Source organism: Sphaerodactylus townsendi, linkage group LG01, assembly GCF_021028975.2.
Source record: "Sphaerodactylus townsendi isolate TG3544 linkage group LG01, MPM_Stown_v2.3, whole genome shotgun sequence".
NCBI lineage: Eukaryota > Metazoa > Chordata > Lepidosauria > Squamata > Sphaerodactylidae > Sphaerodactylus > Sphaerodactylus townsendi.
The window spans coordinates 7747192-7884699 of NC_059425.1; the positions used below are offsets into that span (position 1 = coordinate 7747192).

The 137508-nt window shown below is 55.6% G+C and overlaps 4 protein-coding genes across 4 annotated transcripts in view; 1 reads left to right on the top strand and 3 right to left on the bottom strand.

The window, feature by feature from the left end:
* JTB (jumping translocation breakpoint) overlaps nucleotides 1-320 on the bottom strand; it is an 8368-nt gene extending 8048 nt beyond the window's left edge. Inside the window, exon 1 of the mRNA XM_048510338.1 lies at nucleotides 182-320. Coding sequence (XP_048366295.1) covers nucleotides 182-243 — 62 coding nt within the window. The 5' untranslated portion in view covers nucleotides 244-320. The remainder of the gene's footprint in view (nucleotides 1-181) is intronic.
* Nucleotides 321-6891: 6571 nt separating this feature from the next.
* Nucleotides 6892-25958, bottom strand: RAB13 (RAB13, member RAS oncogene family). Its single transcript, XM_048510313.1, has 8 exons — nucleotides 25659-25958; nucleotides 20418-20478; nucleotides 19491-19551; nucleotides 14767-14844; nucleotides 12699-12788; nucleotides 11206-11271; nucleotides 9840-9890; nucleotides 6892-7650 (listed from the first exon to the last, which is right to left on the bottom strand). Exons 1-8 carry the CDS (start codon nucleotides 25780-25782, stop codon nucleotides 7579-7581), a joined length of 603 nt encoding a protein of 200 aa, XP_048366270.1. The 5' UTR covers nucleotides 25783-25958; the 3' UTR covers nucleotides 6892-7578.
* Nucleotides 25959-34376: 8418 nt separating this feature from the next.
* RPS27 (ribosomal protein S27) lies at nucleotides 34377-39357 on the top strand. The gene is made up of 4 exons (XM_048510377.1): nucleotides 34377-34506; nucleotides 35892-36000; nucleotides 36983-37093; nucleotides 39107-39357. The coding sequence occupies exons 1-4, from the start codon at nucleotides 34501-34503 to the stop codon at nucleotides 39133-39135; spliced, it is 255 nt and encodes an 84-aa protein (XP_048366334.1). The 5' UTR covers nucleotides 34377-34500; the 3' UTR covers nucleotides 39136-39357.
* A 237-nt stretch (nucleotides 39358-39594) lies between these two features.
* On the bottom strand, nucleotides 39595-112568 carry NUP210L (nucleoporin 210 like). Its single transcript, XM_048503428.1, has 38 exons — nucleotides 112501-112568; nucleotides 110224-110352; nucleotides 108219-108369; nucleotides 104502-104634; nucleotides 103050-103208; nucleotides 102838-102906; nucleotides 100965-101071; nucleotides 99859-99999; nucleotides 99081-99218; nucleotides 94922-95077; nucleotides 90724-90922; nucleotides 89124-89269; nucleotides 88817-89038; nucleotides 85052-85225; nucleotides 82269-82461; nucleotides 81184-81272; nucleotides 80735-80839; nucleotides 79606-79707; nucleotides 77430-77558; nucleotides 75227-75354; nucleotides 73535-73667; nucleotides 73162-73224; nucleotides 72174-72353; nucleotides 63286-63366; nucleotides 61653-61784; nucleotides 59984-60142; nucleotides 57414-57505; nucleotides 54023-54197; nucleotides 53323-53498; nucleotides 50621-50841; nucleotides 48073-48209; nucleotides 46809-46935; nucleotides 44474-44623; nucleotides 43578-43828; nucleotides 41465-41677; nucleotides 40601-40697; nucleotides 40097-40171; nucleotides 39595-39717 (listed from the first exon to the last, which is right to left on the bottom strand). Exons 1-38 carry the CDS (start codon nucleotides 112566-112568, stop codon nucleotides 39632-39634), a joined length of 5286 nt encoding a protein of 1761 aa, XP_048359385.1. The 3' UTR covers nucleotides 39595-39631.
* Between the last annotated feature and the right edge of the window lie 24940 nt (nucleotides 112569-137508).

Here is a 137508-nt window from a genome sequence, read left to right on the forward strand (position 1 = left end):
TGTCTTATGATCAGACAACAAAACAGCCAGCCACAGTAGGGAGTAGCCATCCCGACGCTTTTGCAATTGATGCAAGCTTATACACATTTCGCAGCTGTTGGGCTGTCATTCTTAGCATTTAAGGAGCCGTGAGAAAAGAGAAAACTCTTTTTAGTTCCGCCTCCCGCCCCCAACCCCTTACCGCGGAGGCGGAACCAGGAGCCCCACAAGCGCCGCCACCACAAGGCGCCATCTCGGCCCCATCGTCGTTGGAAACGGGCTCTCCCCTTGTTTACTTCCGCCTCACTCCATGGGCGCCGCCATCTTGGGCGCCGCAGAGCATTCTGGGGAAGGGACAGAGGAAGGCGTCTGCGCAGGCGCCGGAGGAGGAGCACTATATCGGGCCTTCTGCCAAAGGGGTACAGTCCTCATGGTGCTCAACAAAAACTTCAGGTTCCAATCGCAGCAGGTAGAAATGAATAGGACTGGGCCGCGTACAAACTCCAGCGAAGTTATCTTAAGTGTTCTCCCCTCCTTCTGTTCTTACAACAACCACCTTGTGAGGTAGGTTCAGCTGAGAGGAAACAACTAGGCCAAGGTCATCCTATGAACGTTGATAGGAGAGCAGGGATTCAAACTTATGTATCCTTGTTATTGCTGCAAAAATTGAGCCACATCAATTATTTGGGAAGTGGGGGAGGGAAGTCGCGTGGCAGGTTGAAATGTACCAGGGACAGCCCTCCCCTCCTGGCACCTCTGCCCCACCTACCTCACCAGGTGTATCTGTAAGTCTTTCTTCAGCAGGCTTCTGAAGAGGTGGTGTATCACTTTAACACCCAACTCAAAATAGATCTTATAGTTATCTGAAGAAACAATGTTTTTTCATATGTACCTCCTTAGAGTTTAGCTCAGTAGGTGATGGTCAGTTCCACCTTTCTTTGCTGTCTGAGGCACAAGGGCTGCTCTACCTGTGGAATTCCCAGCCTATGCCTGGGCAACGGGTATCATCGCCCCCTGGTGGCTGTTAGTGGTATTGATAGTTTGGAGAGCCTTCGACAATACAGTGGTATCGATAGTTTGGCACTTCTGTGCTTGGTTAGGATCAGGGGCGTAACGAGGCAAACTGTAGCCCTGGGCAAAACCTGAGTTGGATGCCCCCCCCCCCCATGGGTGGCCACTCCACCACGACCAAATTTTTTTTGCACCAGGACATTGGTGCCTGCAGGAGGTGCATTTTTAGACATATTAGCACCAAAATGCCAGCGTATCGTCAGGAGACTGTCCTTATGCTACCCCCCAAGTTTGGTGAGGTTTGGTTCCAGGAGTCCAAAGTTATGGACTCCCAAAGGGGGTGCTGCATCCCCCATTGTTTCCAATGGGAGCTAATAGGAGATGGGGGCTACAGTTTTGAGGGTCCATAACTTTGGCTCTGCTGCACCCTGGGCCCATACAGAATCTGCCAGTGAGAGTGAAGGGAGTGGGGATCACTTCAGGTCCCTAAGCCGGTTCCGTTAAATTTTTATTTTAAAGAGGAACAGGATGGGACAACAGAAGAGCACCACCCAATGTATACAGAAAAGCTGACGAGCCGAGAAGAAAAGAAGATCTGAGGAAAATTAGGCACAATTCATTGCCTTCAAGTATTGAGAGGTACATGCTGCCTTCACAGCATGTATAAAGCACATTATACTGACATGTTCTGATTTTGCGTAGCTCTCCAAGATTGTAGGTTTCCAAAGTTTTCCACCAAAGGAACAGATGATGGGTGATTTGGTGGGCAAGATATTCTTATATAGGTCAGTCTTCATTTATGGTAAGTGGAGATGGCAACATTCTGGGGACACGAGTCCTTGTTTATTTTACATTTATTTATTCATATCGCACTTTCCTGTCAGACAGGGACCTCAGGTGTCTTACAGCAGTGCTCTCCCCTCCTTCTGTTCTTACAACAACAACCTTGTGAAGTAGGTTCAGCTGAGAGGAAACAACTAGGCCAGTGATGGCGAACTTATGGCACAGGTGCCAGAGGTGGCACTCAGAGCCCTCTCTGTGGGCACGCGCACACAGAGTTTGTCTTGAAATCGCCCCCCCACACACACATCTAGGCTGGCCTGGGCCGCTGGACTTGATGTGCATGCACCTCAGCGAGCAGAGAGGACTCGGCTGGTGGGCCTGGTGCCTGTGCTCCAGGCGGCTGCTACCCGGGGGGCGGGGGGAGGTGAGGCGGTAGAGATGCTAGAGAGGTGCAGAGTGGCAGGTGTGGGACTTGCTGGGGGCTACAGCAGGCTGGCCCCTGCTCGAGCGGGTTATTCAGATTAAATTGCTGCGTTGGCACTTTGCAATAAATAAGTGGGTTTTGGGTTGCAATTTGGGCACTCGGTCTCGAAAAGGTTCGCTATCACTGAACTAGGCCAAGGTCATCCAATGAACTTTGATAGGAGAGCAGGGATTCAAACGTATGTCTCCCAGATCCTAGTCTGACATTAACTGTTGCAATGGATGGCAGGATGCCCTGTAGTGGTTTTAAACAATTTTATGAACCACTAAGAATAAGAGCAATTAAAACAGTTACCAGTTAACCAGAAGCACTCGGTCTTAAGTCTCTCACTGCCAAGTCCAGCTGCTTTTCTGGGGTCTCTTAACTTCGCCCATCAACTCAAATTCTTAAAGGCAAACAGCACCACACTAACCACTATACCATGCTGGCTTTCTTATTGTGACTGTGTAACTCAGTGATGGCGAACCTTTTCGAGACCGAGTGCCCAAATTGCAACCCAATACCCACTTATTTATCGCAAAGGGCCAACACGGCAATTTAACCTGAATACTGAGGTTTTAGTTTAGAAAAAACAGTTGGCTCAGAGGTACACGTTACTCGGGAGTAAGCTTGGTGAAGCAACTGTGCAACACTTCGAATGGGTGAATCACGACCCTAGGAGGGTTTACTCAGAAGCCCCATTGCCAGCAACCAAGCTTACTCCCAGGTAAAGGATCGTGTTCAGGCCAGCCTAGATGTGTGTGTGTGTGGGGGTGATTTTCTGCCCCCCCCCCCATGATGAACTCTGTGCACGTGTGCCCACAGAAAGGGCTCTGAGTGCCTCCTCTGGCACCCGTGCCATAGGTTCACCACCACCGGTGTAACCCTTATGTTAAGAATGGGACGACCCAGAAAGGGGTGGAGTCTGAAAGAAGCAGAAGGCTGCAGAACTCATGACGTTGGAGGAAGCGAGGCTACCAGGCTGGGACCTGGATATATTATTATAAGCTCTTAACACCTTGTTTAAGGTAACTGCAATGTTGTTGGGAACTAGTGGGAAGGGAGTTGTTCATTTTTGCTACACTGTCAATGTTAGAATTTATTGTTTCAGGGCTTTTTGCGTGGGACTGGTGAGAGTTCTTTTGGGGACCTTCATCATCTCGAATCCAGTACACCAAGCCTCTGGAGTTTTCATGAGCCAGCCACCAGCAGGAAGAAATGGACTTGGCATTACCAGGCTGTAATTAGAAGGACTTGGAATGAAACTTAACAGGATCTTGAAGTGTTATGTTAAATGTTAAGTGTTATATGTTAAGAAAAGTAAACCATTTGGTTTAAAATTTAGTTGTTGCAAACTCCTTCCAAATTCTGCCCCACAGAACCCATAAGTTGAGGTTACAACCGCACCCTCTGAAGCCAGTCAAGCAATTCCGTTTGGAGCAAAAGGACCACACAATCAACATTGTGTGAGAAGTCCTTTTTGCCTCCTTCTGCATTTAAAAAACACACACACCTGGTTTGCATACTCGGCTTGCACATAACACAGTGTTGTTTGGGTTGATCTACATGGAAGTTAACACATTACTTTTGTAGTTGGATTTTATTATGGACCCTTATCCCACCCCCCATGCATGCATACCAGGAAAAACTCACCTTCATATAGTAAACATGCACACCAGTTTACAGCACCACCACCACCCCCGCCCACAGCTGGGCTGGTTTCTACAAGAAGGCATATTCAAAAATGGCGCTCCAAACAAGACACGGCTACTCTTTGAGGCCTTGGCTGAGTTGACCCAAGTTTGGGCATCGACTCTTGCGATGCAGTGTGAATTAGAGTTTGCAGCTCTGAGTGGGAAAATATCTGGCCGTTTGAGAGCAGAACCTGGGGAGAGTAGGGGAATGTATAAATTTCTCAATGAATGCAACGTTCACGACTACACAAACAACTAGCGCGCTGCATCAACCGCATGTGTAGCATTGTAAGAGTTTAGGCTCTGATGCTGTTTGCACTTTTCACTGGTTGCACTTTATGTATTGCACTTTATATGTGGGCTAAATGCAATTGATAAAATAGCGAGAGTAGGGGAATGTCCCAGCCCAGGATTGGCAGCCCTAATTTCCTCGCCTCTCAAATACAGGAGTTGCTGCTAAGGCAAAAGCCCTTCAGAACAATGGCAGCGGCCCCTCCCTCCCAGCCCTCAAAGTGGGCTGGCCCTACTGTCATGGGTTATGGGTGGCAATGCCCCAAGAGATGTTCCCCACACACATACACCTTTGCCAGTCAACATGGGCTTCGGTTAGGGATTTTTCCTTACCATTAAGAACATAAGAACAAGCCAGCTGGATCAGAGCAGAGTCCATCTAGTCCAGCTCTCTGCTACTCGTAGTGGCCCACCAGGTGCCTTTGGGAGCTCACGTGCAGGAGGTGAAAGCAATGGCCTTCTGCTGCTGCTGCTGCTCCTGAGCACCTGGTCTGTTAAGGCATTTGCAATCTGAGATCAAGGAGGATCAAGATTGGTAGCCATAGAAAGGCTACTGATGCCAAGTTTCTAGCGTTTGGGGCCAAAGTCTCTGACTAGGCACACAATAAGTTTGCATATCTTTTGCAAAAAGAACCAGCTGATTGTTTTTAAAGGGCCTGAACACGTGCCGGATACATAAACAATCTTTACATTTCCCCAAGGAGCCCGGGGAAGCATGAACAGCGTCCTTTTCAATCCTTGAAACAAGCCTATGAAATTGGGTTAGGGTGATAGGATCTCAGTTGGCCCATGGAACACCCAGGAAGCTTAATGGCTGAGTGGGGAGATGATGTAGGGCAGCCCAGTTGTAGTCTGAACATATCAGAGAGCAGCAGTGGCGTAGTGGTTAAGAGCAGGTGCACTCTAAGCTGGGGAACTGGGTTTGATTCCCTGCACTTGAGCTGTGGAGGCTTATCTGGGGAGCCAGATTAGCTTGTGCACTCCAACACACGCCAGCTGGATGACCTTGGGCTACTCACAGTTCTTCTGAGCTCTCTCAGTCCCACCCACCTCACAGGGTGTTTGTTGTGATGGGGGAAGGGAAAAGGAGATTGTCAGCCCCTTTGAGTCTCCCTACAGGAGGGAAAGGGGGGGGATATAATTCCAAACTCCTCCTCCTCCTCCTTACTACTTCTTCTTCTTCAATCATTATACTAACTTGGCCCACAGCGCAGAACACCTCTCATCCTTTTCAAAAAGGCACCTAGTTTTACAACAACTGCTTCAAGCATACACAGAGTGCTGTCCTTTTGAACAGGAAAAAACACTTTTAAATGCATTACCAATGCGATTCTGGGTTGTATTAATAGGAGCATAGTGTCTAGACTGAGGGATGTAATTGTACCTCTCTATTCTGCATTGGTTAGACCCAGAGGTGGGATCCAGCAGGTTCTCACAGGTTCCCGAGAGTAGGTTACTAATTATTTGTGTGTGCTGAGAGCGGGTTACTAATTGGTGATTTTGCCACGTGATTTTTGCCTTAGTTACGCCCCTCCTCTCAGCAGTAGCGCGCAGAACTGGAAGCAGTCTAGCAGGAGGTGCACCGGTGTGACTGGCAGCCTGCAACTGTGTGCATTCGTTTCCCGCCCAAGGAGCGGCGCAGCGGCTGCGTCCTTGCCACAGCCCCGCCCAGGAATGCCCCGCCCCCATCGTGCCCCGCCCAGCCCCATTGGCGCTACGCCACAGTCTGAATCCCACCACCATGGGAACCTGTTACTAAAATTTTTGGATCCCACCACTGCTTAGACCTCACCTGGAATATTGTGTGCAGTTCTGGGCAATTCAAGAAGGATATTGACAAGCTGGAATGGGTCCAGAGGAGGGCAGCCAAAATGGTCAAAGGTCTGGAATCCATGCCCTACGAGGAGAGACTTAGGGAGCTGGGGATGTTTAGTTTGGTGAAGAGAAGGTTTAAAGGGTGACATGATACCCATGTTTAGATATTTGAAGGGATGCCATATTGATGAGGGAGCAAGCTTATTTTCTGCTGCTCCAAAGACTTGGACCAGGAGTCATGGGTTCAAGGGGAAGGAAAAGAGATTCCCCCTAAACATCAGGAAAAACTTCCTGACAGTCAGGGGTGTTCAACAGTGGATTGCACTACCTCGGGGTGTGGTGGAGTCTCCTTCTTTGGAGTTTTTTAAAGAGAGGCTGGATGAACATATGTGGAGAGTGCTTTGATTATGTATTCCTGCATTGCAGGGGGTTTTGGACTTGATGGCCCTGGGGGTCTCTTCCAACTTTATCATTCTATGATTCTAAAAAATGGTCTTACTGACATTTGCTAACCTGTGAAAGACACACACACACACACACACACACCTGGCCTCTGATGTGAAAACGACACTCTCATTGAGCTGAATAACTCTTGAGTAAAGAAGATTATTTTTCAAAGATCCTTTAAACAAGTGCCAAGGGACTGTGCTCTGAATAGAGTCCCAGAAATAACAAGGTGCGTATAAATTAAATCCCTTCTTTGCACAAGCCCTCTGCCTACAGGCAGGGCCATATGTGTTGATTCCACAACGCCTCCAACTCTCCCCCCACCCCCCATCAGTAGTCACAACAAGCCAGGGAGGGTTTGTTTCACCAACCCGGAAGCTGTAATTCCAGCAGGTTTCGCCACAGAACTTACTGCAATCATTTAATACTGTCAAAGAATTACAAAAGGAAAGCGAGAGACACATCCGCAGTTATATTCTTTGAGGTTTCAAACGTACGTATCTGAGGATTTCGTGTAGACATATTGGTGAGACCTTCTAGGGGGAAGCAGTTGGCTCCTCTTCCCTGAAAGATTGTGAAGTGGGTCGGAGTCTTTCTTACGAACTGTATAACCACAGTCTCACTGTAGTGTGAATAAATTCTCCCAACAGTATTGTAGCGTGAAGGCATCCTGCTAAGAGGCCGGCGGATAAGCGGGCTGGCTCACAGGACGGAAAAGGTAACTTCCTATGACGCCCCTGAAGTTCTGGGGATTCACTTGTAGCCCACTATGTTGTGACCCTATTCTCTCTGGCTGATCTCCCCACTTTTAAATTCAATTTCCACCCTAGTTTGCTCAGTCCCCTCAATATTCACTTGCAGGAATATTGAGAAATCAGAAGGGGATTGTGGGGACGGCTTCCCAAACTCTGAGCCCTGCCTGCTGCCAGTGTCCGGGATCCAGCCCTACACTGGCTTTCAAGTTCTGAGGTTTTATCAAGCAAAAACAGGCCTCCCATATTGGCCCGGGGAGAACCTGGAGGCATTTGGCGTGGACGGGAAGAACTGGCGCACGGGTCCCTGACGCCAAGGCCCCAGGTGCTGGCGAGCGGCCTGTCACTCCAAGGAACACTTGCTGCTGCTTTTCTGCGACCCTTTCAGGTCCACGGGCCCTTTGTTGCTCTGACCCTGAAACAGGAAGGGAAAGAAATTGGAGTGAGATACAAGCAGCAGAAGGGAAGCAGCTGGGATCATAGAATCATAGAGTTGGAAGAGACCTCAAGGATCATCCAGTCAAAAAGGATATCGAAGAGATAGGAAAAGTGCAGAGAAGGGCAACGAGGATGGTTGAGGGACTGGAGCACCTTCCCTATGAGGAGAGGCTGCAGCGTTTGGGACTCTTTAGTTTGGAGAGGAGACGGCTGAGGGGGGATATGATTGAAGTCTATAAAATTATGCATGGGGTAGAAAATGTTGACACAGAGAAATTTTTCTCCCTTTCTCACAATACTAGAACCAGGGGGCATTCATTGAAAATGCTGGGGGGAAGAATTAGGACTAATAAAAGGAAACACTTCTTCATGCAGTGTGTGATTGGTGTTTGGAATATGCTGCCACAGGAGGTGGTGATGGCCACTAACCTGGATAGCTTTAAAAGGGCCTTGGACAGATTTATGGAGGAGAAGTCGATCTATGGCTACCAATCTTGATCCTCCTTGATCTCAGATTGCAAATGCCTTAACAGTCCAGGTGCTCAGGAGCAGCAGCAGCAGAAGGCCATTGCTCTCACATCCTGCACGTGAGCTCCCAAAGGCACCTGGTGGGCCACTGCGAGTAGCAGAGAGCTGGACTAGATGGACTCTGATCTGATCCAGCAGGCTAGTTCTTATGTTCTTATGTTCTAACCCGCTATCATGCAGGAACACACAATCAAAGCACTGCCGACAGATGGCCATCCAGCCTCTCTTGAAAAACCTACAAAGAAGGAGACTCCACCACTCTCCGAGGCAGTGAATTCCACTGTCGAACGGCCCTGACTAATGTTTAGGTGGAATCTCTTTTCCTGCACCTTAAGCCATCAGTTGAGGTGACTGAGTCTGTCTTTTGAGAAAATACATCATGGCTCCAGACAAAAACTGCTCAGTTGGGGGCTCAGAGGTTTCCCTGCTAGGGATGCCAGTCTCCAGGTGGCACCTGGAGAACCCCTCCCCCAGAATTACAGCTAATCTCCAGACTAAAGAGAGCAGTTCCACTGAAGAAAAAAAGATGCTTTGGAGGGTAGACTCTAAATGGGACTATGGCCTACTGAAGCCCCTGCCCCCTCCTCCATCCCCAAATCTCCAGGAGTTTGCAAACCTGGAGTTGGCAACCATCCCCCACTGGTGGGCAGGGGGAATCTGGCGACCCTACTTCCTGCCCAGGTGAAACCAATACTATATTTTGCAGAACGTCTGTCATACACCAACCTCTGAACTTATCTACAGAAAAGAAATCCCTGATACCACAAAGGTTTTGTGGAAGAAACAACGTAGTGTTTCTATGAACTGTCTGGACGTTTGCCACTGAAATGGGGACCAAGATGAATCTGTGATCCACTGGGATAGTGGTCACTTGTGGGACTCATCTCCTTGTGGCCAGACCAGATTATTTGCCACTGGAATCTCTGGTTTCCAATTATACATTATTAAAAGTGTAGTAGAGGAAGGAAGGAAGGAAGGAAGGAAGGAAGGAAGGAAGGAAGGAAGGAAGGAAGGAAGGAAGGAAGGAAGGAAGGAAGGAAGGAAGGAAGGAAGGAAGGAAGGAAGGAAGGAAGGAAGGAGGATCCAGAGATTTGCAGATCATTTAACTTGACAAAGGGAGTTTTGACTCTTGAAAGCTCATACCCTGACAATGTTGTTGGTTTCTTAGGTATTACTGGACTGGAATCTAGTTACGCTACTGCAAACTGACATTGCTATCCTCTGAAACAGTGCTGAGCACCTGGGAGTAAGACCCACTGCTGTATAAACAGGCATGAGGATCGGTCCATAATTCTGAGGCCCCTTCCACACATGCAGAATAATGCACTTTCAATCCACTTTCAATGCACTTTGCAACTGGATTTTACTGTGCAGAATAGCAAACAATTGTGAGAATGGATTGAAAGTGCATTATTCTGCATGTGCGGAAGGGGCCTGAGATTTTCCTTTCTGATTCTGAATTCTGCTGCTGAGTTTCAGGATGAGGGGTTCACCTTCCCTACCAGGGGAAGGGTCAAATCTCAGAATGTATGTCTTCCTTGCCTTCCCCACCCTGTCACTACCAGCACCACCCCCGCTAACTGGCTTGGCTGAGTTGGGCCTCCCCGTGACAATCCTTTTTGATCAGTTGCTGCTCACCACTTTCTTGCTTGATTTCAGAAGGATGTCCCGGGCCAGAGTGTTGAAGGCCTGAGAAAAAGCAGGGAGAAGAAGAATGATGGTAGAATACAGCGAACGATTCTGATGCATTTATTTCTCAGCAAAGTGATTGATGATCTGATTTTCCCCACAACATCCTTGCAAGGTAGGCCATAATCTTTCCCAATCAGTACAGGTGCACAGAACATAACTTGCCTCTGGGCTCTTGGCCTGTCACAAGAACGCACCTCTAAAATCTCACAAAGTCAATGTTCTTTCCCCTGTGCCTCGCTGTGGAGTGATCCCCAAGAGGCGAAATAATGTTTCCATCCCATAATTTATTGCCTTGCAGGATCAGACCCAGCATCCTCTTCTCAATGCTGGTAAGCCATGTACTTTTGGAAGATGACAAATGCCCCTCTGATAAAGGACTGGATTCTACTTCTCACTGAATTTGCATCTATGGATAAATTATCAAATACATTAAAAAAAAGAAAGGCTTGTAGACTACTATCAAGACTTGGCAACCACTTAATGAATATCTTAAGTCAAAGACTGAAAACAAAAATATGCTAATATACCTTCAGTGCTAAAATATAACTAGGTTAACCAAAATGGGATTTAATGTGATACTTGATATCCAAGTTAAAAGAAATTTCTTTAACTGGAAGTAATTTGTATCTCTTTTCTTTCTTTCTCTTTCTTTCTTTCTTTCTTTCTTTCTTTCTTTCTTTCTTTCTTTCTTTTCCTTTCTTTCTTTCTTTCTTTCTTTCCCCTTTTTTGTTTTTTTTTAGATGAAGGGTTTGTTTTGTATTAATGCAACAAATTTGGTTACAAGACATGTTACGAAATACAAGGTTGAGCTTTACTTGTGTATCTTTCATTGTAAAATAATAAAATTTAAAAATAAACAAAATATTTTTGGAAAGTTTGCAAGAACTGTGACCAGCTCAAGGTCACCCAGCAGGAATGTAGGAGTGCTGGAACACATCTGGTTCACCAGATATGCCTCTGCCACTCATGGGGAGGAGCGGGGAAATCGAACCTGGTTCTCCAGATTAGAGTCCGCCACTCTTAACCACTACACCAGTGGTGGCAAACCTATGGCACTCCAGATGTTCATGGACTACAATTCCCACCAGCCCCTGCCAGCATGGCCAATTGTAGTCCATGAACATCTGGAGTGCCACAGGTTCGCCATCACGGCACTACACCATGCTGATTCTCAAATAATTCCATAATTTCCCAGGTATGGGAACTCCCTAAATCCAGAGGACCAGCCACCGATGTCAAGAAAAGGTCATGATTCTTTTTGGGAGGATCTCCCCCTTGCACACCTGGCCATTCGCACATGCTTGTGACCCACCTCTTCCACGTTCAAGCTGGACTTGGCACTCGTCTCAAAGAACCGGATCCTGTGCTCCTTGCACAGCTGTTGGGAACAAAGGGGGGGGGGAAATCAGAGCCAAAGTCCCTCCAGCCCTTGGCAAAACTAAACCCACATCCTGGAACCCAAGAATTAAGAAGGAACGTCCACACTACCACTGTTGTTTCGATAAGGAAAGCAGCTTTACACGCAGAAAGTTCAATTCCCGGCATCTCTAGTTAAAAGTATCAAGCCAGAGGTGATGGGAAAGACCTTGGAGTAGACAAGATTGGCTTTGTTTGTTTGTTTGATTGTTTGTTTGGTTGTTTGTTCGTTCGTTCGATCGATCGATTTCTATCCTGCCCTATCCCTGCAGTGCTCAGGGCAGGTCACAACAGTTTCCCCAAATTACAACAATAAACTTTAAAACAATAACAATATATGACAACAATACACACACACAGACACATATATATCAATACTAAAACCAATACTAGGATGGCTGCTAAAAGCAGATGGGGATAAAAATTCCCCCTCTACACCCCACCCCTCCAGAGACCAAAAGAAGATAACAGCTCTTAATTCACTCTGGCTGGCTAGATGGAATAGACCTGGGGGAACAGCCACGTTTTGCAGGCCCTGCAGAACTGAGACAGACAATGATGTCATTTGGCAGCTTGTTCCACCAAGCTGGGGCCAGTGCCGTAAAGGCCCTGGCTCTTGTTGAAGCCAGCCGGATATCTTTCGGAACGTTAAAAGGTTCCCCTCCTATGAACAGAGGCGTCTTTTAGGGCAATACGGGGAGATGCGGTCTCAGAGTTATGCAGGTCCAGCGTCGCTTAAGGCCTTATTACAGGTTAATACCAACGCTTTGAAAGTGATCCGGAACTCAATGGAGCAATAGTCCAGGTCATTATGTGTTTTTAAAAGTAGTGGCCATGGCTCAGTGATAGAGCATCCTCTTGGCATCCTGAAGGTCCCAGGTTCAATCCCCGGCATCTCCACTTAAAAGGACCAGGTAGCAGGTAATAAGGAACACCTCAGCCTGAGGTGCTGGAGAGCAGCTTCCAACCTGAGTAGGCAATTCTGACGGACCAGCAGAAGAAGAAGAGTTTGGATTTATATCCCCCGCTTTCTCTCCTGCAGGAGACTCAAAGGGGCTGACAATCTCCTTGCCCTTCCCCCCCCCACAACAAACACCCTGTGAGGTGGGTGGGGCTGAGAGAGCTCCGAGAAGCTGTGACTAGCCCAAGGTCACCCAGCTGGCGTGTGTGGGAGTGCACAGGCTAATCTGAATTCCCCAGATAAGCCTCCACAGCTCAGGCGGCAGAGCTGGGAATCAAACCCGGTTCCTCCAGATTAGATACATGAGCTCTTAACCTCCTACGCCACTGCTGAGGCAGATGCATGTGTGTGAATTTAACATTTACACCCCCTCCCCAAAATGCCCTGTTCTCCCATCCCAATGTCCTCTTTTGACTGCATTTCGATACCTTTTCGGCTCGTTCTCGGGGCACTTTGCGCTTCGTTTCCATGTCACATTTGTTCCCCAGCAGAAGCCGCTCGACGCCGGCGGAAGCGTTCTGTGGAAGAGGCAGGCGACATATTGGAAAGGAAGTCCCCATCCAGGCGGGGTAGCCGCAGGACCGTTCTTCCCTTTGCTTGGGGCATGTACTGAAGGGGGGCAGGAGCGATCCTGCTGGTAGCTTTACGGAAACTTTATGGCGGCAGGAGACCCTGAAGCCCCTTTTCTCCCCCTCCCCCTCCCCCAGACCTCCTGCAGCAAAACAAATACATTTTCTTGAGTTCACATCAGGTCAGGAAGAGGGAGGGCACGGGTATCAGTGGGTGGGAGGTAACCGGGGTGGATCCCACAGCAGGGGCGTACCACCCAGGGGGACATATGGGGTCAAATGTCTCTGGGCTGCAGCCATTTAGTCATGTGCTCCCCCCCCCGAAAATCGGCCCCCACACCCCTCCTCCATCCCCCCAGGCCTATACACTGACTTCAAGACCTGGTGCAAAAAAAATGTGGTTGTGGTGGGGGAGGGCGGCCGCCCATCCGGGATGTGTATGGAAAACTCAGATTTTTGCACAGTTACATTTTCCCTAGATACGCCTCTGTCCCACGGATCCACACATGGTTACTCTTTGCCCCAGCACAAGGATCTTTCCTTCAGCGCAAAAGGCTTGACCTTGGGTCAGAGGGAGTTGCTATTAGCAGAGCAGATTTCAAGATCTTACCCAGTGGTTAGAAGAAGAAGAAGAAGGAGGAGGAGGAGGAGGAGGAGGAGGAGGAGGAGGAGGAGGAGGAGGAGTTTGGATTTATATCCCCCCTTTCTCTCCTGCAGGAGACTCAAAGGGGCTTACAATCTCCTTGCCCTTCCCCTCCTCACAACAAACACCCTGTGAGGTAGGTGGGGCTGAGAGAGCTCCGAAAAGCTGTGACTAGCCCAAGGTCACCCAGCTGGCGTGTGTGGGAGTGTACAGGCTAACCTGAATTCCCCAGATAAGCCTCCACAGCTCAGGCGGCAGAGCTGGGAATCAAACCCGCTTCCTCCGGATTAGATACACGAGCTCTTAACCTCCTACGCCACAACCAGCTTCTTCCCCCGAAACCAGGGGTCCCCAACCTTTTTGTGCTTGTGGACACTTTTGAAATTTTCACACAAGGTGCAGGGCGCAGATACAAAATGATTGCCCCGGGAGGCAGAGCCAACCACAGAGAGTTAAATTTATGCACAACTCTGGTAGGAAATCTTCAAAATGTATGGCAACAGTAGGCTTTTTAAAATGAACAATTTTCTCAAATTTCTGCCCAGCCCGTCAGATCTCCAATGGCCAATCAAAAGCCCTGCTGAACTCTCAGGGATTGCACCTAGTTGATTGAGATGCATTCCTAGTTGTTACAAAATATATTGGCCGTGATTGTATCTAGTTGATGCATTCTTACCTCAATGTCATTGCTACAAGATATATCTAACCAGCCTGCTATATGTTACCACTGCTGTAATGGGACAGTCTTTCCTTGATCTTTACTTTATGGCTTCACATGCTGAGTAGATAACTAAGCTTACCCCTGACACTTCTGGTCCCATGGGAAACGGGATGTTTCCATTGTCCTGTGGGGGCAGGAGGCCAGGTGGCTTTATCTGTATCTGTCGCCGAACTTGGGGCACCTAAACTCCGAAATAACTCTTTCTCACATTATTTGGGAAAGGGGGGGATTAATTCTGTATAAAGGGGATAGAAATAGCCAGGTTTGGCAGAACTGGCTTTAACAAGCTGGGTGCTTCGTTGCCTGCCAATCAACCCTGCTGATCAGCACCACCGAGTGAGTTTATTGATTCAAGGTCCGAGACCTAACATGGGCAAAGGTCCCAATAGGCCATGCCCATGTTCTAAAAACCCTTGGCAAAGACCAGGAAACGTTTCAACACATGTCAGGGCTCCCACGGCACCCCGCTGAGGATCCCTGCCCTAAACCGTCTTCTTCCAACCCCCCCTTTCATGCATGTTTTAACTCTTCCCCCACAACAATTTGTTCCTTTGCCCACTTACCTCTTTGATGCTCTTCATCCAGTTCTGGATGTTCTCGAAGGATTTGTCGTCCGTAATGTCGTACACGAGGATAATCCCCTAAGAAGGAAACAGGAATTATGAAGTGGGGGAGGGGGGATCCCACTGCAAGGAACAGACCTGTTCCTTCCTCCCCAGATACTATCCACCCAGATTCCCACTTGAACCCCCCCCCCCAAACCCCACAACCTCTTGAGACTTTCCTTTCGAGGGGCAGCCTGGACTTCATCAGTGCAAACCCAGAAGAGAGCAGAAACCTAGAATCGATGGCATGCCATGGGTTTGCCATCTCTGGGTTTGGAAGGGGGAGAACAGGGGTGAGTCGGTCAGACATTTTTCCATCTATTTTTTTTTCAGCTATTTATTTTACTGTTTTACAATGTGGCAGGCGTTTTTATGGTTTTAATGTTTAATGTTGTATTGTTTGTTTTATTGTTTTTTAACTGTTGTAACCTGCCCTGAGCCCTTTGGGATTAGGGTGGGATAAAAATGTGAATAAATAAATGAATAAATACGTGGAGATTTGGGGGGAGCTGCTTGGGGTGGGCGGGGTCCTCAACCAAAGCTGTTCTCCCAGGCCTTTGGTTGAAGACAGCAACGTTTCCCCCCAACTTATCAACTTACAGATCCCCTTGAGAGCCAGCGTGGTGTAGTGGTTAAGAGCAGGTAGATTCTAATCTGGAGAACCGAGTTTGATTCCGCGCTCCTCCACCTGAGTGGCAGAGGCTTATCTGGTGAACCAGATGTGTTTCCGCACTCCTACGTTCCTGCTGGGTGACCTTGGGCCAGTCCCAGTTCTCTCAGGACTCTCTCAGCCCCACTTGCCTCACAAGGTGTCTGTTGTGGGGAGAGGAAGGGAAAGGAGCTTGTAAGCCACCTTCAGTCTCCTTACAGGAGGGAAAGGTGGGGTATAAATCCAAACTCTTCTTCTTCTTGGAGTGTTGTGGGGTTTTCAGGTTGTATGGCCGTGTTCCAGTAGCATTTTCTCCTGACCTTTTGCCTGCATCTGTGGCTGGCATCTTCAGAGGATTTTCTTCTTCCCCTTGTTATTGATCACATTTACTGTCTCAGGGTAAGGGGAGATATTTTATTTAACTGTTCCCCTTGTGGAATCTGTCTTTTAAAGTGCCCAGTTTTACAGTTCATTCCTATGTTCTTTTATCGTTCCATTTTGAGCAGTGATGCATTTTATTGCGATGTACATTATGGGTGTTAGTCACATGGAGCTGATCATGACATGGGAAGCAGCATAGAAATCAAACAAACAAATGAAGACGTGGCTGGCCGGGACTGCAAAATGAGGAAGTCCAGAAGCAAATGCAAGACTAACAGAATTGATTCCAGGAGGGTAGCCGTATTAGTCTCTGGTAGGAGAACAACATTGGAGCCTAGGGGATAAGCTTCCATGAGTCAAAGTTCACGCCGTCGAAATGTATTCCAGCGGAAGTCAGGGCAAGCCACAGTTCACTTCATCAGATACGGAAGAGCTGGCATCATCAGAAAGGCAGCGACTCACGGAAGCTTGGAATAAATTTGGTTGTCTTTAGGGTGCCACTGGAATCTCATTTCAGTTTGCTGCTGCAGGCTAATACAGCTGTCCACATGGGATTGATCAACAGATTCGAATTTGCACTCTATCATGGAGTTCCCTGGGTGATCTCTCTCTCTCTCTCTCTCTCTCTCTCTCTCTCTCCCTCTCTCTCTCTCTCTCTCTCTGGCTTGCTCTTTGCAGGAAGGATAGGATAAAATGTATAGATGGATAATAAAGATTTAAGGAACTATGAGGAACATGCAGAAAGCAGGTGGAAGGAATTTCTTCTACGAGTCAAGATTAAGCAACACAATTGAGAAAACCAGATTGAGGGCAGAGGAAGGAAGAAGAAAAGATTGAATTTATACCCCACCTTTCTCTCCTGTAAGGAGACTCAACGGGGCTTGCAATCTCTTCCCTTCCTCTCCCCACAACAGACACCTTGTGAGGCAGGTGGGGCTGAGAGAGTTCAGAGAGAACTGGGACTGGCCCAAGGTCACCCAGCAGGCTTCATGTGGAGGAGTGGGGAATCGAACCCAGTTTTCCAGATTAGAGTCGACAACTCTGAACCACTACGCCACACTGGCTCTTACCGACATCGAAAACATAACAAAATTATTTGAAGCTGCTGCCACAAGGTGTGCGAGAGACCTGCTAGGGTTGCCAGCCCCCTGGCAGTAACTGGAGATCTCCCACTTTGACAACTGATCTCCAGGCGACAGAGATCACGTGGAAATAATGGCCACTGGAAAGTGGACTCTACGGCAGTGATGGCGAACCTTTTTGAGACCGAGTGCCCAAACTGCAACCCAAACCCCACTTATTTATTGCAAAGTGCCAACCCAGCAATTTAACCTGAATGCTGAGGTTTTAGATTTAAAAAACCCTGTTGGCTCCCTCTTCCTCCACCCCACCTGCTCAAGCAGGGGCCAGCCTGCTCTAGCCTCCAGCAAGTCCCATGTGCACCGCTCTCTGCCTCTCTAGCATCTCTGCCTCCTCTGTGCCGCCCCCCCCCCCCCGGGCTGCAGCCACCCGGAGCACAGGCACCAGGCCCGCCAGCCGAGTCCTCCCTGCTCATCATGGTGCGTGCACGTCGTGCTTAGTCGCACGTCGTGCACCATGGTGCGCGCACGTCGTGCCCAGGCCAGCCTAGATGTGTGTGTGGGGGGGTGATTTTCTGCTCCCCACATGACAAACATGTGCGGATGCACCCGTGCCATAGGTTCGCCACCACTGCTCTATGGCATCGTACCCCACTGAAGTCCCCCCCGTCAGGGAAACTGTATCTAGTTGATTGAGATGCACTCCTTGCTCTGTGTAATTGCTACAAGATACATGTAACCAGCCTGCTATGTGTTACCATTGCTGTTCTGGGACATTCTTTCCTTGATCTTTGATTTATGGCTTCACATTCTGAGTAGATAACTAGGCTTTCCCCTGACACTTCTGGTCTCATGGGAAACGGGATGTTTCCGTTGTCCTGTGGGAGTCGGATGCCAGGTGGCTCTATCTCTATCTAATCGCCGACCTTGGGGAACCTTAGCTTTAAACTAGCTCTTTCTCACATTTTGTGGGAAAATGGGAGCAGGGACGAACATTAGAATAAAGAGGGTAGCAAAAGCCAGGTATGCCAGTACCGGCTTTGAGAAGGTGGGTGCTTTGATGCCTATTCACAAACGCTGCTGATCAACGATTCAGAGTCCGTTGATTGCTTCAAGATTCGAGACCAGACACCCCACCCCAGCCCCTACCCTCCTCCGTTTCCACCCCCAAGATCTCTAGATGTTTCCCAATTTGGAGCTGGCCAGGCTGGAGCACCTTCCTTACGAGGAGAGGCTACAGCGTTTGGAACTCTTTAGTTTGGAGAGGGGACGTCCGAGGGGGGATATGATTGAAGTCTATAAAATTATGCATGGGGTAGAAAATGTTGACAGAGAGAAATTGTTCTCTCTCTTTCTCACAATACTAGAACCAGGGGGCATTCATTGAAAATGCTGGGGGGAAGAATTAGGACTAATAAAAGGAAACACTTCTTCATGCAACGTGGGATTGGTGTTTGGAATATGCTGCCACAGGAGGTGGTGATGGCCACTAACCTGGATAGCTTTAAAAGGGGCTTGGACAGATTTATGGAGGAGAAGTTGATCTCTGGCTACCAATCTTGATCCTCCTTGATCTCAGATTGCAAATGCCTTAGCAAACCAGGCGCTCGGGAGCAGCAGCAGCAGCAGCAGCAGCAGGCCACTGCTTTCACATCCTGCAGGTGAGCTCCCAAAACCACCTGGTGGGCCACTGCGAGTAGCAGAGAGCTAGACTAGATGGACTCTGGTCTGATCCAGCAGGCTAGTTCTTATGTTCTTATGTTCTTAAATGCCTTAGCAGACCAGGTGCTCAGGAGCAGCAGCAGCAGCAGCAGAAGGCCATTGCTTTCACCTCCTGCAGGTGAGCTCCCAAAGGCACCTGGTGGGCCACTGCGAGTAGCAGAGAGCTGGACTAGATGGACTCTGGTCTGATCCAGCTGGCTTGTTCTTATGTTCTTATGATCCATGGAGAAAGAGATGTCTGTTGACAGTCAGCAGCCGTGCTGACTAAGGCCCCTTCCGCACGTGCAGAAAAACGCACTTCCAATCCACTTTCTCAATTGTTGGCAAGTTGATTTTGCTATTCCACACAGTAAAAATTAGCTGCAAAGCGCACTGAAAGTGGATCGAAAGCGGATGATTCTGCACGTCGGAAGGGGCCTAAAAAAGTGTGGTTGATCTACAAATGCCGTTTGTTGGGAGGCACAAAGTGAAAGGGAGCTACAGCCTTCAGCTTTGGCTCATTCCGCACATGCAGAATAATGCACTTTCAAACTGCTTTCAGTGCTCTTTGAAGCTGTGCGGAATAGCAAAATCCACTTGGAAACAGTTGTGGAAGTGGTTTGAAAACGCATTATTTTGCGTGTGCGGAAGGGGCCTTTGTTTCTTGGCCTTCTGGGAAGTGTGTGGCTAGTCCAGTGGGAAGCCCGATGCTGGACCAGATGGACCCTGGCGGTGGTCCAACAGACAGGCTGTTCTTACATCCTGAGCTTTTAGGGGCTTTGTGAAGGATCTTCACTGTGGAAAGGAGATCCCTCCCCTCCCTGGAAAGACCCTTGCCCAGGGGACAGGGGAAGCAGCGGTCGATTCCATACCATGGCTCCCCTGTAATATGCCGTGGTGATGGTCTTGAAGCGTTCCTGTCCAGCCGTGTCCCTGCAAGAGAATGAAATCCAAAATCACCCAACGAAGACCACAAAAAGACCTCCCGTTGAATCCTACCTCTCCTTTCCTCCACATCCTCAACCTAAATATGCTGCCTCAGGAGGTGGTGATGGCCACTAACCCGGATAGCTTTAAAAAGGGCTTGGACAGATTTATGGAGGAGAAGTCGATCTATGGCTACCCATCTTGATCCTCCTTGATCTGAGATTGCAAATGCCTTAGCAGACCAGGTGATCGGGAGCAGCAGCAGCAGTAGAAGGCCATTGCTTTCACCTCCTGCATGTGAGCTCCCAAAGGCACCTGGTGGGCCATTGCGAGTAGCAGAATGCTGGACTAGATGGACTCTGGTCTGATCCAGCAGGCTAGTTCTTATGTTCTTATGTTCTAAACACAACAGCGTTTACTCGAATTCAACCGAACATTCCCCAGATATCTGAAGGGATGTCATGTAGGTGAGGGAGCAAGCTTGTTTTCTGCTGCTCCAGAGACTGGGACCAGGAGTGATTGGTTCTAGGTGAAGGAAAAGAGATTCCACCTAAACATTAGGAAGAACTTCCTGACAGTAAGGGCTGTTCAACAGTGGAATGCACTGCCTCGGAGAATGGTGGGGTCTCCTCCTTTGGAGGTTTTTAAAGAATGGCCATCTGTCAGGGGTGCTTTGATTGTGTATTCCTGCATGGCAGGTGGATTGGACTTGATGGCCCTTTGAGGTCTCTTCCGACTCTATGATTCTATTCAGTCCTACTGTGAAAAGTTAAACTGTAAGCTCGCTCTCTCTCTCTCTCTCTCTCTCTCTCACACACACACACACACACACACGCACGCACGCACGCACACGCACACACACACACACTTACCAAACCTGCAGTTTGATCCTCTTGCCCTCAATCTCCACTGTTCGGATTTTGAAATCAATCCCTGGGTGGGAAAGGAGATGTCAGAAACTGCTTGCCGCCAGCCAAGGGGAGCACCCCTTTTGCTCTTGTTTAATTAATCAGGTTCCAACGTGCACCCACTACTCTAGTCAAAGCTCACCCCCCCCCCCCCCACAACAAATGCAGCGACTCAGCAGAAACAGGAGAGGAGAAGCTATGAGTCCCGCTGTTGGCCACCAGCAACCTTTTCCCAGTGGGACAGGAGTCCAGTAATAATTACTGTATGCCATTTAGTTGCAACAGACCCACAGTGACCTCAGGACCATTTCAAGGCACGAGCCAGCGTGGTGTAGTGGTTATGAGCGGTGGACTCTAATCTGGAGAACCAGATTCGACTCTCCACTCTTTACGTGAGCAGTGGACTCTTATCTGTTGAACTAGGTTTGTTTCCAGCTCTTCCACATGAAGCCTGCTGGGTGACCTTGGGCTAGTCCCAGTTCTCTCAGGACTCTCTCAGTCTCCCCTACTTCACAAGGTGTCTGTTGTGGGGAGGGGAAGGGAAAGTGTTTGTAAAGGAGGTTCTTGGGGGAAAGGAGGCTCCTTACAGGAGAGAAAGGCAGGGTATAAAACCAAACTCTTCTTCTAAGTGGAGGTCGTTGTCTTCTGCCACATAGCAACTCTTGTCTGCTCAGCAGCCAAGCTCTGATGAGATCAGGCTATATATATAGGCAGGGCTATCCAGGTTGCTAGAAATCCAGTAGCCCGTCCACATTTCTCCCAGAAGATGCTTGACTGAGTGTTAGGTCTCACTCCTTAAATTAATAAGCAGGCTCTGGATTGTTGATCAATAGTGTTGATTGGAAAGGTAACACTATTGTTACTAAGGTCAGTGACAGATAGAGATAAAGCCACCTGGCCGCCTACCACCACGGAACAGCGGAAACATCCCATTTCCCATGGGAGTAGAAGGTGTCAGGTGTCAGGGGTAAGCCTAGTTATCTACAAAGCATGTGAAACCATAAAGGACAGATCACGGAAAGAATGTTCCATTACCGAGGTGGTAACATTTAGCAGGCAAAGTACATATATCTTAAAGCAGTTACATTGACAGGAATACACCTCAGTCACCCAGATGCAGTCACTGTCTGCATTTTATGGAGTTAGGAATGCCTCTCAATCAACCAGGTGCCATCTTAACTGAGATCAGGTGCCAGGATAACAGGAGCTTCGGTCTGCCAAAGCTCCTGCCCCAAGGAATTTTGTTCGCCTCTTGAGTTGCCACGGGGCTGTGTTTAGTTCCATGACTGCAGGCCAATATGTATCTTCCTCTGGCTTGATCTTGTCAAAGGAACATGTAAGCTATGGGCTGCAGAAGTCTTGGTGCCAGAGTGGTGTAGTGGTTAAGAGCAGGTGGATTCTAATCTGGGGGACCAGGTTTGATTCCCCACTCCTCCACCTGAGTGGCAGTGGCTTATCTAGTGAACCAGATGTGTTTCCGCACTCCTACATTCCTACTGGGTGACCTTGGGTCAGTCACAGTTCTTTGGGGATTCTCTCAGCCCCACCTGCCTCACCAGGTGTCTGTTGAGGGAAGAGGAAGGGAAAGGAGCTTATAAACTACCTTGAGTCCGCTTACAGGAGAGAAAGGGGGATATAAACCCAAGCAGCAGCAGCAGCTGCTGCTGCTGCTGCTCCCCCTCCTCCCCCTCCTCCCCCTCCTCCTCCTCCTCCTCCTCCTCCTCCTCCTCCTCCTCCTTCTTCTTCTTCTTCTTCTTCTTCTTCTTCTTCTTCCTAGATGCCCGAGCAGTGGGCTTAGTGGGGGAAGAAGCCTGGTTGTGGTTCACCCTCTGTTCTCAGCATTTTTATTTATCATCCACCTTTGGGCTGAAATTCGAGGAAGATTAGGGGATCTTAAGCAACGCAATTAAACAGCATAATACAAATGATGAACAAGGTGAATCGGATTAGCAGCATTAAGAGAATAATGAGAACAAACGAGCTAAGGCAGGTACACTATAAACAATTGAAACAGCAGATTACAAGATACAAGACTGTTGGCCAAATTAACAAACCTTGTAAACAGAAGTTTAATGAGAAATGGGAACTACATTTCTTATATGAGGCTGAATTGATTGTGTAAGAATAATAACAATTTTAAGAATAATAATTTGTCATTGATTAAAATATAAATAACTGCTTACTAGATACTTATCACTGAACTAAAGGGTAGAAGGTAATAAATTTTAAAACTATGTAATATTCTCTCTAAATGATATTAGTGTGTGTTAGAGCTAATATATATACATAGTTTATGGGTAACTGTATTTCCCCCCTTTCTATATTATCTGTTGTAAAACTATATTTAAGAAAATCAATAAAATATTCTTTTCAAAAAGATACAAGACTGTAAGAAGAAGAAGAGTTTGGATTTATATCCCTGCTTTCTCTCCTGTAAGGAGATTCAAAGGGGCTTACAATCTCCTTTCCCTTCCCCCCGCACAACAAACACCCTGTGAGGCGGGTGGGGCTGAGAGAGCTCCGAAGAACTGTGTCTAGCCCAAGGTCACCCAGTTGGCATGTGCTGGAGTGCACAAGCTAATCTGGTTCACCAGATAAGCCTCCACAGCTCAAGTGGCAGAGCAGGGAATCAAACCCGGTTCTCCAGATTAGAGTGCACCTGCTCTTCACCACTACACCAAGCAGGTGATACCTTCAGTAACCATTGTTGTAGACCACAGGTTCCCAACCTTTTTGAGACTGAAACAAATTTGAAATTCTGACACGTTACCCCAGGCGTGGGGTGACAAAATATCTTGATCCGGCCTTACTTGGTTACTGTTATATTATGAAGTCATTAATCCCATTTTAGCAACCTTGACGACGTACCCGTGGCTAATTACCAAGCTGATTTTCCAGAACGTCCTCCCTCTCCTATCCCATACCCAAGCATGTCACACCTAGGATACCTCTTACGATTCTCATGGGATAATTCTCTTTCTGACGCTTGCCTGTTGCAACATTTGGGTTTCCAGACTCTGCTCAGGATTCAGGGATGGAGCTCTGATTCCTTTTCTCAGGTCGAACATCCTCATTGGACAGGGGTAGATGATGGGTATCAAAGGCAGCAACCCGTTATAGCAAAAAGGGAAATTCACAACCAGAAGCCGGGCACTTCTGAACACCGGCGTCAATTGGGGCGCTATATGTGGGCGGAAGGAGACGTAAGCTTCATGCCCTGCTTTTGGGCATCCCGAAAGCACACTGCTGAGAGCTGTGGGAAAGCTCTCAGACGGTCTCATCCAACAAAGCAATCATTTGGCTCCCACCTTTAATGACTAACAATAGAGCCTCACTATACTGAGGCAGTATACCAGGGAATAGACAATAGGGGTCTCTGGAAGGTATTGAGAGGGAGACGTTTCCAAGCTTCTAGGTGGGTATTCTAAGTGGCCACCCCTAAATGGCTTTAAAAATTTGCAGTTTTTTCATTTTAAGAAATAGTGTCAATGCGTTTGTGTAAATCTACTTCTTTCCTCTCTGTATATGTCAGTGGTGGCGAACCTATGGCATGGGTGCCAGAGGTGGCACTCAGAGCCCTCTCTGTGGGCACGTGCAAACAGAGTGCCCCCTCCTCACACATCTAGGCTGGCCTGGGCCTCTGGGCTCAATTATTAGCATTAAACCTAAGCCCTAAATCACTGATTTTCAAGTGAAGAACTAAAGCATGATCCTTTACCTTGGAGTAAGCTCGGTTGCTGGCAATGGGGCTTGCTTCTGAGTAAACCCTCCTAGGGTCGTGATTCACCCGTTGGAAGAGTTGGACAGTCATTTCAAAGCAAAGCCACCGACTACCACTAAGCTTACTCCTGAGTAATGCACGCCTTGGAGCCAACCATTTTTTCTAAAGTAAAACCTCAGTATTCAGGTTAAATTGCTGTGTTGGTGCTTTGCGATAAATAAGTGGGTTTTGGGTTGCAATTTGGGCACTCGAAAAGGTTCGCCATCACTGGTATATGTGCATAAGACATACATGAAGCTGCTTTACACTGATTCATTGAGGTCAGTAGAAGAGGAGTTTGAATTTATATGCTGCTTTTCTCTGCCTACAAACTTCTTTCCCTTCCTCTCCCCACAACAGACACCTGGTGAGATAGATGGGGCTGAGAGAGTTCAGAGAGAACTGTGACTGGGCCAAGATCACCCAGCAGGCTTCATGTGGAGGAGCAGGGAAACAAATCCAGTTCACCAGATCAGAATGCGCCACTCATGTGGAGGAGTGGGGAATCAAACCCACTTCTCCAGATTAGAGTCCGCCGGCTCAGACAGGACTGTCAACTCAAGACTGCCAGCAGCTTTGTCCCAAATCTCAGGTCTTTCCCATCTCCTACTACATGACCTCCCCACCCAGAGATGCCAGGGATTGAACTGGAAATCTTCCGCATGTAAAGAGATGCTCTACCCGTGAGCCACAGCCTCTTCTCCCACTGTCAGTGGCTGTCTCTTGGGTCTCAAGAAGAAGAGTTGGATTTATATCCCCCCTTTCTCTCCTGTAAGGAGACTCAAAAGCACAGGTGTCAAACTCATGGCCCTCCAGATGTTATGGACTACAGTTCCCATCATCCCCTGCCAGCATGATGCTGGCAGGGGATGATGGGAACTGGAGAACATGATCCCATCTGGAGAGCTCCTGAGTTGTTGACATTTATCTCCTGGCGCTCTACAACTGTTTTCCCTCACCCCTCCCACAACAAACAACACCCTGTGAGGTAGGTGGGGCTGAGAGAGCTTTGAAGAACTGTGACTATCCCAAGGTTACCCAGCTGGCATGGGTTGGAGTGCACAAGCTAACCCGGGTCCGCAGATAAGCCTCCACAGCTCAAGGGGCAGAGCAGGGAATCAAACCCGGTTCTCCAGATCGGAGTGCACCTGCTCTTCACCGCTACACCCCGCCGGCTCTCATACAGAGCTCTTTCACATAGCGTTACTGCCTGATCTTTTAAGCTGAAGATGCCGGGGAACGAACCTACGACCTTCCGAATGCCAAGCCACAGCCCTTCCTTGAGACATTCCCCCCCTTTGTGAGCACAGCCCATCAACCAGCTAGAAGGATTGCCTGCAGGGAGTCCCTGCTCAGAAGTTCGCCTGGGAAGCCTGAAGGGGGCTGAGGGGCACCCCTGCCCGGATCCTACAACAAGAGCCTTCCCCGGGGATGCCCGCACTCACCGATGGTGCTGATGTACGTGCCGCTGAAGTTATCCTCAGCAAAGCGGATGATGAGGCAGGTCTTGCCCACGCCACTGTCCCCGATCAGCAGGAGTTTGAAGAGGTGGTCGTAAGATTTGGCCATGTCCCTGATCTTGCCTGTGGTGGGGGGTACTCCTTTTCTGATTTCCTGGGAAGGGGGAAAGAAGAAGAAAAAAAAAGAAACCCGGAGTTAGAAAAGTGGAGAGGGTTTGAGGGCTGGCTCCTCCCCGCGACACCAACCCTTTCCTCCTCTTCCTCCTCCTCCTCTCTGGCCAGCTAGACCCCTCCCTCCCTTCCACTGGGAGGCAACAGGGAAAGAAAACATTCCCCCCAGCCAGGGAGGGGTTAACCGCAGAGTTGAATCGGAGCTGCAGGGTTGGGTCAGCCCCTAAAGGGAACTTGGTGCTCATTCATTCGGAAGGGGATCTGGAGCTGAAACAGGCAAGAGCCACAGAAAGGTTGAGATGCGAGCTCTGGAAGGCCAGCCACAGAGGGGCCAAAAGGAACCAGAGCCTAGCAAAACTGGACTGTTGCAGCCGCACGCAAAAGTTTTCCTGAACTAGATCCTGATTCTTTTTTTCCCGACTCTTTGACGTAGGAGGTTCAAAAAGCAAATAAACAAACCGAGAGAGTCCTGGCAGGCAGGGAGCAGGAGGGAGTATAATGGAGAGGGATTTAAAATTCACACGGGAGCAAGTAAAAACGGGCAGGCTGCCCACGACTGTGAAGCCGGGGAGCCCCTAAAATAAAGCGCGAGGAACCCCAAAGTCTTTGGTTGTGGTGGGCTTTCTGGACTGTGTGGCCGGGGTCTGGCAGATCTCGTTCCGGACTATATGGAAACAGGCAGCCATAGCTAATGTTTTATCTCTGGGTTTTTTCTCACAAACTTTTTTACATTAAAGAGAGCATGTAGGTGGACATAGGAGCCACCTGGTATTCCAGTCTAGAATGTCTCCAAGGTGTGTGCTAGTGAATCCAATTGGTACTCTCTATCTTCTCTATGACATATTATAATCTTGAAATGTGAACATTGGATGGCACGATGCATATTCTCCCTCCCTTGGAATATGCTGCCACAGGAGGTGGTGATGGCCACATGCTATAACTCAGGCTTAATGAATATTAAGGAGGATTGAAAGTGCATTATTCTGCATGTGCGGAAGGGGCCTAGTCGTTGGTGGAGCCAGCAACCACAATTAAAACTGTAGCCACTTGGAAACCTCTTCATAGGGCTCAAATGTAAGTCCAAGGTCCACGCCAGGGTGGAAGCCGACTAAGGTTGGCTCCACCCCTGGGAACCCCCTAGCCCACCCCCAACTGCGCTGTTGGTCAGGTTTGAGAGCTAGGCACAACATTTCAAGAGAGGACGGGCAGTTCCCAGGGAGTTGTGGTCATCACTGAGCTGTACAGTGCTGCCCGCCTCCCAGTTTGCCCTTGCCACCAGCGCGAGCACTACTTTACGCTAACAGGATGGGCAAACAAGTTGGGGCTTCCCAATTCTGGCTCCGTAAGCCCCATTTGGACATAGGATTGGACTGATAGTCTTCTATCTGCCAGTTTGATTGTTCACTTATGCCTACCTCTCCTTTTTGTTTTCAAGCTGGTTTCCTTTTAATATTTGTATTTTTAGCCCATTTCCTTTATGGTTCTATACTTTCCTTGTGTTTCCATTTTTCCTCCAGCAGACTCTTTTAGAAGAAGAAGAAGAGTTGGATTAATACCCCCCTTTTTCTGTTGTAAGGAGACTCAAAGGGACTTACAATCTCCTTTCCCTTCCCCTCCCCCACAACAGACACCCTGTGAGGTGGGTGGGGCTGAGAGAGCTCCGAAGAACTGTGACTAGCCCAAGGTCACCCAGCTGGTCTGCAAAGGCTAATCTGAATACCCCAGATAAGCCTCCACAGCTCAGGCGGCAGAACAGGGAATCAAACCCAGTTCCTCCAGATTAGAGTGCACCTGCTCTTAACCACTACGCCACTGCTGCTCCTGATACCCACCGAGCCGTACCGATCCCGACCGACCGAATCAATTCGACCGAATTCCGACCCGACCGAACCGGTAATCGACCCATCCATCCATCCATCCATCCATCCATCCATCCCATCCCATCCCATCCCATCCCATCCATCCATCCATCCATCCATCCATCCATCCATCCATCCATCCATCCATCCATCCATCCATCCATCCATCTTTGTGTTTGTATGTATTCTGTGTGTATGTATGCATTTATTGTTTTAAAATATCTTATTTTTAAAATTGGATGTATTTTATCGATCCTGAGAGCATATGCACCGGAGACAAATTCCTTGTGTGTCCAATCACACTTGGCCAATAAAGATTCTATTCTATTCTATTCTATTCTATTCTATTCTATTCTATTCTATTCTATTCTATTCTATTCTATTCTATTCCTTTGCTGGCCTATGACCGTCATAAACATTGACTGAGCTGGTACATAGCCAGGTTGGGAGACAGCATCAGATGGTTCAGGGCAATTATTTCCAAGAACTCTGAAAGGAGTTCTCCAGAGTGGCTGAACAGGAAACACTGGGTGGCACCTGGCGATCTCACAGTATTACTGGTGAAGAACAGGTTAGGGGGGGACATGATAGCCATGTTTAGATATTTGAAGGGATGTTTTGTTGGTGAGGGAGCAAGCTTGTTTTCTGCAGCTCCAGAGACTAGGACCAGGAGTCATGGGTTCAAGGTGCAGGAAAAGTGATTCCACATAAACATCAGGAAGAACTTCCTGACCATCAGAGCTGTTTGACAGTGGAATACACTACCTCGGATTATGGTGCAGTCTCCTTCTTTGGAGGTTTTTAAGCAGAGGCTGAATATGGCCATCCTGTCAAGAATTGTAGCTGTTCATTGGCGGTTCTACACATGGCAGGTGGATTGGACTTGATGGCCCTTGGGGTCTCTTCCAACTCTATTATTCTATTACAACTGATCTCCAGGTGATCAAGATCAGTCCCCCTGGATAAAATGGCTGCTTTGGAGGAAGGACTCGAAGGCACTGTGCCCTGCTGAGGTCCTTACCCTCTGCAAATCCTGGCTTTCCCATGGTCCACTCCCCAAATCTCTATGCATTTCCCAAGCCAGAGTTAGCAATTCTAAGGCAACAGCATAGCACGAAAAGGCTCCGTGTAAGTAAGTACAGAGCAACACCCATTAGTTTGTTTTGATTTATTTATTACTATGGCCCTGCTTGACAATTAAATGTTGCATTGATTGACATTAATACTGCATTTGATTCTATTCTGAGACATTATGAGTGGAGGAAATGAATTTCAATTGAAAATAGATAGGTGGTGGTTGGATTATTAGAGGCCTTTGTGCTAACATTTCTTTAAAAGTCAGACAAGGGCTCCACGGTTGACTATCCAACTTAGACTTTACAAGGATTCTGGTGAGGTACTATTTTGGCTTTGTTCCTCTTCAGTCAGCGTATAAGTGACAACAGAGCTGCTAACTCCAGCTTGGAGATTTTGGGATGGTGCCTGCATTTGTATTTATTGTTATTTGAAATGTTCTAAGCGGCCCCAAGTCCTCTGTGGAGAGAGAGTGCACTGTAGAAGTAAGTAAGTAAGTAAGTAAGTAAGTAAGTAAGTAAGTAAGTAAGTAAGTAAGTAAGTATGAATGATTTATGGCCCACCTTTCTCCTTGAGGATCAAGGCAGGTAACAAAATCTGGTTAAAATAATTCAATTAAACCGGAGGCAAGTTACAAAATACAGTGAGAACAGTTCAATCAAATAGCAAAAAGTTCTGATAGAGGAAACACTGCAGCCAGCGGTGGGATCCAAAAATTTAAGTAACAGGTTCCCATGGTGGTGGGATTCAAACAGTGGCGTAGCGCCAATGGGGCTGGGCGGGGCACGATGGGGGCGTGGTCGTGCATTCCGGGGGCGGGGCGTTAATAATGTCTCTGTTACTGTAAAAAACTCTTACTGTAAAAAAAAAGTTCCTAATTTTCAGCTGGTATCTTTCTGTCCACAATTTAAACTCATTATAGCAAGTCCTATCGTCTACTGCCAACAGAAACAACTACTTCTCCTCTAATTGACTGCCTGTCAAATACTTAATACTTTCGAAATACTGAATTTTTGTTTCTAGAAATCAAAAGAAAGGATGCTTCCTTAAACAAGGAACTTTGCCATTTTGCTAAAGACATGTTTTAAACGTAGCCCAACAGGGAGAATTATCCGTTTTCTACCTTAAGCTAACTTCCAGACACTAAGAAGCAACTGGGACTTTATGATTTTGGGACCTAATGGAATTTCTAACGGAAAAGCAGACCCAATTAGTAACACCCTCTCGGCACACACAAATAATTAGTGACCCACTCTCGGGAACCGGTGAGAGCCTGCTGGATCCCACCTCTGGCTGCAGTGGACCCCCGCAGGGACACAGTGTGTAACAGACTTCCCTCTGTGATACACCTCTGAAGATGCCAGCCACAGATGCAGACGAAACGTTCGGAACAAGATCTACCAGACCACGGCCACGCTGCCCGGAAAACCCACCACAACCAACTGCAGCGGCGTTAGGACTGAAGAGCAGGAAGAGAACACAAGCCAGCCATCAGGTGTCAAAGACAAGAAAAGAGTCAAAGCAGGCAAAGAAATGCTGCTTAGGCAGCAAGAAGTGTCTGAAGCACGGGTGTCACAGGGTCCAGATATGACTTGGGATTTGGTTGGGCCATGCTGGGGGGAGGGGGGCGGGGGGCGCTGTCTGGATTGTCTAGCCCAGTGATGGTGAACCTTTTCGAGACCGAGGTTCACCCAAATTGCCAATCCACAAAACCACTTATTTATAGGCAAGTGCCAACACAGCAATTTAACCTGAATACTGAGGTTTTAGTTTAGAAAAAAAATGGATTTGGCTCCAGTGATGCGTTACTCAGGAATTAGCTTGGTGGTAGTCGGTCGCTTTGCTTTGGCGCAACCGTGCAGCTCTTCCAGGGGGTGGATCCCGACCCTGGGAGGGTTTGCTCAGAGGCAAGCCCCCTTGCCAGCCGCGGAGCTTACTCCCCAGTTAAAAAGAGATCCGCGAGCTTTAGTCCTTCGCGTGAAAATCAGTGGGGTTCAACAGTGCTTAACAGGGTTACCTGCTTCTCCAAAACTAGGTCTTAGGTTTAATGCTAATAATCGGGCCCAGCGGCCCAGGCCAGCCTAGATATGTGGGGGGGGGGGGGCACTCTGTTTGCACGTGCCCACAGAGAAGGCTCTGAGTGCCACCTTTGGCACCCGTGCCATAGGTTCGCCACCACTGGTCTAGGCCCAGCAGGACTGGCAGCCCAGATTAGTGGGGGGGGGGGGAGTGCTAACCTTGCCTGTTGAGCCTGCAGCTGGTTCTCCAGCTCACAATGGCACTGGGGGACATGGTCAGCACCGGGGGGGGGGGGGGCTTCCTTGATTGACGAGCCCCCAGTTGGCTTGCCAGTCCAGATCAGCACTGGGGAAACTGGTGGCTGCCTCAGCTGGTGAGCCTGCATTAGAGGTGGGGAGTCTATCTTGGAGCGGGGGGGGGGGGGGGGGTGGTTGCTACCTCGGCTGGTGAGCCTGCAGTTGGCTCGCCAGCCCAGAATGGTATTGGAGGAGATGGTCAGCGCAGGGGAAGGGGTGGCTGCATCAGCTGGTGAGTAAGTTCGGTTGCTGGCGATGGGGCTTGCTTCTGAGTAAACCCTCCTAGGGTCGTGATTCACCCGTTGGAAGAGCTGCACGGTTGCTTCAAAGCAAAGCCACCGACTACCACCAAGCTTACTCCCGAGTAACACACGCCTCGGAGCCAACCGTTTTTTCTAGACTAAAACCTCAGTATTCAGGTTAAATTGCCGGGTTGGCACTTTGTGATAAATAAGTGGGTTTTGGGTTGCAATTAGGACACTAGGTCTCAAAAAGGTTCGCCATCACTGGCCTATGGCATGGCGGGGAGCGCTATCTCAGCTGGTGAACCTGCAGCGGATTTGCCAGTCCAGATCAACGGGGGGGGGGGGGGGGGGTCAGTGCAACGGGAAGGTGGCTGCTTCAGCTGGCAACCTCGCGGGAGTCTCGCCAACCCAAATCAGCACTGGGCGCTGGGGTGGGTGGCTGTCTAGATTGGCCAGCCCAAAGCAAGGTGGGGTAGCTTCCTGGACTGGCAATTCCACTGCAGGCTTGGCTTGCCCAGCCAGAACAGAGGCAGCAAGGTGGGCTCGCGGGCCTGATATATCCTTTCAAGGAGCTCGATTCTGTTAGAATATTTGGCATCCCTTATGGAAGTAATTGCAGGAGCAAGAGAGTTGCACCATTTTGTTACTGTACTGGTATGTTAATACAGGACAGCTGGGCAGTTAATTGGTTGATTGAGGGTGGCCTTTAATGCTGCATGTTATGGTGTAGCCAGAGGTGGGATCCAGCAGGTTCTCACAGGTTCCCGAGAGTAGGTTACTAATTATTTGTGTGTGCCGAGAGGGGATTACTAATGAGGTGATTTTTGCCCGCGTGATTTTTTGCCTTGGATTAAGCCCCTCACTCTCAGCAGTAGCAGCAAGAACTGAAGCAGTCTAGCAGGAGGTGCACCGGCGTGCGTGGCAGCCTGCGCCTGCGTGCATTCGTTTCCCGCCCAAGGACCGGCGCAGCGGCTGCGTCCTTGCCACAGCCCCGCCCAGGAATGCCCCGCCCCCGGAGTGCCCAGCCACGCCCCTGTCGTGCCCCGCGCAGCCCCATTGGCGCTACACCACTGTTTGAATCCCATCACCATGGGAACCTGTTACTAAAATTTTTGGATACCACCACTGGGTGTAGCTTTTATGCTCCTTGCCTATCTCCTCCTCTACCTTTTTCTCTCCATCTTGTCCTTATGCTGTAGCACTGCATGTGCTGCTGCATTTTCTCCTTGTTTTGCTTATTTGTGTAAGCTTGGTTTGTTTGCCAGTGCTTAGGAGCACGTGACTATTTTGTCTTCCTCTTTTTGTAAAAATATTTTTGTAGCCTGAGTTTTTATATTTACAACTTTATTAAAACTCTTTTTTTAATTACTCTGCTGTGTTTCCTGTGCTAAGGAACTGGGTAGTTTCAGTTCTTCTATCAGATTCAGCCCCTAGGCCACATGTTTGACACCCCTGCTCTAAGGTTTGACATGCTTCGTGGCAGAGAGGGTTACAAAGACAGAAAACATTGGAATGCCATGAAAAAGAGGGGATAGGTCAGTGATGGCGAACCTTTTGGAGACCAAGTGCCCAAATTGCAACCCAAAACCCACTTATTTATCGCAAAATGCCAACACGGCAATTTAACCTGAATACTGAGGTTTAAGTTTAGAAAAAACGGTTGGCTCTGGGGGGCGCGTTACTCAGGAGTAAGCTTGATGGTAGTTGGTGGCTTTGCTTTGAAGCAACCTGTAACTCTTCCAACGAGTGAATCACGACCCTAGGAGGGTTTACTCAGAAGCAAGCCCCATTGCCAGCAACTGAGCTTACTCCCAGGTAAGAGGATCAGCTGCTTAGCGCATGAAAATCAGTGGGGTTTAACAGCGCTTAACCTACACTGGTTCCCCAAAACTAGGTCTTAAGTTTAATGCTAATAATCAAGCCCAGCCTAGATGGGGGGGGGGCACTCTGTTTGCGCGTGCCCACAGAGAGGGCTCTGAGTGCCACCTCCGGCACCCGTGCCATAGGTTCGCCACCACTGGGATAGGTACAATACATTTTGTATACTTAGCACAGGAAATCTCAGGAATTTCAAAGTATATAGTGTATTCTAATTTTATAGTATATAGTATTGTAGCATGGTATGCTATAATTTTATAGTATTTTATAGTATGACATTTTAGTTGCTTTTTGAATTTGAAACTGATTTTAACCCTGATTTGATTATACATATTAATGTGCTGGAAGCCGCCCTGACCATGTGAGAGGAAGGATGGCATAGAAATAAAATAATAAACATGGTTTTTGAAGAAGTGTGTATGTGTGGTGACACTGGGGAGTTGGTGGCCTCCTCAGAAACATTTTGCAGTAAGGAAGGGGAGTTATGCCATGGAACTCAACCTGTTTTTAAAATGAAATTCAGTGGGCAAAGCAGCCCCATCCATGCTCCTCCATGCCAGGGCAAGCTTCACCTGTTGGGTTCCACCTGTCCAGCAGGATCAGACACAGGATCTCTATCTGTTGAGTGAAGACAGCAGTGCTAAGAACAAAGTCAGCTGCATTTCATCCATCATTATAGGAATTAATTACCTCAAGAAGGGGCAAAGAAGGATAATGCCCGCCCTCTCAAAAAAACGTTGCCCCTTGGTGTAATTGTTAGCCACGCAAAAAGAACCTCCATTGTCTGAGGCAGTGTATCATCGATCTTGCTGAACTGCTTTTCCAGGGAAATCTAAGTTTCCAGAAGGTTCAAGAAGAGAGAATATGACATCATTAATCAACAATGACGTCATCAAAATAACGGTGACGTCACGTCACTGAGTCGTCTCCTCAATGCGGCGCTCTGAGTGAAAGCACCATATCACCAGGAGTAACATTACAGCGCCTGACGCCACCACCCCACTTCCCCCCGCCCACTCCACGCCGAACTTTTAAAAGCCTTCTCAAAATGGCGTCCAAAGCGCTGCCCTTCCCAAGATGGCGGCCCCTCGCAGAGCAGCGACCTGCACATCATGGCGACGTTATAGGCCCCCCTTCTCATGATGGTGGCTCGACACCTCCCGCCGTCTCAATCCGCCTCCGCCTCCCTGCCCTACTTCCGCCCCTGTGGGAAACCCCGGAGCGGATATAGTGCCCTCTATTTCCGGTTTGGCCCCTTTTCGGCCGTCGCTGCCTCCACGCGAACATGCCTGTGAGTCCTCCTCGGTCGCGCTTAGGCCCCTTGCTGTAGGGGAGGGGGCGTCATTCCGGGCCCTCGCCCGAGCTCCCCCCCGGAAGAAGGGAGAGGGGTCGGGCTGGGTGACCCGCGAGACGCCTGGCCTCCCCCCACCCCCGCGGACGGGGAGGCGAGGCTCAAAATGGCGGACGGGGAGGGGGCGAAAGTGAGAGGGGAGAGAGACGGTCGCCCCCCCTCTTACGATGTTTATTTTTATTAACTATATTTTCTTATGGGGGGGGGAACTTGCAGAGATTGCAAAGGACTAATGGCGAAAGAAGGAGCAGCTGGGGGAAGAGCAAGAGGGGGGCTGCCATCTCGAGGCTGGGGGGGCGTCTTTTACCGCCCCCCCCGCTTCGTGCGAGGCGCGTTTACTCGGGAGTAAGGGCTGTGACGGCCCTTCGAGAGCAGCCTGCGGGCTTTGAGCTCGCTCTGGTCGCAACAGCCCTGCCAGGTAGCCCCGCCGCCACGATGCGCAACCTTGTTTTGCCAACGGGGAGGTTGCCATGCAGCGGGGTTGGAGGAGGGCCGAGCTCACGGCCGAGGGGGGAGGTTCGCAGCCCTTCGCATGGGTGCTTTGGCGTCTGTGCAGTCAGGCCAGGCCAGCCTTCCTCTGCCTCGCGCAGGTTTCCTAGCCATGCCTAACCCACATGGGGTGTTTTGATAACATTACGACACGCCTGCCGCCATGACCGCTCGCTTCCTTCTTGCCAGCAAACCCGACACGCGCAGTGTTTATTCCTTTCTTTTCATAGGTATCTGTTGCTGCCACGAGGAAGTTAGTTCCTTTGTAATTTCGCCTGGAGTAGCATGCCCGAGCTTTAAAGCAGTTTCAGAGGGCTGCATGGTTCTGGGTAAATGGCTAGTGTAGGATCCCAGCTTTAAAATGTTATCGTATGCCTTTTCTGTAGCTTAAAGGTTATAAGAAACTTTACAATGAATTCTGAAGCCATGAAATTTGGCTTAAGTGGCTTTCACTTCACATGGATCCACTCTCACTCCTTTGTATCTCTGAGATCCTATTAGGATTTCATGCCGTTTCTAGTCTCCCAGTATCGTCTATCTATTTTTTGAGCAGTTTTGTACTTTTTATGACACTGGGTTGTTGACATCATGCTGTTCTGTTTACTTCAGCGCCCTTCTGTCATTTTATCACCGACTGACTCTTTCTCTCCCTCTGCACAAAATCTTACACACTCTCTGTCCAGGGTTAACTGCGCCTCACTCTCTCATTCCCCTTTCACTCTTCTTCTACAACTAACTTTCCTTTAAAGAAATATATACCCAACCTTTTAAAAATTTACTCGTGCCCTTTGTTGTAAATCCCTAGCTGACACCTTCCTTATCCTTTCTCCTTACAGCTGGCAAAAGATCTCTTGCATCCCTCCCCTGAGGAGGAGAAGAGGAAGCATAAGAAAAAACGCTTGGTTCAGAGTCCTAACTCTTACTTCATGGATGTGAAATGTCCAGGTAAAGAAGATGCAGGGGTGAAGGTCGTTTGAAACCTGATTGCGCCTCACGTTACAGCTTCTTGCGATGTTTGGCTGCAGTGGGCTTTCCGGGCTGGGTGACCTTGTACTGGTAGTTTTTGCCCCTGACATTTTGACCACATGTATGACTCATGTTGTCAGAGATGGGAGAGAAACGCATCTTGCTGTGTTGTACCTCCAAAGATGCCAGCCACAGGTGCAGGCGAAAATGTTAGCAAACACAACCAGGCTGTGGCCGCACAGCAGGGAAAACCCACCACGACCAGTTGATTCTGGCCGTGAAAGCCTTTGGCAATACATCCTTGTGAGGTCATTGCTGTATTGGATTGTGGGAAGGGCACATGGTTGGGGCAGTCACATAGTTCTGAATGGGGTGGAGGGAAAAAGACGTGCTGGTGCAGATGCTGTCTTTATTGGACATGTGTCCGGTCTGTTATTTTTGAAGAAATAGCAAGGATTGACTTACTGTTACTTCAGCTGTCATGTTCTAGAACAGTGATGGCGAACCTTTTCGAGGCCGAGTGCCCAACTGCAACCCAGAACCCACTTATTTATCGCAAAGTGCCAACACGACAATTTAACCTGAATACTGAGATTTTAGAAAAACCAGTTGGCTACGAGGCACGCATTACTCAGGAGTAAGCTTGGTGGTAGTTGGTGGCTTTGCTTTGAAGCAACCGTGCAACTCCCCAAAACTAGGTCTTAGGTTTAATGCTAATAATTGAGCCCAGTGGCCCAGGCCAGCCTAGATGTGTGTGTATGTGTGTGTGTGTGTGGGGGGGGCACTCTGTTTGCGCATGCCTACAGAGAGGGCTCTGAGTGCCACCTCTGGCACCCGTGCCATAGGTTCACCACCACTGTTCCAGAAGCTAAGGGGTGATGCGCTTGCCAGTCAATTGGACGGTGCTCGCTCCTCCCATGAGGCCGACCCAAGCTGGAATGTTTTCTGCCTTTCTTCCCAGGTTGCTACAAAATCACCACTGTGTTCAGTCACGCTCAGACGGTGGTTCTTTGTGTCGGCTGCTCGACTGTCCTGTGCCAGCCCACTGGAGGAAAGGCCAGGTTGACAGAAGGTAAGGGCAGGACTCTAGAGCTGCATGCCTGGCTCTCGATGGGTTGATGCAATCTGTGCTCCGTTAAGTCTAATATGTATCTCCCCCCACCCAGCTGGAGCCCTTTGGTGTTAGTTCATTGGCTGATTGCATGAATGGTGTAAAAAATAAAGGGGAATGCTCCTTTTTAGTCTGACTGTCAGTCATTACTTGGAAAGGGACGAGTAACAGTAGATTTAAGAGAGTGAAACTTTTTAAAGTTATAAAAGGGAGGAGGGGTAGATATTGTTAGGCAAGGTTCAAGTTGCAAAAAAAGAGCAGAAGGGGTGAAGCTGGAACTGGGAGGGGTTTCTTCCTACTGCTGGGAATACACAGCTGCTTGCTCTCAACTGCCAAGCCCTGTTTGCAGAGCAGATGGGAGCAGGAAATCTCCCCCGGTCTGCTCCTCTTCCCCCCCCCCCGGGAGAAGCTGCTGTGGTTGTTTTTCTGTTATCGACTCTTAAGCTGTGCACGAGCCATGTTTTGTTTTCACAAACGAAGTAGCTGTTTTGTGTGGCTGCTTCTTAAAAAATCAACCCCTAAAGCAACTGAGAATTTCTTTCAAGGGGTACAGTCTTCAGCTTCTTGTGAGGCTTGTGGCCGCTGGGGGAGGGACCAGGCTCCGTGGAAGAGCACCCGCCTTTCACGCGGAAGATTTCCAGTCAAAGAGGACCAGGCAGCTCGCTCATATTGACAAAAACAGAAGAATAAGCTGCAATGGCCAAGTTAACTAATCTTCCCAATAGAAGGCTGAAACAGGAGTTTGACGAGCAATGGAAATTATATTTTATGTGTTGTGCTGAAACAGTAAAAAAAATGCATTTTGATAATTTTTGCATAAGGGTGTTGTGGGTTTTCAGCGTTGCGTGGCCATGTTCCAGTTGCATTTTCTCCTAATGTTTCGCCTGCCTCTGTGGCAGGCATTGAAGAAAACGTCAGGAGAAAATGCAGCTGGAACATGACCATACAACCCAGAAAACCCACAACATCCTAGTGATTCCGGACGTGAAAACCTTCGATGATACAATTTTTGCATATTTCATAGATCAAAAAATTAATGGCTAGATCCATTTCCGCAAGTGAATCTACGTTGTTGTTACAGTTAATATATAATATATTATTAGTAAAGCAGTGGAAATTAAGAGAAAACAAGTAAGACTCCCCCAAATTAAAAAATTTAAATAGTTTTTAATATATATTGTGTGATTTTTTTAAAAAAACCTGTATTTTAATTTGCATTTTCCCCATGTTTTCTAATATTTTATATAAATGAGAAAATAATAAAAAAAGAGGACCAGTTGGAAGGAGTGGTGGAGGACCTCCATGAGAGATGCTGGAAAGTAGCTGTCAGCCGGCTTAGGGGTTGTGCCTCAGGGACGGAGCTTCTTGCTTTACCAGCAAAAAGTCCTAAGTTCAGGCTCCTGCAGGAAGGACCGTGGTTTCCTGGTCACGCACCGGGTCAGTATTGACCCATCAGGTGACATCCCATTATGCCATTTACCAGGAATATTACGTTCATGGAATGGTTTGCTATTGTCTTTCCCAGTCTTTTATACTTTACCCCCTGCAAACTGGGTAGGATGGAAGATTTGAGTCAACCTTGAGCCGGCTACCTAACTTGACATCAGTTGGGATTTAACTCCGGTCATGAGCAGAGCTTCAACTGCAGAACTGTAGCTTACCACTCTAAGCCAGAGGGCTCCTCACACTGGCTTTGATCATCGTTTACAACCCTGTGAGGCAGGCCAGTTGGATAGTTTGTGAAGGGCCTGAGACCTTGGAGAGCAGCTGCCAGCCTGAGTGGGCAATACTCATCTAGGTGCACTGATTCAGTCTAAGGCAGTTTCATGTGTGGTGGATGGCTGTTGTATCACCGTAACCGCTTTGTGCAAGAGGCCGTGCGTGTGTGTGTTCCACAAACAGCGTCTGAACACGCAGGAAGGTGCGGTGCCGGGTGTCGTGTCTGGGTCACTGTTTGGCCTTTTCTCTTTCCAGGATGCTCCTTCAGGCGAAAGCAGCATTAAATTAAGCAGCTGGGTGTCCCAGATGGGTGGGGCTATGCGCACAGTCGCCGGCTCAAGTGCTCGAAGGCTGAAGAGTGCCGATCAGGGGATGCGAGCGACACGGGCTGTGACTGGGTGACTCTTGAGCTTCGGCAGCTCACGACGGAACACGAGGAGGAGGAGGAAACGCGCACTGTCCTTGTAGCCTCACCCATTTGACTCAATAAATTTTGGATAAAAATACATGGCCTGTGGTGTGTTGCCTGGGAGTCAGGTGTGGGGCTTAAAGTGGCGTGTTTAAGAGCCTTCACTCCTTCGAACAGCAGACCGTGTGCAATCGACAAAGTGCCCTCTGTGGAGTGTATGGGTAAAAGGGGATTTTGTTTGTCCCCTGCAAGTAACACGCAACTGGCGTTTTGAGCAGTCCCTTTCTCCGTTCCAAAAAGGTACCATCAATTAAAAACAAGACTGGCTCGTGGCTTCATGAGTTTATTCTTTATACGGTACTGGAGGGACTTCATCTGACATTCCACAGCCTGGCTGAATTCCTGTTCCTCGCACTGCGCTGCTGAGGCTGCCCATGAGTCAGCGGATAGCCGGGCACTGGAAGGAAGAGGAACAGTCGGTCAGGGCTTGAGTGTAACGACATGACAGGGAAGGCCGCAGAGCCGATGCTGACTTAATAGGAGTTGCTTCAGCACCTTGGGCAAAGAAGGGCCTGGGTGCAAAACGTTTAGGGCTGACCTGATTTAGATCCAGGGTCTCCTTCAGATTTTCATGGACTGCAGTTCCCATCAGCCCCTGCCAGCCTGGCCAATTGGCAGAGCTGATGGGAATTGCACACCTGAGGGCCATAGGTTGGAGTTCCCTGACTTAGATGAAGCTACTCAGGAAAGCCTGCCATGCTGCTATGGTCACGTTCCCTGATGCAACCAGGAAGCTTTGGGAACTTTGCTGAGGATGCAGGTTTGGTTGCACTCACCTGTCTGTGCTGGAGGTGAGGTGGGGATGTACACCACAGGGACTTCTTGAATTCTTACCAGGAAAGCATTGTACACTGTGCAAGGGAGGAAATCATTGCTTCAGGGGGAGGCCCACTCTTAGTCCTTTCTGATTTATGGCAGCAGAAACCTAATGGGGAGCTTTATTGAGAACTAAACTACAATATACCCCAAAACGTGGCTGTTTGTGTATTGTGGAGCATTGGTTATGTCTGGCTTATCTGATAAGGTGCTGAATGCAGTACCCATTAATACCACTTTTGTGGTGCATTAGTATTCCCAAGAAAGCTTACTGTTAGGAGTCCTTAACAAACATCTTGTAAGACCAGTATCCCCCCATTTTGCAGCTACTACAGGATTGGTCTAACTGCACAAACAACTCATGCATTTGCTGGTTCCCAAGTCGGTTGATAATCCTTTGAAGCGATTTCCCCTTGAGGCTCTTCCCAATCGGCCTGGATAAAGTTGCCGTCTCCGCTACTTACTGAGAAAGATGACGGAGGTGGATGCCAGGACGGCAAAGATGGTGAAGAGGAGGACCTGGTAGGAGGTGACCAGTTGGCCGACGATTCCGGCGTCGCACTGACCTGGAAGGGCCACAGCAAGAGGTGGGGTTTTTTTTTTGTTTTGGGTGATGCAGACAAAAGACGTTGAGGACTATTTAGTAGGACCCACTCAAGTTTGCATGACCCGAACACGGCTGTTTGCAATAGGACGTTCTGGAGGTCGTTAATTCATGCAGTTGTCATGGGTTAGAAGTGACTTGTTGGCACTTAACACATATACACACATTGACCAATTTAATATTCTGGATATGATAAATTTTAGCTGCTGTGGGCTAGTCACAGCTCTTCTGAGCTCTCTCAGCCCCACCCACCTCACAGGGTGTTTGTTGTGAGGGGGGAAGGGCAAGGAGATTGTAAGCCCCTTTGAGTCTCCTGCAGGAGAGAAAGGGGGGATATAAATCCAAACTCCTCTTCTTCTTTTCTGGGCTGTGTGATCGGGATCTGATAGTGTGTGCGCATCTATGGCTGGCATCTTCAGAGGCGTGTCGCGGTAAGATGTGTTTCTGTTCGTGGCACAGTGTGACGTGCCTCTGAAGATGCCAGCCATAGATGCGGGCTAAACGTTTGGCGCAAACGCTACTAGGTTATGGCCACACAGCCCAGAAAACGACAATAGCCAGTTGCTTCTGCCCACGAAAGCCTTCAACAATACAGTGTATATTTCCTTTTTACACTGCCTGATGAGAGGCGTAAAAGAAGGTTTTGTTCTCATGAGACCAGCCAGAAGACCACAGCCAGGAATGTCCTTCATCTCTACCAGCATCACAGCACCAGGGTCAGGACCTGCTTACCTGGCAGGTACTTGCTTGGTACCACCTGCACCGACACAGCAGCCTTCTGGTTCGTCAAGGCACAGGAGAGGTTGATGAAGATGGGTGCTGCCATCTGCTGGAGAGACGTCAGGTTGACCACGCTGACAGTGTACAGGACATGCCCAGGCATGTCTGGTGGGTAGAAGGGCTTCTCCACTTCTATCGCTGGGGAACTGGGCTGGACCTTGGCAAGCAGAAGGCGAGATGACTCACTATGCGGGAGTCAAAACAGGAAGCACCAAACGCTCAGCAAAGGGTCTGTTGCAGCAGCAGCCCCTGCAGCTTGTCTGCAGGAAACCCCGCCTTGATGGAGGAGTAGGATGATATCAAATTATCCACGTCCTTAGCTTGAATAGAATTATAGAGTTGGAAGAGACCCCAAAGGTCATCAAGTCCAACCCCCTGCAATGCAGGAGCACACCATCAAAACACTCCTGACAGATGGCCATCCAGCCTCTCTTTAAAAACCTCCAGACTCCACCACACTTGGAGGAGTGAATTCCACTGTCGAACAGCCCTGACTGTCAGGAAGTTTTTCCTGATATTTAGGTGGAATCTCTTTTCCTTCACCTTGAACCCATGACTCCTGGTCCTAGTCTCTGGAGCCACAGAAAACAAGCTTGCTCCCTCACCAACATGACATCTCTTCAGATATCTAAACATGGCCATCATATCACCTCTTAACCTTTTCTTCACCAAACTAAACATCCCCAGCTCCCTAAGCCTCTCGTAGGGCAAGGATTCCAGATCTTTCCCCATTTTGGTTGCCCTCCTCTGCACCCAATCCAGCTTGTCATGTTGGTGAGGGAGCAAGCTTGTTTTCTGCTGCTCCAGAGACTAGGACCAGGAGTCATGGGTTCAAGGTGAAAGAAAAGAGATTCCATCTAAACATTAGGAGGAACTTCCCATAGGAAAGGCTGTTTGACAGTGGAATGCATATCTTTGAGTGTGGTGGAGTCTCCTTTGGAGGTTTTTAAAGAGGCTGGATGGCCCCCTGTCAGGAGTGATTTGATTGTGTGTTCCTGCATGACAGAAGGTTGATGGCCCTTGGTGTCTCTTCCAACTCTATGATTCTATGAAAAAATCAGTCTCCTCCCCACCATGGGTGGTTTTCACCTACTCCAGATAGATCAGTTGCCCTTGTTTGGATATCTTCTAACTGGCTTCCTTTTGGTAAAATCTTTCGTGTTCAGTTTATGGTCGTCTAAGACTCCCAGATCCCTTTCACATGTAGTGTTGTCAACTCAGGTGTCAATTATTATCTATATATATAAAAAACTATCAGTGCGTTTTTCTGCTGACAGGTAATCTCCCAAACTACTGGACCGATTGCTTTGAAATTTTTACACAACGTCGCATTCGCATGTGGCCAGGTTTCCATACTGTTTCCACACCTCCTGTTGTGTACATGTCACAACTGTGCCCATTATTGTGTACATGCCACACCTGTGACAGTTGGAACCACAGTTCTGTTCCGCAACAGCGCCATCTGCTGGTCATCAAAGCAACACCCTTTGATACAAGGGAAACAACCATGCCTTCCTTGAAAACCGCTGCCATCTGGAGTGAAACGGATGGGGCCTGCCATCTGGACATGGTCCACCCATCCTAGCGGAGGAAGGGGAAGGTGAGGGAGGATCCAGGGGTTTGCTGGACCAAATGCTCTGAAATTTGACCACGACGTAGCTCATGCCTCCCAGCGTGTTTTCAGCTATGTAATTCGTCTGCAAGGGAAGGGAGTGAAAGGGACATGGCCCACCCACCCTAGCAGAGGAAGGGGAACATTAGGGAGGGACGGGGCGGGGTGCCATGCAAGGGAACGGGAGAGAGGGAGGGGAGCGAGGGGCCCCTTGCCCCTCCCCTCCCTTGTAAGCACTGCATGCAATGACACATATTCGAACCATTCGCTTCCCCTTTTCTTTCTTTTCCACTTCACCAGACTGAGCCACAGCAACGCGTGGCCGGGCCCGCTAGTAGTCTATATAAAGACAGACAGAATCTTGTATTCAGCATTTCATACCCCAAATCTCTATTGCAAGCATACGTGTAGGTGCACATACCTGTCCTGCGAGCTTTCGACATACCTCAATTTTTTCCGTTACCCTTCTTGTGCCCAACACGAAGATCTCAGTGCTCAGTTCCTGGCTGCTGAAGATGACTTCTGACTGGTTGATGTAAAAGGCAGGGAAGAAGGGGACCGAGACTCTTGGCGCCCCTGCCTGGCTCTGCTCACTGTGGAGAGAGGCTGCTACGTACACCCAGGATTCAGCCGTGCTCAGCGCCAGTAAGTATTCCTCCGGCTGGGGTTTAGCCGTGACAGCGCAGCCGTAAAGACCTTGGTGTGGGAGAAGGGAAATCCGAGAGTGGCTGTTAAAGGGATGGGGGGATAATCTAATATTCCTAACCCTTAGTGATACTGAACAAATCATACAGCCGACGAGGATACCTGTGGCCAGACTTCGGAAGACACCTTCACTATTTTTGGTGTCCTGTTACAAATTTTATATTATTTTTTTGCCATCAAGTTGCAGCCGACTTACGGTGACCCTAAGAGGCATTCAGAATTGTCTGCCATTGCCTGCCTCTGCATACCAAGCTTGGGACTAACTTGGTATAGTGTAGTAGTTAACAGCAGTGGACTCTAATCTGGAGAACCGGGTTTGAATCTCTGCTCCTCCACATAAGCGGCAGACTCTTATCAGGTGAACTGGATTTGTTTCCCCGCTCCTCCACATGAAGCCTGCTGGGTGACCTTGGGCCAGTCACAGTTCTCTCAGAACTCTCTCAGCCCCACCTACCTCACAAGGTGTCTGTTGTGGGGAGAGGAAGGGAAAGGAGCTTGTAAGCCACCTTGAGACACCTTACAGTAGAGAAAAGTCAAGGTATTAAAAAAAACACCTTTTCTTCTCCTAGGACATTTCTATATGGGGAAATCACTGCTGCTAGCTGAGTAGACCTGTGAGATCTGTTGCATGCCCACCTTTGTCAGTGTAGAACTCAGGCCGAACGTGAAAGACTTTGCTTGCTTCGATATCTGGGATGGTCTCTCCAAACTCCACTTGGCAGATCAGGTGAGATTGTGGGGAAAGCCTGCTGGTGATAGCATGAAGCTGAGGAGGGGCGCAGGGACCTGGGGAGGGGAGGGGGGAACAGAGGGAGGGACAGTGAGAAGAGAGACATCCACTGTCAAGAAAGTACATTTTCAAATACATTTGTATATTAACTTAGCCTAACTGTAGCTACGTTAAGGATTTCAGCATGTAAAATTGGTGTCTGTCTGTTTCATTTTAGTGCCTGCAGCTTGAAGAGAGAGGCAATTCAGCTCTCCAAGGTCACAAACATTGTTAAGAGATGATTGGGACTGCATTCGCATTCCTGTGGTAGTTTGTAATCGGGGGCACCTGCGAGCAGTTAAGGTAACATTCTGACAGTTGTTAATTAATTAGCAGAAATGATCTCATTGGGTGTAGCATGTCACCTGACCAAGAGCCTTACCTATAATGCTTTGGAATATTCTACTAATATAGCTTTTTCTTTGGCTTATTTGCAAGTGTGGCAGCTTGTATTTTCCTGCCTTTTCTTTGATGCCAACTATTGTTCCCGACTTGAGAGAATTAGTTTTCTATGAGACCAAGGCTATGAAACTATGAGCCCTTTGGGGGAGGGCGGCCTATACATTTTAAAGAATAAATACATGAACATGGCTGACTGGACTATTTTAGGACTATCAGTCTTGTCGCCGGCATTAGGTGCCTTTCAAATATTTTTCTGTTTAATTTGTGGATGTAGTTATCGATGCTATCGACTGTGCTTACTTTAGAATGAACCAAAAATATATTTTAGTCATACTGTGTGAACTGTGTGGTGATTGGTTCAGAGGGGACTCGTGCCTTAAAAGGCCCTGAGGAAGTGTCTCGGGTCCTCTGACACATATGCAGCATGTATTTCAACTGAACCACTGGGAAAAGAGGACATAAGAACTAGCCAGCTGGATCAGACCAGAGTCCATCTAGTCCAGCATTCTGCTACTCACAGTGGCCCACCAGGTGCCTTTGGGAGCTCACATGCAGGATGTGAAAGCAATGGCCTTCTGCTGCCGCTGCTCCCGAGCACCTGGTCTGCTAAGGCATTTGCAATCTCAGATCAAGGAGGATCAAGATTGGTCACCAAAGATCGACTTCTCCTCCATAAATCTGTCCAAGCCCTTTTTAAAGCTATCCAGGTTAGTGGCCATCACCACCTCCTGTGGCAGCATATTCCAAGCACCAATCACACGTTGTGTGAAGAAGTGTTTCCTTTTATTAGTCCTAATTCTTACCCCCAGCATTTTCAATGAATGCCCCCTGGTTCTAGTATTGTGAGAAAGAGAGAAAAATGTCTCTCTGTCAACATTTTCTACCCCATGCATAATTGTATAGACTTCAATCATATCCCCCCTCAGACGTCTCTTCTCCAAACTAAAGAGCCCCAAACGCTGCAGCCTCTCCTCATAAGGAAGGTGCTCCAGTCCTTCAATCATCCTCGTTGCCCTTCTCTGCCCTTTTTCTATCTCTTCGATATCCTTTTTGAGATGTGGCGACCAGAACTGAACACAGGACTCCAAGTGCGGTCGCACCATGGCTTTATATAAGGGCATGACAATCCTTGCAGTTTTATTATTAACTCCTTTCCTAATTATCCCCAGCATAGAGTTTGCCTTTTTCACAGTTGCCATGCATTGAATTGACATTCCCATGGAACTATCAACTATCAACTAAGGACTTCCTTGAGCATCCCCTCTTCCAGGCACCGACAGTCTAACACCATTCAGCATTAAACCACTGTGTCCCTGTAAATGTGCAAACCCATGTGTCAGCACAGTTAGCTTTCCACTGTATCCTCAGCCTTCCCTGAATCTTAGAAACACTTGAGTTGGAGGGGACCTCAGGGGTCATCTAGTCCAACCCCTGCACAGTGCGGGGAATTCACAACTCCCCGCAACCCATTCCCAGTGATCCCTGATCCATGCCCAGAGGAACACGGCCTCCAGGATCCCATGCCAATTCCTTGCTGACCCCATCGGTGTAAGAAAGGTGGGTAACTCATGAAGCAGGTGAACATTTTTATTATTAAGAGGGAAGAAACAGACAACTTTTAAAAAGGAGCTGAGTTCGAAACCATCCCTTGGGGCTGCTGCAGCGCTTATTCAGGCCCTTTCTTTGCCTGCCTGATGGCTGTAGGTAGTTTTTAGAACTGTCCTCTACTCCCTTTTCCAGCATCAGCATTCAAGGCAGGAAAGGGATGGGGGGGGGCAGAGTGGCTGGGTTGGCCCCTACCTCGGAGAGTTGAACCTGTCTTGTTGGTGGCAATGAAAACCCGGAATTCAGAGGCATTAGGAGTGTTGGTTAGGTAGCTTTTGGGACCAAGGTGAAGGCTTAATCTTGAGAAGCCGCTGACGACAACCTAAAAACATAAGAACATAAGAAAGAGCCTTGCTGGATCAGACCAGAGCCCATCTAGTCCAGCTCTCTGCTACTCGCAGTGGCCCACCAGGTGCCTTTGGGAGCTCCCGTGCAGGATGTGAAAGCAACGGCCTTCTGCTGCTGCTGCTGCTGCTGCTCCCGAGCACCTGGTCTGCGAAGGCATTTGCAGTCTCAGATCAAGGAGGATCAAGATTGGTAGCCAGAGATCGACTTCTCCTCCATAAATCTGTCCAAGCCCCTTTTAAAGCTATTAAACCTGAAGGAAGCAAGAGGACTGTTTTGCATGTGGAGAGGTTTTGGCGCTTGGCCACTGTGGAGAGTGGGGAACTCATTTCCCAAAGGCAAATGGGAGCAGGCCTGATCGCAAGCAGAGTTTTGACTGGCTTTTATGGGTTTCCCAGGATGTGTGGCCACAGTCTCATAGTTTTAGCTCCTAATGGTTCATCTGCATCTTCAGAGACATGTCATGGTAAGATGTGTTTCTCTCTGGAGTGAGCGAGGTGTAATGGTTAGGAGCAGGTGCACTCTAATCTGGGGTGAGGTAGGTGGGGCTGAGAGAGTTCTGAGAGAACTGGGACTAGCCCAAAGTCACCCACCAGCAGGAATGTAAGAGTGTGGAAACACATCTGGCTCACCAGGTAAACCTCTGCCACTCAAGTGGAGGAGTGGGGAATCAAACCCGGTTCTCCAGATTAGAATCCACCTGCTCTTAACCACTACACCACGCTGGATGGGGAGACCACTGAGGAAGACTAGGGTCACTATGCAGAGGCAGGCAATGGCAAACCACCTCTGTTCTTCTCTTGCCTTGAAAACTATGTTCATGGACTACAATTCCCAGCAGCCCCTGCTAGCATGGGCTGATGGGAATTGAAGTCCATGAACACCTGGAGGGCCTGAGTTTGACACCTATGGAATCTGCAAGATCTCCACAAGACAGCTGTGACTTGTCAGCAGCTTTCTCAATCTTCAGTTCTCAGCCTCTCTTTTTTCCTGATACTTGGGTTGGGATGGGGGTGGGGAATGTTAGAAACCCCAGTCTATCCCCTTAGAAGCAGGCTACTTCTTATGGTCCACACAGAGCCCCTAGTTGACCCGTTGCTGCAGCAGAGCGTACCTCTCGGTAGGTTTTCACTACCCCAGGGATGTCGTGGAAGACCGTGGCTTTCCCAGCGTTCTTTGCAAACACCACTCCGGTTGCCGCATCTAACTTGAGGACGTCGTTGGGCGAGACCTGCCATGCCCCAGGCTCTCCTGATATACAAAAGCAAATAAAGAACAAGCCCCGCCCCCCTTCAATTTTCATTCTTTCTTCATTGCATTCCAAGGATCAACGAACCACGAGGCCTTTGTCTCTGGATGCCCCCGCTTTCGTAAGTGCTCTGAGTCTGGGGAGGTAGCTAGAAGAGGCGGAGCCATTTCTCTGGTGGCCCCTCACTCGAGCAATGCCATCCCCATGTCTATTAACCGTTTACACTGTTTACATTTGTATCCCGCCCTATCTCCGAAGACTCAAGGCAGCTCTCAACAGGCATACATAACAAACAACAGGCATGCATACAACATTTAAAAACGTCATAAATATAACAGTTTAAAAACAACAATTACAAAACAGATGGCGTAAAAACAGAGCCTAACGAAGTAGCACAGAAAGGAACGGATGCACGCACCGTAACCAAATGAGGTCCGGAGATGATTTAATAAAAGGGATGTCTGGCTGGCTTGGCAGAGAAAGTCTGGTGGATCAACTCTGTTTTACAGGCCCTGTGGAACTGAAACAGACTCCGCAGGGCCTGGATGTGAGCTCCCAAAGGCACCTGGTGGGCCACTGCGAGTAGCAGAGTGCTGGACTAGATGGACTCTGGTCTGATCCAGCAGGCTTGTTCTTATGTTCTTATGGATGTCACCAGAGGTGGGATCCAGCAGGTTCTCACAGGTTCCCGAGAGTAGGTTACTAAGTATTTGTGTGTGCCGAGAGGGGGTTACTAATTGGTGATTTTGCCACGTGATTTTTGCCTTAGTTACGCCCCTCCTCTCAGCAATAGCGCGCAGAACTTGAAGCAGTCTAGCAGGAGGTGCACCGGCGTGCGTGGCAGCCTGCGCGCATTCATTTTCCGCCCAAGGACCGGCACAGCGGCTTCGTCCTTGCCACAGCCGCGCCCAGGAATGCCCCACCCAGCCCGACTGGCGCTACGCCACAGTTTGAATCCCACCACCATGGGAACCTGTGTGATTTTTGGATCCCACCACTGGATGTCACCAGAAAGAGTGTTCCACCAGGCCAAGGCCAGGCCTGTGTCGAAGCCAGACGATCATCTCTGGGCCCAGGACCATCAACAAATTCCTCTCCACAGACCAGAGGGGTCTCCAAGGGCAATATGGGGAGAGGCAGTCACGGAGATATACAGGTCAAAGACTGCTACCAGCCTGAAAGGTTAATACCAAAACTTTTAAGACGATCCAGTACTCAACAGGCAGCCAGTGGAGATCTTTCAGGACATGCGTAATGTGTAATTTGACCAATGTTTACAAGTGATGTTTGTCAGCGTCTGGTTTAAGACTGTGTTACACCCCCTGGGCTACTGTAATCAGTCTTTAATACACTGGCTCGAGGTTGACTTTAAATCTGATGGCTTGTATGTTATATTTTAGATTGTTGATGTAGTAGCTTTGGAAAGTAGTCAAACTCAATGGGATTTACATCTGCATATACCTGCTTCAGAGGGCACTGTAAGCTCCCTGGTGATTCTGAGGTCAGAATCACAGGGTGGTATTTATTTTTTGCGAGTTAGCAGACTAAAAGAGTCCTCTCCCATACAAAACCACAAGACAGAGGCTTGTATTTCTGCAACTGAGACAGCCCCCCCAGTCGGAGTTCACACGGGGCAATTTTGAGGGTGGCTGAGTAAAGAGAAAGGCTTGCCAGAATGGGTTTTGGAGGGGTGGGCGTGACGGAGAATGCCCGGCATTCCAAAAGATGCTCTCTGGGATGTTCTTTTGTCCCCAAAATGCAGCTGATGTTTTTATTTGCCACGCTGGGCCCAAGACGCACCCCATTATGTTCAAAGGGGTTTTTAATAGCCACTATATAAGGAAAATGCCTTTCGTTCCCATCTCTCCTTGCCTGCGGCAAACCAGGGATGGGGAAATAACAAAATCTTTGTGCTGGGGGACAGGGTGGGAATCAGAAGCCCCGGGGAGGGAGGAAGTTTTATTTGAGCTGAGGCCTACAGGAGAAATAGAGCACAACTAAGTCGCAGGAAGGGCTTAGGTAGGAAGAGGCGGTGAGGGGGGGGTGGTGTGGTGTCTTATTGCCAGAAGAAGAGGTTGGATTTATATTCCCCTTTCTCTCTTGTAAGGAGACTCAAAGGGGCTTACAAGCTCCTCTCCCTTCCCCCCTCACAACAAACACCCTGTGTGGTGGGTGGGGCTGAGAGAGTGCCAAAGAACTGACGCCCAAAGTCACCCGGCTGGCATGTGTTGGAGTGCACAAGCGAATCTGGTTCCCCAGATAAGCCTCCATAACTCAAGTGGCAGAGGAAGGAATCAAACCCAGTTCTCCAGATTAGAGCGCACCTGCTCTGAACCACTACACCACGCTGGCTCTTATTTTGTCTGCCTTTAGTGAAGAGAGGCCATACTGGGCCAGAGACCACCCGACTGACCTTCTTGGCTGACGAGGGGTGTGCTGAAACACACCACGTCCCCCAGAGCAAGTGGCTCCAAGAGGTCCGGCTCGATGGCGTGCTCCACGGGGACAGGGATGTAATCTGCCATGCCGGGATGCTTCTCGTCCCAAACGCCCACCAGGGTCACGCCCCTGTTCACAGCTTGGGCGACGTACGTGTAGTTCTTGGTGCTGGGACGGATGAGGAGCAGGTCGTCTCTGAAGAGGAGAAAGGGGAATCTGTAAAAATAGGGCGACGGCTCCCGCACAAGGATCTTTGCCCAACACCATCACCGCAGAGATGGAGGAGCTTCACTGGTTCCTCTGAATTATGATAAATGCTGAAGAAGCGTTAATGCTCGATGTGAGCGACAGTCTTCCACTGCTGAATGATGGAGAATCAGTCTGCCCATGAAGCTAGACTCTCAGTCCAGGTTGTGAACATTTGAAAATTGCAGAGTTTGCAGAGGGCACAGTCACAATATATGCGACGACTGATCTGAGAAAGAACACTCAATGTGGTAATCTCTTTTGGGAGGTCAACTAATAGCTTAAAAGTGTATTGTCGAAGGGTTAGGGTTAGGGTTAGGAATGCCAGATCCTCTGACGATACCAGCCACAGATGCAGGCGAAACGTCAGGAGAGAATGCTGCTAGAACATGGCCATACAGCCCGGAAACCACACAGCACCCCAATAGCTTAAAAGGCTGTGACAAGGTTTTCGGCTTCACTGCATGTTTCCAACTAGGTGTATTTAGAATATTCTCTTGGCCTGATATAGACCTGTATGAAACTGAAGAAGTTATGACATCTGGTTGGTCCAATGCGATTTTGATTATGTGTTCCTGCACTTGGTGGCCCTCGGGGTCTTCCAACTCTATGATTCTAAAAGAACCTGTTCATGATTTGCAAAGCCCTCATGAGCTTCATTGGAGAAATTTAACTTCAGAGACTGCATGCAATGTTCCCTTTCCCTTCTAAAAGTACCGTAAAAGGGAAAGGGAACATTGCATACAGTCTTTGGAGTTACACCCCACCCCTAATGAATCTCATGCGAAACACTTAGGGGTAGATAGACAATAAATATTTTTCCCCACAAACATCACTGGGTTTGGGGGTTTTTGTTGCTTGGTGTGACCCTCACTTTTTTTTTCAACAAGAGCCACTTCTGATAAGTGAAAAACATCTCGTGCTACCAACTGCCACGGGTTGGAAATTAAGGATGTAAATAGAAGAAGAGTTTGGATTTATACCCCACCTTTCTCTCCTGTCAGGAGACTCAAGGTGGCTTACAAGCTCCTTTCCCTTCCTTTCCCCACAACAGATACCTTGTGAAGTACATGGGGCTGAGAGAGACCTGAGAGAACCGTGACTGGCCCAAGGTCACCCAGCAGGAATGCAGGAGTGCGGAAACACATCTGGTTCACCAGACAAGCCTCTGCCACTCAGATGGAGGGTGGGGAATCAAACCTGGTTCTCCAGATTAGAATCCACCTGCTCTTAAGCACTACACCAGGGGGACTGCCCTCAGTAGCCTGGAAATGAGCTGTAATTCCAGGGGTTCCCCAGGTCCCCCCTAGAGGCTGGCATCCATACCTGGGATGCAACCAAGCAAAAGCTGGTTTGGAGTTGATGATCTGATCTCTCCCTCACCTGCCCACCCAGGAAGTGTCTCAGGTGTTCCTGACTGGGCAGGCCAGCACAACAGGGATCAGAATACCAGCGCCTGGCTGGAAGCTGGCGTTCTGATTCTCCCGTGGTTGCGTTATGTGGGCTGAGAGCTACTCTTTAGGAGCCTACACGCTGCTGCCAGCTCCCAATCCAGGTTAGAGAGCCTTGCTGTTGGTGCTGATGGCCATCATTTCCAGGCACAGATCCTTCAAAGTTGTGGTCAGCCAACACTTTAGAGCAGTGATGGCGAACCTTTTCGAGACCGAGTGCCCAAATTGCAACCCAAAACCCGCTTATTTATCGCAAAGTGCCAACACGGCCATTTAACCTGAATACTGAGGTTTTACTTTAGAAAAAACAGTTGGCTCCGAGGTGTGCGTTACTTGGGAGTAAGCTTGGTGGTAGTTGGTAGCTTTGCTTTGAAGCAATTGTGCAATTCTTCCAATGGGTGAAGCAAACCCCATTGCCAGCATCCTTACTTCCAGGTAAAGGATTGCACTTTAGTTCTTCGTAGGAAAATCAGTGGGGTTTAACAGCACTTAACAGGGTTACCTACACTGCTTCCACAAAACTAGGTCTTAAGTTTAATCCTAATAATCAAGCCCAGCAACTCAGGCCAGCCTAGATGTGTGTGTGGGACTCTATTTGTGCGTGCCCACAAAGAGGGCTCTGAGTGCCACCTCTGGCACCCGTGCCATAGGTTCGCCACCACTGCTTTAGAGCTACCGAAAACAAGAGACATTGGTTGTTGTGGGTTTTCCGGGCTGTGTGGCCGTGGTCTGGTAGATCTTGTTCCTAACCTTTCATCTGCATCTGTGGCTGGCATCTTCAGAGGTGTTATCACAGAGAGAAGTCTGTTAACACACTGTGTCCAGTGTATAACAGTGTATATAACAGACTTCTCTGTGTGATACACCTCTGAAGATGCAAGAGACACTGTCCCGCAGCCGAGGGATGGCCCTGAAATCAAATCGTGCCTCCGGAACCCAGCCCAGCCTTTCTGCCCAGTGTGCCACTCTGGGGCCGTACCTGTTCAAGGCCAGGTAAAGCTGAGTGTTCTGCGTGTGGAATTTCTCCCCAGTGTTGTCATAGAACTGAACGGTGATGGTGAGGGTCATTCCCAAAGGAAAAGCATGCAGGGGAATCCTGCTGGCCGTGTAGAGCTTGGGAAGACTGCTCAGCCGCAAGTAGGACACGGGGGCCACCTGGAAAGTACAACAATATAGAACACAATATAATTCTTCTTCTTGTGCTATATTACCCTTGAGGGGGTCAGCACTTGCCAAATGGCTCGATTTTGGGCATTTTCAGGGGTGAGGTTGACAGAGCACAATATAATTAAAATCAATAAATATTTAAAATACGACAAATCCGACATTTACACCCAAGATGGCAAACTTAAAACCCCGCTATCCTATGGGAGGCCAGTGAAAATGTCAGCCTGGCTGGCCCCTAGAAAATGTCCAGCAGAAATGCTCTGTCTTGCAGGCCCTGCGGAAATAGCTCAGATCCCGCAGGGCCCTGATCTCGCTCGGGAGCCCCTTCCACCAGGTGGGGCCAGGACTGAAAAGGCCCCAGTCCTCGTTGAGGCCAGCCGGATTGGTTGGGCTAAGAGTATGTGACTGGTCACCCAAGGCAGAATGGGGATTCAGACCAGGGTCTCCCCTATCCTAGATGGACACTGCAGCTGTGTTGCTACTGAGCGCCCCCCTCTTCCCAGTGTCCTTACCCGCACTCCGGTGATGACAGTCTGGTTGACTCCGGAAGGTTCCAAGGAGGTAAGCTCCAGCACAGCAGTCCCTGTGACGGCTCCGGCTTTGAGCAGGCCGTGTATGTCTGCCTCAATGACAGAGGAATTGGGGTAACACTGGAGGAGATGAGAAGTCACAAAGGCTGCCCCGTCCCTGAATCGGAGAAGGAAAACTAAGAGTAAGCAGGCTCCTAGCATGAGCTGGGATGCTGGAACAAAGCACTTCCTGTCCCATGCTGGGATTTAGGAAGTGCTGATATTCTCCACCGGCTTACCTTCAAGAAGGAGGAGGAGGAAGAGGAAGAAAAGGAGGAGGAGTTAGGATTTATATCCCACCTTTCTCTCCTGTAAGAAGACTCAAGGTGCCTTACAAACTCCTTTCCCTTCCCCTCCCCTCCACAACAAACACCCTGTGCGGTGGGTGGGGCTGAGAGAGTTCAGAGAGAACTGTAACTAGCCCAAGGTCACCCAGCAGGAATGTAGGAATGCAGAAACACATCTGGTTCACCGGATGAGCCTCCACCACTCAGGTGGAGGAGTGGGGAATCAAACCCGGTTCTCCAGATTAGAGTGCACCTGCTCTTAACCACTACGCCACTGCTGCTGCTCTCCGAGTGACTTCAGGTTCTGAGCTAGGTACGCATTGGATTTTGAAATAAACCAGCAGGCGGTCCGGTTGGGATGCAGGGCTTTTCATGCAGAAGCCTCTGCAAGAATGATCAGTCAGGATTGTTTTGTTTATGTATCTAAGTAATTATACCCTGCCTTTCCTTTTGGCTCAAGTTGGCACAGAAATAATCGTTAAAATGTTACAGATTACAGGTTCATAATAAGGCCCGAGAGGAATGCCGAAAATATGCCGGGAAGAAACTAGCCAGGGACAATTCATCCCAAAAGAAAAAGCCAGCCAGCCTGATTACAAGGAAAATGTTAAACATAGTGGTCGTTCTTCAAACGACCCTTTTGAACTATACATGACAAATGTGAATGTAGGACTGGATCTCCTGAATGTGTAATGTAATTTCAGATGGCGATTGTTTGTGTGTGTGTGTTTGTGTGTGTGAGGCGGGGTGGGGGTGGGGATAAGGATCAAGGCTGGGGGACGGAGCCATCAAGCACAGTGTGCTGTATGACTTAGGCCCCTTCTGCACATGCAGAATGATGTACTTTCAATCTACTTTCTCTATGCCAGTGGTGGCGAACCTTTGGCACTCCAGATGTTATGGACTACAATTCCCATCAGCCCCTGCCAGCATGGCCAATTGGTTGTGCTGGCAGGGGCTGATGGGAATTGTAGTCCATAACATCTGGAGTGCCAAAGGTTCGCCACCACGGCTCTATGCTAATAGTAGAAGCCTTCGACCTAAAATGCGGGAGCTGGAGTACAGATTTTTGAAGGAGGACATTGAAGGTGGGCATCACAGAGACATGGTGGAATGAGGGGAACCAGTGGGATGCTGTTATCCCAGGTTACAGACTCTACAGAAGGTTTGCAACCTGCGGCTCTCCAGATGTTCATGAACTACAAATCCCATCAGCCCCAGATGTTCATGAACTACAAATCCCATCAGCCCAATTGGCCATGATGGCAGGGGCTGTAGTCCATGAACATCTGGAGAGCCGCAGGTTGCAAACCCCTGCTCTACAGGAAAGATAGGACAGGGTTTATTGGGGGTGGGGTTGCCCTCTACGTCAAAGAGAGCATAGTGCCACATAAAATAGACAATGCAAGGGGAGCTGATTCCCCTACAGAAGCACTGTAGATATCGATACCAGGTGTGAAGGATAGCCTAATAGGGATATATTATCGTCCCCCTGACCAAAGTGCACAAGAGGATTCTGAGATGGAAAAAGAAATTAGAGAGGCCAACAAAAGCAAAAATGTAGTGGTAATGGGTGATTTAAACTCTCCCCACATAAACTGGAAAAATGCATGTTCAGGTCATAGTAAGGAGAGAGCATTCCTGGATATGCTAAATGACTGTGGCTTTGAGCAGATGGTTGTGGAACCAACCAGGGGAGAGGTGATTTGTTCCCCTGCTCCAACACATGAAACCTGCTGGGTGACCTTGCGCAAATCACAGTTCTCTCAGAACTCTCCTAGCCCCACCTACCTCACCAGGTGTCTATTGTGGGGAAGGAGTTTGTAAGTTGCTTTGCGACTCCTTACAGTTGAGAAAAGTGGGGTATAAATTCAAACTCTTCTTCTTCTCTTCCTTAAAAGGCAACAACAACCAGAGTGTGAGATGCGTGACTCGGTGCAACAGGAGATACTCTCAGAGCCATTGTTGGCAGCAGGTGTTGCCCAGTTGGTGATCAGCAACTATGGGGCATGAGGGAAAATGGCGGTACCACTGAGTGCAGACTGAACTGTTTCAGATCTGGTTCGCTGTGGGGGTTTTCCTGACCTCCTGGGGAGCAAACTGAAGGAACAGGGAGGGCTTAGAAGAAGAAGAAGAGTTTGGATTCATACTCCACCTTTCTCTCCTGTAAGGAGACTCAAGGTGGCTTACAAGCTCCTTTCCCTTCCTCTCCCCACAACAGACGCCTTGTGAGGTAGGTGGGGCTGAGAGAGTTCAGAGAGAACAATGACTAGCCCAAGGTCACCCAGCAGGTTTCATGTGTAGGAGTGCGGAAACACATCTGGTTCACCAGATAAGCCTCTGCCACTCAGGTGGAGGAGTGGGGAATCAAACCCAGCTCTCCAGATTAGAATCCACCTGCAGGAGTGGCGTAGTGGCTAAGAGCAGGTGCACTCTGATCTGGAATAACTGGGTTTGATTCCCAGCTCTGCCGCTTGAGTTGTGGAGGCTTATCTGAGGAATTCAGATTAGCCTGTACATCCCCACACATGCCAGCTGGGTGACCTTGGGCTAGTCACAGCTTCTCGGAGCTCTCTCAGCCCCACCCACCTCACAGGGTGTTTGTTGTGAGGGGGGAAGGGCAAGGAGATTGTAAGCCCCTTTGAGTCTCCTGCAGGAGAGAAAGGGGGGATATAAATCCAAACTCCTCCTCCTCCTCCTCCTCCTCCTCCTCCTCCTCTTCTTCTTCTTCTTCTTCTTCTTCTTCTTCTTCTTCTTCTTCTTCTTCTTCTTCTTCTTCTTCTTCTTCTTCTTCTTCTTCTTCTTCTTCTTCTTCTTCTCCTCCTCCTCCTCCTCCTCCTCCTCCTCCTCCTCCTCCTCCTCCTCCTCCTCCTCCTCCTCTTAACCACTACACCCTGCTGGCTCTGTTCGTTCACACCAGTCATAACCAATTGGAGGAAAAAGTGAGACTTTACTGCAAAATAGCTTCTCTTTCTTGGGTGAAAACGCAGTCTTGTTCTGCCTGATTTCTGCCCACTTCCCGCTCCCGCCAAATGTACTCTTAATACCTGCTCGTGAGCAGCCTGAGCTGTGAATTCATGGACATCAGGATTTGTTCTGTGGGACACTCTGGGGAGAAGAGGCGGAGCTTGTCGAACACCTGTAAGGACAGAGGGAAGGGAAGGAACAGACACCTCCGTTTTCACATTCACGGCTCAGGTGATCCAGTGAAAAGAAGCTTGGTCAGGCTCCTCTGTCTTTAACAGTACCATAGGATAGGGGGCTTCCCTCACCAGTGCCGGAGAAGCTGCGGCTCCCAGCACCCCCTCTTCTAAGCCACTGTGAAAAGCACGAGAACCCTTTTTATATTTCACAACTTTTTTTCCATTTTTGTCACCCTACCGAGTTATTCCTAATCTGAAGCATTTGCAAAGGGTGGAGCAGATATATGTTTTGTGCTTGTGATGGACAGCAACAAAACACCAAGACAAGGTGGTGGCAGGGGCAGAGGTGGGGGATGCTCTGCAGTCAAAAAAGCCACACAACACAGGCAAGGGTAGCAAGAAGATGGAAGCCAGATGACATTGACCTGGGGCAGTGATGGCGAACCTTTTTGAGACCAAGTGCCCAAACTGCAACCCAAAACCCACCTATCTATTGCAAAGTGCCGACACGGCAATTTAACCTGAATACTGAGGTTTTCGTTTTTTAAAAAATGGTTGGGTCCGAGGTGTGCGTTACTCGGGAGTAAGCTTGGTGGTAGTCGGTGGCTTTGCTTTGAAGCAACCATGCAACTCCTCGAACGGGTGAATCACTACCCTAGGAGGGTTTACTCAGAAGCAAGCCCCATTGCCAGCAACCGAGCTTACTCCCAGGTAAAGGATCGCACTTTAGTTCTTCGCATGAAAATCAGTGGGGTTTAACCGTGCTTAACAGGGTTATCTATACTGCTTCCCCAAAACTAGGTCTTAGGTTTAATGCTAATAATTGAGCCCAGCGGCCCAGGCCAGCCTAGATGTGTGTGTGTGTGGGGGGGCAATTCCCCCCCACATGACGAACTCTATTTGTGCGTGCCCACAGAGAGGGCTCTGAGTGCCACCTCTGGCACCCGTGCCATAGGTTCACCACCACTGACCTGGGGAGTCCCCTCTTCTACTTGTCCCACTAATCACACTTCCACTGATGCAGGAGGCTCCTGCCGGCATCCTTCCTTGGGTCACCCTCCTCGAAGCTGCTCCTATTGTGTGGCTTTTTGGGTCCTCCTTGTTGCAGCTGCCCATGTTGCATGGATTTTGGCCCCTCCTCCTCAGTGTAGCTGCCCCCGTTGCCTGGCCTTCTGGATGCCCCTCAGCATTGCCATTTCAGGGCCCAGACGAGAAGGCAAGAAGGATCCACCTGTGTGTCCCTCTCCACCAGCAGCACGCAGGATCCAACTCAATTGCTTCAAACCGTGTTGCTGCCAGACCTCAGAAGGATCTTCTCCGCAAGCAAAATACAAATTGGTGTTTTCATAAGGTGATTTCTTTAATTGCTAAGCATATAGTGCACTGTTGAGAACACAACGAAGTGGTCCTCCGCTCAAGCAGGTAAGGGGGAAGAGTTCAAAAGGTGTAGCTGAGTATAGGGGGTGGGGGGTGGAAAGATGGGTAGGGCTGGGAGCAGGTGTACCGCTAATGGGGACATGGGGTATCCCATGTCCCCGGGCGCACACCGTTCCATCATGCCTGGCACCCCCCCATATGACGAAATGGCATGCGCCCAGGCCACCCATCACCTCCCCGCGCCACCCTCCCAGCCTCCCTGCAGGCCAGCTTCTGCCCTCCCCAGCACTTAGGGAAGGCAGGAGCCAGCCTGAAGGGAGGGCAGGTGGGGGGGAGGGCTTGGTTGCGGACGGCTCAGGAGCCAGACTGCTGTGGTGGTGCCCATCCAAGCGGCCCCCTTGAGCCCCGCCCTTCCCCAGCCTCCCTGCTGGCTCCCGTAAGTGGGTCACGGGGGGGGGCACAGTGAGCTGGGAGGTGGGGGCGGCCAGGAGAAGGTGTTCATGCCTCTAGGCACCATGTAGGCCCGGTACACCACTGGCTGGGAGGAACTGCAGTGCAGGGAACTGGAACATAAGATGCAGAAATACACACATATGATGCATAATAGCACACTCCTATACAGAGTTGCTCCAGTCTAAGCGCACTGATATCAACAAGTTAGGCATAATTAGCGGAACAAAGATCAGTGCCTTCACATGCTGATGTCAGCACATTAAATCACTGCTGAAAGCACAGGTGGAAGGTCTGGATTCAAAAACCGAGAATCCAAATCTGGGCTAGGAACAAAGTAAGGCCGAACTTGGTGGGAAAAGAGGCGTGCAAGAAGAGAAGGACAGACGTCTGGGACTATGTGGAAGAGGCGGAGGCTGGTGCCGTCTTCCGGACAGGACCAAACTGCAAATCTGAAATGACAGACGGGTTGAATTCCCTGCTCAGCGACAAGGATCTCTGGACACAACCTACCTCACTGGGTTGTAACGATGGTAAAATGAACCCAGTACATGATTTTCTGAACCTTTTGGAAGAAGAGCAGAGTAGGGAGGTGATGGATTAACCAAAGTGCTTGGAGAAGTCTGGGGGGCGGGGGTGGGGCATACCAGTATTTGCACTTCGTCTGAGAGCTCGGTGAGATTCCCTTCAAACTGCCTGGTGTTCGCATCCACAGTATTCACCGTCACTTTGACGCTTGTTCGCCCTGCGGTCTTTGTGTGCACGACCATAGCAAAGTTGTGTTCCGGAGCAAGTTGAACGGAAGCCTGGCGGAGAAAGGAGAGATTTTGCAATTTACCCGAGAACCCCCTTTCTCCTGCTTCAGAACGTCTGCGGATACAGAAGGGGGCATCCGGCAGATTTTTTTCCTGCCGGGTTTGTAGCCGACAAGGTTGCAAGGTTGACATTCGTGCCTTTGCAAGGGATTAAACAGGTTTCCTTTGGGGCTCGCAAACTGGACAATCAGACAAAGTTACGCTTGGAGGAATGCCCCCACAAGTGTCAAAAAGTTGTTTTAATTAAGTTTCCAATCAATCAGAAGCCTTTATTGAAGTGAACATTGAGTCCCTGGCTTTTGCAAAGCCAGTTCTAGCCCGTTCCCGAAAATCCCTTAGCTTTATTTTCTCTACTGGCCACTCCCTCCACCCCGCCCCTTTTTCTTTTAATTGTATCATTTGAATTTTGCAGTTTATAATAATTCCTTCTTCACACCTTTTCAAACAATATATTTCCCCCCTTTTTTCCCTCCCCCGTTCCATCTTCTTCATAGTTTTGTCACACAAACAGCAGTAAGTTCATTCTCTGTAGCCTCTTCTCCCATATTTCTTCGTCGACTCGAGCTTCTTTCATCCAGTCCACGTATATTATCCATATCTTCAAAATTTCATTCTGTTTATCTTGCCATGTCTTACTTTTGGTTAATATATCAAAAATATCAAGTGTCACTTGTTCCCAGATATATTCTAGCCATTTCTGAAATGTCCCTTTTTTCTTTTCTTTCCAGCCCAAGGCTATTGTTGCATGGGCTGCTTTAATCATTATTTTATACATATAGCTATATTTTTATCCACCCTTCTGTCCTCCATTACACCCATGAACATTAAGTCATTATTTAAATCAATATTAATCTCCACCAGTTTCTTGATATATAACAATACCATTGTCCAAAAATTTTTCACTTCTGCATATTCTATCCACATATGGCTATAATATGTCTCTTGGTCTCCACAGTGCCAGCATTTGGAACTAAGTCCTTTTTATCATATATGCTAGTTGTTTTGGTGTTCTGTACCATTTTAATATCACTTTTCTTTCTAACTCCATACATTTCTCGATCTTTATATTTTTCCAACTGTCTATTAATTTTATCAGTATTACCAATGTCTAGAAATCCTTCCTTCTCCCATTTTTGATTCAATGTTCTTATCATGAATTCCTTTCCACCCCACCCCTTACCCCCCAAGCAAAGCAAAAGCAGGAAAAGTGGAGGAAAATGAAAGTCCATTCCCAAGGGCTAGGCTAGGGAAAGATAGAGAGCCATCTGGCCACCCCCACACACCCTTCGCAGGGAGGGCCAAAGATGCCACTGTTATCTACGTTTGCTAGCACAGAGAGAAATAAGAAATGAATGGAAAGATTCAGCAACTGTGAGACTTAAGCATTCCCCCACCCCCACCCCACTGACACACAGCCACACAGTCTGGAAAACCCACAACAGCCTGTCCCTATAAACCTCTTGGTTGAAATGATGTTGTCATGCAAAGGACGGCTCTGTACCTCTGAGTGTCTGGGAAGAAAGTCCAAGACATCCCGTTTGCTCATAGTCCAGTGGAATGTCAGCCCTGGGTCGGCGTTCCCGAAAGAGAAGGGGGTCAGAGTACTGGTCAGGCCCACAACGTACACTGGCATCTGCAAAGACAATGTGGAGTCACATTCTTGTGGTTTTAGCATCCTGGTGTTTACTGTGACGTGGATAGAACAGGTGCGTTAGGGGTCATCAAGTTGCTTCCAACTCATGGCAACCCTATGAATTAATGGGCTCCAAAACATCATATCGTCAACAACCTTGTTCAAGTCTTGCAAGCTGGTTTGGATCATTGCAAACTGAGGGCCACGGCTTCCTTTACTGCATCACTCCATCTCATGTTGGGAGCAGCAGTGGCGTAGGAGGTTAAGAGCTCGTGTATCTAATCTGGAGGAACCGGGTTTGATTCTCCGCTCTGCCGCCTAAGCTGTGGAGGCTTATCTGGGGAATTCAGATTAGCCTGTACACTCCCACACACGCCAGCTGGGTGACCTTGGGCTAGTCACAGCTTCTCAGAGCTTTCTCAGCCCCACCCACCTCACAGGGTGTTTGTTGTGGTGGGGGAAGGGCAAGGAGATTGTAACCCCCTTTGAGTCTCCTACAGGAGAGAAAGGGGGGATATAAATCCAAACTCTTCTTCTTCTTCCTCTTTTCTTGCAGCCCTCAACTTTTCCTAGCGTTATTGTCTTTTCCAGTGAGACGTCTTCTCAGTGACATGAATTATCACCAGGGGGAAAATGTTCTGCGTTGGGGTGGGATCCTTGGTAGGGGCAGAGGGAAGGTCAGGACCACCCACAATCTCCTCTCTGATCAATTTACGAGACCTAAATTCATGGCCGGATCCAGTGCCCTCACCTGGATGATCCAAACCAGCTCGATCTCATCAGATCTGAGAAGCTAAACAGGGTCAGCCCTGGTTAGTACTCAGATGGGAGACCATCAAGGAAGTCTATGGTCACTACATAGAGGCAGGCAATGGCTAAACCACCTCTGTTAATTGCTGGCCTGGAAAATCCCAAGAGGGGGTCGTCATAAGTCACTTGGGACTTGAATGGTTTTGCCTTGACCTGGATGGCCCAGGCTAGCCAAATCTGATCAGATCTCAGAAGCTAAGTCCCTGGTTTACACCTGGTTTTACACCTGGTTTTACACCTGAGTTTGTACCTCCAAGGAAGTCCAAGAGGCAGAGGCAGACAATGGCAAACCACCTCTGTTCATCTCTTGCTTTGAAAACCCTCTGGGGTTGGCTGCAACTTAACAGCACTTTACATACACATGCACTTATCAGTGGCAGGTAAACAGCGACTGCTCAGGATATGGAGAAAAGGTCTGGGAAAGGACAAGATCCAAAGGCACAGTGGTTCACAAGAACATGAGAAAAAGCCTGTGGGAACAGACCAGAGTCTATCTAGGCCAGCACTCTGCTACTCACAGTGGCCCACCAGATGCCTTTGGGAGCTCACATGCAGGATGTGAAAGCAACGGCCTGCTGCTGCTGCTGCTCCCTGGTCTGCTAAGGCCTTTGCAATCTCAGATCAGGGAGGGTCAAGATTGGTAGCCATAGATCGACTTCTCCATAAGACAGGTGTGACACGGGAGACTCACCTCGGTGCCTGTGATGAGCCTGGTGGCAGGAGCGTAAATCCTTATTGCTTTCAGCTGAACCACTTCTAGGTCCACCTGATCCTGGGGAGGCAAGGCAAAGAAAGGCGCTGAGATGGGAATGAAATGAATGAACCGCAGGAGGGAAGAACGTGCATCTCACAGGCTGCCCAGGTCAGGACAGCTGGAATAGGCTGCACAATATGTCATTTGGAGTTATAGAAGAAGAGTTTGGATTTATATCCCCTTTCTCTCCTGTAAGGAGACTCAAAGGGGCTTACAAGCTCCTTTCTCTTCCAACTCCCCAAACAACAAACAGCCTGTGAGGTGGGTTCGGCTGAGAGAGCTCCAAAGAACTGTGACTGTAAGGAATTCCATAGAAGCAGAAATAAAAGGCTTTTTGGGTGTAAAAGTCCGTTTATTAAGACATCTTAGAAAGCTCACATACACGTAGTGGCAGGAATGACTCTTCCCGCCAGAGGCACAGGTTATAACACCATTCACCCCATCCCCCCTTCCTGCTTCCCATGGGAACGGAGTCCTCATCTCCCGCGCAAAGATAATGTCTCCGCCGAAGAAGCTGGCCCATCGCCCGGGCTGTGGAATGCACTCAAGGTTACTTCACCATCAACACCATTGAATCCTTCATTGACACCCCCCCTGCCCTGAAGAAGGTTAATCCCAGGCTTCTTATGAAAGGCGCGGTTAGCAGAAATGGCGGTGGGGGCTTCAATATTCCTCGGAATGTCCGCATTGATTATACCCGGTAGTGAATATCCCACCCAAGAGACCAAATATTGCAAGCGCTACGATTAAAGCCGGAGTCCGGTGATAGCGTCACTTCAGAAAGTGCCAGACCATCAATAATAGTCGGGTGGGGCCTCTCCGGCATGGTCGCAAGCCAGGCATCGGAAGCGGGAGCCTCCTTGAGCATGCTGGAATGTGGAAGACAGGATGCAATGTTACTAAGCAGAGTTAGCAGCGACCTAAGCTGGCAGTGACATCATTAATCACTTTAGTAATCTGAAAAGGTCCCAATAAATCTCTTGCACAGTTTAAATATTTATGCACGCCTTCTGAGATTTTTTGTAGATAAATACACCCAAGAGCCCACACGCAGAGGAAAATCTGATGTAAGCTTATCCGCTTGCAGCTTTTGGGAGTCCTTCGCTTGTTGTATGTCTGGACCGTCTTCCATCCCTCGGCTAGGGATGAAATCCATTGTTGAAATTCTGGTGGGTCCAAAAGCCGTCGCTGGTAGTTGTGGCAACGGCGGGGAGGAGCGACCAGACACAATTTCAAAGGGGGTTTCTTTTGTACTACTATGAACCGCATTGTTGTAGGCGTACACCGCGAACGGAATAAGCTCGCGACCAATTGTCTTGGGTGGTAGTTGGTGTAACAACGTGAAATACCGCTCTAGGGGTTCTGTTCGTTCTCTCCGCCTCGCCGCCACTTTGAACGAAGCAGGGGGCGGCGAAGCCGGGCTGGCCCCCAACAACCCCAAAAACGCTTTCCAGAACTTTGAGATGAATTAGTTGCTGCGGTCGGAGACCACCTTAACGGGGGCGGAATGGAGACGGTAAACATGTTGAATAAACAACAGCCGCGGCCAACTTAGGAGCGGAGGGGACAGCTAATACGGAATAAAATGGGCTTGCTTTTAGAAAATAAGTCTACCACCACCCACAAAACCGTGTTGCCATGACTTTCGGGCAAATCTCAATAAAAATCCATGGAGATGACTTCCCCAAGGGCGGGAGGCCACCGGGAGAGGTTTCAATAGCCCATGGGGCTTTCCCGGGATGGTTTTGGCTTCTGCACAAACCTAGAGCAGCCTTTGCAATGGCGTCTTCATCGTCTTTATACATTACTAACAGAACTGCTCATGGCTAAATGCAGAGAGTTTTCAAAAAGCCAAAATGTCCAGCCGAACGGGCATCGTAAGTAAAGCTTCAAGAACCTGCTTATGAGGGGAGGACGCACTTACCAACATTCCCCCCTCCGCCAAACTCCATTCTCCAAACGCAACTGGGAGTCACTTTCTTCCGCTGGAGGCTCAGGCAGCTCCTGCCTCCTCAAGTTCCCCGCGAGGAAAGGAGATCGAGACTAGGAATGGGGGGTGGAGGAGGAGAGAACGCTTTTTTTGAGAACTGGTGACAGCCAACCCCAACTGGGAGGGGGAAAGCAATCGCGCGTGGAATGTCTCTTCGCAGGCTCCACTCCCCTCCTCGGGTAGGCGCTGGTGAGCCGCTGCCAGCCAGTTTATTGGTTTTCCCAGGGAAAAAATGGACTGTAAAAGCAGAAACGCAGAAAAGAAATCGGCCCAACGAAGTTGTTTTATGGACATCTTTGAGGGGGGTGGAAAGAGCTGCCAGGTTTTTATGATCCGACCAAACCTGAAAGGGGTGTTTAGCCCCCTCCAGCCAGTGGCGTCAAGTGGAGAGTGCTACTTTGATGGCCGCAGTCTCTTTATCTCCCACAGTCCAGTTGAGTTCGAAGCACCAGAGAATTTTGTATCGTATCGAAGCTGGAACACGGAACCAGCCTACCATCTTTATTTTTTCTGCAACAGGGCTGCCCCCTGCTTTGTCCGAGGCATCCACGCGAACCACAAAACCGGGAGATCTGGGTCAGGGCGTTTTAGGATAGGTTCGGGTGGTAAACGCAGATTTTAAGAGTTGAAAGGTTGTTTGACATTCTTCAGACCAGGAAAGGGGGGCCCCGGGCTTACGGACAGTGGATCTTTACCCCTTAGTGCGTAAGAGGTTCGTGAGAGAGAGAGTCAGTTTCAGCTTAATTGGGGTATAAAGTCAATGATAGAAATTAGCAAAACCAAGAAAAGATCTGGAGTTCTTTATGTCATTGGTGGGGGTATAGGCCATTGGAGGACCGCGCCAATTTTAGCAGGATCCATTTTCAAGCCCTCGGCTGCGAGATCCGGTAACCCAAATAGTCAATGGAGGTCTGATGAAAACAGCATTTGGAGAGTTTGGCAAAGAGAGAGTTGCTAAGCAAGCGTTTCATCACCTCTCGAAATCAATATTTCATGCTCTTTCATGGCTTGTGAGTAAATTAAAACGCCATCTAAGTATACAACAACTCCCTTTGTACAATAAATCATGGAGAACTTCGTTGATAAGGGCCATAAAAGCCCCTGGGCCCCACTCCTAACCCCATCGGCATTATTAAGTATTCAAACTGTCCAAACTTTGTGTTAAACGCAGTCAGGGTGTTCATAGCCTTCAGCAATTCTGACTCTCTAGTAAGCTTCTCTCTAGTCCAATTTAGTAAAAATGCGTCCTTTGCCGATTGCATCTAAAAGGTCCCTGATCAAAGGCAAAGGATATTTATTGGACAGGAGAGATCGCGATTGAGACCTCGATAATCTGTGCAAAAGCCGTAGTTAGACCCATCTTTCTTTTTTACAAAACAAAACGGAGCAGCCGTGTGTGTGTTTCAGGTAGCCCGCCGTATGAACCCTACGCGTGCAAGGTTCTTGTCCAAGAAGGCACGAAGTTCCTTCTCCTCATTGGGACTCATGCGCGTAGATCTCCACCTTTTGGGTAGTTGCTTCCCTGGTTGTATATAACAATTTTACAGTCAGTGTCTCTGTGGGGTGGCATAACTGATCGAGATTCCCGTTCCTGAAAAAACTTCTGGCTAGATCATGATAAGTGCGGCGGTGCAGGTGGGATTGCCAATAGAATCGGCGAGCAATTCGCTGGAAGCAGCCAGGGAGGGGGGAGTGTCAGGAGACGCTGGGTTTTCTCCCCAATTCATGTGTTCACCACCGCGAGGGAGGGTCAGTGAATTCTGAAATGATCCTGCTTCTTTCCAAAATGAACTTTGGTTCATGTAACAATAGCCAAGGCATGCCCGCAAAACTATGGAGAGTGTATTGACACTGGCGCTAAAATAAAATCCAATTTCTTCTCCCAAATGGTCGGGCGCGAACGTGAGGAGTGAACCGGGCTGTGTTTTGTAACTGGGCCGGTCCTTCGCTCCCCGAGGGGGCTGCCGCCCATTTGCGGGTGAATGGTATGGGCTTAGCCAGGGAATTTGGTCCAGACCTAGCTCCTCTGCCACCTGGGGTCGCATTAAGTGCAGTGGGAGCAGCCGGAATCGGGCCAAGGGCCGAAGGCTTATACGCGAAAGTGCTGTTTAGCGGGTTGGCCAGAAATGCTTGAACAGGGTAATGGGAGCGCTGCCTTCACTCACCGCCAGCCAGGGGAGTCGGGCCCATGTCCATGGGGGGGCTGAAGAAAGGCAAACAGCTGCTTCCCCCTCCTCTGGGTCGCCGATGACCGCTTTAGACGAAGCCTGTAGGGAGGCGCCCTGACTCTGGGCGCGGGTGGTTTGGCAGACGGAGTGCCGGAGCTGGAGCTGTTGGTTTTGTTTCTTGGGACAGTTGGCTGCCAGGGATGACCTGGCCCTCCTCGCAGTAAAAGACATCAACTCCCAGTCGGGCGACGGGCGCTCAGAGGTGGTTTCGGTCAGGGGCTGCTGGGCTTGACTTGGTGGACACAGTAGTGGTTTTAAGCGGCTGCCTCCCGCACGAAATATTCCAAATCGAGATCGCTTCACTTGGGGACCCCCAACTGGATCCAATCTGCAATAGTATCGGTAGGGAACCCCGAATTAAAACACCGCTTTCAATCGAAGCCATTGGCTGGTCCACAGTATATCCGGGAGAAGTATTTCTCGATTTCTTATGCCGCTCAGGCCACCTCTCATAGGAGGAAGTTTTCCAGCAGCCGCCGCATCTGAAATTCACACGGCAGCAAATTTCTGCAAACGGGCTGTTGCCTTTGCTGGATGGTGGTTTTGATGAAAGCGGATAGCTTCCATTCTCCTCGGGCGCTTCGATCTTTGAAAGCGCATTTTAAGGCTTTGAGGAATGCGGCACTGGGTGCGCGAGAGTCTTCATCCTGCAAATCCAAAAGAGTCACGTAACCAGCACGGGTTGCTGCCCCATCCAGGACTGGAGCCGATGTCCTCGTGATTTTTTCGCCGCCAGACCGGGTATAAATCATCATAGTCTTCCAAGTGGGCATTGAGTTGCAAAATGAAGTAGGAAGTTTGGAAGCCGTCCCATCAAAATCGTGGCTGGTATCGGGGCCGCATAGCTAGCCCCGCTCAACGCTCTTTTGGCTTCGCTGGGGAGGTGGTTGGCGCTGGCTGAGCAGGTTGGGCAGGCAGCTGTTGCACATGGGCTGAATCGGGGGCGCTACGCAGTACGCTGGCGCTTTGGGTGGCAGGACCCAGGCACGCGGGCCCCCCTGGCACCGGGCGCGGATCAGTAACAGCATAGACTCCAACTTCTGGGGCTTCCTGGTCTGCTGCCTCCTTAAAGTTCCCTCTCCAACGCAGCTTTCAGCTTCCCTCTCCCCTTGGCGCAGTCAATGCATCCTGGTGCGCATGCAAAGCAGCTTTTTTTCAGTTCCAATTTAGCCAGTTCGTCTCCGCTTTAAGGGCTTCAGTGAGGCTTCACTTCGGCGCGCGCAAGAGCCTCGAACGCTGTCGCTGCCGCTTGTGGTAAATCCAGTCTGGAGTGTTCCAGGAGTTTATCATGGACTTATCAGATTCTCTCTGGCATATTGGTCGCTTGGAGCTGCTGCCTTTAGCACGGGTCCAACTCGAAAGCTGGACTTCTTTATGCTGTCGCTTCTCGGGTCCCTCTGCAGGTTTTCGCTGGCCTGTTGGGCAACTGTGCCCGGGTTCCTCCTCCCATAGCTGGCGCTCACGGGTCCATGCTTCTTGGGCAGCATCCTTCAAGCAGTCGCCTAATTTCCTCATCCCAGGTCTTCCTCTCGATGGGAGAGGGAACAGATCCGCTGGGGAGTGCAGGCTTTCTTCGGACTCTTTCGTCGCCTGGAAGCCAGGACGTCGTAGAATAACCGTAGCCGCCGGTGAAGCCACCGGTGGCTCCCCGAGGCACCCTTTGCAGGTGCGGTCATGCTGGGTCTCGATCAGGGGTCCGATTAAAGCGGTAACCATACCCCTCCCAATTCCAGGTTTAGTCCCGGTGTCCTTTGGACGGGCCCCAGTGCTGTGCCACGGTGGTTCCTTGGGAGCATCACCAAAATAACGAAGTCCAGGAATCGCTCAATGGGACTTCCTGGGTTGCCGCATGAAAGGTGGTCAAGCCCGCTCCTCCATGACAGGTTGCATCTGGAGGTTTGTAATCCACACGAAAACGGTAGAGATCCGGATCCACAGGCGCTCGATCCATAGACAAGCCCCAAACCACTTCCATGGAAGTCCCTTTATGGTCGCCGCCACGCCCCTCGCTCCAACGGAGTAAAGGAAGACTCGCGGCTGGATACGAGGACGGAAAGAGCCACCAGCGCAGGCCCCGCTTCTCCCAAGCCGGTTCCTCCAGATCCAGAAGGGAAAGCGTCGGAAAGTCTCTTTGGGGCTGACCGCACCTTCCGCAGTAACTTTCAACCTCTCCATCGGAAGACGAGAGGTCCACGGCACAGGAATAGCAGATGAATTAACCGCGATTCCTGCCACAATGTGCGAATTCGGATAGAAGCAGAAATAAAAAGGCTTTTGGGTGTAAAAGTCCGCTTATTAAGACATCTTGGTAGAAAGCTCACATACACGTAGTGGCAGGAATGACTCTTCCCGCCAGAGGCACAGGTTATAACACCATTCACCCCATCCCCCCTTCCTGCTTCCCATGGGAACGGAGTCCTCATCTCCCGCGCAAAGATAATGTCTCCGCCGAAGAAGCTGGCCCATCGCCCGGGCTGTGGAATGCACTCAAGGTTACTTCACCATCAACACCATTGAATCCTTTACAGTGACTAGCCCAAAGTCACCCAGATGGTGTGCATTGGAGCTCATAAACTAATCTGGATCCCAAATAAGCCTCCCCAGCTCAAGTGGCAGAGCAGGGAATCAAAACCGGTTCTCCATATTAGAGTGCACCTGCTCTTAGCCACTATGGCACTGTTGCTCCAATTATTATTGTTGAAGTCTTTCATGGAGAGAAGTACATCTTACCGTGACAGGCCTCTGAAGATGCCAGCCAAACGTTAGGATTCCCCACTCCTCCACCTGAGTGGCAGAGGCTTATCTGGTGAACCATATATATTTCTGCACTCCTACATTCCTGCTGGGTGATCTTGGCCTAGTCACAGTTCTCTCAGAACTCTCTCAGCCCCACCTACCTCACAAGGGGAGAGGAAGGGAAAGGAGCATGTTGGCCACCTTAAGTCTCGTTACAGGAGAGAAAGGTGGGGTGTAAATCCAAATTCTTCTTCTTTCTTACCATTTACCACCCGATCCTTTTAACTGGAGGAACTGGGGATTGAACCTGGAACCTCTGGCATGCCAAGCAGATGATCTACCACTCAGCCACAGCCCCTCCCCAAACAGGACACACATATGAAGCTGCCTTATGCTGAATAAGACCTTTTATCCATCAAGGCCAGTTTTGTCTACTCGGACTGGCAGCTGCTCTCCAGGGTCTCAGGGTGAGGTCTTTCACGTCACTTACTGGCTGGTCCTTAAGAACATAAGAACTAGCCTGCTGGATCAGACCAGAGTCCATCTAGTCCAGCTCTCTGCTACTCGCAGTGGCCCACCAGGTGCCTTTGGGAGCTCACGTGCAGGAGGTGAAAGCAGGGGCCTTCTGCTGCTGCTGCTGCTCCTGAGCACCTGGTCTGCTAAGGCATTTGCAATCTGAGATCAAGGAGGATCAAGATTGGTAGCCAGAGATCGACTTCTCCTCCATAAATCTGTCCAAGCCCCTTTTAAAACTATCCAGGTTAGTGGCCATCACCACCTCCTGTGGCAGCATATTCCAAACACCAATCAGCATCGCTATGCGTGGAAGAAGTGTTTCCTTTTATGAGTCCTAATTCTTCCCCCCAACATTTTCAATGAATGCCCCCCTGGTTCTAGAATGGTGAGGTTAAGAGAGAAAAATTTCTCTGTCAACATTTTCTACCCCATGCATAATTTTATAGGACTTCAGTCATAATCCCCCCCTCAGACGCCTCCTCTCCAAAATCTAAAGAAGAGTCTCCAAACGCTGCAGCCTCTCCTCATAAGGAAGGTGCTCCAATCCTTCAATCATCCTCGTTGCCCTTCTCTGCACTTTTTCTATCTCTTCGATATCCTTTTTGAGATGTGGCATCCAGAACTGAACACAGTACTCCAAGTGCAGTCAGCATCTTCACGGGTTTATATATAGGGCAATCGGTCAATCCCTGCAGCTTTATTATCAACTCCTTTCCTAATTATCCCCAGCATAGAGTTTGCCTTTTTCACAGCTGCCATGCATTGAGTTGACATTCCCGTGGAACTATCAACTAAGACGCCCAAATCCCTTTCCTGGTCTGTGACTGATAGCACTGACCCTTGTAGCGTGTATGTGAAGTTTGGATTTTTTGCTCCTATGTGCATCACTTTGCATTTTGATACATTGAACTGCATTTGCCATTTCTTAGCCCAATCACCTAATTTATCAAGGTCTGCTTGGAGCTCTTCACAATCCTTTGTGGTTCTCACCACACTACATAATTTGGTATCATCTGCAAACTTGGCCACCACGCTACCCACCCCTACTTCCAGGTCATTTATGAATAGGTTAAAGAGCACTGGTCCCAATACGGATCCTTGGGGGACACCACTCCCGACATCTCTCCATTGTGAGAACTTCCCATTTATACCCATTATACCCAGAGCCCTTCGGGGATGGGGCGGTATAAAAGTCTAATAAAATAAATAAATAAAATCCTTCCAACAGGAGGAGCCAGGAATCGAACCTGGGACCTTCTACATGGTAAGCAGATGCTTCGCCACTGACCACATCCCCTCCCTCTATCTGAAGGCTTTGGAAGCTGAAGCATCCATCCCTTGCAAGAAGAAAGTACCTGTGAGAAGACAATGACTTTCCCCGTGTCTTCGTTCACAGCCCGAATGGTGCCTTGTATGATGGCCACACCCACGGTCCTGGTGGTGACCTGTCCAAGTCCATTAACCGTGGCCACGGTCTGGTTACTGATTGAGAAGTGAATGAGGGACTGCGGTTGCGGGCCGCCTTCTGACATCACCTGCCGTTGAATGCAAAAACACACACACGCGCAGGAAGTGCATTTGTTATTTCCAAAGGTTTCTGCGCAGCCTCGTTCATGGCGGCTGGCAATTAAAAACACAAGCTGGATAAAAAGGATCCATAAAAGAAAAGTAGACCTTTATAAGAAAAAAAAAAAAGGAGATAACACTCTTCATTAAAAGCCTGGCTAAAGTGACGTGTTCTAGCTTGGTCTAAAACAAAGTAGGAACCAGATGTCGGTTGAGTGGGGGGGTGCTCCACAGGTTATGCTAATCACCTGCCCCACCTCTGAAGGCAGGGGCACAGAGAGCAGGGCTCGAGGGGCAGATCTTGATTTGCTAGGCTGGATAGAATGGGAAGAGATTTGGGAATGGGAAGAGAAACGTGTGATTGGTGTTTGGAATATGCTGCCACAGGAGGTGGGGATGGCCACTAACCTGGATAGCTTGAAAAGGGGCTTGGACAGATTTATGGAGGAGAAATCAATTTATGGCTACCAATCTTGATCCTCTTTGATCTGAGATTGCAAATGCCTTAACAGTCCAGGTGCTCAGGAGCAACAGCCGCAGAAGGCCATTGCTCTCACCTCCTGCACGTGAGCTCCCAAAGGCACCTGGTGGGCCACTGCGAGTAGCAGAGAGCTGGACTAGATGGACTCTGGTCTGATCCAGCGGGCTTGTTCTTATGTTCTTAAGAGGCGGCCTTTAGATTTAGAGAGAGAGAAAGAGACACAGCAAGTTCGGACGGCAGGGAAAGGAGGAGACAGACCACAGGTCCACTTAATCAGCCTGGTATTCTTCATTCACCTGCATCATGTTATGTGGAATGAGGGTCATTTTCTTTGGGATGAGTTTGAACGGTGGAAAGACCTGCCACGCACAACAGAAACAACGTTTGTGATTCATGCTACTTTTGCCACAAAACAAAACATAAAACAGGACATTTGGAGCAATGCATCTTTTGATTCAGCAACCCCTCCTAAAAACCGAGGCCAGCTTCCAGCTTTGAGCAAGGACCCCAGGAAGACTTCTGGGGATTTGCTTGTTTCAGACGAGGATTCTCATCCCTGTTACTGTGACATCATTTGTTAAAGCTGTTGTTGGACTTCACTTCTGGGGGGGAGGGGGAGGTTTTCTATGAGGCTGCAATGAGGACACACAAACAGCTGGGACGTCTCACCTCCACATTCCGAGGTGCAGATGTGAATTTGGTCCCTGTCTTGTCCCATGCTGTGGCCACCAAAGTCGTCTGCCCGACAGCCACAGCTCGGAGCAAGTATATTTCAGAATATTCACCCGCTTTCTCCATCAGCCTGTGAGAAAAACACTTGTTGGTTTGAAGAGCAAGAGTTGAGTCCAGTAACACCATTAAAATCAACAGGATTTCCAGGGTATAAGCTTTTGAGAGTCAAAGCTCCCTTGATCATGATTTTATTAAGACAACACAAACATAAAAAAGAAACAAAACACAACTCATTACACATCATACAGTGACTTCCAGCTATCTCATCTTTGACTATAAATTAACTCTAAATTCAATGCATTTAACGTTGATTCAGTAATTTTTCAAAATGTCTTCTTGTAATTACAATCTACTGTTTTCTTTAGATTTCAAACCCTGCTAGTACGTCTCTGTTTGAATAATTTTTCAAAAGATATTCTGCAAAGGGTTTCCAGTTTTGTGAAAAATTCTCCAAACTGTTATCTCTTAGTAATGGAGTGAGCTTTGCCATTGCTGCACATTCTGTAACTTTCAGAATCCAGTCCAAGAATCAACGCCTCCTTCATCAGATATTTGTTGGTTTTGGAGGGTTTTCCGGGCTGTGTGGCCGTGGTCTGGTGGATCTTGTTCCTAACATTTTGCCTGCATCTGTGGCTGGCACAGAGAGAAGTCTGTTTCACACTGTGTCTAAGTGAGAAGAGAAAGTTTAGTGTGGTATATTGTCCATGTCCCAGGGTGGGGAACTAATCATGGACAATATACCACACTAAACTTTCCCTTCTCACTTAGACACAGTGTGAAACAGACTTCTCTCTGTGATACACCTCTGTATCACAGGTGCCCTTGAGCTCAGGATGGATTATTGACATCCCCCCCCCCCCCAAGCCCCAGTTGTTCGGGGTAAGTTTTATGAAATATTTTAGTCAATTTAGAGGTTGAAATGTGTGGCACCCAAGGGGATAATTAGTTTAGGCCACCAGGTATTGGAGAAGGTCACCTGGGAAAGCCAGGTTTGAAATGCAACTCTGCCATGGGAACTTGCTGGGTGACCTCGGGCCAGTGACATATTTTCAGCCTTGACTCTTGTCAGTGAGGTATCACCAAAAAGGGCTTGGACAGATTTATGGAGGAGAAGTCGATCTATGGCTACCAATCTTGATCCTCCTTGATCTGAGGTTGCAAAGGCCTTAGCAGACCAGGTGCTCGGGAGCAGCAGCAGGCCATTGCTTTCACATCCTGCACGTGAGCTCCCCAAGGCACCTGGTGGGCCACTGCGAGTAGCAGAGTGCTGGACTAGATGGACTCTGATCTGATCCAGCAGACTCTTTCTTATGTTCTTAGGTGCATCACTGATGGTAGGGGGGCGCAGCTTCCTTCCATGTGCGGTACATGGGCACCCTCATCACACCATCCTGTGACTCATATGTTGATGGCGTCACTATGGCTTCCAGCATCGTCCCCACGCTCTCAGCTTCTTGGAGCAGGGACTCCTCTGGCATTTCTTTTCTCTGCCAAGGAAAGCAACTGATAGTCACTATGCCCGTGCCATGCTTGTGGGGATGCTGCGCTGGTGTCTGAAGATAGAGGAGTTAGTCAAACTCTTTAGGAAAAGGTCAGGCAGTGGCTTGCAAGTTACAGTGAAGAACTTACATAAGTGTAACGATAGGAGAGGCTGCCCTCAACTGGAGTCCCATGTACACGAAGTATCTACTCCGGAAGGGGTGTCGGTGATATCCGAGGACCCTGACTGACACCAGCACAGTTTTACCAACCTCAATCTTGAGAAGGAGAAATACAGTTTGTTACTCACAGACAATGTTTCTTCACCCACCCTGGACACTCCAACAGGTATATATACTCCACTTGCTTTCCCAGCATCAGATCCTCTGAAGATGCCAGCCACAGATGCAGGCGAAACATCAGGAGAGAATGCTGCTAGAACACGGCCATACAGCCCAGAAACCACACAGCACCCAAGTGATTCCGGCCGTGAAAGCCTTTGACAACCCTTTATTTGTTTGTTTGTAACATTTTTACCCCACCAAATCTCCTAGAGAACTCAGGGCAGCTTACAATAAAATGAATAAAACAATATAATACAATAAAAATATATACATTAAAACTTTAAAAACAAGTTACAATAAATAACATAGAACCTATGAAGGGACATAAAAATATAAAAGCAGAAGTGCACATCAGTAAGCAGCAGTGGCATAGTGGTAAAGAGCAGGTGTACTCTAATCTGGAGGAACCGGGTTTGATTCCCCGCTCTGCCACTTGAGCTGTGGAGGCTTATCTGGGAAATTCAGATTAGTCTGTGCACTCCCACACTCGCCAGCTGGGTGACCTTGGGCTAGTCACAGCTTTTCAGAGCTCTCTCAGCCCCACCCACCTCACAGGGTGTTTGTTGTGAGGGGGGAAGGGCAAGGAGTTTGTAAGCCCCTTTGAGTCTCCTATAGGAGAGAAAGGGGGGATATAAATCCAACTCTTCTTCCTCTTCTTCTGAATCTCCTCCCTAACATAAAATCATGGAGATGGAAAGGGCTATTCGGGCCATCTAGTCCATCAGCCTAAACAAGTATCCATTCAGCCACTGCTTGAAGATTGCTGGGGGGGGGGGGGGGGGGAGTTCACCACCTCCCAAAGTTCTGGTCCTAGCTGAAAACTGTAGATCTGCGATCTGCCCACCCAGACATTCAAAGCTGCAGCACAGAGATCCAGCCCAAAGATCACACACAGCCTTTTTCTTCCTGTCAAGCCTGTGCACATGTTCTTGAAGGCACTGCCTCCAAATCTGGAGTATGCAGCTGACTGCCTACATTTCTATCAGGACTGGTCTATTGTCAGGCCCAGTTCCCGCCAGGTCTGGCAACGACCTGGGGGAGCCAAGGTCACACCTGGACTTGCTGTTATCTATTCATGTCAATGGGCCTTTTCTAATTGCTGCGCTTAGTAACTAGTGAATCGGGCTTCCTCACTCCAGAGTCCTGGAGCAAAGTGATCACATGTCCTTGAGATACTTGAGTCCCATAACAAAAGATGTTCTCACCTCGGTCATCTGTCGTTCTGTAAAACTGTGGGATGTTGGGAGGGGTGCTGGGCGAGCGGGAAAAGTCGAGATAAATGTGGCTGCAGAAACCAGGCTCTTTAGCTCTGGCTTTCTGCAGCAAGGACCTGACACAGCTCAACAAAGCTCTTGAACCCTTCTGGAGCCTCGATTATTGACTGGCGTACCAGAACCGTACGTCTATCAGCAGCTACTAGACGTCTGAGATCTCCATCTTCAGAGGCAGTCAGCCTTTGAATCCCAGTGCCAGAAACCAACTTAGGGGGAAAGCCTCAGCCTGTCTTTTTCTTGGGCCTCCAGAGGAACTGGTTGCCCACTGTGTGAGATGGGATGCTAGACTACATGGACCCCTGGTATGGTCCAGCAGGGCTCTTCTGATGTTCTAATGAAGGTCTTGGCCTTTCAACTCTGTTGTCAGACCTCCAGAGGAACTGGTTGGCCACTGTGTGAGATGGGATGCTGGACTACATGGGTCCCTGGTATGGTCCAGCAGGGCTCTTCTGATGTTCTAATGAAGGTCTTGGCCTTTCAACTCTGTTGTCAGACCTCCAGAGGAACTGGTTGGCCACTATGTGAGATGGGGATGCTGGACTACATGGGCCCCTGGTATGGTCCAGCAGGGCTCTTCTGATGTTCTAATGAAGGTCTTGGCCTCTCAACCCTGTTGTCAGACCTCCAGAGGAACTGGTTGGCCACTGTGTGAGATGGGATGCTAGACTGCATGGACCCCTGGTATGGTCCAGCAAGGCTCTTCTGATGTTCTGGCTAGCCTGACTCTAGTCTCACCTTGTCAATGAGGTCCACTTCCAGTTCAAACATATTAGATACCCGTAGATAAGCTGTAGCCGGTCCCAGGAAGGCCAGGCAGAGATCGTAGACCTCCAAGGTCAAAGAACCAGGGAGGACAGGAACAACCTTCAAGAAAAAAGCAATAGCTGATGGTAAACCAGACCAGGTATGATCACCCGTTTATTTCTTTATTTGTTGCGTTTATTTACATCCCACTTTTTTTGAAACAAATTCTGTTCAAGACAACAGCACCAAGAAGATCAATCCGATCAATCGGAACTACAAACTAAAACAAACAGGGCATTTACAAAATGTAGCAAAACCAAACCCCACATAGGGTTTTCAAGGCAGGATATGAGCAGAGGTGGTTTGCCATCACCTGCATAGCAGCCCTGGTCTACATTTGGTGTGTGGGGGGGGGGTGTCTCCCACCCAAGTGCTAACTATGACCCTGCTTGGTTTCCAACCTCTCAGATGCTTGAGCCTGTCTGGCCTATTAGAAAACTGAGGAGACATCTAAAAGCTTGTTGGGGACGAAAGAGTCTGGAGGCCGAATGACAACAAAGAAGGCATCTGGAAGCCTCTGAAGGGAAGCCATTCTCCCCTGAGCAGGAGGACATCTTGTGGTTCCCACTGGCCCATCGGGGAGGCAGGAAATGAAGCGTTTTCTCCTTCCTGGTGGGCGGGACCATTCCTTGTTCCTCAGTTTGGTATCTCCAAGAAGCAGTACGTGGAGCATGCAGATTTAAGATAGAACTTAAACATAAAGGTGCAGTAACTTGATTCCTTTATAACTTGGGATCAGGAGGGAGAACAGAGGGTTAAACCCATAACAACAGTATGAACTAAACTATGAGGACTATATGGGCTATATTGACTACAATATTGACTACAACATTGACCACATTGGGGGGCCGGGACCATAGAAAGGTAGAGTGAGAGAGTGGAAGAGACAATGACATGGGAGGGCAAGATGTCCTCCTTACGCTCAGAGGAGAAGGACCCTTCACAGGTGAGCATCAATGGTCGTTCTTATGTTAGTCCAAACTATGTTACCTCAGAAAGAGGGGGAATAAAGGAAGACATCTGGTGGAGATCTAGAGGGTCATTGCTTTCACATCCTGCACGTGAGCTCCCAAAGGCACCTGGTGGGCCACTGCGAGTAGCAGAGTGCTGGACTAGATGGACTCTGGTCTGATCCAACAGGGTCTTTCTTTGGTTCTTAGGGTGAGGCTCTGAGACTCCCTGGGCTTTTTTTGCACGGGTGGTCTCCTTCATAAGGAGCATACATTCCCTTCAAGCTTGATTCTTGATTATGAGCACTGATCTCCCTCTTCAGCAGACACTCTCCCTCAGATCAGAGAATCCCTGCAGTTACTGAAACCTGTTTAAGTGTGACTTTTTCCTCTTCTTTTGCAGGGAAAGCGAACAACATCCATGTGAGTTAGGATTTCTTCAGGTTTTTTTGCTCCTCCCCGCCCTCCTCCTCCCACACCACAGCAGTTCTTCCCACTCTTTGGGCCACCATTTCAAAATGATCAGAAAGACTGAAAGGAGCAGCAGTGGCATAGGAGGTTAAGAGCTCGTGTATCTAATCTTGAGGAACCGGGTTTGATTCCCCGCTCTGCCGCCTGAGCTGTGGAGGCTTATCTGGGGAATTCAGATTAGCCTGTGCACTCCCACACACGCCAGCTGGGTGACCTTGGGCTAGTCACAGCTTCTCGGAGCTCTCTCAGCCCCACCTACCTCACAGGGTGTTTGTTGTGAGTGGGGAAGGGCAAGGAGATTGTAAGCCCCTTTGAGTCTCCTTACAGGAGAGAAAGGGGGGGATATAAATCCAAACTCTTCTTCTTCTAAAAAATTTTTTTAACACTCCAGTGATAGACCTTGTGAAATTGACATGAACTTGACGTAGTCTAGTGAAGTATCGCCAGACCACAGCTGGCAAAAAAGCAGCCAAGCTCCCCGAATGGAAATTGTACAAAAAGGAGAAAGTGGTGGATGGATAAAATGGCAGCTCAGCTCGGGATACTTTGTAGAAGAGAATCCCTGTGTAAACAAAAAAAAAAGTGTGGAAAACAGACTGCAAAGCAAATAGCCGCGAGGTAAACAGCGCGTGCATAAATGGTCCCTGCTTTCTTTTTGCGCAAGACTCCCGGCGTAAGACACTCACGTGGATTGCGCTTTCTGCCTCCAGGTAAGTGACGTTCACCATCTCTTCTGCGCTGCTGCTGACAAGGAAGTAGCTGGAGCCTTCCACCAATGCAAACACTTCCTGGGCAGGCACAAGCATGAAACAAGCAAGATTTCAGAGTGATGACAGGCAGATCACACTGCCATAAAACCCCAGCTTATCCAAGGCTCTTGCTCTTGGCCTTAAGTGGTATGGCCCCAAAGTCTGCTAATTTCAGGCTCCTCGACAGAAGAGCAGTAGGGCAGAAATCTACATGTTTCTTTCAGGGAGGAAAGCACAGGTGGATCCTACCACTTCACTGAGAAAGGCTGAAGTCTCCCACTGGCCTGAGGAGCCTTCCATTAGAGGAAGAACCACTTGAGTTTGGGGAAGGCCCTTTGGGGGATGGGTGACTCCATCCCAGAAAGCCTCGGCAAACACGAGAACCAAACCAGAGACAGAGAAACGTGCTTATGGTTGTAGATACAGGTCCACTTGTTCACACCTAAAGTAAAGGCTGGGTTCTATCTGAGTCTTAATATAGGTGCAGTTGGGGGTCTATTGAATAAAGGTGGGGTTGGGGTCTATTTAAATCTTAATAAATGAGATAGGCAATTGAAAATGACCCATATTATAAAGCAAAGAGAGGAACTTGGCTGTGGAGCTAAGCATGCTACTCCTCACACCAGGTAAGTTAAAGACCTGGCCAATTGTCACAGTCCCACCTGCAGGGCATCTGGGAGGAGTTACCAAATTGGGATTTCCTCTATGCAGAGAATATGTTCTGTCTCAAGCATTCTGTTGGTCCTACCAGGGTCGTACTGCTGTTACCCCATGTTCCCGGGCGCACACAGACCTGGGCGCCGGCACCAGCTCCAGACAGTAGACCTGGATGCCGGCATTGTCTCCAAGCAGTAGACCTGGATGCCAGCACGGGCTCCAGTCAGTAGACCTGGATGCTGGAGGGAGCTCTAGGCAGTAGACCTGGATGCTGGTGTGGACTCCAGGCAGTAGACCTGGGCTCTGGGCGGTAGACCTCACCACCTGTGGAGAGTTGGGCGGGGGCCCCTGAAAAGTTCAGATTTTGTATCCGGGCTCCATTTTTCCTAGATATGCCTCTGGGTCCTACCTTCACATCTGGGTGGTTGTACATAGTGACATTATCGGGGACCACCGTCACATCCTCGACCAGTGACAGTTCCACGGCTGCAGAGGCAGGAGAGTTAGACACCTCCTAGGTTCACAAACGCAAGCCAGAGAAATGCCGACTCAGAGGGTGTTTTCACACAAACCGGGTCGACGCCAGGGAAACAACAACCCCTCCCTCCCCCGAGCAAAGTTACTTGTTTTCCCACAGGGACAAGTTCCTGCATCTCCAGCTCATGTCCGCACTGGGCTTTTTGCCTCCTTTTCCTTTCGAAGGAATGCAGCGTTCAGGGTACCGAGTGGGAAACATTCCCAATTTGTTATCCCAGCCAATCCAACCTTCCTTAATGGAGCCCTGCACAAGTCTGTTCATCACAAGAAACAAACAAAAAACATCCCAGCCCCATTAGGGAACTTTTTTCCTAGACTCACTTTCGGGCTGCCTCTCTCTGAATATTTCACAAAGTTGACAGCTATCAGAACGGTCCCTTTGATCTGGTGCACCTCTAGGAGCTGATGCCCTGGCAGGCGGAACGAGGACAGAGAAGGAGAAAGAGGCAGGGTTGGAACCCTAACAGGCAATGCCGTTCTTAAGAAGGGACAGCAAAATTAGGGAGTCAAAGACCATTGAACATGAGAATCCCAGAGCCAGCATGGTGTAGTGGTTAAGAGCAGGTGCACTCTAATCTGGAGAACCGGGTTTGTTTCCCTGCTCTGCCGCTTGAGCTGTGGAGGCTTATCTGGTGAACCAGATTATTTTATGCACTCCAACACATGCCAGCTGGGTGACTTTGGGCTAGTCACAGTTCTTCGGAGCTCTCTCAACCCCACTCACCTCACGGGGTGTTTATTGGGGGGGGGGGGGGAAGGAGTTTGTAAGCCCATTGGAATCTCCTTACAGGAGAGAAAGCAGGGACATAAATCCAAACTCTTCTTTTTAAGGAGGGAAAGCAAAATTAGGGAGTCGAGACCTTTGAACATGAGAATCCCAGAGGACTGTTTTAAGCCTTAGAGATTAGGCGCTGTTGTTTCACTTTCTGCCTCCATGTGTCTTTCTGTCTCAGACACATACATATCTCTTCCTCACAATACTAGAACCAGGGGGCATTCATTGAAAATGCTGGGGGGAAGAATTAGGACTAATCAAAGGAAACACTTCTTCACGCAACGTGTGACTGGTGTTTGGAATATGCTGCCACAGGAGGTGGTGATGGCCACTAACCTGGATAGCTTTAAAAAGGGCTTGGACAGATTTATGGAGGAGAAGTCGATTTATGGCTACCAATCTTGATCCTCCTTGATCTCAGATTGCAAAGGCCTTAGCAGACCAGGTGCTCAGGAGCAGCAGCCGCAGAAGGCCATTGCTTTCACATCCTGCACATGAGCTCCCAAAGGCACCTGGTGGGCCACTGCGAGTAGCAGAGTGCTGGACTAGATGGACTCTGGTCTGATCCAGCAGGCTAGTTCTTATGTTCTTATACAGTTGCCTGAATTGTTCAGGTGACAAAAAGCCATACCATGCAGTCTGGTTTGTCCCGTCCCATCGTCCTTTGGTACCATCTGCATGGACCGTGGGTGAGTGAAGTGCGCCAGAGTTACGTTAGCTGACGTCCATTCCAGGAGCAGGGAACTGAAGTTGTCAAACTTCCTCCGGTGCTGATCAAACAGAGCCAGTTCCAAGACGGTGTTCCGTAAGCTGGACACGGGGACCTGTGAGAACCCCGACAGCCCACCAGCCGGCACTTAACACCGTGAAGCCTGAATTCCAGTGGAAAATTGCTGTCTCTCTGGATCAAGGTTCACGCAGAGCACCCATTCTGCCACCCATTCATGCACAAACACCACAATGCATAGGTCCGTGGTGGCGAACCTCTGGCACTCCAGATGTTATGGACTACAATTCCCATCAGCCCCTGCCAGCATGGCCAATTGGGCATGCTAGCAGGGGCTGATGGGAATTGTAGTCCGTAACATCTGGAGTGCCAAAGGTTCGCCACCACTGGCATAGGTCTTTCTGCCAGGATGCACAGTGTGCTGGGTCTGGTTAAAAGGAGTTCCATTTACAAGCACGTTTGGGGGATGCTGCTTGTGCTGTTGCCAAAGGCAACTAAAGAAATCCTAGAGTTAGAAGAGATCACCAGAGCCATCCAGTCCAACCCCCTGCAATGCAGGAACGCATAATCAGATAGATGGCCATCCAGCCTCTGTTTAAAAACCTTCAAAGAAAGAGACTCTCCCCCCCCCCCCCCCCCCCCCGAGGCAGTGCCTTTTACTGTTGAACAGCCCTAATGGTCAGAAAGTTCTTCCTGATGTTTAGGTGGAATCTCTTTTCCTTCAGCTAGAACCCGTTACTCCGTGTCCTAGTCTCTGACTAAAGGTCAGCCTTTCCTAAAACAGGGAATCTAAGCTGAATTAGGGCAACTGCCGCCAGGCAAGGGCCAGGGCGGAATCTGGAGTCATGCTCGGAACAGATGTCTGGATTTAAGAGTTACCAATTTGCTGTTTTTTTTCCTTTTATGCTAGTAAAGGTGATGAAATGAGTTACAAACGGTACAGTGAGCTGGAACCCCGGGCCAGAAACAACCACAAGGGGTCCTGTTCTGCTGACCAATAGCTTAGTTTACGGTATCTACCACCGGCCTGGAACAACCCCACAGCCTCGCATGCCCTTCCTAGAAGTGAGGCTAATACTGGAGATTCTGTTCCTTGTTTTGCCTGAAGAGGGCTCTGGCATGCAGCCACGTCCATTGTTCCAGGAGGCTGCTTCCCAGACCAGATCCCCCACAGCAGACCCTCGGGTTCCTCGTTCTCGCCCTATAATTCCCCAGTATAAATAATCATTAGGATCATACATGACGCTGCCTTATGCTGAATTAGACCAGTGGTCTCAGGCAGAGGTCTTTCTTGTCACCTACCACCCGATCCTTTTAACTGGAGGAATGACAACGGATGTTAATCTTGAGAAGAGGTTCACTACCTTAGAGGAGCAACAGCTGACTAGGGAAGATACTGCCTCAAAGGACTTATGCACTCCTTTATCCCCTCGAACTGATGCCAGCATAACTGTTTGGTACTCTTTAGTTTGGAGAGGAGACGTCTGAGGGGGGATATGATTGAAGTCTATAAAATTATGCATGGGGTAGAAAATGTTGACAGAGAGAAATTTTTCTCTCTTTCTCACAATACTAGAACTAGGGGGCATCCATTGAAAATGCTGGGGGGAAGAATTAGGACTAATCAAAGGAAACACTTCTTCACGCAACGCGTGATTGGTGTTTGGAATATGCTGCCACAGGAGGTGGTGATGGCCACTAACATGGATAGCTTTAAAAGGGGCTTGGACAGATTTATGGAGGAGAAGTCGATCTACGGCTACCCATCTTGATCCTCCTTGGTCTGAGGTTGCAAATGCCTTAGCAGACCAGGTGCTCAGGAGCAGCAGCGGCAGAAGGCCATTGCTTTCACATCCTGCATGTGAGCTCCCAAAGGCACCTGGTGGGCCACTGAGAGTAGCAGAATGCTGGACTAGATGGACTCTGGTCTGATCCAGCAGGCTAGTTCTTATGTTCTTAACTAAATTAAACTCCTCACAGTCTGAACTTGTTGCAGGTCAAACTATTCTTATCTCCAAAACGCTGGAACTTCTTTTGGATAATTTTAACAAAATAGGAACCAGTCTCTGAACACGCTCAGTCGAACTATGGAGAAATTTGGCTCCCAACTTCTGGCAGCTGGAGAACGATTTTGCACTTTTTTTAAAAAAATCAAGAAGCCAAGCTTAGTCCTCAGCCTAATTCACAGTCCCTAGTATTTCAAAGGGAACAAATTGCTTGGCTTATTGGTGATTTTGGATTGAATGTCAATCGCTGGGACACTCACCATTGGATTAAACAATCACTCTGTTCTCTATTGCATTAACTGGAGGAACTGGGGGTTGAACCAGGGACCTTTGGCATGCCGAGCAGGTGCTCTACCACTGAGCCATGGCTCTCCTCAAGGAGAACACACACATGAAGTGGCCTTATGCTGAATCAGACCATCACTCCACCAAGGTCCGTACTATCAGACTGACAGCTGCTCCCCAGGGTCTCAATCAAAGATCTTTCATATCATTTACTGCCTTGGTCCTTTTAATAGGAGATGCCGGAGATTGAACCAGGGGACGTTCTGCACACTAAACAGATGCTCTGCGGCTGGGCCATGGCTCCTCCCCAATTGATATCTGTCCAACCTCTTCCCGACACTCTCCCAACAACCTGCAAAACGGCAACACTGTGAAATGCTTTCCCGGAAGACTTACCAGCTGCTTGTGGTGCTGCGGCAAGGGACACGGCTGGGTGCCGGCTGCCAGCTTGTACACGGGCATCACGGCCATGCTGGCAGGATGGCCACACGCAAACCTCACCTGCACCATCTCCACAGCAGGGCTAGGGTTCAGCACTCCGGGATGGTTACCCACCTGGAAGGTCAACACCTTTGGGGAGCAAGAAAAGGAAGGGTGGTGTGGGTCAGCCGGCAGGCTTTGTGAATTTTGAACGCATCACAGTCCTCCCATACAGTCAGTTTATTTCACAGCGAGGAGGAGGAGGAAGAAGAAGGAGAAGAAGAGGAGGAGGAGTTTGGATTCATATTCCTCCTTTCTCTCCTGTAAGGAGACTCAAAGGGGCTTACAATCTCCTTTCCCTTCCCCCCCACAACAAACACCCTGTGAGGTGGGTGGGGCTGAGAGAGCTCCAAAGAACTGTGACTCAGCTGGCATGTGTTGGAGTGCACAAACTAATCTGGTTCCCCAGATAAGCCTCCTCAGCTCATGTGGCAGAGCGGGGAATCAAACCCGGTTCTCCAGATTAGAGTGCACCTGCTCTTAACCACTACACCACACTGGGGATACATGAAACCTCCACACTATTGAGCGTTAAACAGGGCAGGACTCTGGAGACTGCAAAGAGGTAAAAGGGAAACAGACCAGGTAGCCATTAGTATACAGATACAGGAGCCATTAGTAAATTTAGCATCTATACGTAGAATTTATTACATACATTTCTAATGATTTGTTTCTAACAAGGTTTCGTTGCCTTAGACTTTGAATTGTCGAAGGCTTTCATGGCCGGAATCACTGGGGTGCTGGGTGGTTTCCGGGCTGTACGGCCGTGTTCTAGCAGCATTCTCTCCTGACGTTTCGCCCGCATCTCTGGCTGGCATCTTCAGAGGATGCAGGAGAAACCACACAGCACCCCAGGCCTTAGACTCATTTTCATCTACATTCGCTCAACAAAAAAATTTCTCAAAAACATTTCTTTCTTAAATCTTTCCCTTTTTGCTTTAATCCTCATCTGAGATTCTAGCTGCGCATGTGCAAAAGGGATTCCATTTTTCCTGAATTTCCAATTTTGGTCTGTTAGATCATGACACCATATTCTGCCAATTTGTTTTTCCATTTTTCCAGAGCTGGGAATTGGTCTGCTTTCAATTTTGCTAATTTTATTCTTGCCACTGTCACCACGTGTTTGAATAATTCCTTATAAATTTTTGGCGTATGGCTTGGTAATATATTTAATAACATATTTTTAGGGTCCGTCGCAAACTTAATTTTTAAAAAATCTTTTGGGATGGCCTTCTAGGGCTATGAAGGCAGCATACGGAGTTCCCTTCATCTCCTTTCAAGTTGCACTTAGCCACTAAGCCTTGAAGGCTACGAAGAGAGATGCGGCCTAAGTGGTCATTATAAGACAGCACCATGAAAATACCAGAGTGCATTAAGGGACTTTTGTCTGGTGCCATTCACACCAAGAATCAAGGAGAGTTGTAACTTAGGAGCCAGTCTAATAGTCAGAACATAATCTAGCATGGTGTCAGGATGCATTTTCTCCAGAGGTGGGATCCAGCAGGTTCTCACCAGTTCCCGAGAGTGGGTTACTAATTATTTGTGTGTGCCGAGAGGGGGTTACTAATTGGGTCTGCTTTTCCGTTAGAAATCCCATGAGGTCCAAAAATCATAAAGTCCTGTAGTTTCCTATGTGGCAGGTTAGCGAAGGTAGAAAACGGGATAATTCTCCCTGTTGGGCTGTTTTAAAAACATGTTTTAGAAATATGGTCAAGTTCCTTGTTTAAGGAAAGCATCCTTCTTTTGATTTCTAGAAACAAAATTAAGTATTTGAAAGTAAGTATTTGACAGGCAGTCAATTAGAGGAGAAGTAGTTGTTTCTGTTGGCAGTAGACGATAGGACTTGCTATAATGAGTTTAAATTACGGACAGAAAGATACCAGCTGGAAATTAGGAACTTTTTTTTACAGTAAGAGTTTTTTACAGTAACAGAGAAATTATTAATGCCCTGCCCCTGGAATGCCCGGCCACGCCCCTGTTGTGCCACGCCCAGCCCCATTGGCACTACACCACAGTTTGAATCCCACCACCATGGGAACCTGTTACTAAAATTTTTGGATCCCACCACTGGTTTTCTCCTTCCATCAAAGGAATGCCCTTGGGTGAAGGCATTCACACCTATTCCAAGAAGGGGCTCTCCTCTTCTATGTTAGTGGGCTTTTCTCTTCCTTTTGATTCCTTTGAAGCTTGCAACTATAGATAACAGGAATGACCCTGATGCCAACTCCGAAGGAGGGCGGCGGCAGGTGGCTGGCCTTGGGGGTTGCTCGCCTCCCCAATGGCTCTTTCTTTTAGCTGTGTCTTCCTCACATTCCATGGGAAGAGGGAGGGGGGGATTTATGGTTACCGTGTGGGGGTGAAGACAGGGGCAAACGCAAGTGTGGTCAGAACTGGCTTTACCAAAGCCAGGTACGTGCTGTTGTTATCAATAAAGGCTTCTGATCAAGAATCCAGAGTCTCGTGTTGACTTCAGTCTCAGAACCTGACAGGTGGCCAGGAGCACCGTTTGGGTATCTATGTGGCCATGTTCAGCAAGCCCTGAAAGTCTGAATGGGATTCCACAGCCTAGACCAGCTCTAAAGCAAACAGTTTCTCTCATAATGATGCTGTGGAGCTGCCTGGCCTCAGTAACGCCACGCATACAGGAGCGTGTGCTCACAGTAATCTGGCACACAGGGCAACAGTAACTTTGTACATAGAGAACAAGACGCTGCTGCACACAGGATCAGTGACTTCGGATTTCCACCCGGCGTGTCAAAGGATGGGGTGGGGAGGCTGGAAGTTGTACTTTTTCCATGGCCCAAGGTGTGCGCGGCTGAACAATGAGGTTAGCTAATCTCCACTGTCTTGCCCGAAGATGATTTAATCAGCGCTACGAGCCAACCATGACTGATTCTCATTTGTACCCATCCCACCCATCAATTAGTATTCGGGAGCATAACCCAGGCGTTCTATTGCATCCTGACAACTCATCAAGACTCTCTTATTGTTGGAACCCCGGAGAAGCAACCCATTCTCTGTCTCTGGCCTTCCGGCCAGCTTACCTCATACTGCCTCAAGGACCATGTCTGAATGTAAATATTAGTCCTGTGGCCATTCATTGTATGCCTGTGTGTACTGGATCCTTGTGCACACCCCGCATTCGTGTGGATTCCTTTTCCCTTTCAGCAGCTGCTTTCATTGAGCCTCTCCCCTTCTGGCCTGGTAAATATCACCCAGGCCAGAAACACTATCAAACTTCCTCCCTTTCTCTCTTAGTCAGCGTGGTGCAGTGGTTAAGAGCAGGTGGATTTTAATCTGGAGAACTGGGTTTGATTCCCCACTCCTCCAACTAAGTGGCGGAGGCTTATCTGGTGAACCAGATGTGTTTCCGCACTCCTACCTTCCTACTGGGTGACCTTGGGCTAGTCACAGTTCTCTCTCAGGACTCTCTCAGTCCCACCTGCCTCACAAAGTGTCTGTTGAGGGGAGAGGAAGGGAAAGGAGCTCGCAGAGGATAGGATTGAGGGGCAGGAGACTGCATAAAGCTGCCTTCCGAGTTCAAAGTCAAGGCGCCGTCTTCCCAGCTCACATTCCGAACTTTTAAAGCTCTTGTGGTGATCGTATTACAACTATGAGCTTGCAGATGCCTCATCAACCAGTTGGATTCTTACGCAGGAAGTGCACAAATCCGCTCCCTACCTGTTCCCCCAGCTCCAGGCACATGATCCGGTAAATATACTGGTTCGGCTTCCTCTTGGCTGCTAGCCAGACCTCCGTCACGTGGACTTTGTCTCCCCGCTCCACTCTGAGATCCAGGAAGAAGCGGGAGGGCTCCAACACCCACGGGCTCGGGCCGCCCTCAAACACCGTCTCCTTCACCGAGTGCCAGGTCACCAGAGCCACTTCCACGGGGTCCACTGCCTGGTCGACACGAAGAGAAAGTTCCACCTTGCGCCAAGTTCCACACTGATTTTCACACTGCTGCCCCACGGGCCAGCCTCCTCACCTTGATTGGTTCGTAAGCGGCAAAGGTGGCACTGGTTTCAAAATACTCCTCGTAGACTGTGGCGCTAGCCGTCACCAGAGTGTGCCCCAGGGACTTCGCTGCTAGCTGGATGCTGGAGCAGAACGTCTGGCCGGCTTTCGGCTTGCCTATAAAATAGAACGAGAAAACTCGGAAATCTGCAAGGGCTGCATCAGAGCACATGGGATTTGCTGCTCTCTCTACGAAATCAGTGGTATACTGATTAAGAGCAGGTGGATTCTAATCTGGACCATGGGGTTTGATTCCCCACCACAGTTTTCAAGTCACTAAGCCAGTGGTGGCGAAACTATGGCACGGGTGCCAGAGGTGGCACTCAGAGCCCTCTCTGTGGGCACGCGCAAACAGAGTGCCCCCCCCCCCCCCACATCTAGGCTGACCTGGGCTGCTGAGCTCGATTATCAGCATTAAACCTCAGACCAGATTTTGGGGAAGCAGCGTAGGCAACTCTGTTAAGCACTGTTAAACCCCACTGATTTTCATGCAAAGAACAAAAGCGCAATCCTTTACCTAGGAGCAAGCTCGGTTGCTGGCAATGGGGCTTGCTTCTGAGTAAACCCTCCTAGGGTCGTGATTCACCCATTCGAAGCGTTGCATGGTTGCTTCAAAGCAAAGCCATTGACTACCACCAAGCTTACTCCCGAGTAACGCGCACCTTGGAGCCAACCATTTTTTCTAAACTAAAACCTCAGTATTCAGGTTAAATTGCTGTGTTGGCACCTTGCAATAAATAAGTGGGTTTTGGGTTGCAGTTTGGGCACTCGGTATCGAAAAGGTTTGCCATCACTGCACTAAGCCTGCTGTGTTGCACAAACCATCCTGCAATGCGTTTTGAGTGCTGTTATACAGAACCTGGTTACAGTGCATGTTATATCGGGATTGGAGTTTGTAAGCAACATGGAGGTATAAAATCGTTCTGTATGACCTGGGAATCTATACAACAGTGTAAAACTGACAGTAGGAGAAGCACATGTTCTACCATTTCTATGTACCCAGATCCACAGGGACATTTTCTCTTCTGAGACCTGTGGGACCGCATCTCCCTGTATTGCCCCATGAGGCCCCTTTGCTCGTCGGAGGAAAACCTGCTGGTGTTCCCTGGCCCAGAAGAAATATGGCTGGCTACTATAAGGGCCAGGACCTTTATGGCCCTAGCTCCCACCTGGTAGAATAGGCTCCCCAGGGCCCTGTGGGACTTCAAGTGTTTCTGCAGGGCCTGCAAGACAGAGCTATCCTGCCAGGCTTTTACATCTGGCCAGCTGGGGTTGAACTGAATTAATTCCATTGCTGGTGGCCTCCTGTGGATGCAGAAGGGGGTGGGATGTTGCCATGCATTGTTGCTCTTGATTTTAGGACAACTGCTGATTTTTGACTGTCAATGTTTTATGCTGTTTTATATTATTGTTGTTTGCCGCCCTGAGCCCTATGGGGGAGGGTGGGATACAAATCAAAGACTAAATAAATGAAATAAATGAACAGTGGCAAACGGAACCGTATTTGTGAAGTGGGAGCGGAGTTGTGCTGGTCAGGTGGGAGCGAGGAACAAAGAAAGGTGCCCTTTTACCCTCTTCGTCCAAGGCAAACACTCCTTGCTTGTCTACGCTGACGTCGAGGGCCAAGAGAGAGCAGTCGGTGAAGGCGATGGTCTCCCCCGTCTCCTTCTCTGTGTGATACATCATGAGCGGAGCCTCCAAGGTCTGCCCGATTTCAGTGTCCGCATGGAATGGCAGCAACTCCATCTTTGAGAGCTTCAGCACATGCACCTGGAAGAGAAAGGGGCAGCCATGAGCCCCGGGAAAAGAGGGAATTGGTTGGCTGGGGATCATTAGGAAAGGAATTGAGAATAAAACTGCAAGGATTGTCATGCCCTTATATAAAGCCGTGGTGCAACCGCACTTGGAGTACTGTGTCCAGTTCTGGTCGCCGCATCTCAAAAAGGATATTGAGGAGATAGAAAAAGTGCAGAGAAGGACAACGAGGATGATTGAGGGACTGGAGCACCTTCCCTATGAGGAGAGGCTGCAGCGTTTGGGGCTCTTTAGTTTGGAGGCGTCTGAGGGGGGATATGATTGAAGTCTATAAAATTATGCAGGGGGTAGAAAATGTTGACAGAGAGAAATTTTTCTCTCTTTCTCACAATACTAGAACCAGGGGGCATTCATTGAAAATGCTGGGGGGAAGAATTAGACTAATCAAAGCTGAAACACTTCTTCACGCAACGTGTGAGTGGTGTTTGGAATATGCTGCCACAGGAGGTGGGGATGGCCACTCACCTGGATAGCTTTAAAAGGGGCTTGGACAGATTTATGGAGGAGAAGTCGATTTATGGCTACCAATCTTGATCCTCTTTGATCTGAGATTGCAAATGCCTTAGCAGACCAGGTGATCGGGAGCAATAGCCGCAGAAGACCATTGCTTTCACATCCTGCATGTGAGCTCCCAAAGGCACCTGGTGGGCCACTGCGAGTAGCAGAGAGCTGGACTAGATGGACTCCGGCCTGATCCAGCTGGCTTGTTCTTATGTTCTTATGACTGAGGGCTTGAAGTGCCCTGAGGGAGCTTTTCATCGCTCTGCCTGCCCCCAGCCAGAGAGTGTAGAGGTTAAGAGCAGTGGACTCTAATCTGGACTACTGGGGTTGTTTCCCCACTCCTCCACATGAAGCCTGCTGGATGACCTTGCTCCAGTCACAGTTCTCTCAGAACTCTCTCAGCCCCACCTGCCTCACAAGATGTCTGCTGCGGGGAGAGGAAAGGAAAGGAGCTTGTAAGCTGCTTGGAGACTCCTTATGGTAGAGAAAAAAAGGGTATAAAAACCAACTCTTGTTCTTCTCTTCTCCCTTTTTTTCTCACAACCATCTTGTGAAGTAGGACAGGCTGACAGCATGTGATGGGCCCAAGGTCATCCAATGAGCTTCTATTGCTAACAGTGGGGATTCGAAACTGGGTCGCTATCAGGAGTGGTACCTGGCCCCTCCCGACCTCAGAACAAATGGCGCCAAGAGGCACACCTGGGCTAAAGTTCTGCTGGGGCAAGGGTGCGAATGCTGACTTTCTATGTACCCGCACCTGTCTTATATCAATGGGCCTTTTGTTCAGTTTCAATGTGCTTAGTAATGTAGATAACTAGATAATGTAGATAACCCCTGTTGTGGACTCCAGAAGGGAGGAACAGAGGCTGCGGGCGCAGCCCAACAGGAGACTATTGCTTTGGCCTTGGGATACTAGTTCTTGAAAACAAAGTATTTCACACCTCATTGTTCCCACATTCCCTGAGAAAGAGGGATGGGGGAGTTCAGAGGAAACAGCAAGGGATAAACATCACTGCAAAAGCCAGGGTCAACAGAACTGGCTTTCTCAAACTGAGTACCTGTTGCCAACCCAATAAAGACTTCTGATTCCGAATCTAGAGTCCGTTTATTGATCCTTGGTCCAGGACCTAACAGTTGCCCAGGATTCTAACCCCCAGACTCTACCCACTATGCCACGCTCTTTCCCAATATACAGGGAGGGCTTCCTTCTGAGATTGGGGTCTAGGTGGGCCTTTCTGGCTATCGAAGAGTAGAAGCTTTTCATCCAGTCTCTCCACCGTCTGCTATTCCACTCTAGACACCTTATTGCAGGGAACCACTGGGCAAGATCAGATCAGATTTACTGTTGCAGAAAACTGACCCATAAAACAACCTCATACAGCAGAAAATAGTCCACAACAGCAAACAGGTCCATAAGAACATAAGAACAAGCCAGCTGGATCAGACCAGAGTCCATCTAGTCCAGCTCTCTGCTACTCGCAGTGGCTCACCAGGTGCCATTGGGAGCTCACATGCAGGATGTGAAAGCAATGGCCTTCTGCAGCTGTTGCTCCCGAGCACCTGGTCTACTAAGGCATTTGCAATCTCAGATCAAAGAGGATCAAGATTGGTAGCCAGAGATTGACTTCTCCTCCATAAATCTGTCCAAGCCCCTTTTAAAGCTATCCAGGTTAGTGGCCATCACCACCCCCTGTGGCAGCATATTCCAAACACCAATCACACGTTGCGTGAAGAAGTGTTTCCTTTGATTAGTCCTAATCCTTCCCCCCCCAGCATTTTCAATGAATGCCCCCTGGTTCTAGTATTGTGAGAAAGAGAGAAAAATTTCTCTCTGTCAACATTTTCTACCCCGTGCTTAATTTTATAGACTTCAATCATATCCCTCCTCAGACGCCTCCTCTCCAAACTAAATTAGATTAAAAGAACGTGATTAAAAGAACGTGGAGGCAGGCAGTGGCAAACCACATCTGAATACCTCTTGCCTTGAAAACTCTCTGTGGATGCCATAAGTCAGCTGTGACTTGACAGCAAAAAATAAAAATCCAGGTTTTTTTTAAAAGCAAGTTTCTAGCCATTAGGGGTTAACAGACTCAAAAGTAACATAGGCAGCAGCATCTGGTGAGATCTTTGAAGCCAGTGGGGTGCTCAGAAGAACTGCCACCCTTTGAGAGTCAGCATGGTGTAGTGGTTAAGAGCAGGTGCACTCTAATCTGGAGAACCGGGTTTAATTTCCCGCTCTGCCATTTGAGCTGTGGAGGCTTATCTGGTGAATCAGATTAGCTTGTGCGCTCCAACACATGCCAGCTGGCTGACCGTGGACTAGTCCCAGTTCTTCAGAGCTCTCTCAGCCCCACCTACCTCACAGGGTGTTTGTTATGGGGCGGGGAATGGAAAGGAGATTGTCAGCCCCTTTGAGTCTCCTTACAGGAGAGAAAGGAGGGATATAAATCCAAACTCCTCCTCTTCTTCTTTGAAGGTGTGGGGTGGGGGGCTTCAGCGCCCTACATAACATCTTTTGCTGCTCTTTGACAAACCAAATAAAACGTGCAAACTAAGCACAAAGAAGAAATATTTGCTTGATTAGCATTCTGTCTGGCAAGATGCAGCTTATCTTGTTATGGAAATTGGGTAAACTCAGCCCCAAATGTTCACAGTTTCCTTAACTGTTAAGCATATGCAGATGCTGGCTTACATGATTCTCCAAAGGCATAACTAACGGCTGCTAGGAAAAAAAGAAGGTGGTGTTTTGGTGTTACAGCTCCTTATACAGGGAACCCAAAGGACGTTGTCTATCCTCAGAGGCCCTATTCACACTTCAAATGCACAGTGTTTGTGATTTAAATTCTCTAGTATTCTCACAATACTAGAACCAGGGGGCATCCATTGAAAATGCTGGGGGGAAGAATTAGGACTAATCAAAGGAAACACTTCTTCACGCAACGTGTGATTGGTGTTTGGAATATGCTGCCACAGGCGGTGGTGATGGCCACTAACCTGGATACCTTTAAAAAGGGCTTGGATAGATTTATGGAGGAGAAGTCGATCTATGGCTACCAATCTTGATCCTCCTTGATCTGAGGTTGCAAATGCCTTAACAGACCAGGTGCTCAGGAGCAGCAGCAGCAGAAGGCCATTGCTTTCACATCCTGCATGTGAACTCCCAATGGCACCTGGTGGGCCACTGCGAGTAGCAGAGAGCTGGACTAGATGGACTCTGGTCTGATCCAGCTGGCTTGTTCTTATGTTCTTATGTTGTGGCTCATGTTACAGGATCCTGGGAATTGGGTTTGATGAGGCTGCTGGATTCTGTGCAAAAGAATCCCATCCCTCCAAAACTATAATCCCTAGATTTCTTGCAGAGGGAAAATTTAAGTTAAATTAGGGGAGTGTGGATTTGAGCAGGCAAACAACGCCATTTATATGAAGCAGTGCTGACAACTCTGGAGGACTTGCCTGTATTTCTCCAAAATGGAAAGGATTCTGGACGTCTCTAGCTTGCACTGCGCTTTCTCCCTGGACTAGCCCTGCTATGACCATCCCTTTCACAGTGACGTTGGCCACCGTCTGGTTGGAAGAGGTCCACGTGAAGTTGCCGCTGCCTCCTGTGACCTGTGCCAAGTGGAAAAGACAGAACCAAGACAGGAAGTGCTACACACAAGGAGCCTGAGGACCTGAAAGAAGGTGTTACGAGGGTGAGTGAAAGAGATAATGATGCGTGTGCCTCTGGATGCGAAACCGCAGTCCCCCCTTTGTCAAAATGTTGAGCGAGCTTCTGGGACTCAGTATAGTTCCAACCCCAGCAAGCTGCGTAATGGAGATCAAGTGAAAACAACCACCCGTTTGCAATACAATCAGAAGAAATGCAGGTGTCTCTACCCTTTTTTATCCTGTGGTCAGTTTGAGAATTCTGACACAGGGTGGGAATTCCCGAGGGTGGTGGGAATTCTGACACCAGGAAATGGCGGCCACAGGAGGTGGAGTCAACCACAAATCTGTCAGGAAGTGAGGTAACCCATCAACATTTCAGGCAAAGGATGCCTTTTAAAATGAACATGTTGTCTAAAAAAGTATTTTAGCATATGCACAAAATTAGTTCTTCATATGGGGCTAAGAGACCCTCATGTGACAGCAGTGGTGGGATCCTAAAATATTAGCAACTGGTTCCCCCCACCACGCCACGCCCACTCCACTTACCTTAGCTGGAGGAGGAAGAGGATGGCAGCGTCTCCTGGGGAGGTGCAGGAAGCAGCCTGAACCCACCCCCACGGCCCTCAGGTTGTCTCTGAGGCGGCCTGAACAAAGGCTGCAGGGGCGGGGCCAGTGGTGGGATTACAAGCAGTTAGCTACCGGTTCTAGTGAACCGGTGTGAACCGGCTGAATCCCACCACTGTGTGACAGTATCGGTCCTCATTTTGCAAGCATCCAATATACTTTTGCAAAAGAACAAAAATTCTTCTCTCTTGGCTGTCCGTTCACATGACCTTCTCTCATGAACCCAGTCATTTTCAACTTGCACTGCTTCTCGTAACATTTAACACCTGGTAATGACTGCCCGGTGAGCGCTCCTTGCGTATGTGTCCAGAGACGAGAGAGGCTGTGGCCAGATTTTGAAAGGAATACAAATTATTTCAAAATTTGGATACAGTTTGATGTAGTGATATTACTACCAACTTCCACTTTAATTTAAAAACATGGTAGAACTGGGAAGATCCGCCTCCCATGGCTGCCATTTCACGGTGGCACCCACCCACTCGGTGTCAGATATTCTATGTTATAATTTTTTATCATTTACTAGCAGGCCCGGCCATGCGTTGCTGTGGCTGAGTCCGGTGAAGTGAAAAAGAAAATAACGGGGAAGCGAACGGTTTGAACATGTGTCATTGCATAATGATTGCAAGGGAGGGGAGGGGCAAGGGGCCCCTCACTCCCCTCCCTCTCTCGTTCCCTTGCATGGCAACCCGGCCGGTCCCTCCCTAACGTTCCCCTTCCTCTGCTAGGGTGGGTGGGCCATGTCCAGGTGGGCTGATCCTGTCCCTTTCACTCCCTTCCCTTGCAGGTGAATTATCTAGCGTAAAACACGCTGGGAGGCATGAGCTACGTTGTGTTCAAATTTCAGAGCGTTTGGTCCACCCAACCCCCGGACCTTTCCTCACCTTCCCCTTCCTTCGCTAGGGTGGGTGGGCCATGTGCAGATGGCCCGCCACCATCCCTTTCACTCCATAAGGCAGTGGTTTTCAAGGAAGGCATGGTTGGTTCCCTTGTATCAGAGGGTGCTGCTTTGACGGCCAGCAGATGGCGCTGTTGCGGAACAGAACTGTGGTTCCAACTGTCACAGGTGTGGCATGTACACAATAACTGGCACAGTTGTGACATGTACACAACAGGAGGTGTGGAAACAGTATGGAAACCTGGCCGCACGTGAATGCGATGTTGTGTGAGAATTTTAAAGGTCCAGTAGTTTGGGAGATTACCTGTCAGCAGAAAAACGCACTGATAGATTTATATCTATCAGTAATTGAGAGAGTGGTGTTGGAGCAGCTTCAAGGTTTTCTGGATGACGCATCGGCTTTCGACCCCTTCCAGTCCGGCTTCCGTGCTGGGCATGGGACGGAGACTGTTACGTCATTAGCCGCCGTCACAGATACGCTCCGGGTGATCCAGCTTGGACCCGGAAGCGGATGCGGCTGCTTTCGGTGTTGTTGTTAGATCTTACATGGCGTTTGATATGAATTCGACCATGACCTTTTTTTGATACCGCCTGGCTGTCTCCGGAGTACGGGGCACTGTCCTTCAGTGGATAGTCTCGTTTCTCCGGGGCCGGAATCAGCAAGTGAGGTGCGGGGATCCAGGCTCTCCGGAAGTGCCCGCTTCAATAATGTCGTGTGTACCCAGGGGCGGCTTACTATCCCCATGGCACTGTTGTTTAACATCTATATGCGACCCTTGCTCAGCTGGTGCGGAGTTTTTTTTGGCTGATTTGTCATCAGTATGCAGATGACACTCAGCCTCATTCTGTTGATGGAGGGGTGAAGCAGCGCGCTTCCCCGCGGCTCTACGTAAAGCCCCACTGTTTGGGAAGCGGTATTGCTGGTTAAGGTTGCTGACAGAGCAGGTTACAACCTGAACCCATCGAAGACGGAGGATCCTCTGGCTTGGCCGTGGACCGGGGGGGAGGGGGGGGACTTTCCAGCCGCCCGGTGTGGGAGGGGCACGGTGGCTCGACCCCCTCCGATCCTCAAGCAGCCTGGGGGGGTCCACCCTGATTTTGTCTCTTTCAATGGAGACTCCAGGTGGCTCCATACAACCAGACTGCTTTTTTTTCCATCTCTTGCCAAGCTGCCGGCTGGCTGCCCTTTTCCCTCTCCCAAGCAGACCTAGCCACTCGTGATCCATTACAACGGTCACCTCTAGGTGGACTACAGCAATATTGTAACTTCCGCTTCTTACGCGGGGCCTTCCCTTGCGCGCCTGATCCGGAGATTAAAACTGGTCCAGCATGCAGCAAGCAGCGCTGCTGCTGGCGGGTAAGCGCCATACCTGGGAACAACATCCAGCCGGTAAGTTAGCTTCAGCTGCAACTGGCTCCCAAAGTAGAAGTTCGGATCATTCTTCAAAGGTGTTGGTGTTGACCTTGCTGAGGCCTTACATGGCCTGGGACCATGCATTATCTTCGGAGACCGCGTCACCCCATACCGTCCCTGCAGGCCTTCTCCGGTCCAGCTGGGGAGCCCAACTTCTTATTGGCTATGGTCCCTGGCTGGTCGATGCGCAGCTGGCAGCCTCTACACGGGCCAGGGGCCTTTTACGACTCTGGCCCCGCCTCAGGTGGAACTCTCTTCCTCCAGCTGTCACAAGACCCCTAGCGGACCTTTGGCAGAGTTCCGCCCAGAGAGCCTGCAAGACGGAGCTGTTCCGCCCAGACCTTTGGAGGAATCCGCTGGTCAGCTGATGTGGTGCTCAGCCGGGTTTGGCCCCTGGCCCCTAACCGGACAAACTGGGTTAATCAATGTCATCTAGCGAGACCACCATGCCTCCCCTGGGGGTGGGGAGGGAATTTTAAAATTAAGATGTTGGGCCCATTTATATTTTTATTCTTCTGATAATTGTGGTTAACTGTTGCTGCTTTTAATGTTTTATTTACCTATACTATTGTTTTTACCTGTTGTACACCGCCCAGAGCCCTTCAGGGATGGGGCGGTATAAAAGTTTCAAAAATAAATAAATAAATAAATAAAAATATAGATTTTGCAATTGAATTTGTTGGTCCTCTGCATGTATTATTCTTGATCTTTAGGGTACTTGAGTTTTTTTTTCCTTTGTTGGTTCCGCAGTGCAGCAGAACCAGGCAATCTTATTCTGTGGGAACAAGATTAGGGCTTTGCCTGGGCCAGTGGTGGTGAACCTTTGGCACTCCAGATGTTATGGACTACAATTCCCATCAGCCCCTACCAGCATGGCCAATTGGCCATGCTGGCAGGGGCTGATGGGAATTGTAGTCCATAACATCTGGAGTGCCAAAGGTTCACCACCACGGGCCTGGGCTGACATTCACATTTACACCTAAATATAAAACATTCCTGGATTTGTTTCTCCATGCTTTGGTCAACTTCACCTGCACTCTATACCGATACAAGACATCCAGAGGGTGGTGTGGGAAGGCCAGAAAGGAGGGTGTCAGCTGGATAGGAAGATAGATCTTCACTTCTTGTTCATGGCTGATGGGAGCCAGCAAGAAATCTTCCAAGCCGCTCTGAAGTAGAAGAACAAGCAAAAAACCCCAGAGATGTTCAGAGGACAGTCCTTTACAAAGAAAGGCCCTGTGCAATCCAAAAAGAAACACCACAGTCTTCAGGTGTCAGGTCTACGATCCCACTCAACGACAGGCTCTGGATTTCATCAATCAGAAGCCTTTATTGAAATGAACATCGAGCACCTGGCTTTTTTGCAAAGTCAGTTGTGACCCGCTCCCCAAACACTCTTAGCTTTATTTCCTCTATTGTCCATCCCCCACCCCCCACCCCCACTACGCAAAGTAAAAGCAGGAAAAGTGGAGGAAAGCGAAAGTGCATTCCCAAGGTCTAGGGGAAGATAGAGTGCCTTCTGTCCATCCACCCCTTTGTGGGGAAGGCCAGAGATGCCACTGTTATCTACAATTGCTAGCACAGAGAGAAATAAGAAATGAATGTAAAGATTCAGCAACCCAAAGAGGCCTCCGACAGGGACGGCAAGGCCGAGACATTAAGCATCCCCCCACATGCTGACAGCAGGCTTGGACAAGTGCATCACATTCCTATATCCCAGCACCCATTTTTTAAAATCTCCCTCATTTTTCTTTTCAGACAAGGGGCCTTTCTTTTTTGTTTACCTGAATAATGGCTTTTTTTCTTTACCTGAAGGAGAACAGACACCAGAGCAGCCTTTATTATGCAGGCACCATCTTTCCGAATCTGAACCAAGTGGTAGGTACCATTCACCGAGGACGCGACCTCCTTAAAATAATCCACGGGGAACTGGTGCGTGATTCTGAGATTCTGCGAAAATTCAGAAAAATGACAGGGTCGGAAAAAACGTAACACTTGGCAGTTCCTAAACTCCTTTACCAGAAGTGCAGCAAGAAAGAACACGGATGAATAGCACTGTGATAGGTTTCAGACCTGGAATCAGGCAGTTTGGTTCGAAGACCTAAACCAGGGGTAGGGAACCTTTTAACACTCAAAGAGCCATTTGGACCCGTTTTCCACGGGAAAAGAAAACACTTGGAGCCGCAAATAATTTTTGACATTTAAAATAAAGATAACACTATATCTATATATATAGGGGTTTTTTTAACCTTTTACTCCGCTCATTCTGAGAAGCACATGGATGCGCCTGCAGGGCGGGCAAGGATGAAGCCGGCGGCTCGGTCTCGCCGGCCGCCGGGAAAGCGCCCACCCCGCTCCAACGGGGCGGGTGAGAGAGGAAGCCGGCGGCGCGGCCCAGCCGACCATGGGCAGTTGGTGCGCCCGCCCTGCTGCCTGCAGGGCGGGCAAGGATGGGGCTGGCGGCTTGGCTCATGGAGCCACAGTGCAAGGGCAGAAGAGCCGCAGGTTCCCTACCCCTGACCTAAACTATATGTTGTGGATTCTGGCAAGTTGGGCTTGGGTTCCCCTGGAAAAATTCCTTTCCCTGCGGCTCTCCTGTGGCTGCTGGGAAAGCAAGTCAGATCTGGCCCTAAGTGGGGATGGAAAGATTGCAGAGTCATTCCAGAGGGTGTGGATTCAATGACTGGGCCATATTCCATTTTGCAAGTGGAAAGTTCGGGCAAGGAACATTCCTTAGCCGCTTCTGCAAAGGGATTGGAAGGCCAAAAATCCAATATGAATCTACTCGAAAGCAAATTGTGCGGAACGCAGTCGGAATGTGCATCAGACGGAGTAAGCCTGCATTGGATTGTACTGCGAATTATCTTTTGGTTCCTGGGTTTCCCTCAGCATTTTTCCAGCCAACGCCTACTCACATCAGATGGGTAGATCTTAGAGCTTGATTTATCGTACACCTCGACCGCGATGATGTATGCTCGCCTCACTTCTAGGATCCACCTATTTCCAGGCTGGACAGAGAAACCTGTGAGCAGCAGTCCAAAGAGAGCCGGACAATCAGAACACTTAAAAAAAAAATTGTGGGGCCATCTTTCATAATTAACACCTACTACGACATCTGGCAGTGAACTCACCAGAATGGATGTTGACATTTGCTTAGTGAGAACAGATTACTTAAACAGCAGCAGCGGCGTAGCAGTTAAGAGCAGGTGCACTCTAATCTGGAGGAACTGGGTTTGATTCCCCGCTCTGCCACTTGAGCTGTGGAGGCTTATCTGGGGAATTCAGGTTAGCCTGTGCACTCCAACAGGTGCCAGTTGGGTGACCTTGGGCCAGTCACAGTTCTTCTGAGCTCTCTGAGCCCCACCCTCCTCAAAGGGTGTTTGTTGTGGAGGGGGTGGGAAGGGAAAGGAGATTGTAAGCCCCTTTGAGTCTCCTTACAGGAGAGAAAGGGGGGATATAAATCCAAAACTCTTCTTCTTCTCTTCTAAACAGTTAGTGGCTTACTTCATTTTTAACTCAGATCTTTAAGATGCAGCAACTGTTCTTATTCCCCTTTAGCATGTGAGCAGCACCTAACTCATTTGACCGAAGAGACACTCAGGTGTGTGCATGCTTACATATACACTGATGTACACAAATGTATGTGTGGTCTATTTCCAACAGGAAGTAGCTTCCAAGAACAAATCATCAGACTGTATCATTGGGCTATTGGTGAAGAAGTATTGTTTTTTGATTCTCCAGATTAGAGTCTGTTGTTCACGTGGAGATGCAGGGAATCAAACCCAGTTCTCCAGAATAGAGTTTACCACTCTTAACCACTATACCACACTGATCCATCTAGCCCAGTGATGGCAAACCTTTTTGAGACCGAGTGCCCAAATTGCATCCCAAACCCCACTTATTTATCGCAAAGTGCCAACCCGGCAATTTAACCTGAATGTGAGGTTTTAGTTTAGAAAAAAACAGGTTGGCTCCCTCTTCCTCTGCCCCACACGCTTGAGCAGGGGCCAGCCAGCCTCCAGCCGTGCTCACCGCTCTGTGCCTCGCTAACATCTCTGCCTCCTCTGCCTCCCCGCCCCCCCGCCCCGGGCAGCAGCCACCTGGAGCACAGGCACCAGGCCTGCCAGCCGAGTCCTCCCTGCTCACTGTGGTACGTGCTCAGTGGCCCAGGCCAGCCTAGATGTGTGTGTGTGGGTGATTTTCCATCCCCCACATGACGAACTCTGTGTGCGTGTGCCCACAGAGAGGGCTCTGAGTGCCACCTCTGGCACCCGTGCCATAGGTTCGCCATCACTGATCTAGCCCAACACTAACTCCAAGTGGCAGCTCCTATCTTTTTTTCTAGTCTAGCTATCATAGATTCTTTAAATGGGATGCCAACAAAAGAAGCAGGTATTTTCTGTATGTAAAATATGATCTTTATTAATGAGATATGTCCCCCTCTGTTTTTGTTTTGCTACAGAATCCAGTTCCATAAGAGCAAGAGATAAATGGGATTTGAACCCTCCAACCAGTGATGGGATTCAGCAGGTTTGCACCACTTTGGCAGAACCGGTTGTTAAAATGGTGCTTGTAAAACAACCAGCTGGTAAATTATTTGAATCCCACCACCGGAACTAGTTGTTAAATTATTTGAATCTCGCCACTGCCTCCAACCCAGTGGTCTCTGGAGCCTGGATCACCACTTGGGCAAACGCAGACTGATGCCCATATCGTCCTGTCCTTAGCGAAACAAAACATGTATCATCGAGCTGGGTATGGAATAAGCAGGTACAGAGAATCAATTACCTAAAAATCCGGCCTCTACAACATATATGGTGCAATTAGGAAGCCCAGAGGCAGATCGCATGTGGACGTCTTGTTTTCTCTCTTAAGGAACGCAGCTGCTTGAGAAAACGGGAGAGTAAAAAACACAGGCATGCCCTGAACAGCAGGGGGTCCTCGGCCCTCCTGGCAGGATAACGATGCTTAGGCAGGGAAGAACGCGCTTGAAAGGATACTTTTGTGGATGAAGACAAGGTTAACCTGTCCCAGCTGCACAGCGGTGACAGTGGCGGTGTTCGCATCCAGTTCAGCCACGGGGAGGAGGTCCGACGCGCCAGGCGCCTTAGCTTCATCCCGCAGTTGGAGTTCGTAATGCTCCAAAGGCAGCTCCGCCTCTGCAGGAGAAAGCAGCCGGACAACCTCAACTGATCCTGCGCCACCAGGGCTGCTTCAACAACCACACCACTTAAGCAGCGACACCCCCCCCCCGCCCCCCACGTTCAGCCTCTTAAAAGAAGAGCACAAAAGCCACGGCCTGGCGTCACCCTCCCTGTTATTTATCGAAGCATTCTTATGCTGTTTTCTGGCAATGAGGTGCCCACGAATTGGCTTGCAGAAGCCACGGAAACAAATGGATACGACATTATTCTCGCACTGACTCACTCCTGTCCCCTTCAGAGGTGTGCATGCGCAGTCCCATGTGGGGCTGCACATAAGACCACATAGATGAACACACATTGGCCCTTTTGAAACAGCTCCATTGGCTGCCCGTCTGTTCCCAGGTCAATCCAGACCTTTAAAGGCCTTCATGACCTGGGACCCACACATTTAAAGGACTGTTTCTTTCTATGTGTTCCCTGTGTGCCAACTACAGCTGTGGCAGAGCAGGGGATCAAACCCGGTTCTCCAGATTACAATCCACCTGCTCTAAACCACTACACCACGCTGGCTCTCAAGACTGCCAGTGAGACCATCCTAAACAGCCAATTCCGCTGTTGAAGAATCTTTAGTGTAAAAATTTTCCCCTAATATTCAGCTAGTACCTTCCTGCCCATAATTTCAACTCAATATTGTGACGTAGAAACCTAGGGGGTCACGAGTCTAGAAAGGCTGAATACTGCTGCCTAAGGATATTATAAGAACATAAGAACAAGCCAGCTGGATCAGACCAGAGTCCATCTAGTCCAGCTCTCTGCTACTCGCAGTGGCCCACCAGGTGCCTTTGGGAGCTCACATACAGGAGGTGAAAGCAATGGTCTTCTGTGGCTGTTGTTCCCGATCACCTGGTCTGTTAAGGCATTTGCAATCTCAGATCAAGGAGGATCAAGATTGGTAGCCATAAATCGATTTCTCCTCCATAAATCTGTCCAAGCCCCTTTTAAAGCTATCCAGGTTAGTGGCCATCACCACCTCCTGTGGCAGCATATTCCAAACACCAATCACACGTTGCGTGAAGAAGTGTTTCCTTGTATTAGTCCTAATTCTTCCCCCCAGCATTTTCAATGAATGTCCCCTGGTTCTAGTATATACAGACTGTGCATTCCTAAACAGGGTTTTATATCCCTCCAAGGCCACTGAAGTCACTGGGCTTAGAGGAGTATAAATCTACTGAGGACTGGACTGCAAATCTCACTTGGAACAGACTGTCCAGATAAATGGAAAAGCACAGAAGTGACGGGAAAACGTACCTATGATCTTCCCCTGAACTATTTTGCCGACTTTGTACTTAATGTAGGCTCCAACCAACAGGGACACATCATAGGAGGGTATTAGGAACACGTTCTCCAAAACCAACAGACGTACCAGAGCGGCTGCTATTTTCTGGTGAAGAAGAGACCAGAGACTGAGCAAATAGGTAGATGCCCACAGAAGGGTTATTTTTGTTTACAGTACTTTATCAGAATTATTTGATTCTTTATGAGTGTGATACAGGTTGATGGATGTCACCATGTCTCCATCCCTCTCCTCCCTAACGGTAAAGGCTTCTTCCACTTGAGGAAGGTTCCACATCCCTCCATCCCTCCATCCATCCAATTTATAGACCGCCCTCCCACAAAGGCTCGGGGCGATGTCCATCAGTCATAAAACAATTTAAAAACGTATCATAATAATACATAAAATACTAAAACTTGCAGATGGCTTCAACCCCTCCCTCCCCCCTTTGTGTACCCACGGGAGGCCAGATGTTCTTTATGGCGAAGTTGAAATCATCCCGGCTGGCCAAATGCCTGGCGGAACAGGTCCGTTTTGCAGGCCCTGCGGAAACTCTGTAAGTCCCGCAGGGCCCTGATCTCACCCGGAAGCCTGTTCCACCAGGTAGGGGCCAGAGCCGTAAAAGCCCTGGCCCTTGTAGAGGCCAGCTGGATCGCCTTGGGGCCAGGGATCACCAGTAGATCCGCCTCTGATTAGCGGAGGGGCCTAGAAGGGCGATATAGGGAGAGATGGTCCCTCAGATAAGCAGGGCCAAGGCCGTGAATGGCTTTAAAGGTCAATACCAAAACTTTAAACATGACCCGGTACTCGATTGGCAGCCAGTGTAGTTGGTATAGGACTGGCGTATGTAGTTTGGGAGAACAGTAGGTTCCAACCTGGGCAGCCTGATCCAGATGAGTGGCGTGATCTGTCACAGGAGCTGGTGGAGAGCAGTGCTGGCACGTCTGTCCCCTCTGCTGACGCAAAGAGCCCTCACGCCGGCCGAGGGGCCAGAGGTGCAGGAGCACAGTTCACCCCTCAGCCGCGCCGCAGCAAAAGCCAGAAGTCCAAGCAGCAACGAGCTGCACTGGTGTCTGGAATGGATGCCAGCATGAGGGAGAGGGCATTCCTGGGGGCAGAGCTGACATTTGCGGCCAGTTGCATCGCGGCCCTGGCCCTGGACTCATGCCACCCTTTGGGGTGGTGCAAGTCCATCGGCTCCAGTGGAGGCTTCCTAGTGGCGGGGAGGGTTTTTGGTTTTTCCTCCTTCCCCACACCTCCAGAAAACCTGTTGGAAGTGGGGCAGCACCACCTTCACCACGTCGCCTCCAGGGGTGGCATTGTTAGGCCTAGCTCCTCCCGGTGACCAACCTGGCCCTTGCTGGGTCTGGCATTTCCTGCTTCAGCTCAAGGTCACACCTGGTTCATTATCAGCACTTGGGGTTTGGATGGCTTTTCTATTGCTTCGCTTTTGTAACTCGTGATTCAGGCATAAATCCCCCCTTCTCTCTCATTTTTTGGGACAAGGAGGGAGTCTTCCGCAGGCTGCGATTACATGACAACGTTCTCTCTCTCTCTCACCCTTCCTTGTCTTGTGCAAATTGTTTTGAGAAAGGGGGAGGAGGGAATGTCGAATGAGCAAATGTTTTCTGATATATACCAGGGACAGAAGACAGAGCCCCCAGCTGTGGCTTCTCGGACCTGGGGCACCGACACAGTTCAATAAAAGCTCTTGATACCTTCATGAGTCTCAATTATTGACTGGCCCCTTACAGGTATCTATGGTCTAGCGTTATTTTTCTAGGCTATAAATCTCATGTCAATTTCAAGGGTCTATTGATCAAGTGACAGACCCACAGCATTTAATTTTTTTTTTTTAGGAAGCCCTTCAGATCACATTGAAATACTGGCCCAGGGAGTGGGAAGAATTGCTCTTGGGGGAAGGGAGGAGAAGTGAGCTAACCCAGAGAAAGTAAAATGCATGCTGATTCCCTTTGCTTTCCCTGTGCAGGGTGGGGAGGGCAGGTTGCATTTTACTAGGTTTCAGAAACTGCAGAGATTCTCTAATCTAATCCAAGGGACCGTCTAAGGGACCGACTCTCCCTGTATCGCCCCTCTAGGCCCCTCCGCTCTTCGGAGGCGGACCTGCTGGTGATCCCCGGCCCCAAAGTGGTCCGGCGGGCCTCTACAGGGGCCAGGGCTTTTACAGTCCTGGCCCCGACTTGGTGGAACAGGCTCCCAGGTAAGATCAGGGCCCTGCGGGACATACAGAGTTTCCGCAGGGCCTGTAAAATGGACCTTCCGCCAGGCATTTGGCCAGCCAGGGTAACATTGATATCCCGCTATATAGTAAACATCTGGCCTCCTGTGGGTGCAAGAAAGGGGGAGGGGTGGGAGTTTGAAGCCGTCTGCCATTTATATGTGGTTCTTTTAATTATGGGTAGGAATTGTTTTAATTGATTTTAATGTTACGAATGATGTTGGACACCGCCCTGAGCCCTTCGGGGGATGGCGGAATATAAATTCGATAAAATAAATAAATAAAAATAAATAATCTGAGAGCACAGTGAGTTTCGAAGCAAGGGTAAAATGTGCATAGCTGAGAATCCAATCCAAAGGGAACGTGAAGGACTTCACAAGTGCATACCTGGCCTTGTCTGTGGAACAGAACTTTTCCTCCTTGCCCCGTCCCACAGACAAGCTGATACCAGCGGATACAAGATTCTCAGAAATAGGATGGGAGTGAGTCAAGGGTCTGCAGCAGGTAGTGCGAATTGACAAGAAATTGTTCAGGTGGTGGAGAATTCAGTCTGAACCCAGCCCAACGTTTGAAACTCTGCTGGAAGTGGGGAAGGGGTGACTTTGGTTTGGGGCATGATTTGGAAATAGGGCCATCACCCCGTATGTCCCTATATGGCCTTTTTGATCGATAGAGGCCAATTTACTGGTGGTCCCTGGCCCCTCGATGATGCAGCTGGCCTCCACGCAGGCCAGGGCCTTTACGGCTCTGGCCCCGGCCTGGTGGAACGCTCTCCCTCCAGCTGTCGGGCCCTGCGGGGCCCTTGGTGAGTTCCGCAGGGCCTGTAAGACGGAGCTGTTCCGCCGGGCCTTTGGAGGGACCGGCCGCTGATAGTGCCCTGCCCCTTTCCTTAGGCCCTTACATCCGGGCCGTTTGTCATCTAATGGGACTCGCCGCTCCTCCCTCTAGGGGAGGGGACTTTGGAAATTGAGTTGCTGGACGCCACCTATTTTTAAATTTGTATTTATTATATTAGTATACTTAGTTTTGTTGTTCTTATCGCTGCTTTTAAAGGTTTTAGTTACCTTACGACTGTACCACGCTATATGTTGTACACCGCCCAGAGCCCCTCGGGGACAGGGCGGTATAAAAGTCTAAAGTATAAATGAATGAATGAATGAATGAATGAATGAATGAATGAATGAATGAATGAATGAATGAATGAATGAATGAATGAATGAATGAATGAATGAATGAATGAATGAATGAATGGTGGGCAGCGAAGGGATGAAGGACGCTGCCAACCATTTCACCATTCAAATTGCCACCTGATTTTCGTTTCTCCTCATTTTAAGTCTCGGGGCTTTGTCATTGTCGCTTGTCTGTAGTAGTTAGTCCCTTGGTGTGTAAAAAGGATTAACTGTCTCTTAGGCCTGAGTACTTGTCTCCTCCAGTGGGCACGGGGGGAACGCACCTTGTATGTCGGCTCCTCCATTCGTACTTTTACGACCGCTGCCCCTGTCTTGATCCCTGAGACCAGAATCCTGTCTCCTTGTTTCTCCTCTCTTTCCATCTCGATAATGTAGTCCGGTGGAGAATATTCTGCTTCGGAATACTTTAAGATCCTACAGAGACAAGACTAGACATTTACAGAAAGAACAAAGGCCTTTGTGATCCTTTTGCTGCTTGGTAGTCTCAGGCGGGTGTGCACTAGAGGAGGCTTGCATCTTGCTCTTTCACGGAAGGAGTGTTCGGATTTTTACCATGACTTTCTCTCTTGGAAAGAGACTCAAAGAGCTTTACAAACTCCTTTCTTCTCCTCACCACAGACACCTTGTGAGGCAGGTGGGGCTGAGAGGGTTCTGACAGAGCTGGGACTGGCCCAAGGTCACCCAGAAGGCTTCATGTGGAGGAGCGGAGAAACAAATCCAGTTCCCCAGATAAGAGTCCACCACTCACGTGGAGGAGTGGGGAATCAAGCCCAGTTCTCCGGATTAGAATCCACCTGCTCATTTGAAAATGCCAAGACATCACACCTTTCTTTGACCAGATGTCAGGTTATATCCCACAGCTGTGAACACAGAAGACGGTTATGGACTTTGTCCTGCCTGCCCTTGCCCACAGCAGAAGTCTGGGACTGGGGGTGTGTGTGTCAAATGACCCTGGGTGCAACGGCCTGCTGCCAGGAGTCAGCTTGCTGCTGTGACACCCTTCCAAGCTGCCTCCTTCCCTCCCTGCTGTGGTGCCCTGCCCCCCCCCCCCACTCTGCAGGCTGACTTCTGCCCTCCCCAGGGCACCGTGGCAGCAGGCCAGCCCATCAAAGCCACCCCCGCCCCCTAGCACGGGGGTGTTTGTGCCCAGAGCAGGTGTTGTCTCTGGGCACCATTTCCCCCTGATAGCATCTGCTGGGCCCTCCCAAAAGTCATTGCTGATATTCATAAGACCCCTGTTGTCAAAAAGACTCCCGGTGTGAGTTGGGGAGGGGGCAGTTCCTCCACTATTTCCCCTCTGCTGTCCTTTCAAGGACATCCCATTAAACTTCCTCATTTCAGTCCTGGGAGCCTTTTACGCTCCAGGGTACCCAGAGCAATGCCTTTTTTTTTGTGGGTTGAAGGTTGCTTCTATGTGAAAAGAAAGAAGGGGGAAAATCCACAACCATAAATGCCTTATATCCAGCCCACAGTCCAGGAGATGCAAGTTGGCCACAGCCCTAGACTAGATCCTGACTCAAAAAGGAAAAAAGTCTGCTCAATGGATACAATTATGGGGGGGGGGGGGGGAGATGCTACAGCAGCTGCCATGCTGAAAGGTGGCTTTGAAGGCGTTCTACCACAATGATATCACCATCTCATTAGCTCAGAGGAAATGAACCCAAAATTCCCAGTGCTGCCACTCACTCTTAAAGTTAATCATAGAATCATAAGAGTTGGAAGATGGGGCCCAAGGACCATCAAGTCCAACCGCTTCCCGTACAACATTCTTGTTCTATTTCACACTGTCTTTTAATATGGGGTGTGAAAGGGGGGGGGGGTGGAAGGAGGAGGGGAAACTTCAAGGTGATAAAAGGTTTTACCCACACAGACAGTTTGTCAGAACTGGCTTTCTATAGCTAGGTCATCCGATGTCTGTCAATAAAGGTTTCTGATTCAAAAGATCCAGAGTCTCATATTTGTCTACAGATCCAGGGATTGACACAGGCCGATGGCTGAAGGAAGCAACAGTTTGTAGCCATCTTAGCTGCCTTCCCTTCCCTTCCCTTCCCTCCCTCCCCTCCCTCCTTCCTTTTTTTCTCTTTACAAAAATGTTTACAGATACTGTTACTTTAATTTTACACTGTCCCATCCTTCTTAATTTTAGGGCACCACGGTTCATTGTTACGCTGATTTTATTGAAAGTAAATGTAAACCTCTCTGAGCCAGTTGCAAGCGAGGAGAGTGGTCTATAAATAAATTATTATTATTTATCCGGCTTTTCTTTACCTAATCTTGCTGGACAGCTCCACGTTTTCCATCTCGTCATCCTTGGCGATGCTCCACTCAAATTCCATCCCTTCCAAGCTGCTGAACGTGTTCCCTGTAGACAGGACCTCAAATAAGCGCTGGCTGAAACTGCATTTTGAAAGGTGTGGTTCGTAAAATGCATTAAATATGAAATGAAAATAAAGCTGGGGCTCCCACAGCAGATGTACTGTTGAAGGCTTTCACGGGCGGATTCAACTGGTTGTGGTGGGTTTTCCGGGCTGTGTGGCCGTGGTCTGAGGGATCTTGTTCCTAACGTTTCGCCCGCATCTATGGCTGGCATCTTCAGACGTGTATCACAGAGGGAAGTCTGTAACACACTTCAACAGCAGAGTTATGCCCTAGAACAGTGGTGGTGAACTTTTGGCACTCCAGATGTTATGGACTACAATTCCCATCAATTGGCCATGCTGGCAGGGACTGATGGGAATTGTAGTCCATAACATCTGGAGTGCCAAAGGTTCGCCACCACAGCCCTAGAAGGTTTTAGGAGCAAGTAAACACTGAGGCTGATTACTTTAGAGAAGAAATATACGTTCTTTATTGGAAGAGAACTCTATTTTTTTTGGTGCGGCCAAGTCCCAGACGACTTATGAAGGTGCCGTAAGGTTTTCAAGGCAAGAGATTTTCAAAGGTGGTTTGCCATTGCCTGCCCCTGGGACACAACCCTGGCATTTCTGGGAAGGGAACAAGAGTTTGGATTTATATCCCACCTTTCTCTCCTGTAATGAGACTCAAGATGGCTTACAAGCTCCTTTCCTTTCCTCTCCCTTGTGAGGTAGGTGGGGCTGAGAGAGTTCTGAGAGAACTGTGACTAGCCCAAGGTCACCCAGAAGGGATGTAGGAGTGCAGAAATACTTCTGGTTCACCAGATAAGCTTCCGCCACTGAGGTGGAGGAGTGGGGAATCAAACACCATTCGGTGGCAAAGACGAAAGGTTCTGTTTGAGAAGGTTAAGAAGTGACATGACAGTCATGTTTCGATATTTGAAGGGATGTTTGGTGAGGGAGCAAGCTTGTTTTCTGCTGCTGCAGAGACTAGAACCAGGAGTCATGGGTTCAAGGTGAAGGAAAAGAGATTCCACCTAAACACCAGGAAAAACTTCCTGACAGTCAGGGCTGTTTGACAGTGGAGTGTACTGCCTTGGAGTGTGGTGGGGTCTCCTTCTTGGGAGGTTTTTAAGCAGAGGCTGGATGGCCATCTGACGGGAGTGCTTTGATTGTGTGTTCGTGCATGGCAGGGGGTTGGACTTGACGGCCCTTGGGGTCTCTTCCAGCTCTATGATTCTATGTGTATTGTCAAAGGATTCAACGGCCGGAATCAACTGGCTCTTGTGGATGTTCCAGGCTGAGTGGCCGTAGTGGGGTAGTTTTGGCTTTTATTGTTTCACCCATAAGAACATAAGAACCAGCCAGCTGGATCAGACCAGAGTCCATCTAGTCCAGCTCTCTGCTACTCGCAGTGGCCCACCAGGTGCCTTTGGGAGCTCACATGCAAGAGGTGAAAGCAATGGCCTTCTGCTGCTGCTGCTGCTGCTCCCGAGCACCCGGTCTGCTAAGGCATTTGCAATCTCAGATCAAGGAGGATCAAGATTGGTAGCCATAGATCGACTTCTCCTCCATAAATCTGTCCAAGCCCTTTTTAAAGCTATCCAGGTTAGTGGCCATCACCACCTCCTGTGGCAGCATATTCCAAACACCAATCACACGTTGCGTGAAGAAGTGTTTCCTTTTATTAGTCCTAATTCTTTCCCCCAGCATTTTCAATGAATGCCCCCTGGGTTCAGTATTGTGAGAAAGAGAGAAAAACCCACATTTATGGCAGGCATCCTCAGAGGCATGCCGTGGTAAGATGCGTTTCTACACAGGGTGCAGTGCTGGATTTAGATGCAGAGAGGCCCTAGACTTATGAGGCCTCTCCCAATCCCCCACCCTCAGGTCTAGAGGAAGTTGGAAGACTGGTTTAAAGCAAAATTCAATAAAGCCAAGGATGATGCCAAGTGTTTAAAATTCCACCATTCACGATTCCTCCTCTAAAGGACCTAAGATGGTATTGTTAAATAGCACAGCGATTGGAAAAAATGAATAAATATTAAAATTAACACTGACATGGAGTGCAAGGATAATTACTGAAGGGTTGTTTAGAGACTACGGTGTGTTATGACAGCATGTATAAGAAAGGCCTGTGGCAGTGTCAAAAATATTACAGTCAAAAATATTACAGTGTCAAAGATATTACCTTGGCTGGAGCCTGCCTAGATTTCGAAGCTGTAGGCTTCGGCCTGCCAAGCCTAGAGGTAAATCCATCACTGACAGTGCGTTACAGAGAGAAACACATCTTTCCATGACATGCCTCTGAAGATGCCAGCTACAAATGAGGGCAAAACATTAGGAGATAAAACCGACAGAACGTAACCAAACAGCCCAGGAAACTCAAAATAGCCAGGAAATGTTTTCTGTGTCCATTTCCTCTGTTCAGTTTAAAGAAAGATACAAACATCCACGACACAGTGTCATTTTTGTGATCACCCATGCTAACTGCATAGTTATCCTTTTTAACTGAGAGAGTGAGACAGATGGTGAAAACAAGAGGGAGGGAGGGAGGGAGGGAGGGAGGGAGGGAGTCCCCCCCCCCACCCCCCCCCCCCCCCACCCCCCCCCCCCCCCACCCCCCCCCCCCCCCACCCCCCCCCCCCCCCACCCCCCCCCCCCCCCACCCCCCCCCCCCCCCACCCCCCCCCCCCCCCACCCCCCCCCCCCCCCACCCCCCCCCCCCCCCACCCCCCCCCCCCCCCACCCCCCCCCCCCCCCACCCCCCCCCCCCCCCACCCCCCCCCCCCCCCACCCCCCCCCCCCCCCACCCCCCCCCCCCCCCACCCCCCCCCCCCCCCACCCCCCCCCCCCCCCACCCCCCCCCCCCCCCACCCCCCCCCCCCCCCACCCCCCCCCCCCCCCACCCCCCCCCCCCCCCACCCCCCCCCCCCCCCACCCCCCCCCCCCCCCACCCCCCCCCCCCCCCACCCCCCCCCCCCCCCACCCCCCCCCCCCCCCACCCCCCCCCCCCCCCACCCCCCCCCCCCCCCACCCCCCCCCCCCCCCACCCCCCCCCCCCCCCACCCCCCCCCCCCCCCACCCCCCCCCCCCCCCACCCCCCCCCCCCCCCACCCCCCCCCCCCCCCACCCCCCCCCCCCCCCACCCCCCCCCCCCCCCACCCCCCCCCCCCCCCACCCCCCCCCCCCCCCACCCCCCCCCCCCCCCACCCCCCCCCCCCCCCACCCCCCCCCCCCCCCACCCCCCCCCCCCCCCACCCCCCCCCCCCCCCACCCCCCCCCCCCCCCACCCCCCCCCCCCCCCACCCCCCCCCCCCCCCACCCCCCCCCCCCCCCACCCCCCCCCCCCCCCACCCCCCCCCCCCCCCACCCCCCCCCCCCCCCACCCCCCCCCCCCCCCACCCCCCCCCCCCCCCACCCCCCCCCCCCCCCACCCCCCCCCCCCCCCACCCCCCCCCCCCCCCACCCCCCCCCCCCCCCACCCCCCCCCCCCCCCACCCCCCCCCCCCCCCACCCCCCCCCCCCCCCACCCCCCCCCCCCCCCACCCCCCCCCCCCCCCACCCCCCCCCCCCCCCACCCCCCCCCCCCCCCACCCCCCCCCCCCCCCACCCCCCCCCCCCCCCACCCCCCCCCCCCCCCACCCCCCCCCCCCCCCACCCCCCCCCCCCCCCACCCCCCCCCCCCCCCACCCCCCCCCCCCCCCACCCCCCCCCCCCCCCACCCCCCCCCCCCCCCACCCCCCCCCCCCCCCACCCCCCCCCCCCCCCACCCCCCCCCCCCCCCACCCCCCCCCCCCCCCACCCCCCCCCCCCCCCACCCCCCCCCCCCCCCACCCCCCCCCCCCCCCACCCCCCCCCCCCCCCACCCCCCCCCCCCCCCACCCCCCCCCCCCCCCACCCCCCCCCCCCCCCACCCCCCCCCCCCCCCACCCCCCCCCCCCCCCACCCCCCCCCCCCCCCACCCCCCCCCCCCCCCACCCCCCCCCCCCCCCACCCCCCCCCCCCCCCACCCCCCCCCCCCCCCACCCCCCCCCCCCCCCACCCCCCCCCCCCCCCACCCCCCCCCCCCCCCACCCCCCCCCCCCCCCACCCCCCCCCCCCCCCACCCCCCCCCCCCCCCACCCCCCCCCCCCCCCACCCCCCCCCCCCCCCACCCCCCCCCCCCCCCACCCCCCCCCCCCCCCACCCCCCCCCCCCCCCACCCCCCCCCCCCCCCACCCCCCCCCCCCCCCACCCCCCCCCCCCCCCACCCCCCCCCCCCCCCACCCCCCCCCCCCCCCACCCCCCCCCCCCCCCACCCCCCCCCCCCCCCACCCCCCCCCCCCCCCACCCCCCCCCCCCCCCACCCCCCCCCCCCCCCACCCCCCCCCCCCCCCACCCCCCCCCCCCCCCACCCCCCCCCCCCCCCACCCCCCCCCCCCCCCACCCCCCCCCCCCCCCACCCCCCCCCCCCCCCACCCCCCCCCCCCCCCACCCCCCCCCCCCCCCACCCCCCCCCCCCCCCACCCCCCCCCCCCCCCACCCCCCCCCCCCCCCACCCCCCCCCCCCCCCACCCCCCCCCCCCCCCACCCCCCCCCCCCCCCACCCCCCCCCCCCCCCACCCCCCCCCCCCCCCACCCCCCCCCCCCCCCACCCCCCCCCCCCCCCACCCCCCCCCCCCCCCACCCCCCCCCCCCCCCACCCCCCCCCCCCCCCACCCCCCCCCCCCCCCACCCCCCCCCCCCCCCACCCCCCCCCCCCCCCACCCCCCCCCCCCCCCACCCCCCCCCCCCCCCACCCCCCCCCCCCCCCACCCCCCCCCCCCCCCACCCCCCCCCCCCCCCACCCCCCCCCCCCCCCACCCCCCCCCCCCCCCACCCCCCCCCCCCCCCACCCCCCCCCCCCCCCACCCCCCCCCCCCCCCACCCCCCCCCCCCCCCACCCCCCCCCCCCCCCACCCCCCCCCCCCCCCACCCCCCCCCCCCCCCACCCCCCCCCCCCCCCACCCCCCCCCCCCCCCACCCCCCCCCCCCCCCACCCCCCCCCCCCCCCACCCCCCCCCCCCCCCACCCCCCCCCCCCCCCACCCCCCCCCCCCCCCACCCCCCCCCCCCCCCACCCCCCCCCCCCCCCACCCCCCCCCCCCCCCACCCCCCCCCCCCCCCACCCCCCCCCCCCCCCACCCCCCCCCCCCCCCACCCCCCCCCCCCCCCACCCCCCCCCCCCCCCACCCCCCCCCCCCCCCACCCCCCCCCCCCCCCACCCCCCCCCCCCCCCACCCCCCCCCCCCCCCACCCCCCCCCCCCCCCACCCCCCCCCCCCCCCACCCCCCCCCCCCCCCACCCCCCCCCCCCCCCACCCCCCCCCCCCCCCACCCCCCCCCCCCCCCACCCCCCCCCCCCCCCACCCCCCCCCCCCCCCACCCCCCCCCCCCCCCACCCCCCCCCCCCCCCACCCCCCCCCCCCCCCACCCCCCCCCCCCCCCACCCCCCCCCCCCCCCACCCCCCCCCCCCCCCACCCCCCCCCCCCCCCACCCCCCCCCCCCCCCACCCCCCCCCCCCCCCACCCCCCCCCCCCCCCACCCCCCCCCCCCCCCACCCCCCCCCCCCCCCACCCCCCCCCCCCCCCACCCCCCCCCCCCCCCACCCCCCCCCCCCCCCACCCCCCCCCCCCCCCACCCCCCCCCCCCCCCACCCCCCCCCCCCCCCACCCCCCCCCCCCCCCACCCCCCCCCCCCCCCACCCCCCCCCCCCCCCACCCCCCCCCCCCCCCACCCCCCCCCCCCCCCACCCCCCCCCCCCCCCACCCCCCCCCCCCCCCACCCCCCCCCCCCCCCACCCCCCCCCCCCCCCACCCCCCCCCCCCCCCACCCCCCCCCCCCCCCACCCCCCCCCCCCCCCACCCCCCCCCCCCCCCACCCCCCCCCCCCCCCACCCCCCCCCCCCCCCACCCCCCCCCCCCCCCACCCCCCCCCCCCCCCACCCCCCCCCCCCCCCACCCCCCCCCCCCCCCACCCCCCCCCCCCCCCACCCCCCCCCCCCCCCACCCCCCCCCCCCCCCACCCCCCCCCCCCCCCACCCCCCCCCCCCCCCACCCCCCCCCCCCCCCACCCCCCCCCCCCCCCACCCCCCCCCCCCCCCACCCCCCCCCCCCCCCACCCCCCCCCCCCCCCACCCCCCCCCCCCCCCACCCCCCCCCCCCCCCACCCCCCCCCCCCCCCACCCCCCCCCCCCCCCACCCCCCCCCCCCCCCACCCCCCCCCCCCCCCACCCCCCCCCCCCCCCACCCCCCCCCCCCCCCACCCCCCCCCCCCCCCACCCCCCCCCCCCCCCACCCCCCCCCCCCCCCACCCCCCCCCCCCCCCACCCCCCCCCCCCCCCACCCCCCCCCCCCCCCACCCCCCCCCCCCCCCACCCCCCCCCCCCCCCACCCCCCCCCCCCCCCACCCCCCCCCCCCCCCACCCCCCCCCCCCCCCACCCCCCCCCCCCCCCACCCCCCCCCCCCCCCACCCCCCCCCCCCCCCACCCCCCCCCCCCCCCACCCCCCCCCCCCCCCACCCCCCCCCCCCCCCACCCCCCCCCCCCCCCACCCCCCCCCCCCCCCACCCCCCCCCCCCCCCACCCCCCCCCCCCCCCACCCCCCCCCCCCCCCACCCCCCCCCCCCCCCACCCCCCCCCCCCCCCACCCCCCCCCCCCCCCACCCCCCCCCCCCCCCACCCCCCCCCCCCCCCACCCCCCCCCCCCCCCACCCCCCCCCCCCCCCACCCCCCCCCCCCCCCACCCCCCCCCCCCCCCACCCCCCCCCCCCCCCACCCCCCCCCCCCCCCACCCCCCCCCCCCCCCACCCCCCCCCCCCCCCACCCCCCCCCCCCCCCACCCCCCCCCCCCCCCACCCCCCCCCCCCCCCACCCCCCCCCCCCCCCACCCCCCCCCCCCCCCACCCCCCCCCCCCCCCACCCCCCCCCCCCCCCACCCCCCCCCCCCCCCACCCCCCCCCCCCCCCACCCCCCCCCCCCCCCACCCCCCCCCCCCCCCACCCCCCCCCCCCCCCACCCCCCCCCCCCCCCACCCCCCCCCCCCCCCACCCCCCCCCCCCCCCACCCCCCCCCCCCCCCACCCCCCCCCCCCCCCACCCCCCCCCCCCCCCACCCCCCCCCCCCCCCACCCCCCCCCCCCCCCACCCCCCCCCCCCCCCACCCCCCCCCCCCCCCACCCCCCCCCCCCCCCACCCCCCCCCCCCCCCACCCCCCCCCCCCCCCACCCCCCCCCCCCCCCACCCCCCCCCCCCCCCACCCCCCCCCCCCCCCACCCCCCCCCCCCCCCACCCCCCCCCCCCCCCACCCCCCCCCCCCCCCACCCCCCCCCCCCCCCACCCCCCCCCCCCCCCACCCCCCCCCCCCCCCACCCCCCCCCCCCCCCACCCCCCCCCCCCCCCACCCCCCCCCCCCCCCACCCCCCCCCCCCCCCACCCCCCCCCCCCCCCACCCCCCCCCCCCCCCACCCCCCCCCCCCCCCACCCCCCCCCCCCCCCACCCCCCCCCCCCCCCACCCCCCCCCCCCCCCACCCCCCCCCCCCCCCACCCCCCCCCCCCCCCACCCCCCCCCCCCCCCACCCCCCCCCCCCCCCACCCCCCCCCCCCCCCACCCCCCCCCCCCCCCACCCCCCCCCCCCCCCACCCCCCCCCCCCCCCACCCCCCCCCCCCCCCACCCCCCCCCCCCCCCACCCCCCCCCCCCCCCACCCCCCCCCCCCCCCACCCCCCCCCCCCCCCACCCCCCCCCCCCCCCACCCCCCCCCCCCCCCACCCCCCCCCCCCCCCACCCCCCCCCCCCCCCACCCCCCCCCCCCCCCACCCCCCCCCCCCCCCACCCCCCCCCCCCCCCACCCCCCCCCCCCCCCACCCCCCCCCCCCCCCACCCCCCCCCCCCCCCACCCCCCCCCCCCCCCACCCCCCCCCCCCCCCACCCCCCCCCCCCCCCACCCCCCCCCCCCCCCACCCCCCCCCCCCCCCACCCCCCCCCCCCCCCACCCCCCCCCCCCCCCACCCCCCCCCCCCCCCACCCCCCCCCCCCCCCACCCCCCCCCCCCCCCACCCCCCCCCCCCCCCACCCCCCCCCCCCCCCACCCCCCCCCCCCCCCACCCCCCCCCCCCCCCACCCCCCCCCCCCCCCACCCCCCCCCCCCCCCACCCCCCCCCCCCCCCACCCCCCCCCCCCCCCACCCCCCCCCCCCCCCACCCCCCCCCCCCCCCACCCCCCCCCCCCCCCACCCCCCCCCCCCCCCACCCCCCCCCCCCCCCACCCCCCCCCCCCCCCACCCCCCCCCCCCCCCACCCCCCCCCCCCCCCACCCCCCCCCCCCCCCACCCCCCCCCCCCCCCACCCCCCCCCCCCCCCACCCCCCCCCCCCCCCACCCCCCCCCCCCCCCACCCCCCCCCCCCCCCACCCCCCCCCCCCCCCACCCCCCCCCCCCCCCACCCCCCCCCCCCCCCACCCCCCCCCCCCCCCACCCCCCCCCCCCCCCACCCCCCCCCCCCCCCACCCCCCCCCCCCCCCACCCCCCCCCCCCCCCACCCCCCCCCCCCCCCACCCCCCCCCCCCCCCACCCCCCCCCCCCCCCACCCCCCCCCCCCCCCACCCCCCCCCCCCCCCACCCCCCCCCCCCCCCACCCCCCCCCCCCCCCACCCCCCCCCCCCCCCACCCCCCCCCCCCCCCACCCCCCCCCCCCCCCACCCCCCCCCCCCCCCACCCCCCCCCCCCCCCACCCCCCCCCCCCCCCACCCCCCCCCCCCCCCACCCCCCCCCCCCCCCACCCCCCCCCCCCCCCACCCCCCCCCCCCCCCACCCCCCCCCCCCCCCACCCCCCCCCCCCCCCACCCCCCCCCCCCCCCACCCCCCCCCCCCCCCACCCCCCCCCCCCCCCACCCCCCCCCCCCCCCACCCCCCCCCCCCCCCACCCCCCCCCCCCCCCACCCCCCCCCCCCCCCACCCCCCCCCCCCCCCACCCCCCCCCCCCCCCACCCCCCCCCCCCCCCACCCCCCCCCCCCCCCACCCCCCCCCCCCCCCACCCCCCCCCCCCCCCACCCCCCCCCCCCCCCACCCCCCCCCCCCCCCACCCCCCCCCCCCCCCACCCCCCCCCCCCCCCACCCCCCCCCCCCCCCACCCCCCCCCCCCCCCACCCCCCCCCCCCCCCACCCCCCCCCCCCCCCACCCCCCCCCCCCCCCACCCCCCCCCCCCCCCACCCCCCCCCCCCCCCACCCCCCCCCCCCCCCACCCCCCCCCCCCCCCACCCCCCCCCCCCCCCACCCCCCCCCCCCCCCACCCCCCCCCCCCCCCACCCCCCCCCCCCCCCACCCCCCCCCCCCCCCACCCCCCCCCCCCCCCACCCCCCCCCCCCCCCACCCCCCCCCCCCCCCACCCCCCCCCCCCCCCACCCCCCCCCCCCCCCACCCCCCCCCCCCCCCACCCCCCCCCCCCCCCACCCCCCCCCCCCCCCACCCCCCCCCCCCCCCACCCCCCCCCCCCCCCACCCCCCCCCCCCCCCACCCCCCCCCCCCCCCACCCCCCCCCCCCCCCACCCCCCCCCCCCCCCACCCCCCCCCCCCCCCACCCCCCCCCCCCCCCACCCCCCCCCCCCCCCACCCCCCCCCCCCCCCACCCCCCCCCCCCCCCACCCCCCCCCCCCCCCACCCCCCCCCCCCCCCACCCCCCCCCCCCCCCACCCCCCCCCCCCCCCACCCCCCCCCCCCCCCACCCCCCCCCCCCCCCACCCCCCCCCCCCCCCACCCCCCCCCCCCCCCACCCCCCCCCCCCCCCACCCCCCCCCCCCCCCACCCCCCCCCCCCCCCACCCCCCCCCCCCCCCACCCCCCCCCCCCCCCACCCCCCCCCCCCCCCACCCCCCCCCCCCCCCACCCCCCCCCCCCCCCACCCCCCCCCCCCCCCACCCCCCCCCCCCCCCACCCCCCCCCCCCCCCACCCCCCCCCCCCCCCACCCCCCCCCCCCCCCACCCCCCCCCCCCCCCACCCCCCCCCCCCCCCACCCCCCCCCCCCCCCACCCCCCCCCCCCCCCACCCCCCCCCCCCCCCACCCCCCCCCCCCCCCACCCCCCCCCCCCCCCACCCCCCCCCCCCCCCACCCCCCCCCCCCCCCACCCCCCCCCCCCCCCACCCCCCCCCCCCCCCACCCCCCCCCCCCCCCACCCCCCCCCCCCCCCACCCCCCCCCCCCCCCACCCCCCCCCCCCCCCACCCCCCCCCCCCCCCACCCCCCCCCCCCCCCACCCCCCCCCCCCCCCACCCCCCCCCCCCCCCACCCCCCCCCCCCCCCACCCCCCCCCCCCCCCACCCCCCCCCCCCCCCACCCCCCCCCCCCCCCACCCCCCCCCCCCCCCACCCCCCCCCCCCCCCACCCCCCCCCCCCCCCACCCCCCCCCCCCCCCACCCCCCCCCCCCCCCACCCCCCCCCCCCCCCACCCCCCCCCCCCCCCACCCCCCCCCCCCCCCACCCCCCCCCCCCCCCACCCCCCCCCCCCCCCACCCCCCCCCCCCCCCACCCCCCCCCCCCCCCACCCCCCCCCCCCCCCACCCCCCCCCCCCCCCACCCCCCCCCCCCCCCACCCCCCCCCCCCCCCACCCCCCCCCCCCCCCACCCCCCCCCCCCCCCACCCCCCCCCCCCCCCACCCCCCCCCCCCCCCACCCCCCCCCCCCCCCACCCCCCCCCCCCCCCACCCCCCCCCCCCCCCACCCCCCCCCCCCCCCACCCCCCCCCCCCCCCACCCCCCCCCCCCCCCACCCCCCCCCCCCCCCACCCCCCCCCCCCCCCACCCCCCCCCCCCCCCACCCCCCCCCCCCCCCACCCCCCCCCCCCCCCACCCCCCCCCCCCCCCACCCCCCCCCCCCCCCACCCCCCCCCCCCCCCACCCCCCCCCCCCCCCACCCCCCCCCCCCCCCACCCCCCCCCCCCCCCACCCCCCCCCCCCCCCACCCCCCCCCCCCCCCACCCCCCCCCCCCCCCACCCCCCCCCCCCCCCACCCCCCCCCCCCCCCACCCCCCCCCCCCCCCACCCCCCCCCCCCCCCACCCCCCCCCCCCCCCACCCCCCCCCCCCCCCACCCCCCCCCCCCCCCACCCCCCCCCCCCCCCACCCCCCCCCCCCCCCACCCCCCCCCCCCCCCACCCCCCCCCCCCCCCACCCCCCCCCCCCCCCACCCCCCCCCCCCCCCACCCCCCCCCCCCCCCACCCCCCCCCCCCCCCACCCCCCCCCCCCCCCACCCCCCCCCCCCCCCACCCCCCCCCCCCCCCACCCCCCCCCCCCCCCACCCCCCCCCCCCCCCACCCCCCCCCCCCCCCACCCCCCCCCCCCCCCACCCCCCCCCCCCCCCACCCCCCCCCCCCCCCACCCCCCCCCCCCCCCACCCCCCCCCCCCCCCACCCCCCCCCCCCCCCACCCCCCCCCCCCCCCACCCCCCCCCCCCCCCACCCCCCCCCCCCCCCACCCCCCCCCCCCCCCACCCCCCCCCCCCCCCACCCCCCCCCCCCCCCACCCCCCCCCCCCCCCACCCCCCCCCCCCCCCACCCCCCCCCCCCCCCACCCCCCCCCCCCCCCACCCCCCCCCCCCCCCACCCCCCCCCCCCCCCACCCCCCCCCCCCCCCACCCCCCCCCCCCCCCACCCCCCCCCCCCCCCACCCCCCCCCCCCCCCACCCCCCCCCCCCCCCACCCCCCCCCCCCCCCACCCCCCCCCCCCCCCACCCCCCCCCCCCCCCACCCCCCCCCCCCCCCACCCCCCCCCCCCCCCACCCCCCCCCCCCCCCACCCCCCCCCCCCCCCACCCCCCCCCCCCCCCACCCCCCCCCCCCCCCACCCCCCCCCCCCCCCACCCCCCCCCCCCCCCACCCCCCCCCCCCCCCACCCCCCCCCCCCCCCACCCCCCCCCCCCCCCACCCCCCCCCCCCCCCACCCCCCCCCCCCCCCACCCCCCCCCCCCCCCACCCCCCCCCCCCCCCACCCCCCCCCCCCCCCACCCCCCCCCCCCCCCACCCCCCCCCCCCCCCACCCCCCCCCCCCCCCACCCCCCCCCCCCCCCACCCCCCCCCCCCCCCACCCCCCCCCCCCCCCACCCCCCCCCCCCCCCACCCCCCCCCCCCCCCACCCCCCCCCCCCCCCACCCCCCCCCCCCCCCACCCCCCCCCCCCCCCACCCCCCCCCCCCCCCACCCCCCCCCCCCCCCACCCCCCCCCCCCCCCACCCCCCCCCCCCCCCACCCCCCCCCCCCCCCACCCCCCCCCCCCCCCACCCCCCCCCCCCCCCACCCCCCCCCCCCCCCACCCCCCCCCCCCCCCACCCCCCCCCCCCCCCACCCCCCCCCCCCCCCACCCCCCCCCCCCCCCACCCCCCCCCCCCCCCACCCCCCCCCCCCCCCACCCCCCCCCCCCCCCACCCCCCCCCCCCCCCACCCCCCCCCCCCCCCACCCCCCCCCCCCCCCACCCCCCCCCCCCCCCACCCCCCCCCCCCCCCACCCCCCCCCCCCCCCACCCCCCCCCCCCCCCACCCCCCCCCCCCCCCACCCCCCCCCCCCCCCACCCCCCCCCCCCCCCACCCCCCCCCCCCCCCACCCCCCCCCCCCCCCACCCCCCCCCCCCCCCACCCCCCCCCCCCCCCACCCCCCCCCCCCCCCACCCCCCCCCCCCCCCACCCCCCCCCCCCCCCACCCCCCCCCCCCCCCACCCCCCCCCCCCCCCACCCCCCCCCCCCCCCACCCCCCCCCCCCCCCACCCCCCCCCCCCCCCACCCCCCCCCCCCCCCACCCCCCCCCCCCCCCACCCCCCCCCCCCCCCACCCCCCCCCCCCCCCACCCCCCCCCCCCCCCACCCCCCCCCCCCCCCACCCCCCCCCCCCCCCACCCCCCCCCCCCCCCACCCCCCCCCCCCCCCACCCCCCCCCCCCCCCACCCCCCCCCCCCCCCACCCCCCCCCCCCCCCACCCCCCCCCCCCCCCACCCCCCCCCCCCCCCACCCCCCCCCCCCCCCACCCCCCCCCCCCCCCACCCCCCCCCCCCCCCACCCCCCCCCCCCCCCACCCCCCCCCCCCCCCACCCCCCCCCCCCCCCACCCCCCCCCCCCCCCACCCCCCCCCCCCCCCACCCCCCCCCCCCCCCACCCCCCCCCCCCCCCACCCCCCCCCCCCCCCACCCCCCCCCCCCCCCACCCCCCCCCCCCCCCACCCCCCCCCCCCCCCACCCCCCCCCCCCCCCACCCCCCCCCCCCCCCACCCCCCCCCCCCCCCACCCCCCCCCCCCCCCACCCCCCCCCCCCCCCACCCCCCCCCCCCCCCACCCCCCCCCCCCCCCACCCCCCCCCCCCCCCACCCCCCCCCCCCCCCACCCCCCCCCCCCCCCACCCCCCCCCCCCCCCACCCCCCCCCCCCCCCACCCCCCCCCCCCCCCACCCCCCCCCCCCCCCACCCCCCCCCCCCCCCACCCCCCCCCCCCCCCACCCCCCCCCCCCCCCACCCCCCCCCCCCCCCACCCCCCCCCCCCCCCACCCCCCCCCCCCCCCACCCCCCCCCCCCCCCACCCCCCCCCCCCCCCACCCCCCCCCCCCCCCACCCCCCCCCCCCCCCACCCCCCCCCCCCCCCACCCCCCCCCCCCCCCACCCCCCCCCCCCCCCACCCCCCCCCCCCCCCACCCCCCCCCCCCCCCACCCCCCCCCCCCCCCACCCCCCCCCCCCCCCACCCCCCCCCCCCCCCACCCCCCCCCCCCCCCACCCCCCCCCCCCCCCACCCCCCCCCCCCCCCACCCCCCCCCCCCCCCACCCCCCCCCCCCCCCACCCCCCCCCCCCCCCACCCCCCCCCCCCCCCACCCCCCCCCCCCCCCACCCCCCCCCCCCCCCACCCCCCCCCCCCCCCACCCCCCCCCCCCCCCACCCCCCCCCCCCCCCACCCCCCCCCCCCCCCACCCCCCCCCCCCCCCACCCCCCCCCCCCCCCACCCCCCCCCCCCCCCACCCCCCCCCCCCCCCACCCCCCCCCCCCCCCACCCCCCCCCCCCCCCACCCCCCCCCCCCCCCACCCCCCCCCCCCCCCACCCCCCCCCCCCCCCACCCCCCCCCCCCCCCACCCCCCCCCCCCCCCACCCCCCCCCCCCCCCACCCCCCCCCCCCCCCACCCCCCCCCCCCCCCACCCCCCCCCCCCCCCACCCCCCCCCCCCCCCACCCCCCCCCCCCCCCACCCCCCCCCCCCCCCACCCCCCCCCCCCCCCACCCCCCCCCCCCCCCACCCCCCCCCCCCCCCACCCCCCCCCCCCCCCACCCCCCCCCCCCCCCACCCCCCCCCCCCCCCACCCCCCCCCCCCCCCACCCCCCCCCCCCCCCACCCCCCCCCCCCCCCACCCCCCCCCCCCCCCACCCCCCCCCCCCCCCACCCCCCCCCCCCCCCACCCCCCCCCCCCCCCACCCCCCCCCCCCCCCACCCCCCCCCCCCCCCACCCCCCCCCCCCCCCACCCCCCCCCCCCCCCACCCCCCCCCCCCCCCACCCCCCCCCCCCCCCACCCCCCCCCCCCCCCACCCCCCCCCCCCCCCACCCCCCCCCCCCCCCACCCCCCCCCCCCCCCACCCCCCCCCCCCCCCACCCCCCCCCCCCCCCACCCCCCCCCCCCCCCACCCCCCCCCCCCCCCACCCCCCCCCCCCCCCACCCCCCCCCCCCCCCACCCCCCCCCCCCCCCACCCCCCCCCCCCCCCACCCCCCCCCCCCCCCACCCCCCCCCCCCCCCACCCCCCCCCCCCCCCACCCCCCCCCCCCCCCACCCCCCCCCCCCCCCACCCCCCCCCCCCCCCACCCCCCCCCCCCCCCACCCCCCCCCCCCCCCACCCCCCCCCCCCCCCACCCCCCCCCCCCCCCACCCCCCCCCCCCCCCACCCCCCCCCCCCCCCACCCCCCCCCCCCCCCACCCCCCCCCCCCCCCACCCCCCCCCCCCCCCACCCCCCCCCCCCCCCACCCCCCCCCCCCCCCACCCCCCCCCCCCCCCACCCCCCCCCCCCCCCACCCCCCCCCCCCCCCACCCCCCCCCCCCCCCACCCCCCCCCCCCCCCACCCCCCCCCCCCCCCACCCCCCCCCCCCCCCACCCCCCCCCCCCCCCACCCCCCCCCCCCCCCACCCCCCCCCCCCCCCACCCCCCCCCCCCCCCACCCCCCCCCCCCCCCACCCCCCCCCCCCCCCACCCCCCCCCCCCCCCACCCCCCCCCCCCCCCACCCCCCCCCCCCCCCACCCCCCCCCCCCCCCACCCCCCCCCCCCCCCACCCCCCCCCCCCCCCACCCCCCCCCCCCCCCACCCCCCCCCCCCCCCACCCCCCCCCCCCCCCACCCCCCCCCCCCCCCACCCCCCCCCCCCCCCACCCCCCCCCCCCCCCACCCCCCCCCCCCCCCACCCCCCCCCCCCCCCACCCCCCCCCCCCCCCACCCCCCCCCCCCCCCACCCCCCCCCCCCCCCACCCCCCCCCCCCCCCACCCCCCCCCCCCCCCACCCCCCCCCCCCCCCACCCCCCCCCCCCCCCACCCCCCCCCCCCCCCACCCCCCCCCCCCCCCACCCCCCCCCCCCCCCACCCCCCCCCCCCCCCACCCCCCCCCCCCCCCACCCCCCCCCCCCCCCACCCCCCCCCCCCCCCACCCCCCCCCCCCCCCACCCCCCCCCCCCCCCACCCCCCCCCCCCCCCACCCCCCCCCCCCCCCACCCCCCCCCCCCCCCACCCCCCCCCCCCCCCACCCCCCCCCCCCCCCACCCCCCCCCCCCCCCACCCCCCCCCCCCCCCACCCCCCCCCCCCCCCACCCCCCCCCCCCCCCACCCCCCCCCCCCCCCACCCCCCCCCCCCCCCACCCCCCCCCCCCCCCACCCCCCCCCCCCCCCACCCCCCCCCCCCCCCACCCCCCCCCCCCCCCACCCCCCCCCCCCCCCACCCCCCCCCCCCCCCACCCCCCCCCCCCCCCACCCCCCCCCCCCCCCACCCCCCCCCCCCCCCACCCCCCCCCCCCCCCACCCCCCCCCCCCCCCACCCCCCCCCCCCCCCACCCCCCCCCCCCCCCACCCCCCCCCCCCCCCACCCCCCCCCCCCCCCACCCCCCCCCCCCCCCACCCCCCCCCCCCCCCACCCCCCCCCCCCCCCACCCCCCCCCCCCCCCACCCCCCCCCCCCCCCACCCCCCCCCCCCCCCACCCCCCCCCCCCCCCACCCCCCCCCCCCCCCACCCCCCCCCCCCCCCACCCCCCCCCCCCCCCACCCCCCCCCCCCCCCACCCCCCCCCCCCCCCACCCCCCCCCCCCCCCACCCCCCCCCCCCCCCACCCCCCCCCCCCCCCACCCCCCCCCCCCCCCACCCCCCCCCCCCCCCACCCCCCCCCCCCCCCACCCCCCCCCCCCCCCACCCCCCCCCCCCCCCACCCCCCCCCCCCCCCACCCCCCCCCCCCCCCACCCCCCCCCCCCCCCACCCCCCCCCCCCCCCACCCCCCCCCCCCCCCACCCCCCCCCCCCCCCACCCCCCCCCCCCCCCACCCCCCCCCCCCCCCACCCCCCCCCCCCCCCACCCCCCCCCCCCCCCACCCCCCCCCCCCCCCACCCCCCCCCCCCCCCACCCCCCCCCCCCCCCACCCCCCCCCCCCCCCACCCCCCCCCCCCCCCACCCCCCCCCCCCCCCACCCCCCCCCCCCCCCACCCCCCCCCCCCCCCACCCCCCCCCCCCCCCACCCCCCCCCCCCCCCACCCCCCCCCCCCCCCACCCCCCCCCCCCCCCACCCCCCCCCCCCCCCACCCCCCCCCCCCCCCACCCCCCCCCCCCCCCACCCCCCCCCCCCCCCACCCCCCCCCCCCCCCACCCCCCCCCCCCCCCACCCCCCCCCCCCCCCACCCCCCCCCCCCCCCACCCCCCCCCCCCCCCACCCCCCCCCCCCCCCACCCCCCCCCCCCCCCACCCCCCCCCCCCCCCACCCCCCCCCCCCCCCACCCCCCCCCCCCCCCACCCCCCCCCCCCCCCACCCCCCCCCCCCCCCACCCCCCCCCCCCCCCACCCCCCCCCCCCCCCACCCCCCCCCCCCCCCACCCCCCCCCCCCCCCACCCCCCCCCCCCCCCACCCCCCCCCCCCCCCACCCCCCCCCCCCCCCACCCCCCCCCCCCCCCACCCCCCCCCCCCCCCACCCCCCCCCCCCCCCACCCCCCCCCCCCCCCACCCCCCCCCCCCCCCACCCCCCCCCCCCCCCACCCCCCCCCCCCCCCACCCCCCCCCCCCCCCACCCCCCCCCCCCCCCACCCCCCCCCCCCCCCACCCCCCCCCCCCCCCACCCCCCCCCCCCCCCACCCCCCCCCCCCCCCACCCCCCCCCCCCCCCACCCCCCCCCCCCCCCACCCCCCCCCCCCCCCACCCCCCCCCCCCCCCACCCCCCCCCCCCCCCACCCCCCCCCCCCCCCACCCCCCCCCCCCCCCACCCCCCCCCCCCCCCACCCCCCCCCCCCCCCACCCCCCCCCCCCCCCACCCCCCCCCCCCCCCACCCCCCCCCCCCCCCACCCCCCCCCCCCCCCACCCCCCCCCCCCCCCACCCCCCCCCCCCCCCACCCCCCCCCCCCCCCACCCCCCCCCCCCCCCACCCCCCCCCCCCCCCACCCCCCCCCCCCCCCACCCCCCCCCCCCCCCACCCCCCCCCCCCCCCACCCCCCCCCCCCCCCACCCCCCCCCCCCCCCACCCCCCCCCCCCCCCACCCCCCCCCCCCCCCACCCCCCCCCCCCCCCACCCCCCCCCCCCCCCACCCCCCCCCCCCCCCACCCCCCCCCCCCCCCACCCCCCCCCCCCCCCACCCCCCCCCCCCCCCACCCCCCCCCCCCCCCACCCCCCCCCCCCCCCACCCCCCCCCCCCCCCACCCCCCCCCCCCCCCACCCCCCCCCCCCCCCACCCCCCCCCCCCCCCACCCCCCCCCCCCCCCACCCCCCCCCCCCCCCACCCCCCCCCCCCCCCACCCCCCCCCCCCCCCACCCCCCCCCCCCCCCACCCCCCCCCCCCCCCACCCCCCCCCCCCCCCACCCCCCCCCCCCCCCACCCCCCCCCCCCCCCACCCCCCCCCCCCCCCACCCCCCCCCCCCCCCACCCCCCCCCCCCCCCACCCCCCCCCCCCCCCACCCCCCCCCCCCCCCACCCCCCCCCCCCCCCACCCCCCCCCCCCCCCACCCCCCCCCCCCCCCACCCCCCCCCCCCCCCACCCCCCCCCCCCCCCACCCCCCCCCCCCCCCACCCCCCCCCCCCCCCACCCCCCCCCCCCCCCACCCCCCCCCCCCCCCACCCCCCCCCCCCCCCACCCCCCCCCCCCCCCACCCCCCCCCCCCCCCACCCCCCCCCCCCCCCACCCCCCCCCCCCCCCACCCCCCCCCCCCCCCACCCCCCCCCCCCCCCACCCCCCCCCCCCCCCACCCCCCCCCCCCCCCACCCCCCCCCCCCCCCACCCCCCCCCCCCCCCACCCCCCCCCCCCCCCACCCCCCCCCCCCCCCACCCCCCCCCCCCCCCACCCCCCCCCCCCCCCACCCCCCCCCCCCCCCACCCCCCCCCCCCCCCACCCCCCCCCCCCCCCACCCCCCCCCCCCCCCACCCCCCCCCCCCCCCACCCCCCCCCCCCCCCACCCCCCCCCCCCCCCACCCCCCCCCCCCCCCACCCCCCCCCCCCCCCACCCCCCCCCCCCCCCACCCCCCCCCCCCCCCACCCCCCCCCCCCCCCACCCCCCCCCCCCCCCACCCCCCCCCCCCCCCACCCCCCCCCCCCCCCACCCCCCCCCCCCCCCACCCCCCCCCCCCCCCACCCCCCCCCCCCCCCACCCCCCCCCCCCCCCACCCCCCCCCCCCCCCACCCCCCCCCCCCCCCACCCCCCCCCCCCCCCACCCCCCCCCCCCCCCACCCCCCCCCCCCCCCACCCCCCCCCCCCCCCACCCCCCCCCCCCCCCACCCCCCCCCCCCCCCACCCCCCCCCCCCCCCACCCCCCCCCCCCCCCACCCCCCCCCCCCCCCACCCCCCCCCCCCCCCACCCCCCCCCCCCCCCACCCCCCCCCCCCCCCACCCCCCCCCCCCCCCACCCCCCCCCCCCCCCACCCCCCCCCCCCCCCACCCCCCCCCCCCCCCACCCCCCCCCCCCCCCACCCCCCCCCCCCCCCACCCCCCCCCCCCCCCACCCCCCCCCCCCCCCACCCCCCCCCCCCCCCACCCCCCCCCCCCCCCACCCCCCCCCCCCCCCACCCCCCCCCCCCCCCACCCCCCCCCCCCCCCACCCCCCCCCCCCCCCACCCCCCCCCCCCCCCACCCCCCCCCCCCCCCACCCCCCCCCCCCCCCACCCCCCCCCCCCCCCACCCCCCCCCCCCCCCACCCCCCCCCCCCCCCACCCCCCCCCCCCCCCACCCCCCCCCCCCCCCACCCCCCCCCCCCCCCACCCCCCCCCCCCCCCACCCCCCCCCCCCCCCACCCCCCCCCCCCCCCACCCCCCCCCCCCCCCACCCCCCCCCCCCCCCACCCCCCCCCCCCCCCACCCCCCCCCCCCCCCACCCCCCCCCCCCCCCACCCCCCCCCCCCCCCACCCCCCCCCCCCCCCACCCCCCCCCCCCCCCACCCCCCCCCCCCCCCACCCCCCCCCCCCCCCACCCCCCCCCCCCCCCACCCCCCCCCCCCCCCACCCCCCCCCCCCCCCACCCCCCCCCCCCCCCACCCCCCCCCCCCCCCACCCCCCCCCCCCCCCACCCCCCCCCCCCCCCACCCCCCCCCCCCCCCACCCCCCCCCCCCCCCACCCCCCCCCCCCCCCACCCCCCCCCCCCCCCACCCCCCCCCCCCCCCACCCCCCCCCCCCCCCACCCCCCCCCCCCCCCACCCCCCCCCCCCCCCACCCCCCCCCCCCCCCACCCCCCCCCCCCCCCACCCCCCCCCCCCCCCACCCCCCCCCCCCCCCACCCCCCCCCCCCCCCACCCCCCCCCCCCCCCACCCCCCCCCCCCCCCACCCCCCCCCCCCCCCACCCCCCCCCCCCCCCACCCCCCCCCCCCCCCACCCCCCCCCCCCCCCACCCCCCCCCCCCCCCACCCCCCCCCCCCCCCACCCCCCCCCCCCCCCACCCCCCCCCCCCCCCACCCCCCCCCCCCCCCACCCCCCCCCCCCCCCACCCCCCCCCCCCCCCACCCCCCCCCCCCCCCACCCCCCCCCCCCCCCACCCCCCCCCCCCCCCACCCCCCCCCCCCCCCACCCCCCCCCCCCCCCACCCCCCCCCCCCCCCACCCCCCCCCCCCCCCACCCCCCCCCCCCCCCACCCCCCCCCCCCCCCACCCCCCCCCCCCCCCACCCCCCCCCCCCCCCACCCCCCCCCCCCCCCACCCCCCCCCCCCCCCACCCCCCCCCCCCCCCACCCCCCCCCCCCCCCACCCCCCCCCCCCCCCACCCCCCCCCCCCCCCACCCCCCCCCCCCCCCACCCCCCCCCCCCCCCACCCCCCCCCCCCCCCACCCCCCCCCCCCCCCACCCCCCCCCCCCCCCACCCCCCCCCCCCCCCACCCCCCCCCCCCCCCACCCCCCCCCCCCCCCACCCCCCCCCCCCCCCACCCCCCCCCCCCCCCACCCCCCCCCCCCCCCACCCCCCCCCCCCCCCACCCCCCCCCCCCCCCACCCCCCCCCCCCCCCACCCCCCCCCCCCCCCACCCCCCCCCCCCCCCACCCCCCCCCCCCCCCACCCCCCCCCCCCCCCACCCCCCCCCCCCCCCACCCCCCCCCCCCCCCACCCCCCCCCCCCCCCACCCCCCCCCCCCCCCACCCCCCCCCCCCCCCACCCCCCCCCCCCCCCACCCCCCCCCCCCCCCACCCCCCCCCCCCCCCACCCCCCCCCCCCCCCACCCCCCCCCCCCCCCACCCCCCCCCCCCCCCACCCCCCCCCCCCCCCACCCCCCCCCCCCCCCACCCCCCCCCCCCCCCACCCCCCCCCCCCCCCACCCCCCCCCCCCCCCACCCCCCCCCCCCCCCACCCCCCCCCCCCCCCACCCCCCCCCCCCCCCACCCCCCCCCCCCCCCACCCCCCCCCCCCCCCACCCCCCCCCCCCCCCACCCCCCCCCCCCCCCACCCCCCCCCCCCCCCACCCCCCCCCCCCCCCACCCCCCCCCCCCCCCACCCCCCCCCCCCCCCACCCCCCCCCCCCCCCACCCCCCCCCCCCCCCACCCCCCCCCCCCCCCACCCCCCCCCCCCCCCACCCCCCCCCCCCCCCACCCCCCCCCCCCCCCACCCCCCCCCCCCCCCACCCCCCCCCCCCCCCACCCCCCCCCCCCCCCACCCCCCCCCCCCCCCACCCCCCCCCCCCCCCACCCCCCCCCCCCCCCACCCCCCCCCCCCCCCACCCCCCCCCCCCCCCACCCCCCCCCCCCCCCACCCCCCCCCCCCCCCACCCCCCCCCCCCCCCACCCCCCCCCCCCCCCACCCCCCCCCCCCCCCACCCCCCCCCCCCCCCACCCCCCCCCCCCCCCACCCCCCCCCCCCCCCACCCCCCCCCCCCCCCACCCCCCCCCCCCCCCACCCCCCCCCCCCCCCACCCCCCCCCCCCCCCACCCCCCCCCCCCCCCACCCCCCCCCCCCCCCACCCCCCCCCCCCCCCACCCCCCCCCCCCCCCACCCCCCCCCCCCCCCACCCCCCCCCCCCCCCACCCCCCCCCCCCCCCACCCCCCCCCCCCCCCACCCCCCCCCCCCCCCACCCCCCCCCCCCCCCACCCCCCCCCCCCCCCACCCCCCCCCCCCCCCACCCCCCCCCCCCCCCACCCCCCCCCCCCCCCACCCCCCCCCCCCCCCACCCCCCCCCCCCCCCACCCCCCCCCCCCCCCACCCCCCCCCCCCCCCACCCCCCCCCCCCCCCACCCCCCCCCCCCCCCACCCCCCCCCCCCCCCACCCCCCCCCCCCCCCACCCCCCCCCCCCCCCACCCCCCCCCCCCCCCACCCCCCCCCCCCCCCACCCCCCCCCCCCCCCACCCCCCCCCCCCCCCACCCCCCCCCCCCCCCACCCCCCCCCCCCCCCACCCCCCCCCCCCCCCACCCCCCCCCCCCCCCACCCCCCCCCCCCCCCACCCCCCCCCCCCCCCACCCCCCCCCCCCCCCACCCCCCCCCCCCCCCACCCCCCCCCCCCCCCACCCCCCCCCCCCCCCACCCCCCCCCCCCCCCACCCCCCCCCCCCCCCACCCCCCCCCCCCCCCACCCCCCCCCCCCCCCACCCCCCCCCCCCCCCACCCCCCCCCCCCCCCACCCCCCCCCCCCCCCACCCCCCCCCCCCCCCACCCCCCCCCCCCCCCACCCCCCCCCCCCCCCACCCCCCCCCCCCCCCACCCCCCCCCCCCCCCACCCCCCCCCCCCCCCACCCCCCCCCCCCCCCACCCCCCCCCCCCCCCACCCCCCCCCCCCCCCACCCCCCCCCCCCCCCACCCCCCCCCCCCCCCACCCCCCCCCCCCCCCACCCCCCCCCCCCCCCACCCCCCCCCCCCCCCACCCCCCCCCCCCCCCACCCCCCCCCCCCCCCACCCCCCCCCCCCCCCACCCCACATAACATCTGGAGTGCCAAAGGTTCGCCACCACTGTTTTATACCATTAATGGATCTCTTTGAAAGTGATGTTTCTATTACAGAGGCTTGATATCTTAGCACTGTCTTTGGGATCCCCTGTGTGTGTATTATTTATTGTTTTTGTTGTTATCTATAATATGTACACTTTGTTGTTGATTAAGAGTTGTGGGTCTGTTATATAAACGTTTTAATTATTTTCATTAATAATAGAGTTTTTAAGTTCACACTAGAGCCAGACAGATTCTTTTCCCTGCTGTAAATTAGTGACTGTCTCTGGTTCATTCTGTATTTTTGACCCAGTTCTCTCGGAACTCTCTCAGCCCCACCTACCACACAAGGTATCTGTTGTGGGGAGAGGAAGGGAAAGGAGCTTGTAAGTCTCCTTACAGGAGAGAAAGGTGGGGTATAAATCCAAACTCTTCTTCTTCTTCTTCTATTACCTTCCTCTCTGGAACATGACCGCTTATGCTAACATGGTGTCTATGAAGACAACCTGTCCCGCAGATGTTACTGAAGTGGCAAGAAGGTGGGGTGCAATCCAACAGGATTTCATTCCCGGGAGAGTAGCCGTGCAAGACACTGAACGCAAAGAAGGCCCGAAGAAACAGGAATAATGGCTGCTAGACCCACACAGGACCCAGGCGGGAGCCAGACTGGGGTATATAATTTTGCAAAGAAGCAATTTCTCTTGGTGAGACCAACACAAAGATGAATCAGGGAGCAGGGAGCCATATCTGCCCTTCTTGCGTTATCCTCAACCACAGAGTAGACAGTCGGGATACGCTACTTCCTGTTTGCAGCTGTTACGTACCAACGCATGCAGTATCAGCATGGTTTCAGGGTGGTGAAAGGATACAATGGTTCTGTTCTCAACTAGCACCAAGCAATTTCCTGGAGGGTTTTTCGCCTTCCTCTGGGCATACGGCTGGGGTCACTGGAGGAGTGGGGGAAGGGGAAGTAGTTGTGAACTTCCTGCGCTATGCAGGGGGTGGGACTAGATGACCGCAGAGGCCCCTTCCAGCTGGATATATGAAGCCGTGCCAATCTCATACGTAGTGAAATGTGGTTATCTTACAGTGATAAAAGAACCCCGCTCATATTTGAATCGCTCCCTTCCGAGGACCGCAACTGACAAACGAGTTGCAGGGTAGAAAGAACATCAGTGCAATTCCCAGGAAGCTTGAAGCCCAGGGTAGTACACCCAAATTTCAGATGGAGACCTTTGAAGCCCCCTACCCCTCTTATGTCAAGACGAACAGAGGGCAGCACAGGGCAGGACTGCCAGCATTGCCTTAGCCCAGTGGTGGCGAACCTTTGGCACGCCAGATGTTATGGACTACAATTCCCATCAGCCTTTGCCAGCATAGCCAATTGGCCATGCTGGCAGGGGCTGGTGGGAATTGTAGTCCAGAACATCTGGAGTGCCAAAGGTTCGCCACCACTGCCTTAGCCAATGACAGAAGATCCTGAGGGTGGTACCTGGGGTGGTTGTGATGTCACTTCCAGGTTGATATGCTAAAATTTCCCCCCTAATCTCTACGGTAAAGACCACAGACATATGAGGAAATTCCTAGAGCAGTGGTGGTGAACCTTTGGCACTCCAGATGTTATGGACTACAATTCCCATCAGCCCCTACAATTGGCCATGCTGGCAGGGGCTGATGGGAACTGTAGTCCATTACATCTGGAGTGCCAAAGGTTCGCCACCACAGTCCTAGAGTGTTGCTTTGGAGACCAGTTTTACCCCCTCCTTGCTCTTCAGTTTTTAAAGGGCAGGGGGTTTGCTCACTACAGACAGGAAATAGCAAGTCTCGCTTTCGGCAGGATAACGTATTTGAAACGCAGACGACCTCCTCGGGGGATAGATCCTGAAGAGCTAGATGGCAAGCGGCAGCCCTCTCCTCCGGCAGAAAGAGCTTTGCCCCGACTCAGAAAGCTTGAGCCCCTTACGGCTGGGGAAACAGGTGGAAAGTTGTGAACTTCCTGTGCTATGCTAAGGGTGGGACTAGATGACCGCTGAGGTCCCTTCCAGCTGTATATATAAAGCCGTGCCAATCTCACATGTAGTGAAATGTGGTTATCTTCTTCACAAAAGGTGCGCGTATTAAGAGCCAGTGTGTTGAAAGCCAGTGTGGCGTAATGGTTAAGAGCAGGTGCACTCTAATCTGGAGAACCGGGTTTGATTCCCCGCTCTGCCACTTGAGCTGTGGAGGCCTATCTGGGGAACCAGATTAGCTTGTGCATTCCCAACACACAGCTGGGTGACCTTGGGCTAGTCACAGTTCTTTGGAGCTCTCTCACCCGCACCCACCTCACAGGGTGTTTGTTGTGAGTGGGGAAGGGCAAGGAGATTGTCAGCCCCTTTGAGTCTCCTTACAGGAGAGAAAGGGGTGTGCGTATAAATCCAAACTCTTCCTTAAGTGCCCTCAAGTTCCTTCTGACACCAGGCGACCCAATGAACCAGTGTCCTCCAAGAAGTCCTACAGTTACCAGCTTTGCTCAAATCTTGCAGTCTGAGGGCCGTGACCTCCTTTATAGTCAATCCATCTCATGTTGGGTCGTCTCCCTTCCACGTTGGGCATTACTGCCTTTCGCAGTGACTCTCGTCTTCTCATGATGAGCGACAGCTTCACACTGCACAGAGGACAGGAGGCAGGGCCAGAAAGCCATTATGTTTAATTACAACACAGACTCTCCTTGGCAGCCATACAAGAAAACCAGCTGCCTCGTGTTGCAAGGACACCTAATGTCCACAGCTACAGCTGCCTAGCTGGGTTGGAGTAGGGACTAGCTCCCATTTCCAAAAGGAGAAGCCAGATGCTGCCGGAAGCACTTACACAGGAAGTGCTTACACAGGAATTGAAGGCAGTGGGCTCACCCCAGAAGCTTTGGGCCTTCAGAGGCACGCTTGCTGCAATTACAGAGAAGAAGAGGAGTTTGGATTTATAGCCCCCCTTTCTCTCTTGTAAGGAGACTCAAAAGAAGAAGAGTTTGGATTTATATCCTCCCTTTCTCTCCTGCAGGAGACTCAAAGGGGCTTACAATCTCCTTGCCCTTCCCCCCTCACAACAAACACCCTGTGAGGTAGGTGGGGCTGAGAGAGCTCCGAGAAGCTGTGACTAGCCCAAGGTCACCCAGCTGGCGTGTGTGGGAGTGCACAGGCTAATCTGAATTCCCCAGATAAGCCTCCACAGCTCAAGCGGCAGAGCTGGGAATCAAACCCGGTTCCTCCAGATTAGATACGCAAGCTCTTAACCTCCTACGCCAGTGCTGCTCCTTACAAGGGCTTACAATCTCCTTTCCCTTCCCCCCCAACAGCAGACCCCCTGTGAGGTGGGTGGAGCTGAGAGAGTGCACAAGCTAATCTGGTTCACCAGATAAACTTCCACAGCTCAAGTGGCAGAGCGGGGAATCAAACCCGGTTCTCCAGGTTAGCAGTGCATCTGCTCTTAACCACTACGCCACTGCTGTTTACTTGGCATGCAGAAGATGCCAGGTTGAATTCCTGAATCTTGGTTCAATTCCTGAACGCAAGAGAATCCGCTTGGCATGCAGAAGGTCTCAGGTTCCATTCCCGGCATCTCCAGTTAAACGAATTGAGTGGATGTGAAAGACATCAACCTCAGGCCCTGGAGAGCGGCTGCCAGTCTGAGTAGGCCACGCTGACCCTTATGGGCCAGTGGTCTGTTTCAGTATAAAGCAGCTTCCTGTGTTCAAACCGGAAAGAAGCATTAAAGTCTGCCGAAAGGAGGGACCACAGACAGTTCCACAGATGTGGAGGTGTGTGGCTGGCTATCAATGGGGATTGAAGCGTTGCCCCAGAGAGTGGATGTCCTGGACCCCAGCAGCTTAACGAGGAGCAGAAGTGGCGTAGTAGTTGAGAGCAGGTGCGCTCTAATCTGGAGAACTGGGTTTGATTCCCCTCCACCTGAGTGGCAGAGGCTTATCTGGGGAACCAGATGTGTTTCCGCACTCCCAGCACATGCCAGCTGGGTGTCCTTGGGCTAGTCACAGTTCTTCAGAGCTCTCTCACCCGCACCCACCTCACAGGGTGTTTGTTGTGAGGAGGGAAGGGAAAGGAGTCTCCTTACAGGAGAGAAAGGTGGGGAATAAATCCAAAATCATCATCGTCTTCTTCCATTCCTTTAACATGAGATGCATGACTATTCAGAAGCTTATAGGAAATTAAAAGGTCAGCTATTGGATAGAGAGTTCTCTACCCTAATCACCGCAGCCAAGAAAACGTGCTCCCTCCTGTATTATTCTCTCCCATTTGAACGGGGCCACTTGGCACACTACCTGTATTGCTTAATAAACCCTGCTCAAAGGAGAGCCATAATGCTCGCCAGGTTTAATGTTGTGCCTTCTGCCTTGTTACGTGGCAGATTTAATAAGCAAGAAAAGGCTAAAAGATTGTGCCCATGGAACGAAGGCTCAGTTGAATCTCTGGCCCACCAATTACTTCAGTGTCTCAGACCGGCGGAAATCGTAGATCCTCAAGTATGTGAATCTCACTCCTTTACATTTACCCGATCTCCCCGATTTAATTAGATTACACTACTTGTTGGACAACCCTGATCCTTCTCTCTGTATGATAGTGG

Coding starts and splice junctions, on each gene's coding strand:
- RAB13 (XM_048510313.1), bottom strand. CDS start 25,782: ATGGCCAAATCTTACGACCACCTCTTCAAACTCCTGCTGATCGGGGAC. Junction 12,789..14,766: donor GGATGAAGAGCATCAAAGAG/GTAAGTGGGCAA, acceptor CCTCTTCCACAG/AACGCTTCCGCCGGCGTCGA. Junction 9,891..11,205: donor CCAGCTTGAACGTGGAAGAG/GTGGGTCACAAG, acceptor GCTTTTTCTCAG/GCCTTCAACACTCTGGCCCG.
- RPS27 (XM_048510377.1), top strand. Junction 36,001..36,982: donor CATGGATGTGAAATGTCCAG/GTAAAGAAGATG, acceptor CTTTCTTCCCAG/GTTGCTACAAAATCACCACT. Junction 37,094..39,106: donor AAAGGCCAGGTTGACAGAAG/GTAAGGGCAGGA, acceptor TTCTCTTTCCAG/GATGCTCCTTCAGGCGAAAG.
- NUP210L (XM_048503428.1), bottom strand. CDS start 112,568: ATGGATTTACCTCTAGGCTTGGCAGGCCGAAGCCTACAGCTTCGAAAT. Junction 101,072..102,837: donor TGTAGAGGCCGGATTTTTAG/GTAATTGATTCT, acceptor TGCTGCTCACAG/GTTTCTCTGTCCAGCCTGGA. Junction 89,270..90,723: donor GTTTGCCTTGGACGAAGAGG/GTAAAAGGGCAC, acceptor TCTATTTTATAG/GCAAGCCGAAAGCCGGCCAG.